The sequence below is a fragment of the Sinohyriopsis cumingii genome, chromosome 7 (assembly GCF_028554795.1).
Source record: "Sinohyriopsis cumingii isolate HCF-2022 chromosome 7, ASM2855479v2, whole genome shotgun sequence".
In the NCBI taxonomy this organism is placed as follows: domain Eukaryota; kingdom Metazoa; phylum Mollusca; class Bivalvia; order Unionida; family Unionidae; genus Sinohyriopsis; species Sinohyriopsis cumingii.
In genome coordinates, this window is record NC_142967.1 from 53683442 (window position 1) to 53798377 (window position 114936).

Here is a 114936-nt window from a genome sequence, read left to right on the forward strand (position 1 = left end):
ATGGGCCGAAAATGACTCTAACAGTACATATGCCCTTTCATAAAACATCACAAAAAATCACTATTTTACTGTCTTTATGTTTTGAATTTCTAGACGAGTAAGAGTTATGATTCTTTGTGTGTATCTGAATAATACTTCTTCATCTTTTCTTCTTTATTGTTACACTGTGAAGACCAATGTATTTATCCTGACATTGTGAACACGAATCTTTAGTTTTGCCTCCTTTTTCTCCTTTCTTTTATATTTCGTTTTGTCGACGACGTGATAAGTTTAGAATCCAGTATCCATTCTTTGAAATGTATGCGACACATCATGAATTTCATTTAGAGAGGAGTAATCCGATATCTTGTTGGAAGTATAATTTAGAATGGATCCCTGAACAGAAGGGCGACATGTTGTGAATATTCTATTTTCACAGTTTTGAAAAACTAATTAGTGTATTTCCTTAGGTCTTGAGGTACTCGGTATGTAGGGAGAGAAACGTATCCAAGTGAAATGCAATTTGAATGATATATTGTCATAAGACGATCACTTGTTTCCAAGGAGAAATCAGAACACAATAGACTATGATGTTCTGTCATGCAACACAATCGAAGAAGTGTTGGCAGAAGTTGACGCAAACGATGTTTGACGACGACATGACGGACAATTATCCAGCATTATCAACATTTATTAGAAGGTCAAGAGAGTCAAGATCAGCCAAGAAAGAAAGTCATTCAGTGGCCCTCGCATGCCAGCCTCACATAAATTGACTTAAAGAAAATTTAGAATGGCAGCCAACACTTACACAGCTAAATTTAAATAGTTTAAGTCCCTCTCTTTGTCATGTCTTTGCATGGATGGCTAAAAAAATTGACAAATTTGACAAAAACATGTTGACAAATGAAAGCACTGATAAGACACGCCGTGCAAAATGCAGAGGAATCATCTCGTCTCATTGAATCAATTCTTTTAGAAGTGGTTGGTAATACACTAAGTATTAGGAACTAAAAATAATCTTCTTCAACTGAAGTTGGTGACGGTCAATGTCGGACCATTTGAACATTTTTTGGAAAGGAGATATTCAGATATTGATTGATAGAGGTCTATGATGTGTCGGATGGAAAGTTCTCAAAGTGGAATACACCAATTTTGGCGCCAATGCTAGAGTAGCTCCCGTCAGCAGTTTTATGCGTTCTTAGTTCAGCGTAGTGGATTTAATCTTGAATAACAAACTTGTCAGCTGCAGTATCGACACTTACCCGTATCGAGCATACATGGGAAGCTTTTGATATTTTACGTGACAGGGAATCTTGACACGTTGTGCAAGTTCAACGAATAGAGTTGACAGAAGATGACGGTCCACACAATGTATAATTTTCCAACCACCAAAAGAAACTTAAACAATAGCGTAGTTTAGAAATGAGGGAGAGTTTGCATTTGGACAAGTGGTTACATGGCAAGTTAGGTATACAGAGTGGATGTAGGCCTGAAACTAATTCGAACTTTCACCCTACTTCTTGACTCCGATCTAAGGTCGAAGATCATATTTTACAAGGACAGTTATCCAAAAGTTCGATCACTAATATCGTCAGCAGTAAGGCCCTCAAAGGAGCCATCAAAATACTTTCGAGTTGCTACACTTCGGCGTGTTGAAGATAAAAGTTACGTACCAGACATGTTGAAACTTTGCCCCGAAAAATTAATTGAGATATATTTACTTGACACTGTTTGAAGTCCAAGGACACTTAGGTAACAACAGTAGCCACGGTATTGCGTATTATTATATTAAGGGATAATATGCTTTGTAAAGATTTAATCCAAATTTAGACAGAAGCAGCGACGAAGGACATTCCAGCCAATAGAATCTGTCAACATTTTGTGGAACTTCAGTTTGCAAAGCTCTGGCGAATACTGCTGAACATTATGCTGTATGCGGAATTAAACAATTCCCAGGAAATCAACAGTGTGAGTGAAGTGATCCTATGCTTAGTAAGATAGTATCTGGAATAGGCATGGACGTACATCGCAGAAGAAAACATATTTAGTTGAAGGTTTAAAATCTTGCGTGAGCATTCCTTCTCCAGTGACGTCATTTAAGACCATACTCACTGAAGCACTCATGCAAAAGAGTACAAAGACTACCCTTGGTTCATCGAATTACTTGACAGAACATTTCAAGGAAAGAGTCAGGTGTGAAATGATAGTATCTTATATCCTAGGAAGTCAAGTCTGGCTCCACAACGTTATCAACCTGGTAAATGAGTTCATGTTTAAAATTGTGTCCGTTTGTATACCTGTTTGCACTTAGAGAAGCATCTCCTTATCATTAAACTGTTGATTTTGAAAACAAATATTGTTGCTTTTTATTTGTAGAAAACAATATATATATATATATATATATATATATATATATATATATATATATATATATATATATATATATGCTCTTGCACCTTCACCTTTATTATATCGATCTTTGTAATGGAATCTTTCAATTCACCGTGCAGAAACGGAGGAATGTTTTTCTTCAGGTGTGTGATTTCCCCAAATAAAGCGGTGCGTTCACCAGTGTTGCCACCCACCGTTGACTCGACAACCAAACAACATGTGTTCTAACATTTCACAAGGACAGCCATGGTGTACATTTGTCAGATCAGGCAGCACCTGATCCAGACGAGTACGAATATGAAGAAAACAATCTTCTTCAAAATTGTGCAGAACCTGGAAATAAATATCCAGTGCAAAGATATAAGCAGGGAATAAGAACGACTGGGAGGAGAGTCAGAAAAAGTAGAGGCAAGATCGGCTGTAGCAACATATTGAATGAGGCGTCGCTATGCTGTTGTGAGGTCACTTTTCCGCTAATCGTTACCATCGAAAACCACTCACCAACTTACTGGCAATTCTTTAATGTTTTTTGTTTTTTGTGTGTGTGCATGTTATGTCTTCGTCCCTCACAACCCTCGCACTAGATTTGCTGTGGTTTACTGGTTAATGGGCTGGACTGTCCTAGCAAGGTGCGAGTTTGCATCCTTCCTAAACCAGGCCTAGTTGGCCACCATGTTGCCTCTATGGAAATGTCACGTTATTCTGAACACCCAAGTACGGCATGTACTATAGCAGTTACGCAAAAGACATCCAACCAAAGAAATCCTAAAGAAGGCAGAACCCCATTGGTGTAGTAAAGATGCTTGACATTTAGAGCTGGAGAATACTGCCCTATCTCAAACTATGGATAACTGGATTGATTCAAAACTAAAAACATACACTGTTAGATAGTGTTTATGCTGATGGCAATGACAAAATATAAACTACTGAAAACAGAATCAGATGCTGCAGCATCAATACATCATTAAAAAGCATAGTGGCTATATATATATATATATATATATATATATATATATATATATATATATATATATATATATATATATATATATATATATATATATATCAAACAATTCAAAACAAATCATACACTGCCATTACCTCAGTTCCAGACTATAACCAGTTGTAAGCTCTGGAGTCCTTGTCTTTTATAGCTGGTACAGACTTGAATTGTTTACATTTTGACCAGTCTGGTTAAGATGCACGATTAGCAGCAAACAACCAAAAAAAAGCAACCTATCTGCTTTGCAGCAAACAACCAAAAAAGCAACCTATCTGCTTTATTCATTTTTTACGGTTCGCATAGGTTTATATATAATCATAATTGCGCATTTTTTCAGTATCAAAATAAAGGACGCAAGGTTATAATTTTGGAAGAGGAGGTACAGAATGCAAATCAACAGGTTTTTATTTTCGTTCGTAGGGCCACAAAAATGCGTTCACTACTTCAATAGTTTATTTGGACATATACTTTCCTTTCATTTTATTAATGCTGTCTTTGTTGTCCTTCTATTCATTATCATTTTCCTGTTTGACTACTTTTTTGACTATATCTTTTCTACCTAGGGGTATGTTTAAAGCTAATTTCACCTCCGGATACATATTTTCTAATGTTATCCTGACACATCAAAACATCTAAAACGGTCGCGTTGCAAACATAATTGTGCATTGAGCCGCAATAGTATAAGAATAAATCTCGCAATTTTAAATGCAGTTTAAAATTTGACGGTCGATCGGCTTATTATTAAGTTAGTTTGCGAAAAGAATCCTTCAGAAATGAACCTTCAGGTAATCTGAACTTTTGCTATCAAAATATTTTCTATTTAATCGCTGTAAAATTTAACACCTTATTGACTATTCCTCCATTTCTTCTTTTCTTCAATAATATTCATTTCATATTTAGTTTGTAATTATTTTCAAAATTCTGTTACTTGATTTTCTTCTGGTTTAAGCTGTATAAACATGATATCTCAATAGCGACGACAGCACTTCTATCGCCACAATAGCGATATATATTTTGGAACATCTTTTTATTTTGCTAAATATATCATTATATTCCTTACACACATGTTACTCAGACACGCATTTCCAAATTAAGGTCTAATTTTTCTTCTTGTTTTCACTATCTCTCTCACTCTCACCACCCTTTCTCTCCCTCTCCTCATCAGAGTAGATAAGTCTTAAAATGTCTCCAAACCGATGTCCCTCAGATATACATTTATATAATCAATAAAATGTTATGTCAAGAATGCATACAAATGAACAGCAAACAACAAAAAGCAGGTTTGAAGCATAAAGCTTTTATAATAAGTTCTTCGCATGAATCATGAAAATTGCCAGTGACTGAACTTATATGATTTGTTTCTATTGCTAGATATTACACATGCACTATAGTACGCTCAATGTACACATTTTTATGAACAATTCTTGATAAAGGTATTGTAATAAAATTATTTAAATTGCGGTTTGAACTGATTGATTAGTTTTTATTTCAACTGAAATTAAATAACTGTTGGAATTAGACTACAGCATAATTAACCTAAATAGATTGTGATGTTCTCAATAAAATGCAATTCACTTCTGGTTACAGAAGAAACAAAAACAGAAGCGTAAATCCTTTCAAATAAATTCAGAATCATTTAAAAATTTGTTTAATGATGCTACGCATTTAAGTCTGTTAAACCGTTTCTTGTGGATGCTGTAGTATCCTAGCCTAACTTCCGCAATGCTCGCAAATATGGACTAGACATATGTTAAGACCAATCAAAATATCTTAATTTTAGTATGAAAATTTTATTCATATTACAAAATATGCAACTTAAAGAATTATACATCAAATCTAATTTTGTAAAAACTCGCTCTCCTAAAATTAGTTTCTTTTATCGATGTTGTAATGCAGTCGTTAATCCCATTGACACATAACGGACAAACGAATCAATGCACATAGAATATTTCGGCCTGAAAAATAGATAATGAAAGGATATATATATATATATATATATATATATATATATATATATATATATATATATATGTGTGTGTGTGTGTGTGTGTGTGTGTATATGTGTGGATATGTGTGGTGTGTGTATGTGTTTGTAAGATTGTGCGCATTAGCTTTACATATAACTTCATTAATGAGCAAATTATTTCTTCTTTATTTGCCAGCAAAGTTCTGCTGAAGTTGCTGTCGTTTTGATGTGCAATGGTGACTACAAATAGTTAAGCTTTTGAGCCATAGGTTGATAGGCACCACTGAAGTCTGTCACAGGCATGATAGTGCGATAATTTTCTTTACCAAAAGTAACAAAATATCAGTTAAATATTTCAAAACATACCCGTTTAGATTATTAGACTCATGTAATGCATCAATGTGGATAGGATGATTCTACCCTCGGGTCAAAATATTGCATCAGGCAGAAGGATATACCGGATGTCAGTAACAATAGGTTCCGAAGGTAGAATTTCTTATCTTACACTGAAGTATTCTTTTTCGCACATTTATGAAAAACAAAAATAGGGTCGAAGTGAAAAAGGGTTTATTGTAAACGTTGATCCAACTTTCAAGCAGCAAACCCACTGAATTTCTTTGCCTTGAGACAGAGTTTATGACGTTGGATTTACAATGAAAACTTCAGTGTAACCTTGACGGTTAAACACCTTTTAGCTTTCAAGGAACTGTGTTTGAAAATCCTAATGTAATATCATTACTTAGTATCCAAAATGTGTTTTACAGATATCTTGTGTAATTCGCAAATGTAAACAGGTAAACAAACATAGTCAAATCTCATTCATAAGATTAACAGAGACAAACAAACCCAATAAAATGGTCCTAGATACAGTTTTGATATAGAATCAAGTTAGTCTTCATTAATATTATCAGAACATGAATTGTAAAATAATATCAGTTACAAAAACGGTTTTGGACTAAAGATGCCGTAGCTCCGGGTATTTACAGGACACTGAACTTCAACCACTCCTTGTTTAAGAATGAAACTAAGTTGCAATTAATTTCTGTCTTCATGATCAAAAATCGGAATTTTGTAGCTACCTTTGCTGTTATTGTTGTTGTTGTAGGGTTTAACGCCATTTTTCAGCACACGATAGGCTATGCATGGCGGCCAGTATTAATGGTGGAGGAAGAACCAGGGAAAACCCCGGGAAGAACCACCGACCCACGAGAAGCTACTGGCAAACTTTCTCAAATACCCACATTGGCCGAATCCTAGACTCGAACCCACGCAGACAGAGGTGAGATGGCAGTGATCGGTAACGGAGAGCGCTTTAGATCACTCGGCCACTAGGGGCCCCAGATACCTTTGTAGCGAACGCTTAAAGAAAAGGGTCCATATAGTCGGTGAGTCCCGGATAAAGGTCAAGTGTGAGATCAGATAGAGCTATTCTGCAACAGGTGTTCTGAACTGGAGAGCATGATCAAATGCCGCCACAGTCTTTTGACGTATCGCATCAGCGGGTTTTAACCGAATCATACTTGTTTCATTATTCAAAACTGCTATGACGGACCTAAACCGTGACACCCACTTACAAGATAATGATGCGACAAATGATGGTATTTTGTTGGTCCTTTTACCTGCTGCCAAATACGTCGTGTATTTGTATATGTGTCAGCGTACCAGATCATGCAGGAGAAACAAGGCGTAAATGTGGTGGTTTTGGTTGGGGATCCTCACATTAAACCATCTAAGGAAAATTTTGTTTTACTCAGGTAGGTCAATCTGCCACAGTGCTTGTTGATTCAGCCACACTCTGGTTACGCCGCGGATAACATTCATCGCGTTCGCTATCTATCAGAATGCGTATTTGTTCTTTCAATAACCGTAGGGATTGTAGTATATGTTGGCCAGTTTCTTATCCATTCTTATTATATCAATGTTTTTTTACCTCCAAAGATTTACCAATTTAATGATTGCAAATCTGGCCATGGGATGAGTGGAATTCAAATGAAGTTCACACCATTTATATTACCCATCGATTGAGTTAAAACAACATTAACTTTTCAAACAAAAAATAAAGATCCAGACTGTTATTCATCAAGGACGTACTCGTCCGCGTAACAGATCTCTGACGAAAGCGAGAAGAATCTTTTCTGGCACAAAGTATATGCATAATTAGTATGGTTTTATATAAACGCGGTGCCAGACCCCAAAGAACGCACAATCACCGGAGACTTATAATTTCCTTAGGTAGGTATTTTATATAATTGTTTTGCAGTTGAACCAATAAAATTGGCTAATTGGTTAGAAGTACGTGAACGTTGTGCACTCGAACAGGGTCAGAATGTCGACCATTCGCACTTGACAATGACAGTATTAATAGAACTGTGACGGGCCACCAATAATACCGACCTGAGAAAACAATTGAAGGAAATCAAAAGCTGCGAGATAAAATTGAAACGAAATTGTAACGAAAACTGTTTTACTCCCGAAATGCAAACGCGTTTATGTTCCTAGAAACTATTTTCGGAATCACCGCTGAGACTACCGTTGACATTGGTTTTGATGGAATTGTGACTACAGTAACCACCAACAGTAACCAGTTGGATTTGCTGTCGGAGCTATATCGGTAGTAATCATTATCATGGGTGGCATTGGCAAAATAATATCCCTAGGCCTGCACTGATAAGCACGCGTATATTAAAAAATTCTCAAGGCCGATCAAAGATGTCTCAGAAAAATTACAAAGATGTAGCCATATAAGATAAAACACTTAGAATTAACGAGATCGATAAGATTTTGATTGATATGGGAAACCGCCGACGACTGTGCACTGAAATGAAACCAAGAAACCAGTGACACAAAACAAGTACTTGAATTTCAGGCAGCAAAAGCCGAGTAAATAGTTACATGTGCATATTGATCTGCATGCGAGATCACAGCACTGCAGCTCCCTACCTATAACGTGTCTCCACTGAGGGTTTTGGCACAAGCGTGCATCTGTGATTCTAGCCCACAATAACCAACGTGAATACTACCATTGGTTACGCTTCTAACCGCGTTAAGAAAGTCGAGCGATCTAGTGTTTGTTTGCGCGGGTCATTTCTCGTACGCTCATGGCATGTGCAGCGAGGTCGAAGTCATTTGTGATAGAAATAATCGATCATAGTCGTGGACTGTGGTATCAAACTACAATTCTTATACTATTGAACGAACTTATGGTAAATCAATCGAAGGCACGGGAAAATATATTCGATTATACCGCACAACCTGAGCTGATTTCAATCCATATTTCTGAATTAAACATGCCAACAAGAACATATGTTTTCATCAATGTACACTCGATGCACAAAATAGAACATATATAAATCCCAATGTGCTGTAAAATTCATCAAAGCAGTATAAATACTTGGAAAATGTGAAAGTTTGGAAATGTAATAAATACAAAAACATATTTGTATTGTGTTTTGTAACGGTGAAAGGAATTTCAGTTCGACAGCTCCAACATATCTCTTTGCCGGATCAAACTCGCCTTTCATTCGACTCGGAACATTACAATAATATCGTTAGATATGTGTACAGAAGCCTACATGTCCGAAAATATATGCTATTTATCTTTTCAGACATAAAAGGAAAACATAATTTATAACTTTACTAAGCCCGATTTCTGAATAAAATATCCAACAGTTTGAAAGGTTTTGATTTAAGAGATGCAACGTTGTTAATTCACATGACTGCCAAATCTCGTAGTCTACGTATTCGAGTTTCCAAGCTGGTAATTTAGGTTGCACTGTGGACTTACTAAAGAGGCGATATGTTTTAATTGTTAATACGGGAAAGCTAAATTATATATTAATAGATTTCAAACAGGTATGTTTCGTCACAAAGTTACTTATGTATGTTAGCTTCTGTGTAAATAAACTAGCATATATATTTGGCGCGTGGTATCGGCTCATTATATGATTTCAATAGGCTGCTATCTTATCTCCCCATTCCAAATTAACTCTCGACATGTCTCACACGGGACAGGAAAGGTCAGAGGAAACTTGGGCTATTATAACGGAATACAAATATTAAACAAAATGCTGCAAAGAAGACAAGAAACACCATTTTGTTCAATATATCACTAATATTGAAATAGCCTGTCATATATATTATGTCGGAAACAAAATCATGCACATCAAAATAATACAAACATCATAAGAGTGTTTGAATCATAAAATGGTTTCATGAGATTCAAATAACTCTTTATTTCTTTTGTGTGATTCTGTTCATTTGGAATTGGTTCGTACAAAAATGAAATGGGATGCGATGTTATTGACTCAGGAATTTTGTATAAAATATGATCTCAAGTTTCACTAGTTTAAATAAAATATTGTCACGTAGTGACTACTACGTTTGCATGACGGGGGTACACCATTTTGTATTTAATCCTTTCAGAAATAGGCATAATATACGACTTTAATGTTCTTGAATAATTAAACGCAAAATGTATTAAAGATATTTAAAACAACGGTAAAGTTTCAGCCAATAAACTTAAGATATCTGTACAGTGTCACTGAATTGGAAGTTTGTTTATTTCAACATCTTGTTTGTGTACATATAGTTGCTGAATAAGTAATGTTTCCTACAATATTTCCAAGTATCAATGCCGGAAGCTAGTTGGGACAAAACGTTTGCCTAGATTAACATTAATTTTAAGATTCATATTGTTGACGTCAGCATGAATTATTGTGGTGTACTGTGTTTCTTGTTGTCATGGCAAGGGACTGAACACTTATTACTGGCAATGCAGTTTCCTCCTTCTCTTTTGATTTATAATAGATGTATCCCATTTTCCTTCTAAAAGGCATCTTTAATTGAACAATTAACCATAGTAGTGAATAGGGGCACCCTAGCGTCAATGGGACTTACCATTAAAAACAGGGTCCCGGCACTCTGGCGTTTATGTAAATTTAACATGGGGGAAAACTGTCCCGGCACTCTGGCGTCAAGGGGAATTTAACATGGGAATAGATTGTGGGCCTGGCTAGCGTCAAGGGGAAATGAACATGGGAATAGATTGTGGGCCTGTCTAGCGTCAAGGGGAACTGAACATGGGAATATATTGTGGGCCTGTCTAGCGTCAAGGGAAATTGAACATGGTGGGCCTGTTTAGCGTCAAGGGGAAATGGAAGAGGGTCGGGACCCTATTTTAATACGGTCCCGACCTTATGGGTCTATGGAAATTGAACATGGGAAATTTAAACAGGGAGGGGTCTCTATTTAAAAAAGGTAGGCACGAAAGGTAATGTCTTTTCGAGACCTATGAGGGGCCCTGAAAAGGGCCTTTGGTTTCATCATCATCTTCTTTTATTTCCTCCACTTCTTCCACCAAGTTCTCACTTTTTCCATCATTCATTTCTTCTTCTTCTCCTTCTCTGGCATCCAGTCTGGATGACCTATCGCTCTGAATTTCTCTTATATTATGATCCAATTGTTGTTGAGCTTTTCAAAGGCCTCTTTTTCCATTAAGTTTTCCTTATCGTTTCGTTCTTTATTCCACTTGTCTTTGATCTTCATGACTTCTTCCTCCATCACTTTTCTCATAAGTTCTTCCGATTTCTTAAGCTGGTCCAGGCCTTTTTTGACAAAGGATCACTCTGTCCATTCCATTACGTCTTCCAAAAAGCACCTTACTTCTATCACATTATCCATGGCTTCTTTCAAGTGACCAATCTTTACATACTCTGGATCTATAAAGCCTCTTAGTCTTTTTACTTCTTCTTCTATCATCTCTTTCACCAGATCCATAGCTAATTTCAGGTTTGTCACTTGCCTTCTGACAAAATCCCTGGTAACTTCATGCTTCCATTCACGTTCAATCCTTTCCACTACATAGGCTCCATCCACTATCCAATACCAAATATCCTTCAACTGGTTAAACAAGGCTGTTACTGCTGTCATCTTCTTCCTGGCTTATTCCGTAGAATGGAGCGAACTACCAACGTTATGGGCTTTATATGAAAAGCACGGATGTGAAGGAAAACATCCCCAAGACAAAACTTATATTACCTAGATCATCACTTAAAAAGCGCGGACGTGAATGAAAACATTCCCTACGTTTCTCATCTCATATTATCTACTATCCACATACGCGAAGCAGCAATAAACAAACCCAAAATCTACTATCCACACACGCAAAGCATTAAAATCAAACCCAATAATCTATTATCCACACAAACGTACGTTAGTGCTTACAATACCCAAACTATACTATCCACACACGCTAAGCAGCAAAATTAAACCCAAAATCTACCATCCACACACGCAAAGCATTAAAATCAAACCAAAATCTACTATCCACACAAACGTACGTGAGTGATTAAAAAACCCAATAATCTACCATCCACACAAACCTACGTGAGCTTTTACAAACACAAACACATACACTCACACTAGGGAAAAAGAGTCAGTGTTTATATTCACACTACTGTACATACACACATTGGCAAATCGATTACTATTTCTTTTCTAGAGTATGGGGTAGCCCTGAAAAGGGCTGTTTTTTTTTACAACTCCACAGACACCTGTTAGTAGTTGCACCTCCCCGGTCTGGCACCGCAAACGCATCTTCTACTCCAGTCTCCTTTCACTCTTTTCGCTGTGAGTGCAGAGGCGGGATGAGTGGCTTCAGAATCCCAATCTTCTGTCTCTGGGATTCTGAAATTTCCTTGTTGTGGCTGTGGTACAACCATTCCTCTCTCCTTTTCATCCTCTTCTTTTTTTCTTCTCTCCTCCTCTTTCATCCTTCCTTCTTCCACTATAGCCTCTGCAGCCAGCTCATTCAGTATGAGCCTGGCATCTTTCAGGTGAACATGAAGTTCAAGAAGTTTCGTTAGCCTTCTGCTCATTTTGTAGTGTTGATCAATCAACAAGGGTAGCTAGACTGCCTAGCGGTTTTCAATTTATAGGAAAAGCGCGGACGTGAAGGAAAACATCCCCTAAGACTCAAATCTTATATTACCTAGATCATCACTTAAAACGCGCGGACGTGAAGGAAAACATCCCCCTAGACCCAAAATTTATATTACCTAGATCATGGCCAAACAACGCGCTGACCTAAAAGAAACACTCACTCATTTTTTATACTACCCATCACTATTCTAAAAAATGTTGACAAGCCACTTAAATAAGATACTTATACACACACTTTCTAAGCAAGATAAACAATTCATGTGCTTATACACGCACTTTTATTTTTTGAACTTATTATAGGCAATCGATTGTTATCTCTTTTCTAGAGGTTTGGGTAGCCCTGAAAAGGGCTGTTTTTTTTGTGTGTGAACTTGAAGCTATGGCCATCTTTTAGGTTCTAAGATTGCGGCCTCATCTGACAATAGGCTTTCTCCCAGAATAAGGTCTGCTTCTTTGGAAAGAGAAGAAGAACTCTTTGGTATCGATACGACAGTCGACAAAGCCTCTGTCAGGTTCAGGTTGCTGCTGCTGCTTTTGTTGCTGTTGCTGCTCTCTCTGCTGTTTCCGAACTCTGTACTTCTCTGTCCATTCTTCTTTCTCCCTGTTAATTTATCTCTGAAGAGCTCTTCTATCATGTCTTCAGTGACTTTTAACATTCTCACGTTCTCTATCTCTTCAGGCTTCGGTATCAGACTGTGTCTGACCCTATGCAAATTCACGTAGCTTCGTTTAGCTTAGCTAGTCTGGAGCACATCTTCGTAGGAGGATGAGTCGACAATGGATGGTTAGACTGGAGACTACCCCCGGTTTTATGGTCAAAGCACGGACGTGAAGGAAAACATCCCTACACGGTTTTCGAGTCGGAACGTTCAATGAGTGTTATGGGAGGGATAGAGAGAAGTCAAACAGCATGAATCAGGATACCTATAGCAAAACAAATGACAAAGACATTTGTTTTTCAAACACAACATTTTTTATTCAAAATCACTTAACACTAACAAACAACTGTAACATTTTTAACATTAACCATTCAATGTAACATCAAACATTTTTTTTTAAAATCACAAACATTATTTCAATTAACACTATTTTGGACAGGGTTACAACGTTGTGAATGAAATTTTGATTTCCACTGTTGGAAGTCATTAGGCCATTGATGGACACTACGTTTCCTAGCTTGAGACGAAAGATAAGTATAATGGTCACAAAACCATCGATCTACTTTCACATCGTTTCTAGAAGAAGAACGAGGATCAAAATGAGTCACTAAATGTTCTAAGGAATATCCCCGGCTGCGATGATGCAGAGAATACACACAATATTTTCCACACACCAAGGAATCTATGCCTTGTAATTTCACATTATTGAATCGTGTGGTCTGAGCATTTCTTCTCATAAAGTCAATGATATCGTCTTCCAAAGGAGGCAATCCATACGAATCAAAATATTCCACACATCCTTCTTGAGGAAAGTAGACGGCTACCCAGTGGGTTCCTGGGAGATGACTGTCGTCCGTGTTGATCACATAAGCTTGATGGTCTTGAGGTTTGCGATGAGGGAGTTCATCTTTAGCATATACGACAGGATTCCAAGAAGCAGTATACGAACTGTGTTTCAAAACGTAATAAAGTTCCCAGGTATCCATTTATTTGTATGGTTTTTTTCTTCTTCACAGGTAATGATAAGTGATCAATTTTATCCTGACTTTTTGCTTGAAAATGTCTGACAAGTAAAAGGCGTTTAGCTCCGACTTCTTACTCTGGTCAAAGAGAGATTCGATGCGACGGCACTCCAGAGACGTTAATGGAGGAGAAGAATGTTTATCCAAGCCTTTATACCACTCATTCAACACGAATTCTATCTCGATGAGACCCCAAGCTTTGTCCAGATATTCGTCCAACTTTTCTTCTTGACTCAACATCAGACATTTGTCGTGTTGAATTTGACTGGGATGATCGTTGTGACATCCATAGCACTCTTCCTTGATCAATTCTTTCATTTTATCTGCCAGGACTGTAGCAAAACAGGAGACTAAATGGGCTTCTTGTTCTGGCCATCTTGACTTCATCATGGTAACTTCTTTGTCATTGTCTTGGGATTCTTCTTCTTCCACAGTCTCCTCACATTCCATCTCCAAAGTTTCTCCACTTTGTAAAGAGGGATAACAGTCTTCCATGGCTTCTAATAATCTAGAATGACTTCTCTTAAACTGTTGATTTCTCTTGTATTATCGAATTCGGCATACAGGATGACGTTCACCGTGCTATTTACGGGCAAAGGTTCTGCAAACTGAAGTTAGATAAGGAATCTGGCCGGATTTTATAGGGTGAAAATGTCCCTTGTCGCTGCCTTGGTCAGGAGTGAAATCAAAAACCCACAAAGCATAGCCTCCTGCATATTCCTCGTACGAAATACCGTGACTGGTGTTGGTCCCTAACTGTCCGGTAGCTTCGTACAGGGACAAGTACGACCTCAAGCAATTCCTGTCACCAAACTTAGGTTCGAAAGGCCTGGTACACAAGGCCTTGCCATCGCGACTGACTTCAATCTTGGACACATTGTAATGTTGAAACTGGAAAGGATTTTCAGTGTAGGTTCCGTTGAAGGCTGAATTCTTGACGATACCAATAATCAAACGTTTGGGTAGCTGTCCTTGGAACAGATGATCTTCGATCATGGATCGCTGTCCAGCGGGAATGGTGAACGTTTTCACTTCCACACGACGTATCGGATACTTGGCGGTCGGCCTGCTCAACGTGTGACTGATGTCGTTTCCTACTTTAGGCAACACTTCCACACGTCGCACGTAGAGTCTGGCTTCTTCGATTTTGGTTTTGTAAGTGGCATCAGCAGCAGCCATCAAATGGAAAGCGGCACTGCTACGATTCAGTCTCAGACGGATATCCACACCGTTGAGCAAATACTTCTCTTGTAACCACATGTCTAGATGCAAGCGATCCATCAGTTCTAAAGTGCGACTTAGTGCAATTTTCGTTCGTCGTTCTACAAATCCCGTTGAATCTGTAGCATCCCCAATAACTGTAATGCTGTCGAACTTAGTTGCTTTGTCAGGTTTCCATACCACGCAAGCATCCAGATGAGTGTTCTTGGCTTCTTTTCCGTACGTCAAGAGATTTTCCAGGTACGCTCGGTAAGGGTAGGTATCCATGCTGCTGCTGACTAGTTTATTATTCAAGTACAAGTCCACTTCGCTGAACAAGGAATGCATGAAATTATTGACGGGAGCTACTATATCATCGTTGTCTAGGGCAGTGTTGGGTGGTTCGATCACTTTCACTTTCAAGTACAGGTAACTGCTATTCAGATCGATGTAATCTTCGGGCTGACCTTTGATTTCAAACTCGATGGGAGCTGAATCCGTCAAAGAGGAGACGGGGTGAAATTCCACCCATTGGGATTCTTGCATCGTCATCATGGTGGGTGACATGGCAAACAGATCCAGTTCCGACTTGGAACAGGCGCAAGACTCTCGGTGCATCATTTTTTTCTGTTTCTCAATACTTTAATAATCGAAAACGTCTAAGTCTCGGACGGTTCTTCTTTTCTTTGCCTTTCTAGCTTTAGAAGTGTGAAGTCTGGTGAAAGGGTGTTTTCTTCGTCGTCTCTTTCTACCGTGTCCTTGCCGTGGCTTCAAAGCGGGAATGCCTGACTCGGTAGCGTTCAGGGCATTTATAGGTGTTTCTCGTTGGCCCAAAAGGTCTTTACCCGTTTGCAGCAAGACATTTTTGCCTGCCCTCATGAAGGCTTCTTTTGGATTTTGTTTGTCGATGATGACATTTCGGAGAAATTCTTTGCCTTGCGTCAGTGCGGCATCTTTCAAAGCTTGCAATCCGCGTGTCACCATCAGTTTCAAAATCGGAGCCACCGAATGAAAGGCCGATTTTAACATATCTCCGAAACCGTGTCCTCGCTGTCGAGCAACCCCTCGGTACACTGGATACATGACTTACAACTCGTGAGAGAACCGTTTTCGAAAATGGAGTTTCACCGTGACTTTTCCTTTGGTGAATGGAATATTTTGTCCCAGATCTCCTTTTATAGCAATGTTGACCTTGTCCAAATACGACTTACTGACAGGCAAATAATGAGGATGTACAAATTCGCGTTGTACGTGATAAGTGTTTCCACCTTCCTCGTCAGCGGCCGTGGCAGAATTCACTTTGAAAGGAATGACACGCAGTAACGGTACGGAGGTGTGTCCCACCACGTTGTACTCCACCACATCGGAGTACACAAAGATCAAATTCAGTCCTTGGTTCAGTTCTACCGGGGTACGAAAAAACTTGGCAAAAGAATCGTTGTCGAAATGACTGGTAATTCGTCTTTTCCTTGTTCTACTTTCTTCCTTGTCTCCATGTCCCCGCCCAACATGGCAAACAATTCAGGACAAAATAAAATGGACATGATTTTACCCCCATCGGGAAATTTCATTAGGAAGCGACGAGCTACTTTGTGGTATTCCAGGGTGACACTTTTTTTTGACACTCTCCAAAGCTTTAAGAAACACGACATTAAACCTGGAAGCTATGGTGCTCACTAAATGTTGACCACTAAAATAATAGCCTGGAGGAATGAACAAGTGATAGGTGGTCCACTTTTGACTTTTGTGCCAGGGGTTTTCTTATCATATTTGCCATAGGTATCCAAGTACTGTTGCATTTGCTCGTCATGAACTTCCACCTCAAATTTGTTTTGATTGGGAAGGACATTGAGGACTTGGGTCGGGTGAATGATTTCCACTAAAGCCACTTCCCAATGGGCTTCTTGATCTAATTGGATGGCCTGAGGTAATTTGGCCGTGTAACAGCACAACGTGTTGTTGGGAAACACCTCCATGGAACTGTCACTGGGTAAGGTTAAGTAAAATTGGTTAGGGTGACTCATAATTCCAGAGTTCTGTTGCTGTCTGAGGGGTTACTGGAAGTCAGAGGAGTGTCTCCACCCAAAATGGGGTTGTTATTGTTGTTGGAGTGGTGACTGGCAATGGCACTGGACACAAGGTTCCCGTTGTTTGCGTTCGAGGTGAACTTTAGGGAGGGATTGGGAAGCAGGTAACCGATGCAACTGCTCAATAAAATGGTCCACAATTGTTTGTCTCCTTGTTCAAACTCAAATTGGCAATGGCTGCCCCGATGATACAATAAACCACGAAGATTTGGCAGAAAAAGACGATTTGCGTTTTACGCACACGTTCTCCACATCACACCCACAAGGGTTGTTTTTGTAAATCTTGCAGAGAAGAACTGGTTGAATGAGTGGTCGCCGTAGCTGTGTCTGTGTGAAAGGGCATGATGGTCACTTCTTTTTATAGTCGATGACTTGTGAAGCGTCGATCCAAGAATCAAAACTGGGTGGATATCCTTTCTAACGTACTTTGACTTCTTTGACACGTCGTTTGCCTACTTTACGGGTTCTGCGTTCGAGAATGCTTTCGATGTCGTACACGTCGTCTTCTTTTTTGGTGACACGTTGTAACTCGGGTAAATAAAACGTTACTTTGAGCACTTCTCCGTTCATGTCTTCCAATTTATAGACGGCAGGATGACGGCCATGCACTCGTCCAGTGACACGAAACAATTCGTTGGTCCAGTTAGGTAAGTAACCTTTGTCGAAAGTGCGTTTGGTTTTGCCAATGCGTACCCAATCTCCTATGACCAACACTCCACTTTTCTTGGGGACAGCTCTTGTCGGGGTTGTAGCAAACAGGCGATCAGACACCAGCACTTCGTTCTCGGGAGTCACCTTTTGCGCGGCACGTCCAATGCTTCGATGGTAAGATTGGTTGTACGCTTGCACCAGGTATGGTAAGATGTCGATGTACTTCAGAGTGTGGTGATGCGTAAAATATTTCCACATGCGTTCTTTCAAAATGCGTTGAAAACGTTCCACGATGCTGGCTTTGGTTACTTGGTTAAAAAATGAATGTCACGTTTCTTTAATTCTTTTTGGAAAGCTTGATTCAGAAATTCGGTGCCTTTGTCCGTTTGCCATCGAAGAGGGTGACGACCGCTTTGTTTCAAAACCCGTTGCAGGGCTCGCACTAACTCGTGGCTCGATTTGGAAGTCAAGGGCACAACCCAGGCAAATTTGGAAAAGACGTCAATGACACAAAACAAATATTTGTAGCCACGATTGTAGCTGGCCAAATGAGAGACATCGGCTAAATCAGCTTGCCATTGATGATGGATGCCTTCCACTCGGGTGCGACTTCTGGCAAACTTGCGTCAAATGGGTTTGTGTAAAGTGTAGGTAGCTTGTTCTTGTAACCATCGTTGCACTTGAGGTAAACGGAGACTTTTCAGTCGAATTTTGGCAGCACGATACAATTTTTGAACTCCTCCGTAACCTGCAGGATGGGATGGATCGTAGTAAATGCTGGCTAACAATTTTTCCATTTTTTTTGTTAATAAGGCACCCACTCTTGGAGGATGCTACTCGTTTTCTCGTGGGGTATTTTCTTAGATTGTAATGCTTTACGTGTGCGACCAGCGATAGGTGTCGAAGAGGAGGATGTCTGAGCGGGGGATATCGGTTCTTGTTTCACTTCTGTCTTCACCTTCTTTTTCTCTTCTGATGAAGAAGGGGTAGTCATCATCTTTTTAATCCATCCAATTCTGGAGGTAGGAGGTGTTGTTAACTTGCGCACTTTTTCTGGTAGAGTTTGAAACCCTTCTTGTTCTTCTTCTCCTTTTTCTGTCTTGGTCACTGGTAGTGGTGGTAGTGGTGATGGTGCTGGACTTTTCATCAAGGTCTTAAAATCTTTCAGAGTGGGAAAGAGCTGTTTCGTCTAAAGCTTTCTGCTGAAAGAGTTGCAGTCGTTGCAAGAGTTGACCGTACTTTTGCGATTTTTCTGCTTCATACAAATCTTGGCGATCCATCGAGGACTGCAATTCGTGTTGTAAATGGGACATCTCGCTCAAATTGGGATTGGGAGGTAAATGCGGGGTGCGTTGGTCTTGCCAACGATGGTATTCCATCCATCGTTTGTAAGGCACTAAAGCTAGTTTTCGTCCTTCCGTGGGATATCAGGGGTCAATTCTGAGATCTTGGGACTCCAGAGGGCTTTTTTATCTTGCCCCCACCAGTCCTCCCATCATGGTTCCCAAGACTCCTTTCAGCAATGGGACTAACAAGAGGGGTAAAATTCCTCCACGTTGGACCAACATCTTCTCCTTTTGTCCGATGGGAATTTTCTTTTGAACCATTTGGCGAAGAACGTGACGATGTTTGCCTAAGCATTATTTTTGGTGTTTGGGCAAAGGGATCGTACCTTTCAAGACATTCAAACAACATTCGCACACGGTATCGATGACCTCTTTGGAGGCTGATTGAATGGGTTTTTTCGTAGAGGTGGAGAAGCTTTGGACAGGACAGATAACATGTCCCCATGGTTGACTAAACGAAGAGGCAGTCCTTTCCTTTTCTTTCCTTAGGGTTGTTTAGAAGAGAGATGTTTTCTGGAAGGTGACATCTTTGAGTCTTCAGAAGCACCAAAACCACTGATACCCCTACTTGGTCACAGACCTATTTTATACTGGAACGCGTCGCCACTGATTGTCTTTACGTCGTATCAACTTGAGGACAGGCATGACACGTCGTGCAGGGGTACGTAACGGACTAAATCGAGCCAGTTCTTGCTTGGACAAATACAGTAAACTTTGTAACATGCCCGATCTTTCTTGAACTTTGATTTTGGGAGCGGGTACTTTGTGAGCAGCGGCCACTGCCGCTAAATTGGAGGGTCCTGCCACTGGGGAAGTTCTTGGGGTCATCAACGGAGAAGTTCTTGGTGTGATCAACGTCTCCAAGTACTTTTCAGTTCTTGGTGTCATCAACGGAGAAGTGAATGAACCTGAGGCTACCGGAGACACGGTCACCGCCGTTGCAGGTCGTGGTTTGTGAGTGTAAGGTTGCGTCCTGGCCGAAGTGCCTCTCTTGCGACTTGTTTTCTGTGGGGCTTTCTTTTTCTGGGGACTTTTTCCCTGTTTCTTTGTCTGGGGGCTTTTCTTTTTCCGAGGTGGTGACTGGTAAGAGGAGGGTCCCGCCACTGGAGAAGTTCTTGGAGACACGGGTCTCCTTGGGTCCTGGTCTTGACACCGTGGCTCTTTTTCTTCTTCTTGGAGCTTCGTTTGACTTTTTTCTTGGGGAGAAGTTTGGGAGCATTAGGATCCCATCTTAAGAGAGAGCGAATGATGACCCCTCCTAGAGTACCGCTCCCTCCAGGTTTCAAAATGATTTGTTTTTTGGTTTGAGTGTCGATGCGGGGATCGGCCATTTGTGTCAAAGCGACTTTGTTTCGATCAAAAAAGCGTTTGGTTTGATGAGGAATCTGAATGATCCCTTGCAGTAATTGACGTGCTGTCACTATGAACCATCGTAAGACTTCTTTGAGACTAGCTTCTAAGACACGAGCCCGTATTTGTGGATTTTTGTCTCGACTGATGCCATACAAGGAACGAATCAATTTGACGGGAAGATGCTACTGACGAAAAGTGTCTGACGTTTTTATAGAATTTTTTTGTAGGGGTTAAGTCGAGGACGGAGACGTATACAGGACAGACCCTCCGTCTTGACACCAGTGGTGAAACAATTGGGTACGAAATCGCAAATCATCGGGGGTAGTAGGTTTCAAATCGACGAGTAAATAAGCGTGTGGAGTTTGAGTGGCATCGTCGTACGCCTGAGTCAGCCAAGGCGTACCTAACTGTTTGGCTAAGACTTGCACTTGCGATTTATCTCGAGGGCTTTTAAACAAGACCACGTAATGTGCATTGAGACTGATGGTGCGATGGGCTTTACTTTGTTGAAACAAATTTTGAGTGATGTAAACGACACTGGCATTACGATGATGCCTTTTGCGCGTAAACCACGGTTTAATTTCTTCTTTGTCTTCTCCTAACATGTCGTCGAAAATGACCAAATGGGTTTGACGGGAGTCAGAGACGATTCCGTCGTCTTCTTTGGGAATGCCTTCCACAAACACGATGGAATCGCCTTGACTTTCTCGCAAGAGGCTGTACGCCGATTGCCACTCTTTGTAACACAACACGATGCGTTGAGGTGGCCGATCGATCAAATGATGTTTATGTTCCATCAAACGTTTGACAAATTCTGTTTGGTCCAGCAATGAGCATGTTAAAGGGATGGCGAAGATACAAAGCCTCCCAACTGGCACGATCTAAGTGTTCGTCGATGACTTTGACAGTGGAGGAAGAGGGAGCAGAGACACCAGAGGTAGCCATAGTGTTAGGAATGTCACTTGTGACACGAAAACAGACAAGACAAGAGTTTTTATACTTTTTTCAGGACACGTTTATTGAATGATTTAAACATGAACACGAAAGACAAAAATACATAAAAGCCAATGGCTTAAGTACAACGATAAAAGGCACATGAAAACCATCAACGTGGAATAAAAACAAGTTTCTGTACAACATGTTTTGGGTAATGTTCTCACCAGTTCTATAGGGGGTAAGGTCACACAAGTGTCCTCCCGAAAGGGTCATTCAGGCATGTTCACGATAGTCCTATCCTGAGTGACGAGGTCTTTTGGTACTGTCACTAACACAGGTTGAAAAGTTATTTTTTTGCTTGAACAACTCTCGTGCATACTGGGCCACTTCTTGGGTCCAAGCCTCAAAACCCCTTTTTTTCCAGGCACGTACATCTGTCCAATGGGGGTGTAAGTCACAAGCTACACACACATCGTCATACACGTCTTCGGTAGGTAAAAGTTGACGAATCTTTTTTTCCTGTAGAGGTCGAGAAGTATCCAGATGAAAACGCAAGGCTTTGAGCAAAAGGAGTTTTTCGTGACCATTTAAGGCCATTGGGGTGGTAAGTACTGTTCGTAAAGAGTCCACAAGGAATCGGCTGGTAAACGAAATCCCAGAAAACAAGTCACTAAGACACACACCACTTGTCGACCCAAATTGAACGGAAACAGTTCTTGTAATAAGTGATGGCAATGATCCACGGTTTGAATATGGTCATTGAGTTCCTTCCACGGAATCTGTTCAATCACATGTGATACAAGTCTTGGCATGGCAACCTGTTTTTATACCCTCTTTGTTTCGGAAGCAATACACGTACTTTCTACCCAGAGGTCTTCGTTCTCCAGTTGGAAATTTAAATGCTCCAAACTGTAACCTAAACTTCAGAGTTCGATTAGAACTTTCCTCTTCCTCTAAGTAGATTCCACGTAAAATATGTTGGTAATCCTTTAACTTGTCTTCCTCAATGTGTTGCTCTAGGTGAATCTCGAAGCAACCAAAATCACAAACATGTCGATCATTGGCGACCTGGAAGTGTTGAACAAGGTCTGACCACTGCAACAATTTCTGACGAATCAGTTCTCTTATACCATTCACGTACCAGTAGTTAAACATCTGGTGACGTAACGGATGCAATTGTTCTTTACGTTTCACTTGTATTTTGACCAGTTCTCGGTAAATCCTTTCTCTCAACTCCACAGGCAAACCTCGAATGTTCTCTTGTAAAGTATCCATGAATAGGTCAGTCAGTACAATTCACAATCTTCTCCTAGAGCAAAAGTAATCCACATAGTAAGTAATTTCTGACCACTGCCATTCAGGGTAACGTCCAAGAATCTCATTGAAATCTTTTGATGTAAACGGTCTAGAGTGATATAATAGGATTAATGCACACTTGACCCAGAGAAATCTAACACATTGGTTGACTTTTTTCACTTTCCTCTTGTGAATTTCTCGACACAAAAGTTCTACAGTTACCCATTGAGATTTCACTCTGGCAAGCCCCTGCCAAACTTCCCTGTAAATCTTCTCTTGCAGTTCTTTAGGTAATGATTCAATATCGTTTTTGAAATGAAGTTTAAATACTGGTCTCGGTGATGTCCAACATTTGACTCCTAGCCAATCTGGTTTCTTCTTCTTCAACGACATGGCAAGTTACTTCAATGTCTCGGTCCCACTAAGGGTAAGTAATGACAATTCGGTGACCATCGAGCATGTTCTAGGTAGGCCGAATCTTGTGGTTCCCAGTGGTGAAGTGACACACCGCAACTGAGGCACTTGACTTTATCCGCTTCGCCCAAGTAGAAAAATCCGGCTCTGGCTAATTCTTCGGTGGTCGGTCCTCCCAGATACTTAGGCCATTTTCCTTTGAACGATTGAAGACGACTTTCAAAGTCGCAGTATTCCGACAAACGCACAGGGAACGAATATTCGTCTTTCACAGGTTCGTTTCGATGAGGGAAGGGTAACATGGACAGGAGTTTGCTCAGGGTTGATGACATCCGTAGGGTGGTAGACGTGAAGGTTGACATCCACATTGACCATGAAACCAAATAAAGTGTCCACGATGACCAGGGATATCGATTTTGCATGCCTCAGGTTTGACACGCACAGCATCACTTTCCATGATAGGGGTAGTGAGAACAAAGTTCCCATGATGCTTTACGGCATCGCTAAGGTCACAACGTACAGCATCGCTCCCATCGCAAGGCTCACAATCGCACTCGTCTGCAAACTCCGTTACGCAATTACAATGGTAACCGCATGGACACTTGCAGTTTCCTTCCGGACATTTTCCGTCGCAATGCATGGGTCTTATCCATCCAATATTAGTCACACTAGGGGAAGGTAAAACTTTTTACAATCCCCAAACTGGAACGATGTCTCTTTCAAAAGATTCATCTTGTTCGTTTGGTCTTGGTAGTCACAATGAACTATCGATCTTGCCTCGGGTTCCTTTTTATACTAGTCGCAATGAAGTCTCAAGCTTGTACATCGTTCCTTTTTTATGTCTTGTTTTGGAAGGTACCGTCTCTAAGGTGCCGTCATAATTGTACCGTAGTGTAATGGGTGGAAAGGCCATAGAAAGGTAATGGCAGTGCGGCGACCATCGAGTATGTTCCAGAATAGCTGAATCTTTATAGATACATAGATCCATTCGTAACTTCAGGCCGCAACTGAAACACTGTACTTTGTATCCCAATCCAGTCTCAGGTCCCAAGTAGACAAATCCTGTTCTAGCTAAAACATTCGAAGTAGGGAATCCTTCCCTATCCGTAGGCCATTTTTTAAACGTGTCCAATCGACGGGCACAATCACAATAGTCAGGCAAGAAGACCGGAAAATGGTGGGGTTTGAACCTGGAGTTCTCATCGGGTTTCTCACTCGATTCTTGCTGTGGCGAAGTCATCGTTCTGGTGGGTGGCTATCCTCTTACAACCAATGTTTTATACCGACATGTCCATACGGCAAAGTAAAGTGGTTGGGAAGCCGCACTCGCTTCTGGTACACGATTTGATAGACTTTTTTCAAGGGTTGGCTGACTATGTGGTGAGTGGGTAAACGTACAATCTTGTTGGCTGATAGGTGGTCACTTTAAAGTGGTCATCTTTTCCAGAGTGTAAGGCTTCTTTCAATACCCCAAAGTTCACCACTCGACTGGTACGATAATTCAGAGTCAATCCTTTCACTTTACACTTCGTGTGCACTTCTCCTTGTTTGTCCCGGTATTCGTAGCCGTAATTTTTAGGACCGCCACTGGCGAAACTTAGAATCTTGTCGTCGGGGTGCTCGTCTGTCCAGGCTCCTAAATGATCTCCTTCGATGTCAGGGTGCTGTTGACTCGGGTGATCGATGTAAATGCAACTGTCCGTGTCAAAGTACAGGACACGTTCCCCTAACAGTTCTAAAGCTTCGTACAATTTTAAGCGAGCATGAGCTGTCACGTAAGCCGCAATGATGACATTTCCAAAGGGGTCGGCTTCTACAAAGTCCAGATCTTCTTCGTAATTGACTAAGATCAAATCCTCGCGAACGACGTCCACGTGTTTCATGTATTTGGTTTTGTCGTGAATCATCTGGAAGTAGCGGGAAGGTTCTGTCAAATATTCCGTCTTGGGTAAACACGGTCGTTGTGCCATTTTACCCCACAAGCAATTTAACATCACTTTGGCAAACGATCGCCTGCCTTCGTTTTTCTCGATGTGGTCTAAAGTAATGCCTTCTTGTGCCCAGTATTTCTCTTCGAATGTCTTTTGGTCTTTGGGAGTGTGACACCAGGAAGGACAGCCACTGGCTTCTTGCTTCAGTTTCAAAAAGGCATCCACGTAGTCAGCGAAAACGCCTTTTCTGGCTGGGGTCACCCTTTTGGTATTGTTGTGTTTTGGGAAAGTGACAATTTTCTTACACTTCTAACAGTTGGTATCCCATATCCAGAGCTTTGAACAATTCTACGCTGACCCACGTCCCCGTCAAGGCACGTTCTTCCTGGGTGTGCTGACAAGGCTGGTCTTGGTTGCACGTTTCGGCACAAGTACGGCACAAAGGAAACATCCGTTTGTCTTGACAATGGTGACGTTGCACGGGATGGTACAAGTCGGTGGGTGGCAAAACTTTACATTTGATCAAGCCTTCGTATTGTCGAATGTTTTTCAGGTCGATGTGTTCCGTTAACAATTGTGGGTGCCCTGCAGGAAAGCGACAATATTTGCACACGTAGGGATACAGCGAACACACGTCCAAGTATTTGATTTCTTCTCCTTTCTCTTCGTCGACTTGGTACAGTAAACAGGTGGCATTAGTCCTTCCTCCGTACAAACTATCCCTCGGATTCAGGGGGTCCATGAATTGATAACCTTCCATGGTGCATTTAAACTCGGGATCGGTTTTCAAACGGTGATCGTATTCGTGTTCGCACATTTCCACCACTTGGTATCCTTCCTGTTCTAACTTTAGGCGTCGCTGACAAGTGGCCTGGTACAAGTCTTCCATGGTTCGATGTAAAAACTGATTTTTAGTGTTACGATCAGGGTAACAGACGGGACATCCGTGAAATAAGCAACCGTTAAACTCGTACACGATCTTGGGGTTTTCTAAGTCCCAACCATCGACCGAATGCGTTCCGATGGTCTTTTCGGCCCCTCCGTTGCGGACATGCTGAATCCATTTGTCTTCTTTGTCGCACAAGTAATGTAACCAACGCAGGGCTTTGACCGAGTATTGACGTTTGACAAAGTTGGTCGATTGAGGACTGATGACAGCCACGGTGTTTTCAGGCATGAATCGTTGCCGGTACACTAAGGAACACGCTTTGGCAATGGTGCAAGCTTCTTTCAAAGGATCGACCCCTCCGTGTTCCATGAACAGTTCTCGAAATTTTCCACAGCATCGACGTAAAATGTCAAAAATGAAAGTCAAAAGGGTCTGAGGCGTGAGCCTGGTACCAAGCGTAGAAAGCTTCTCGTTGTTCGGAACGCATGTTGTCGGGGTCGTAATAGTGAGCCTCAGGCAAATGGGGTAGAACGGCATGTTGATTGGCTTCGGTATTGAAAAAGTGTGGAAAATACCCTTTAGCCATTTCTGTCATTCCAAACGTTTTAGGCATTCGACTCAAAGGCATGGCCAAGTAACTCATCGAATCTTTAAACTGCACTTGTCCCACTTGCATGAAAATGATTTTGGCTCCGTTCAAAGTGACGTTAGGACGCTCGGTACCATGTTGCGTATAGTATCTCAAAAGAAACTGTCCATCGTAATCGGAGAAATTGTGAGTCATCACTGTGGCATGACGATGACAATCTCCGTTACGTTTGATGTCCTCTTGGCTCCACTTCTTGTCAGTGGGGTCTAAGACCCATTTGGCAAAATCGTCTAGCGTCTTGGGTCCCCGAAAGATTTTTTCACGTCCTCCAGGAATCTTACTGCAATGAGGGCAATGACTCACGATAGGTTCTTGAATGCACTTTTCGCACGCTCGATGAGCCACGGAGAAATGAGGAATGTGAATGCCGGTCTCTTGCATGCATTCGAAATCGAAAAAGATGAAATTGCCTTTCTTCTTGTGACCATCCTCTTTTTCTTGTTGGGGTTGGTATTTTTGCATGTAGCATTGGTGTTCCAAGTCCACGATGTGGTGACAAATGTGACATTTTTTCTTTCCTCGACATACGTGTGCCTTGGCAGTATTGGTACATATGCCTTGTCCAGACGTAGGGCACAATCTCAGCAGTTGACAAGCACATTTCTTCTGTGAACCTTGCGTCTTCAAATGTTGTTGGTAACAGGTAGGACTGACAAACGTGCGCAGACAAGCAGTTCAATACATTTGTTCTTGTCCTTCGCCCAGACAGGGTTGAGAAGCCAAACATCCTGAGCATTTCGATCCGCAATGTTTGTGTTGCTCTCGATTGTTATAGCCATAGTCACATTTCTCACAGTAATAACCGTATCCCAGGAATACGGTGATACTGGTAATGGTATCGAAATGTTCATCGTGATGATAGACATGAATGTATTTTCGATCCTTAAAGTCTTTCTCTCGAAACAACAGAGGCCAGCGCACTTCTTGAGGGTACACTTTCAAGGTGTAGCGTGGAGCTAGGACATCTTGCAATTTTTGCATTTCAGGAATACCACAGGGTGTGTCTTTGGACAGGCCGGCTTGTTGTAACAGGAGTTCTGCTTCATTTCGATGTTTGGCTCGGTCCAATTGTTGAATAGTTTTCCAGGCTCTTTTCCATTCTACCGTGTCGTTCTTGTTCGCATAGATTCGTCCCACCACGATGGCACGGGCTAAACACATCTGGTCTTGAGGGTTGTTAATTCGGACGAGGCTTGTTTTGGTGTTGCGAAGGCCGCTCACCAATAAGACCTTTTTCGCGGCCAGTCCCTTGAGGAGGAGAGACGTGGGTCATGTCCAGTGTGGCTTTTCCATCGGTGATGTCAAACTGGTCATTGGATTGTTGTACGTGTTGAATCTTGTCCATGACTTTGGAAGCGGTCAATTCTGCAGGGCTGCTAAACTCGATCCAAACAGAGGATTTCAAGTCGTCGTGTTGTATGGAAAGTCTCAAGCGATCGTCTTCTTTGGGTTGACATTGTCGCTTGAGTGTGGTAAGCAAAGAATCCCACATCTCGGTGATGAACCCTTTTGCTTTCTCCAAGGGTACTTCGGACTTGAAATCTTTAAACTTCACCGTGTATTTGTAAGCCGTGGTTCTAAATTTTCTAGAGGGTCGCTTTTCCGTCTCTTGAATGGAATAGTACTTTTCAGGGCTGACTAAGGGTGGTAAACTTTGTTTAGAGGAAAACTCTCTGGGTTTGGATTCTGGTTCATTCATGTCCTCTTCAAAATCACTGGCATGAATTTGTGCCAAGACTTCAGCCCTGGTACGAGGCGATAGATCACGTTTCTGCCTCTTAATTCCTTCTTCTTCTTCTTTCTTCTCGAATGAATTGGATCGTTTCATCTTGACTGAAAAAAATCAAATGACTAAACTTTAAACCCATGGGTTATTTTATAGTCATGACAGACCAGCGTATATAAAGGGTGTGTGTCTTGTCCTTCCACTATTCATTTCACTCTCAAACCGAGCACAACGATGAACGAGACTACACAGATCGAACTTTTCATCAGACCTTTGCGAGGGGTCATCCGAAAATTTTCTTCAGACCAGCCGAGGGACTACTCACCCTCCTATAGAGATAAAAGTCAAGATACTTGCTATATCTGTCAGAAAAAAGGGCATTGGTCTTCAGAGTGTCCAGACCGTCAAAAAAGCAAAACAGGGGCTAAAAGAGACAAAAGTCAAGATACGTGTTATCATTGTCAAGAAAATGGACATTGGTCTCCAGATTGCCCTAAGAAACAAGAGGAGCAAGAAGAAGAGAGGGATTATGGAGAGGAAGAAGAAGAGGAAGAAAACAGAGAGGTGAAGAAAAAGAAACAGGAGAAGAAAAGAAGAAGGGAAGAAAGTGAGGTTGAAGAGGAGGAAAAGACTGTGACTGTGAAGAAATTAAAAAAACTGAGAGAGTGAACAAAGAGACAGAGGAAGTCTATGAACCTTTTAAAGTGTTATGTTGTGAATTGTGATTTTTATTGTAAATATTTATAAAAGAATAAATTAGGTATAAAAGGTAAGTGTCTTTTGGTTTTGATTTTAAAATAAGAACCTACACTCACGCACTCATACACAAGCACGTACTATAGGGGTAAAATGGTTTTGTTTTTTTTTTTTTTGTTTTTTTTTTTGAGTTTGAATGGATGTTGCCAATTGAAAGACTATCTCTTTTCGAGAGACATGGATGGCCCTGAAAAGCGCCTTTTTGGTGTATGGGTGAGTTTAAACAATCAACTTTAACTGCCTTAAGCCTTTGCCACGGCCAAGGCCTACTTCTGGACTGCATACTGTTGATGATGATGATGATTTGGTTGAAATCACTAAGGGTGGTACGGTAGGCTTAGTCACAGAGTTGGAGTGTTTAGCTCGGGAAGGTCGTATTCTCTTCGGTCGTAATAAAGAAGTCTGATATATTTGTTTCAGACTTCTTAACTCTGCTAAAATGTCTAACAGTACCGTGACCGTTTGACTTTCACACCCTTGTTTCTTTGCTGCTGCTTCTTCTTGTTGCTGTTTTTTTTCTTACCTCTTCTTCTTGCTGCTGTTGCTATGGGAGAAAAGCTTGTTCTGCTTCCTTTTGCTTTTGTATAAATTTTTCCAATTCTTCTTTCTGTCTCTGTCTAAAATTCTCCACGTGCGGTAATGAAGGAGAAGGTGACGAAGGTTCCGAAACAAATTCTTGCGAGGTAAGAAAATCCACAAAATCCCAATTCACCTCTTCTGAAAGTAAGTCCGGGTTCCCTTCGGTAGTCTCCACGGCTTGTACACCCCAATTTATCGTTTTCTGAGTTTCCGTCAGGTTGAAAAACTGTCGCATGGATTGACTGCGCACAGGCGCTTGCGAATCTATATAGGACATGTGACGTCACAGACTGCTCTCTTCGGATTGGACGTGGGCTGACTGAATTTTGTAACGCGTGTTTGGATTGGTCAATGAACTCAATCCGTTTCAATCCTTCCTCTCCCTATAAATAAGCGCAGTTCACTGCATTCCTTCACCTGTTCTCGGCACCCCAACATGTGGATCGACGTGCAATCATCAACTATTGTCTCTTCCATGATGTTCCTGACGGACATACCGATGTATGTCCGATCCAAGTGGACTATTGTTAGGATGACAGAAACAAGAATGTGGATGAGAAGGATTTACGTGGAAAGGCAAGGATGCCTAAAGAGGGTTCTCATTTACGGTCCTGAAATCAGACGTAGTTTGAGGACAAGAAGAAGACCAATGCGGTGCCCTCTGTGTTAACAATAGGGTATGTTAACATAAACCCAAAGGCCCTTTTCAGGGCCACTCATAGGTCTCGAAAAGACATTACCTTTCAAGCCTAGCCCGTGTTTAAAAAAAATGTCTGTTGTCTATTGTGTGTGTGTGTGTGTGTGTGTGTGTGTGTTATATCCCTCTCCCCTGTTCCATTTCCCCTTGACGCTAAACAGGCCCACCATGTTCAATTTCCCTTGACGCTAGACAGGCCCACCATGTTCAATTTCCCTTGACGCTAGACAGGCCCACAATCTATTCCCATGTTCAATTCCCCTTGACGCTAGACAGGCCCACAGTCTATTCCCATGTTAAATTCCCCTTGACGCTAGACAGGCCCACAATCTATTCCCATGTTAAATTCCCCTTGACGCCAGAGTGCCGGGACAGTTTTCCCCATGTTAAATTTACATAGACGCCAGAGTGCCGGGACCCTGTTTTTAATGGTAAGTCCCATTGACGCTAGGGTGCCCCTATTCACTACTAACCATTTAGTCTAGGACTGGTGCTTATCTTGTTCGACATATTTGTGCTTTTCTGTCAGTAAGCAAACAGTATTAGCTAAAGTCAATGCGTACGCCTTGAACCGGTTTTGTCAATGAGATTAAAAATGGGAAGTTTACTACAAAACTGTTGTTTGATTGCACTTTTGTATTATTTAGAGTCTCGCACTAATACATGATTTAGAGAAGAAATATTAGAAGAAAAGAAACATAATAATATTTTGATTTTTGTTTCCTTTTATAGACTTTGTCGATATACATCATGCTGGTTATGACCAGGATGCTGGTTGTTACTTTACTAATATATTTGGTATTCTCCCAACCACTTGTAGAAACGGACACGAATTTAAGGACAGCTGGTGAGTTATTACTCATTTGGGATAGCCACATCTAATTTATTAATTTCTCTGTCTATCTATCACTCCATCTATTCCTTAATGTACGTACATATGCATGTATTTATTTATGTCAGCTGATTGTTACTAAATTCTTTGTCTGATTGCTCCATATACTTGTCTTATTGCACCAAGAGTACAAATGTGACATGTTTGGTACCTATCATGTTACCGCTCCGGTGTCCAGGTGGTTAGAGCGTCCGCCTCAAATACGGGAGGTAGAGGGTTCAAACCACTGCCGAGTCATACCAAAGACTTATAAAAGATGATACTAACAGCTGCCTCCCTAGGCACACAGCATTAAGTGCCAAAGTGATAGACATCGCTATAAATTGCTTCACTTTAGACATCGTAGCTATATGACTGAAAAAGTGTTAAAGCTACATTAAAATCCAAAATCACACACACACACACACACACACACACACACACACACACCTATCATGTTGACGAATGTAAAATATCAGCCCAGAGGATAATTTACCATAGCTTATTGGAGATTCTGATATCAAGTAAATTTAGAATCTAAGAAGAAAACAAAATAAAGTTTCGTCTTAGTATCACGCTTCTATAATAAATAGGTAAAGTTCCGACTATATTTTGTCCATTCCCCTTTCAGTCTCAGCCCATTTAATCTTTTCTCTGTACTGGTGAAAATAGATTGCATCGCAATTATCACCACTAAAACATCGTCATCATCACTGCCACTGCATCATTTTCATGATATGGTTGTTGTGGTGATGACAATGACAATAGTGCTGATGATTATTGTCATTATTTTTAATACAATAGTAACAATAAGAGAGGTGTCAGTCGAGGAGCTAGGACACAGGTCGATCAGAAGCACTGGGATGCCAGCGAAAAAACGGTTTATATTTAGACTAAACGGAGAAGAGGTTGAACTTGACTTGGAGCTGAACAACCTTATTAGGGATGATGTGAGCGTATATGTGACTGAGAACGGTGTCACACAGCTGATGGAAATATCTAAAGATGATAAAGAGGTGAGTTCATGTCAGAGAAAATAAAACGAAGGGGGACGGAAGGAAACTGAAAACATATTAAATGTAATTCAACCAGCTACTCTTTTGCAAGAGTTATAAAAGCATAATAACTGTATGATTTCTCGTAACCACGTAAATATCTTATAATGATGATTGTGAGATTTCACGAGCCAAGTCATTAGCATGCATGTTTTATCAAAAGAGAAACTTCTTTGCATTATGTGTAATTCTTACTTTATAACCATTTACCGTCCGATTAATTCAAATGGCACGAAGTTAGCTATTAGGCACGCGAACACGACTGGAACATTAAGTATTATACTAACTAAAATTACTGTAGTACTGTAACTTTACAACCGGAACTCATATATCAACAACAATATAAAATCTACTGCCTGGTACCAAAACACTTTCATACAAGTGAAATATGCCATATTATTGAAGCATTAATAATAAATATATACGTCATAAATTGCATAACTGTAGTGTTACTAAATCACCAGTTCGATAGGGTTGGTAGAAATACTTGAGACATACATTTGTATTGTCAAACCTGCAATACTACAAAAACACGCCTTTGTTCTCTCCGGATGAATCTATTTTATATATGAGCAGTCATTAGTGATTGTTCATTTACAAAACAGCTTTATTTGGGGTGATCAAGTGCGCAATTTTGCCTCCTTGCACGGTGGAAAAAGTACAATTTTTTGTGTATATGTTGGGACAATAACATATAGATATTTCCATTAGCATGTTAAAACACAAATACGCACAATGAGAACATGGTAATCAAGTGAACATTCCAAATGGGACAGAAGGTATGGTAGCCAAAGCACGAGCTGTTGCCAACCAAATTGAACAAATTTGTGAGCCGTGTACTGAAAGCAAACGTGTCCTTATACTTTCGGTTCAAGGTCTGCCGCAATGCGGCAAGGTCATTGCTTATGATCTAGTTGATGTAACTTATAGTCAATGGGCAAGTTACCGTGATACTGTCAAAGCACTAAAACATTACTCCTGAGGTAAATGGTATAATACTTGTACTGCAAAAAGCAAAGTGTATTTTTCGAAAATAATCATTTTCCAACTGTACAAGATAAAATGGTGATTGTATATTATATTACAGATCTAGTATTTTCTATTTTTCTATCAAAATTTGTCATGTTATGACTCACAAGAAGTAAAATTAATGAACGGCAAATATTAAGTCTCTGATTGGGACAATAATATTATAGACTTTAAATTTCAAGAGTGTGTCATAAAGCTGGTATTTTTTCTGCATAATTCATCCTTTTGTATTACCAATAAATCCGCATTGATTTAATGACGGTTTGAAATGAAAAATGGTACAGAAGTAGATCGATGAATGACACCTATAGAAATTTGTGCTGATTAATTTTTGTTACGCTCTGCATGCAGCAATTAACGACACCCGGAAGCTCAAATTGTTTCCAATACCTTGAGGTTTTATTGAATCACTCACAAGGGAGGCTATTTTAGAGATGTCGCTTCTGATTGACTGATAGTTACATAGCTCAATCGGAAACTCAGTCTCAGAATTTTACGATATTTATGCCAGATAGTTTTATTTAGTAATTTAGCGGTTCATATTCGGTTTAGGTTTGAAGAAGATGCGGTAAAACAAACGGATACAAATATTTATCTTACAGATGTGTGGTTACTACCAGGATATGAAGACAAAAGCTGCTGTAATGGTGAAATGTGACAAACTGGGATCGACATGTCAACCGGTAAATTTTATCTTAGAATGGAAAACAAGACTACAAAACATGATACAACTGTTGTGGTTTATAAGAATGGACTATAATAACTTCTGATTGAAAGTCCAAGAAACGTTATACGGCTTTAGGGTTTTAAGCTATACCTTAATGACAGGGGTGATTTGCAAGCCCTTTTGTGGAAGAGAAGAATTATTTATCAATCGATCGAGACGGCGAGCGCATAAAATTGAATCTTTTGTCATTCAAGACGTGAGCGCTTCCTTTCATGATTGCTTAACATTATAGGAGTGCTTTGCATAGAGACTGTCATTAGATGCCATATGACAACAGGGTACATTGTATACATTATTGTTACTCTTAATGTGAGATCATTTATTTGTTTTAGATTGGCACGTTTATGTTAAACGGCAAAAGGTATCAACTGGAGACAACTGGCGATCTTTTAGGCGCAACACACTTTGTGACTGAAATATGTCTAGATAATGGAGACACCGACACGTACGGAGATTCACAACAAATACCTGGTACTGTGATCATAATTATGTCTCCTTAATTAGAATTTGCATGTATTGTGTTCTCTACCTGTGAACACCGCGACATATGGTTTGAAAACATTCATTTAAATATTACACTTATACTATTTTCGTCTTTTTCCTTTTCTTTTTTTGGGTTAAAATTAACCTCTATTATAAAATTGTCATACAAACGCGTTTAGTTAAGAGGTATCTGCCCATTTTCTGCCACGTGTGGACTTTGTATGTAGACATACAGTTTTGTATATTTTAAATTTGTATATATGTTTTTTGCATCTAGCCCTAAATGACAAAGTACGATAAGGGCCGATTTTGGTCCCCAAATTAGCGATAATTTTGTTTGCATGAGTATTTGTTATGATTATTCCATATTAACCATAGATTAGCTGCAACATATGTACAAGTAATATTATTAAACAACGTGAAATTAATAATTAATTTTGCTCCTACGGAGACCCGTGTTCAATCTAAAACTAAAATTTTGTCAGATTTTCGCCTCTTTGATTCTTCTAAAAACAAACAGCGCATTTGTAAAGATGTTTTTTTTTTGGTAAGAAGATATTTGTTGTAACCGTCTAACATACATGCACATTTCCTACAAGTTCTCTTTGGATCTCATCACTAATGAGAAGAAAAATTGAAATCAAAATGCGTAATTGAGACCAGTTGCTATTTTCCTCGCCATACAATTTAGGGTGTCACTTCACAATAACAACACAAGCCATTTTATATTTCTTTGTAATAAACTGACGTTCAAACATATTACTTTTGATTGAACTTGTATTTTTGTTTGAATTTTGATGATTTCTTTTGAGAAAATAATAATCAAAATATTTGGACGAGAAACAGCTAAATAAAGAGGCGCGATGAGAAATGATGTCCATAGCAATAAAAAAAGAAGCAGCCGGATATACTATTTTTGGCTAATATGGCGTATAAAAAAGAAATAATGGACATAAATAAAATATCCGTGTAGTGTTTCATTACCAGATCGTATTAAGGTGCTATATTCTAATCTTCTATGACTTTAAATATATTGGCATTCAGGCAAACATGATCATATGAATAATAACACGAAGCGTACCCATATATTAAAGGTATGAAAACAGCACTGAATCCAGTAAACAAAATGCAATATTCATTAGTATCATTGCTTTTTTGTTGCAATCTTATGAATTAGTTTAGTACATAGCTTTGAATTATCCTTCGTAGACTGGATAAAAAATAAACATGCTTAGTAGGTTACCAATAAATTATAACACAAACTATTGATTGCAGGAGTTTTCAGATAAATATGTATTGAAGAAAAGGATTGTAAATGTGTGTTTTTGTAGTGCAACGATATGTATAAAGTCTGTTTTATTCATAAAAAGAAAACAAAACTCTGTTAATCGAAACTTTGGTTGTATCTATTGCCCTACGGAACGTCACCAGGCCACCTCATACACATATTAAAGAAAAGGTCGCGAGTTTGAAACCCGCGGTGGCATCCCAGTTATTTTATACTTTTGAGTATTTTTTTATGTTCAAGCTCTTTTGTAAACTTGCTCATCCCACTTTTTTAAACTTCGATTTTGCTGTCTATTGATTATATATACATATATATATATATATATATATATATATATATATATATATATATATATATATATATATATATATATATATATATATGGGGAATGATGGTTTAAAAGTAGAACGATTCGATTTTTTTGTATTAATGCATCGTACATTAGGCTTCTGTTTTATTTGTTGGTTTTTCCTTTTCCTTTTCTTTTAAATATTTATTTTTGCCTTCTGTAATTCATGCGTATTCTGTCACATAGTTTCTTTATTTCTGTTTGATTTTCCGTTTCTTACATATTTCTGATGAATAACTCAAACTATTATCTATTTAAAGGTGTGAATAAGGAGTTTAAAAACAACTCTCGAAGTATTTCGTTTTTTTACAATACTGCAATGTCTACCGGTGATTTTAAAAGTTATTGTTGCCAACAATTCCTGGTGGATGTGATGAGGTGGATGGGATTTTAAAAGCAGCTGATAGATATAGATGTCTATTTCATGGATGTGAGAGATAAGTACCTTTCCTAATAACAAACTGTTACAGACAGCCTTGGGAAGGTATCGCACCCGTGACGCTAAAATTACGAATCGAACGTTCTACCAACTCAGCAACCGTGTCCAATAAAGAAACAAAATGACGGTGTTGATCCATAATCGATAAGGGGTGACACGTGTCTGATGTAAATTGAATTTAAAAATATGAATTTCGGCATTCTTCATAAGGTTTCCTCTTATATTTCGCTAAGTTTATCTGTGACGAGAGAGAGAGAGAGAGAGAGAGAGAGAGAGAAGTTATGTAAATGACTCTAACTAGAGGAGACGGTCCGTTTGGGGCATATTTTAGTACTTTGTCTGTGTTCAGCTGCTGCAGTTCGAATGTCTTGTACATATTCTTAACATTTTTGTAGCATGATTTATTTATATGTGTAGACGCACACAAAAAATTGCTGCATTACTTCTGATTAAACGATAAATTAATAAACTGAGTGCCAGTATAAATCCGGGCTATAAATTGCATTTATCCTCGAGTTTGCAGCTCCAATAAAGAAAATATAAGATGCTCAACATCTCAATGTCATGCCATCCATGCGTGATTGAGTATTTATAAATTCATCTGAATGGATTCCAAAACTAACACAATTTACATAATAGGTTCTTCTTTACATCAAAGCAAGAATATATTTTTCCAAGTAGTTAAGACTCATTTTTTGGATGACTTCTAATTGATTAAGTTACAATAATGACATGGACGAAGTAATGGTGGGAGGAGGGCTGGGTGGTGTACGCACTGGAACAAATCCATTGCAATAATCTGTCTCCTGTTTAATTTTATTTTGCTTTCCACAATTCTGGAGGCTCATAGCAGAAAAAAGAAGCACTGTCTGTCCACTCATCGTCTTTACAATGAATATTTAAAAATTGGTACCCTTGATCTGTAACAAAAACCGCATTACGCAGAAAGAAAAGGTGCGCCGCGCGCTTTATTCCTTCCAGTTTAGATAATCTGTCTCTCCATTGGCGCCCGCACATAAGAGCAAATGGGGCTAGGGTACCATCAGGATAGCCATAACTCGTATAAACCAAGAGAAGCCAAACTACCCCATATTAAAATTATCTAGATTACTTTAATCTGAAATGTATTTGAACCATTTAATTTCAAGGTATATACAAGATGTACATATTTATCTTCTTATACTTGAAGTAGATTTATCCGATATTTGCTATGATCAGAACTAATCAATATCAAATTCTTATAGCATCACCGCAAACAGTCAGACCGTTTTCTTTAGTTTCTATTCTTTACAGTTATATGGTTATCATTATCCAATAGAAACGCCTAAAATGTTGTGGGGCTTTACCAAGTTTTCCACCGCACATACGTCTCGCTTGTTTATGCATGCCGTCACTCCCATTGCACTTTTTTCCACCACCACTACCGCAGAACGATATTGCTGGATCCACTCCTGTTCAGCCTGATTTTTTCCCACGAAGAATATATCTATAAGCATTGCTGAGTAACAATATTAAAATGTTTCAAGCGAGAGTTAGCAGATCAGTACATTCATTTTATTATATTTAAAGGTTTACTGCGCAATCAAGCTTTATTGAAATAAGTTATATTTTTTCTCTTACAACATAATCAGAGCAAAGAAATACAGTAAAGTTGATTTTCTTTCTATGAAATTGCGTAATCAAACATATTGTTACGCCTCTTTGGTCTTAAACAAAGTAACATAAAAGAGCTAGAACTAACAAGTTTCGTAAAATTCAGCAAATACTTTATATCTTTAGAAGACTAAGTGAGATAATTAAAAGAACTCACTGTATTGTGAATTAAATTCCAAATAGTCCTAAAAGTTCTATCGCAAGTCCTAAAGTATTGAGCTCCTAATGAATTCCAGTGGTGTTCGAAATAAATCCTAATATTGAATGTGCTGATGTACTGTAGTGTAGCAGCAGAGGAGGGGAACAGACCACTTAAGGGAAGGGTCAGCCTTGTTACACAAAAAAAATAGTGACCCTTCATAGAGGTCAAATACCATGTCTACAATTGTTTGTCCCCAACATAATTGTAGACGAGCCTCCTCTGCTGCTATGTTATTCTGAATAATCCTGGGAATCTTCGGAATCCTGGGAATCTTCGGAATCCTGGGAATTTGTTTTATGTTTCAAGTAATATTCAAGTTCTGATGGTGGTTTTTCTATTTTTGGATTTATGTTTTTTCTTTTTCTGTAATATATCATCAAACTTCTGTATCGATCTCCACCGCAATTTTTGCAAATCTGATATAATCCTCTAACGCCGTTGTTACATCCAACACATCTTCGTGGACCAGCATGAGGGTTTTTCTTTAAAAGATAATTATGTTTTTTGCAATATTCTCCACGACATTTTTTATCACATTTGTTAGTGGTTCCTTGACGCAGCCACGCACAATTGTTCATTATATTAATGATATCAGTTTAATTTTATCATCACCCCTTCTGCTGTTATAATAATTAAATCATTATGTTATAATAAAATGGTACATCCGGAATCTCATACTGCAAGGATAGCTCGAGAACGATTAGAAGCAATTAAAAAATTTCTTCCTGTTAGAGATTCATTTAGAAAAAATCTACAAGCGCAGCAAGAAGCACAAGTTGAGTACGAAGAAGAAACTAAAAAACTGTTTAAGCCCGTCACTGCAGCTACTGAACAAGTTGCAACAGTCATCAAAGAAGATCTTCTTCCGGTATCAGAAAAAATAGCAAGAAGAACTAAAAAAATAGCAAGAAGAACTAAACAGGCAAAGAAGATTTTACAAGACCTTCCACCTGGCATAGCCAGGGAAATAGCTGCAGCTCAACCTCCATATGTCGGTGAAGAAATACTTGAAGGTATTGGAAAACTTCGTACTGAAGTCGCCGACGTGCAAAAAGAACATGCATCTGAATCCAAACCAGTAGGAGAAAACTTAGAATTGATTGCAAAATTTAAGGAAGGGTTTGCCGAAGATATTAGAAACACTGAAAGAGAAAAATTACCTGAAAAAATATTATTTGGTATATTTAATAAATCTGGTATTTTAAAACCTAGTCATGAAAAAGTAAGTGACGATAATCTTATTAAATGGATATATCGCATATATGCAGACGAAAGACGGGTTAAAAAGAATGATTTGAGATACAAAGCTCTTCATAAAGAAGTAAAAATACTTTATGAAAAGAGACTGGAGCAACTAGAACAAGAACAACCCTTCCACTGGAAGCCTCCTCCACCTCTGCAACGAGCAGAACAAAAACAATCTTTTTCACCGCTGTCCAAATTTAAGGAGATGTTTAGAATAACATCACCTGAGAAATCAGAAGAAGAAGGAGCTACTGGCAGTGGTCTGGGAGATGATTTTGTTTGTCCTAATAATATCCTCAATGACGTGTCACGGTTAGAAGTTCTCATAGGGGGAAAACGTGCAGGAAATAACTCAACAGAAATAACCAATGAAATATCTGATATTTGTCGAAGATTATTTCAAGGTGGTATTATGGATCGCAGCATTTATCGTTCACTTATTGATGAAATTGCTGATGATTATCACAGTGACTAAACAATTAATCAATCAGTATATAAAAATGATTATACATACTGCTCAACGTGGACCGATCATGGTCAGGGTAGTAAACTCACGACTGCCAAATTACAAAGTAATTTACGGAGATGGACTTGGTGATGTTATTCAGGGTTTATTTAGAAGGATGGCTCCAAAAGCAATACCGATTGTAAAACAATTAGGTATGAAGGCTATTGAGGCTATTCGTGAAAAAGCTCCTGGTGCAATTGTTAATGTTGCTGGTAAGGCGTTCTCGGCGATCAAAGATAGACTAGCACGATTAATAAGACGAAAACAACCACCAGTGAAACTGGCAAGTACTGAGGTTATGCCAGCAAATGTCAGTAAAATAATAAATCAGGCTGCAAATCAAAAACTAGCGGAATTATCTGAGGAAGCAGAAAAAAATATAACAGCGAATTTAATAGCGGGAGGCGGTCTTCGTCGACGATGATTATCATTTGGAAAAATGGTAATTACAATAAAATGTTTAAACGCATGTCCGACCCAGCATTTGACATGGATGCACCGGTCCTCAAAGATGAATCAGTGCGTGATTATCAATTTTATTCCTATGACGCAAGACAACCAAATCAGTGGGGGAGAATCGAATTACAGGTTCATGATACAAGTAGATATTTCTTGCCCGCTGAGGCGTTTATTGAAATAGAGGGTAGAATTGTAACAAATGTTGTGGCTAATACGCCATATGCTGCTAATTTGCGTGTTGGTTTTGTCAACAACGGGATTATGGCACTGTTTGATAGCGCCACATACATGATTGATGGAAAAAATATTGAATCAATTCAGAAGGATGTCGATGTTGCTACAACAATAATTGGTCTAGCCAGATATTCTGATGATTACACAAGATCAGCCGGTCCAACAATGATGTTTGCTAAGGATATCACTGACAGCGCTGATCATGTTCAATATACCAAAATACGGACACCTCGAGATACTGCATCTGATCCACAACCGGTTGACTTTGAGCACGAAGATAGACCAGGTGCTGCTTTTGATGTTATAAAACGTGTTAATGCGACTTACAACCTGGGATTTGCAACACGCCGAGCAGCGTTGTCAGGAAATGATAGAAATTTTTCATGTGCAATTCCATTATCTCTGGATTTTGCAGAAATGTTAGAAAGGTCATCTTTGGAGCTAAACACACAATTGTGCTCGTAAGAAAAAATAATGATAATGATGCAGTCTGGCGAGGTGATGGTGTCGCTGATGGTAAAGTAAATATATCAAAGCTTTCATTGTGGATGCCAGTAATGATTCCATCTATTATTGAAGAACAAAAATTACTATCTTTTATGGATCAAGGCGGTAAATCATTGATATCATGGTTAACAGCAACCACAGATGCTATTCAAAGTTCTGTTAATGGTTTATTTACATGGAATATAGCATCACAACAGGGTGTTTCTGCACCGAGACATATTTTTATTGCGCTGCAAGATAATGCTCGGACGAGTAATCAAGAACGTTCACATATGATATTTGACAACCTTGGAGTTAATGAAGTTTCCTTGCGGATAAATGGACATCAAGAACCGGCTGAGGATATATTGTTAAATTTTGATCAAAATCACGTAGCGCGTGCATATCATCATTTGATGTCATTCATGGCACGTGATCAAAACGTAGATACTGGGCTGCAAATATCACAGTTAGATTTTACAAAACTATATCAGATTTATTACTTTTCGTTGGAACATCTTGATTTATCCAAACAATCTGTCGTTGATATACACTTTCGAGCTCGTGTTACTAACCCTTCTCCTGATATAGCTGGTCCACCACTTGTTCGCGGCGCCTACAAAGCAATCGCGGTTATACTTAGCGATAAAGCCATGTTACTTGAAGGTGGTAGTGGTCGAATGAGAGTCGTTGATGCACCAGTGGAAAATCTTTAATCGTGTTATTTAAAAACACGAGTATTATCATAAAATGCCATATCAACACGTTAGTGTCAGTCTGACTCACGGTCAGATTAAAAACCTTCAATCAAATTCAGCAAAAAACTGCGGAATGAAAATATCACTAAAGCGAGATCAGATCACGGGTGGTCAAAATAAGCTATCATTATCAGAACGCCAGCTTAAACATTTCAACGACGCTAAACAATCAAAAACAGGCGTCAAACTCAATCTCTCTGCGGGTGCGGTTAAAGACTCAATTAAAACAGGCGGTATATTTCCACTTCTTGCGGCTATTCCAGCGTTAATAGCTGCAGCTGCTCCAGCCGTAGCAAAAGCAGCCGCGTTAGGTGATGTTGGAACAGCTGCTGGAATGGCTCTAAAGAAAGCAACAGGGCAAGGATACAAAAAAAGGGACGCGGCTTAAGATTGCCAGGATCTCGTTGGGGAAGAGGTCTAAGGCTTCCACGTTAGACGTTCCAGCATCAAATTTTGATTTACTTGATGCCGCTAAGCGATTAAAAATATCTGCCTTTAGAGGTGTTTTCATGCGAGATCAATTACCAAAACAACCAAACAAACTCGAAACAGGTATTATTAATCTCGACGAACGTTCCGGACCTGGTACTCATTGGGTATCATACGCGGTTGATCCACGTGGAATCGTTTATTTTGATTCATACGGGTTAGCTCCGCCTGTTGAATTTATCAAGTATGTTGCACCACTTCACGCAACAACCAAAGTTTGGTATTCAACGCTACCCACACAAACAATGACAGATCCGCCAATATGCGGCCGTGAAGTAATTAATGTACTTGATGCTATATCAAAATCATCCAGGCCACCACATAAGGTCGTGCATGATTATACAAGCAACCGATTCGTTTTAAACAACAGGTCTTATTATAATGGTTGATATTTACGGAAGATCTTCCTCACGTGTTAAGAAAAAGCCCGGTGACGTTGATCTATCGAAGTACGCGACTAAAGATGAACTCGCTGATATTATGAACCTGGCTGGAGTTGACCCAGATGAGGTTGTTATTTTTCAGGATCGACATGGTAAACTAAAAAGCAGCAATATCAAATGGAATGATATAGTTCGACGAGTATTTGGTGCAGTTGCGGATAATATACCCGTGTTTACCGACAGCGGCAAAATCAGGGATTCAAGTATTTCGTTTACAACCATTAGAGATGAAATTGGAAGAAGCATTGATAATCGCGTGAAAAACACCGGTGACACAATGACGGGTGAACTTAGCATGAACGGAAACAAAATAGTAGTTTTAAGAGATCCAACATCCGACGAAGATGCTGCAACAAAAAGGTATGTTGACACCGTAGATGGTAAATTATCCACTCTGAGAGCCGAGTATGATGTTCACGTAGGCGCTTTTGGAAGATTTCGCAGAAACCATCAAAAAACCACAGAAGAATTCTTCGGAACTCCGCTTATTGTCAACATAAAACTCGTTGATATCAAAACCAACATTGACACGATCAAACAAACACAGCAGGATATCAAGACCAACATCGACACGATCAAACAAACACAGCAAGACATCGTAGCGGGAATTCCTGAAATCGTTAATAAAACAAGTCTGATTAAAATCCCAGCCGGAATAACTTCCGGGCATATTACCAACATCGTATGCACGGTATCATCGGGATTTGCAACATGGTCGCAGCAAAATAATACTATCAAATATACCGCAACAGTCACTGGCGTGTACAGGCTGTCTGTGTTTAGTGCTGCAAAATTTGAAATATTTACAACGTTTCCATGGCGTCATTCCACCGACAGGTTTTCCGGGGTTGTATCTGTTATATTGAATAGCGGAACCGAAGAAATATTTATTCTGGAAGCAGCTGATAAGAAATTAACCGCAACATCCTTCTGGTGGTGTTTGGAATTTGTAGCTGGAACACCTCAATTGGTTACGGCATAAAATATAATGAGTGCTATCGACGTTCAAGGATTTAGGTACAATCAAGCGCGTGAATGGCAGGCAGCGTTGAAAGATCGAGTCGAACAATATACAGTAAAAATAAAAAAGTATCTACGACGATTAGTTATCATCGACGTTGTTGTTTATTCGGTATCCGCTGTTGTTGCCGGAAGTGGAATAATATTATCCGCGGTAACAATGATGGCACCAGTAGCTGTGACTATTTGTGTTTGTGCAACTACGACAATTGCAGGTGTGCTTAATATCGTTGCAAAAAAAATATGTACTTGCACGAACGAAAAATTATCCGATTACAAGATAAAATTACACATAGCAACTGTCGCATACACGAGGTTATCCTCGTTGTTATCAGCGAGTCTCAATGATGGAATTATATCCGATTTTGAGTTTTCAATGATGATCAGCGTATACAATTGCGCTGGTATTAAAGGTACGAGTATCAATAATGACGGAATTACTGCAGCAGATCGTGACAAACACAACCCCGCACAAAACCACGATGATCTCGCTAAGTTCGATTAATCCTGAATTTAACATCAATTTTCCAACAGCAATTCGCGCGAATGAAATTGCACTAGCACAATTACGAGTATATTACAGCTGGCCAAACATCAGATCAAAATCATTTAATGGTACACCAGCAAATAATTCGCTCGTATTTGCTGATAAAAACAAACCCGATGGAACACCTGACTGGGTTGTTGTTGGAATACCAACTGGTAGTTATGAGGTCGAACAAATCAATGATGAATTTGCTCGTAGAATAAAATCAATAACAGGAAAAGAATCAAAAATATCAATTAATGTTCATGAGCCGACCCTGTCCTCGACGATTGAAATAAACTCGCCTGATTACGTCGTTGATATTTATCAGTCCACGATAAGATCCGTGCTAGGCTGGCCTGATATCGTGTCAGTGCATGAAGGACCACCAGAACCAAAATTAATTGATTTTATCGCTGGCAGTGCCGGGTTTATAACAACTCCAGAATACCGAAATTTGTATCCATGGACTGGTAGGGATTTTCGTATTATTAATGATGGAAAATATTATCTTATGACACCGTTTTCTATCATTGATTTTGATGCAAAAACATCAACTAATATCGTTTATGAAAGAGAATTCAGATCAAGGGCTAGCGAAATTAGAACTGAATACACAACTACATTAACGACACTAGCACAGTTGTTTAAAAACTATATCCTGGAATATCCTAATGACGATCTAAGACATCAGATCATTGCAACGATGCAACATTTAAATCAAATTGTATTAGATCTTAAATATTTTAATCAGACCATTATTGAGGTAATAAATGCTAATAATTATATAGATTCAGGAAGAAAAAGTATCAAACAAACATACATTGATCATTATAAAATAACTGAATCAGATTTATTAAATTTTACACTACCAGGATTTGAAACTGGCGAATTGATAAGATCACTCAATGATCTTGTCGCGAAAAACTTTTCTGAAATACTAGCTATGTGGACAAAAATAACACCACCAGCAACTGTTCTTAGATATGATAATGATCCACTCGGAGGCGGTAGGCACATATCTCCGGGAATCGTTAATATAACATCGACGATCGCGGTTAACCTAGTTTGTGACGTAATTGATGGCAGTTATCAAATAGATCTCGGAAGATCAAATCAGGCTCAACAAGGTTACATCCTATACACGTTCACACCACAAGTTCCCCCTGGCGATTTGATCGTGCAAGTACCAACCAATCCTGTCTATCTACGCACACATAATCAGTATTTGTCACGAATAAATTTCAAACTCACAGACCACCTTAATCGCTTAATTGACCTACATGGAGAAGAGCTTGTAATAAATCTGTATGTAAAGTCGTAGAAAGATCCAACGTGAGGGTTTTTATACACCTGAAAACGCGCGTTTTCACAAAACATAGAACAATTTAGCCACGGAAACGAGGATTTCTTATTAACACAATGAACTCCGGCGCACTCCTGCATCAAAGTCGAATAAATATATCTGATGAGGTAATTCATCTTTTTTAAAATGTTTTATTTTTTTCCGAAAATTTGATCATTTCACATAAATAAGAATCTTTGATTCTAAGTACCAACTCACCCATCAGAGTTATAAATAAATAAATCTGAGTACCAACTCACCCATCAGAGTTATAAATAAATAATAATTCAGAAATAAAATAATAATTCAGAAATAAATAATTTGCAAAATTAAGAAATTTGCACAATTTTATGTTTTTGATGGGGTAAATGGTAGTCAAAATTAAGAAATTTGTACAATTTTATGTTTCTGATGGGGTAAATGGTAGTCAAAATTAAGAAATTTGTACAATTTTGTTAAATTTCAGTAAAAAAAACAAATTAATTCAGTAAATAAATAAATAATAATTCAGAAATAAAATAATAATTCAGAAATAAATAATTTGTAAAATTAAGAAATTTGTACAATTTTATGTTTTTGATGGGGTAAATGGTAGTCAAAATTAAGAAATTTGTACAATTTTGTAAATTTGATGGGGTAAATGGTAGTCAAAATTAAGAAATTTGTACAATTTTATGTTTTTGATGGGGTAAATGGTAGTCAAAATTAAGAAATTTTGTTAAATTTCAGTAAAAAAACAACAAATTAATTCAGAATAAATAAAATAATAATTCAGAAATAAAATAACAAATAAGAATCTTCGATTCTAAGTACCAACTAACCCATCAAAGATCTCAGTCATCTTCAAAATTACTACTTTGGACGGGGTTACTCGCTAACATAATTTTTCTTAATAGTCTTATGCGAGTACTAATTGTTTTCTTTTCCTCATACTCGTGGCATAATAACGATTTAATTCTTTCTACGGCGGCAGAGAGAGGAACGAACTCCTTCACATGATCATCTTCTACGGTAGCTAGCGACTGAAACATTGCCGCCTGAATCCGTTTCATGAGACTGTATTCAGATGATAGTGTGTGTGTCCCCTGGGTTTTACGTTCTTGTAAAATCTCAAAGTCAGAAACTATTTTTTCAGGATTTAGTTCATCAGATATATTAATTCCATCTTTTTTCAATTTTTTAATAACAACAATTACATCATTGATATTTTCATGGTTCATTATATAATATATAAATCTTTAAAATAAAAAAAAATATCCCTAGAACACCTATCGAGTGTTTAGCGAGTTCGTCGGGATGTTTCAGGGACAGCACAACATATACAATGAATGAAGAGCTCCTATCGAGTGTATTAGCGAGCTCAGATTATGAATGAAGAGCCCCTATCGAGTGTATTAGCGAGCTCAGATTATACATTGGACGGCACAAACATATAACTAACTAAGGAAATGGATATATACAATGAAATGGATATATACAATGAAATGGTTATATACAATGAAATGGTTATATACAATGAAATGGATATATACAATGAAATGGTTATATACAATGAAATGGATATATACAATGAATGAAGAGCCCCTATCGAGTCTTTAGCGAGCTCAGATTATGCATTGGACGGCACAAACATATATTATGAAATGGAACCTCTATTCGAGTCTTTTAGCAGGTTTAAGTATGTAATGAATGAAATATATATAATGAATGAATGAAATATATATAATGAGATGTAATGAATGAATGGCCATTTTTCTCCGCTCAACAGAACCACCTACCCCAATAATCAACCCGTGGGTGGTACAAAACATGTATCAACCACCGGTGATACGTGGTTTGGATGGTTTTGAGAGCGGAGAGAGGCTGGCGGTGCCCCAATTAATTATAAAAATCGCTAATATGCGTAACCACCGACCAATTGTCAGTCATGGGATTCGATCCTGGACCGCGAGCGTCACAGTCCAATTCGATACGGATTGAGCTATCAAATCTTATTACAAACATATGTTTCGGAAGTTAATATATAGCTACAGCAATTCTGAATTAAAACAGCGGAATAGTTTCTACATTTAAATAACTGTTTCTACATTAAAATGACGGTTTCTGAATATAACAGTGTTTTTCGTAACAGACTGCAAATATAAACCTGCGTGCAGTGATCGATTTGTGCATAACAACGGTTTGTAAATGCAGCATATACAGCTACTTGCGGATCAATAACAACGGTCAAGTTACCTCAGTTTCTCGCTATGTTGTATGATGGGAAATTTCTATTTTGTAAGTTAGAAACCATAAATATACTTCTACGAGTAATTAATTACGACGTAAATGGTTAATCTGACCATAAAAATCGGAAATTTACGAAGAAAACTGTATATTACAAAGTAATCTCCCTTTTACATCATTAAAAATTCAGTAGTATAAGGGGGACATACAAATTCAATGTGGTTAAATATAATTCGAGGTGGTAATGATAATTATTGATATCGGAAGATGATTTTCTGCTTATATTTTTTCGATAAAGCTGTTTTATATATATTTTCTGCTACTTTTTGTACTGATTGCGAGTGAATATCAAAATATTTTGCAGCTGAATGCATTGAACGAAATATTATTTCTTCACCAGTTTCTATGTTTGTGGAAATTACCGCCCTCTTTCCGATTGTCTTACATCTTCCTGTATTACCGCGCGTATTATTCTCGCTGTATGTGACAACACGAAGGTTGGATAAGGAGTTGTTCTGAGGATCCCCGTCAAGATGATCAATAACAAGACCGTCATTGATCAATCCGTTATGACACTCATAGGTAAATCTATGACACAGATAATGTTTCTTTCCTCCCTTGTACGTGAACGCTAGATAACCAGAATTAATGACATGACCAACTGGTTTTTTTAACCTGCAGTGTCTGATGATACCATTAATATTTGATTCGTAGTTTGTCACGACAGGATGTGGGATAAATATATTTTGCTCCATATATGATAATATTATTTGTTTAAATTATTGTTTGTCTGAAAACTTAGTTAGATAATCCTCCACGGATTTTATAGCATTTTCACTATTATTATTTTTTTTGTCATAATATCTTTTAAGTTCTCTGAACCGTTTTCCCCCGCACTTTCCACATAATTTTGTTTTTCCTCGCACTCCAGTACCACATCGCAGACATGGTATTGGTCCTAAGCTTCCACGGTTAACGCACTGCATGTGTTGTCCGCAGAACTCCCTTTTACAGGATTTATTACAACGAGTCAATGAACCCACCATGAGCCATCTGCATTGAGACATTGTATACATAATATTTTAATTTAAATACTTGTCTGAAATATAGTATGAACGAATTCGATAGATTATCCCGAATAAAGCCCTGGAGCGTGGATAAATTCAACCTCGACAGAATATCTCCAGACTTGCCAGTACGAGATCTGGTTGATCCGAAAAATAAAAGTCTGATCTCGAAAATTCACGACGCCAAGAAAGAATTTCACACAGATGGTGCATCTCATGTCTGGTCAACGTTCAAGATTGTACGCAACGGCGCCATTAACGCTATGATGAACGACAAACGAGCAGCAATTATCATTAACTACCTCTTTGATATTCATCAAGGTAATCGCAAGTATCTTTTCAAAATAAAATTTGTCGTGTTGACATAAACAAATGATTGGATTATCCGTGACAAATATGATCCTGTCCATGGTAATAAAAAAACTGTCGTACTAAGTAAAGATTCCAAACCAGGTCTATTGACAGGTATTGACAAACCGTATTATGAACGAGCATATCCTGTGACCGCGGTTATTTATGGAATCTATGTGATAAATGAAAAACCTAGCGTTGATAAACTAACGCCGATGAAATTTTCAAAAATAAATTGTGTAGCTGAACGAGTAACAGAACATTTTACCGTTTTGACTCGTGGAAACGGCCTAACGGATAAGAGACGTAAAATAATAAACACGTGGGGAGAAATGGTTAAAGATACTGGTGCGTCTATGAAAGATGTCGCTGAGTTAGGAAAAAGATTAAAATTTCCAATAACCGTAGCGACGATAACTGGAGAAATTTTGTATGAATCAAAATATAAATCAAAAGGAGCTTCGATCGAAATTATTGATCATAACTCACACGCGTGGACTAACGCAGTAACAATATTTCCACGAGATCGAACTGTTAAATGTTATCCTACAGATAATTCTGATGGAGACATGTTTGATTTTATTAACGAAATAAGTAAAAACGATCCTGTGTCAGTATGGTTATTTCATTCTTGCGTGGAAGAAAATAATCAATTTGATCAGTTTGTACGACCTAATGGTGTTATTTATCGAACAAATCATCTTCACGAGAAAATGAAAAATCTTGCACTGCAATACACTGATGACACTGACGAATTATTGACCAACTGCTTTACTGTTCCGTCCGTTGCGGCCCATTTTGCTAGAAAGAAAAATTCGTGGAAACCAACTCGGTTTGATTTTCTCAATGACATAGTATCCAGTTGTGTCGAATATGGACACGGCGGACTATGGAATACTAAATACGATCATAGAGATGTTATTTCAGTTGATATGGTTGCGTGTTATCCGGGAAGTTTTCTTGGATACGGAGATTGTTCTGTGTATTTTGAGCGATTCGGTCATCCCACGCACGAAATGACGCGAGTATCGATAAATGGACCATTACCGGATTTTGATCTGACTGGATTTGTTCGTATCGAGTCATTCGAAATGTCTAAAGGACTCCATGCAATTTGTTATGTTTGGTTTGGAAAACATTTTTCGGAAAAAATGTGGACACCAATAGTACTATTACGGTATATGCTTGATTGCACGATGTTAATATCGCTGACGATCAGCGAAGCAATTATATCATATCGAAAACAAACCGAAGTTTGGTTACCACATTCGGATGAAACCGATTCGAAGGATCTTGGTAGAAAAATAATTGGCAAATTTACCCAAGGAGCAGCGTATGATCACAGACAACATTGTACAAGATTGATCATGGACGACGCTGAGTTAGATTTTATAATTGCTGATACAACGAACAAGAACACGTTTGTAAGTCGAGAAACAGCTTTCTTGTCGAATGGAAATAAACTAGGTACCATCGTGAACTACATGGACGGTGAGTCACCTCAGTATACTCATTTAAGATTATCGATGCTCGCGTATGTTTCAATAAATCTATTATCGATGACAAATAAGGTTTCTACGCATGCCGTCAGAGTTGCTACCGATTCGTTTTATATAAGCAAAAAACATTCAATGCTGTTAGAAGGATTAAACATAGGCACTTATGCATCGTGGGGTTCGTGGAGAATAAAAAATGAATATATGCTCGATTATTCCGAATCCGCTGATGTTGCGGTTAAAGATATTTACTGTAAAAAATATCAAACGTTGACAACTTCGTTGTTACCATCGATATACGATCCAATAACTAGACACAAAACGGTTTATCTAAACAGACCTGGCGGCAGTGGTAAAACCACTCGAGCTATCGAAGTATTTCAGAACTCGGATATGATCGTGCTAACACCCACACATAGACTCGCGCGAGAGATGAAACAACGCGGTGTTAATTCCTGTACTTATCACAGCTTTTTTCGATGGAAGGGTGATACATGGACATCTTCAAGGATGGGCGAGAAATACATTCCAAGGATTATAATATGGGATGAAATATGCACTGTACCGCAAGAAACATTAAAAACATTTCTTGATTGGTTGTTAACAAGAAATACTGCTGTGATAATGTGCGGCGATCACGGTCAACCACCACCTGTAGCTGGACCATCTCCACATGATTGGCTAAAGAACTTTGTCGACCACTACGAAGAAATAACTGATGATCATAGAGCACTTGATGCAGCATTGAAGGAATTAAAAAAATTAATCAGACTGCAACCGAATAAAATACAGTGTGAAATAATGCGCGAGATAATTTCAGAAACACCCATGAAAGACTTTATGCAAACGTGGCGACCAAACGATTTGATAGTTGCAAGTAGAAAGATAGTTCGTGATACACTTCAGCGGGAGTTGTTTCAGTTACAACGAGAAAAGTTTCCAACGTTGTCAGTTCCACTATGTTATCGACCAGCAGATACGCGACGGCAAAATATCGACGTTGATATACCAGGAGAGTCAAAGAGGAAACAGAATCTTGTATTGAATGATATTGTTGCCGTCGACGTTGATGTTGTTGAAGATGCTCTACGTGCTGATAAATCCCCGTGGACGCTCGGATACGCGATGACAATTCATTCATCTCAGGGATTAACTATTACTGATACAGTTGTTTGGATCGTTGATGATCACATCGAATGGTCGAACTTGGTTTATCTCGCAGTGTCTCGAGTTAGAAAAATATCTCAATTGAGACGAATCGTCATGGACTCGTCAGTGATTAGTGATGATGTTGACGGTGATATAATAAGAAAAAAATTATCTGGTTATAAACAGTGTGATAAAAAAAATAAACGCAATTTTGATCTTGATGTTGATTTTATTAATGCGCTGAAACAACAACAGAATAATCATTGTGCAAGTTGTAATTGTATAATGTTATGGCGGTATCTGAAAAATGATCCAAGACAATTTACCATAGATAGAAAAAATAACAATCTTGGTCATACACGAGAAAATATCATGTTGACCTGTCTTGAATGTAATCGACGCAGAGGCGCCAGCGCTAGTTAAGTGATTTTGGTGGTAATTGTGTATCCGTAGGGATCACTTGTAATTGTTCACGCACAAATCCGCGTTGAGGAGCAGCCGAATCTAGTCTGTAGATTGCGGGTCTACCTGGCGATCTTGTCACGGTGGATATCTTATGCGTGGTAACACTCCAAATAGGATCAGTCGCTCTCGCTTTACCGCCTTCAAGTTCGCCGGGCTCATATAAATATCTAACCGTAACATCACCCAATATTTTTTGTTTTTCAATATCTTTTCGTTGTGTTGGTATATTTGTTTTGGTAATTGCATTAATTGGTTTCATGTTGGTTGTTCGTGTAATCTCATTATTTAATGCAGCTATCACGCTCGGTAATCTTGCCACCCATTCACGAGATCTTTAATCCTGAATCAATTCCTTCGCGTATTGATATCCAAATAACCGCTCAGCGAGTGTTCGATTAAATCGCTCAACAATCGCCTGATCACGATGAATTGCAGTATGCCCTCGTCGTATTTTGGTATTATGTTGTTTCATCAACGATGATACTGGACCAAGAAATTCCTTGCCAGGATCAACCTGTAGCAGCTGTGGTCATCGCAGACCACCTCGTTGATAAATTCGTTTAAATGCGTCGGCTACTTCAGCGGATGTTTGAGTCGTCAACGGTTCTGCTTCTTTATATCTACTTGCAACGTCAATGACAGTTAGCGCGTATTTGTACGTTTTTCTACGTACAGTATCATATGGTAAAAATAAAATATCAGCTTGATGAACTTCATTAGGAACACTGACACTGAAATACGCGTACTGAATTTGTTTAGGACGTGGTAGATAAATTTGCCATATTGCCTGCCTGGACAACCAAGCGCTAGCGGCAGAATGTTTAACCGCTGCTGCATCAGCGAGTTTACTAATTGCTGATTTACCCTTCCAGTATCCAATTGGTGAATAATAAATCGATTCCATTATATATTACCAGCCCCTAGCGCTAATTTACTTTTCATCGCGGATCTTACTAACCAATTAGCTAATGATTCTCTGATATTTTTATTTTTTATGGAATTTAATGAATGAATTAATTTCACATCTGCAATATGCCTATCTTGTAGATTTTTACTCTTATAAGCTACATCATGAACATGACAAGCTCGATCAATGGCGTTTACTGGTTCCTCGCCTGGTTTTGGTTGATCCTGATTATCAAGCCTGATATCGAGTCGAGTACCAGGACCGCAATAATTATATCCTGGTAGATGTTTTTCTCCGCTGTATTTAGCCCATGGAGCACCTGGAAACTTTGACATCAAATTAGCAATATCACCACCGCGCCTATTAGGTAAAAACGAAAATTTCTTTCTACCGCATACAGAACATTTTCCACCGTACGCTATTTTTTTGTTTTTTGTTATAACCGTAGCTAAATCAGTGGTTGGAGTTTTAACTTTACAGCGTAAACAATATAAATTCATGTTATAATATATATGGATATAATTGATTTCTCAGCAACTCGGCAGCGAGAGCCAGTTAAGCACCATCCTGCACTACCGAATTCCATCAGAATGATTATCATGGGACCATCTGGATCGGGTAAGACGCAATTATTACTTAATCTGATAATGAGATGGTTGAAGTGGGATAAATTATATTTGGTAGCACCATCCGCTGATGATCAACGATGTTATGAAGTACTTAAAGATTTTAACGAAAACGCGCAATTACTGGACGAAAATAATGATGTTATAGAGTTTATAACAGATATTGATGAAGCACCGTCCGTTGATGTTTTAAACGGATTTATTAATAATTTAGTTGTGTATGATGATGTGATGCTAGATAAACAGTCAAATCCAGCTAGGATTTTTTCCCGTGGTAGACATAAAAATACCGATGTTATTTATGTTACTCAACGATACACACAAATACCAAAAGTGATCAGAGATAACTGTAACATTTTAGTTGTGTTTAATGGCGTAGACACACACACGTTGCGAAATATTCATCAAACCTGGTGCAGCGGTGACATGGATATAATTAAATTCAGAAACTTCTTTTCACGAGCGCAAACTACTCCGCACGGGTTTATAACAATAAATTTGCACGATCCTAGAACAAGATATCGTATTGGACTTGATAAAATATTTGGATAACAAGGTGATGATAAAATTAAACTGATATCATTAATATAATGAACAATTGGCTGCGTCAAGGAACCACTAACAAATGTGATAAAAAATGTCGTGGAGAATATTGCAAAAAACATAATTATCTTATAAAGAAAAACCTTCATGCCGGTCCACGAAGATGTGTTGGATGTAACAACGGCGTTAGAGGATTATATCAGATTTGCAAAAATTGCGGTGGAGATCGATACAGAAGTTTGATGATATATTACAGAAAAAGAAAAAACATAAATCCAAAAATAGAAAAACCACCATCAGAACTTGAATATTACTTGAAACATAAAACAAATTCCCAGGATTCCGAAGATTCCCAGGATTCCGAAGATTCCCAGGATTATTCAGAATAACATAGCAGCAGAGGAGGCTCGTCTACAATTATGTTGGGGACAAACAATTGTAGACATGGTATTTGACCTCTATGAAGGGTCACTATTTTTTTTGTGTAACAAGGCTGACCCTTCCCTTAAGTGGTCTGTTCCCCTCCTCTGCTGCTAGTGTCGAATGTGTTAATGTACCATTGGCTTGGAATGTGACGATTTATTAACAGTCTTGATGTAAAACAATAATAGAATCCAAAATGTCCTTTAATGATTTCAAATAATACTAAAATAATGATATATTACGAAAACATTATTGAGCACAGTGTAGGTCCAGTGAATCATAATTTGAATAAATAAATCCACACAAATTAAAAACGGAACCGAACAATAAGAATGATTTCATTTCGGACACTTTATGATAAAAGTGAAAAATTAGGAAGTAAACGAAATTAATATAATAAGCTAATGGAGCCAGGCTGTAGGTCAGTTTCTAAAATATGTTTGGGGCATGATGCCCCAGTGCTAGACATCACTATAAACTGACACTATGCAGACATATTAGCTCTATGACTGAAAATATGTTAAAGTTACATTAAAACTAAAGGGTACACACACTCACACACGCACGTACACACATCTTTTCTAAAACATTCTAGGTTGTGAACAAGATTAGGAATTTCCAGGTGAATTTCCTTGACTCATATTTAATTAAACATAATTTCCTCCATTAATAATGATCAGAATAGTTCATCTATAATAATAAAGAAATATTAGCAATACATTGTGTTATTACAAGATAAATGTTAGGTAGACAGTTAACTTGAGTTTGGATAAAATCCAGTAACAAAATTCAGATATACATACTATTTAATAACGGAGAAAAGTCAACAAACAATACAATTTACATATGCATAACATAAATAAATCCTATCAATCACTATTTAAAACTAGAGTAAAGGTTCTTTTCAGAACAACCCAATAATGCAGAACCCTATAATTATCAACCGATTTAATAAAACCTTTCTTATGTAGTGTAGCAACATCTACACATGTCTTGAGCTTATCGTGCCACTGGATCCAGATGGTCTTGGAGTGAGGTCGATGATTACATTAATTTAAGATGTCTCTTTCTGTGAAACGATCGTTTGAATGAAAGGCTAAATATCATCGCGACTTTAAACTCCTGCTCAAATGATAAATATTTGCGCGTACTAGGTTTTATACCAAATTCCGCGATTTATCAATTTCCAGCACAATTTAGCATTTTTAAACTCATAATCAAATATGACTGCTAATGTCATGATTTGTCTAACATCTCAGTAGAGTTCATTTATAGTTTCACCAAGCTATTACCTAGTCCAACTTTCCCTGCATACATTGTTGTTATTGATTCAGCATATTGATACAATATTGATTACTGTATTAACAGACTCCGGGGCCCCGAGTGGCCGAGTGGTCTAAAGCGCTCTTCGTTACGGATCACTGCCATCTCACCTCTGTCTGCGGCGGTTCGAGTCAAAGATTCAGCCAATGTGGGCATGTGAGAAAGCTTGCCAGTAGCTTCTCGTGGGTCGGTGGTTCTTTCCGGGGTTTTCCGGGTTCTTCCTCCACCATTAATACTGGCCGCCATGTATAGCCTATCGTGCTGAAAAATGGCGTTAAACCCCACAACAACAACAACAACAATTAACAGTCTCCATTAAACCATAATTTATTATATTAAACAACGGCGGAACTAAAAGCAATAAATTTGTTAAAACTATTAGGCAACTATTAATATCATTGCCTGTAGTAAAGTTTTGTACATTTTAGTAGACAGCCAATATCACAAGAAAACTGTCCGATTTTGATAGATTCAAGATAAGTTACTGGACATCCCTTTTTCTGTATCATAGTCTTGCATATCACAATCATTACCATCAACACTACGATTTCCGTTCTCTGAGTAACTAAATTCAGAAGAAATATAAATTTGGCATTGAGCAAGCAAATTATTTGTCTCATCTACAGTAAAATCTTTTGCAAATAATTGTGAGACGCTAAAAACTGTCAAACTAATACTCTAAGACCTACAAATGTACACCCAAATTACGCCTTTATCAAACTCAATATGAAGATTTATTATTCAAACACCTATACATTTACTTGACTATAACACTCTGGTACTGTTATCATTCATGTAACCAAGATCTTCCTAATATCTGCCCAGTTATGTAGCAGGTGCATAACCATGATAATCATGTAACAATGGCATATAGATTGTGCTATTATCTAGGACAAAATTGGCATCAGTATATGTGATGGTGTTATAATAGCTATGCAGTAGATAATACAATTCATACAATATATATGATTGGAATTCTTCTTCTTCTTCTTCTTATTATTATTATTTAGAGCTTCAAAGTTCAAGATCTGAAAACCAGAATAAAATCTCCGGTACTGATGACAAACCTGGTAGAATGAAACGAGCGATAACAGCAGGTGTGGACGTAATTGAACTCTACATTTACACGGATGAATCAATCTACCAAAGGTATTAGTCTGCACAATGTCAGCTATACAAGTACATTATATAACTATGATGGCTAAATATGCCATTTTTATTACCACTACAACAAATAATAATAATAATAATAATAATAATAAAAATAATAATATTTTATTATTATTTGAAAAAATAGGGAGACAGTTGTAAATCATAACTCCAATATAAGTAAATCTGTATGGAAACACTCAAAATTGCACTTGAAATACAGCAGCGTTTCAACGATTGATATATTAAAATCATAGTTTTTAATATATGCTGCCTGTAACTATGTTGTGGAATCTTTAATATACGTATATTTGCTCTCTTAATAATTTCTAGGTTTTTGGGTTTGTATGGGGACAATAACACAACCATGGCGATGATCCAACAGTACTACGCATTAATCGGCAATGAGGTAAGGGATGCCAGTAACTGAGGAAATGAGGCTACAAATAATCGTGTATGTCCGCATATTTTTTCACCAAAATTTCAAAATGTATACAATTGTTACCTGGCTAGCGACATAATGTTACAAACATTTATATTAATATGGACTTTCCGAGAGGCTAGTTATTGTCATCGTGAAGAAAATATTGTCACTCGTACTTTCTATCCAATTACAACATAAGTTCTCACCGTGAGCGCCAATTAGACTGGTTGTTCAAAACTATGGTGGATGCACGTGACATAACTGATCAAACAACTCCGTCGTAGAATAAAAAAAATTACACGGGACACATGACGGAAATGATGTTTTGCCTATCTAAAACTTGATATCGCTCACGTTGACAACCCGTTTCTAGTAGCCAAAGTCATGGTTTCTTCGATTTGATTTGCCTTTTACTGAGTGAAGTTATATCAAACAAAATCTTTGCTGATTTATTTGAAATCTGATTGATGTGCCCAATCAATCTGATAAGAAAACTAACCAGCCAGTTGTTGCTCTGTGGTTGCCGCTTTTAGTTAGATTTTACATCGCTCACTCGTTCGTATTTTATGTTGTTTTGATTAAAAGAAAACTAATAATACATTAAAGATTCAACATTTACAATGTTGGAGTCCGTCTGATCCACAGAGCACGAGATTGAAGTTGGAGTTATTTCCCTTTCATTAAAAAAGTCAAAATGTCTTGCTCCTCGAAAACCAGTTGGACTATAATGTTGTCACAAGAACTCTTTTCCAAGACTTCATCGCAAAACATGTGCTAAGGAGCGGCCAAAAATGGCTTCAAAATTTGCAACGTTGGGAATGAGGCACAGTTGTGAACAGTTGCTGCTGTCTAGAAACAGATTATACATACTAAATATTCTCTTTCCTGCTCTCTTCCTGGCTGCTTTTGTATCATGATTTATTGTCACGTATTTCGACTTATTACGTGTAGCTTTTGGTACGGAATGAAAAACAAATTGAGCAAGTGTTAATTTAGCAGCTTTAGATTTTATTATTATACTTTTTCGGATATACGATTTATATTGTTTTCATGGTTTCTCTTTTTTCATGTGATGTCATCACAAGATGGATCTCGAATTTCAACAAGTGAAATATGCTAACAACTTGGGAATCGACATTCGAATATACCTAAAAGGAGTTCACGTCGCCATGGTAATCTTTGTTTGTCACTCTCTGTGTATTTATATGTATGCCTCTTTGTGATTTGTTCACCGCTCTCTCGTCTACTAAAAGTTGTCAATATTGCTCCAATTAATTTGTTTATACGCTATTTTCTCATAAATATAGCTATTTATATCTAATGAGGTTTCACGTATATACAGTTCTATACTAAAAATTAAGAACTCTACTAGGAGGAGTTCTGCTAGTAGATATCATCTACGAAATTAAATCAATAACACAATTAGTACTGGTGAATTCTAGTGCCAATAATATAACCAGCGAAATGTTATCCCCAACAAATCGTTTATTTATTCGGAACAAAGAACTTTTGTTCTCACGAACATGTATGCCTATCTTTAGAACCATATATGTCTATCCATTAAGAAAAACTTGCAACGATATGTAAACATGTTAACATCTTGTACATTACGAGCAAGACAGATGAATGTGGAAAAATATATATATTTAGATGGGTAATATTGATTAATTTAATAATTTATGATAAATGTTTTTCGGTGTCATGTATTGTAATGTACATGATTATTGTCATTTACTAACTGTCAGTTCAAATATTTACATTACAAATTGTAGAATTACAGCAATTCTGTGCCCGGAATAGGATGACGTAAATATTTGTTTCTATTTGTCAGGTTGCCTCTGATGCTCCATGGTCATATCAAGCCGGAGATTCAAACGGAAGCCTCAATTCATCTACAGCTTTAAACTTGTTCTCAGCTTGGCAAAAAAGCTATAGGACTGCTAACAACCTCCAGTATGACCATGCTATGGCAATGACAAAGTAAGCATATAAACTGATATCTGATGCAGTTCATGAATTTTCGTAACCTTTTTTGTTGCTGTATATACACGTTCTTAATGACGAGCTTATATTAACCAGATATGAGGGTGTTTGTGGTTAGCTCTATAAAATTATTTTTGCATCTGTATGCTAAAGATGTTTTCATTATTACGAAAACTTAAAAGATGCGGACTATGAATTGCACATTTGGTTTGAATATTGTATAATGGCGGGTATTAATAAAAACAAAACAAGAACAATTACAATTTAGAACAGGAGAAATTGTAGGTAAAGTGTTTTTGTCTAAAAATATAGATTGTCATTTACAAAGGTTATCATTGTGTTTACAATGCGTGGATATAAAGCGTGCCTTAACTATGATAACGTAACATTTCGTATGAATATAAACCTACAAATATGTGCAAATATTCATGTAGGCCAGATGCACAAAGTATCTAATTAATTATGCTGACTGTATATTATTTTACTGGGATATATAGGTTTAATGATATATACATAGCCGATCAAAAATGTTTTACAAATCTGTTAGGTAAACTATAATTAAATGGTGTTGTTCAGGGGGTAACTTGGCAGTTATTTGTTAATATCTGTCTGGCATTTTACAACGGTTTAATATTGGCTGATAATTTGTAATTGCGATGTTAAAGGCCTATCAAGATTGGTCATACTATGTTATGCAAGGATATGATGATCGATCCCAAGAACTTGGATAATGTATGTAACGACCTATTTGCAGAGATAAATGTAAGGGATTTGTCTTGACGTTTTGCATGATAATGTTAATACTGGCCTCCTCCCATGTTTTTATATGAATCTGTTGGAATTGCAATAAAGAGACTAATGTAGACAAACAGACTGATTTGATGATTTTATTATTATTATGACAATTTACATGTTTAGATCTAGAAGAGTACATACCATAATCATATCCATATAATATGCTTTATCAGAATGAACTTAATATGTCACACGTTAATTAGGTCACATTTTAATTATCATATTCCTTGTAAATATTCCGTGTTTCTTATGATTTACATTTTGACCTATTGAAAATTATACACACACACACACACACATACACACACACACATATACATATATATATATATACATTGTGTGTGTGTGTGTGTGTGTGTGTGTGAGAGAGAGAGAGAGAGAGAGAGAGAGAGAGAGCACAGGATGTTCAGTCTAGTAAGGGAAAGGATATTCAGCTCATGAAAAACGTAAAATACAAGCAAATTATTCCTTCAAACACATTCAGATTAAAAAAGAACGGGAACAATCACGTGTAAGACAAAATAGAAAATACCTATGTAATGTACCCGTTTCTCATCTTTTTCTTTGCAGGAAGAAGTTTCAGGGAACTTCAGGGGGTTGGTATCAAAATTCCCATATATATGTATACGACATTTTTCAACAGGACGAATAATGCACAGGAAATATAGTTTTGGTGTCGGCAATATTTTATTGTTTTAGTAAACTCCACGGACATAGAAAACTTTAGAATGACCATTGTTTGTTTTACATACTTACCTTCAGCTAGGTATATACCAATTATATTTCATCCCTGCTAACAATTGAAATCATACGTATCTAATTATACAGAGCCTCGGAGCACCATGAATAGCGTACCTTATTATTGGTGCAGGTTCAATTCTTCACTAAACCAGGACTGGACTTCTGCCGTAGTGTGCGCCGGACAAGACCCAAAATGTAATGACCGCCAGTCATATCCATCTTTACCTATAAGAGCCGATGCCTTAGCACAATGAAACCTGTCATATACATTGGCAGGCCGTAAAACACCAATTATTGAATCAAAACTGTGCATTCAATTAGTTATGACCTTTAACATGACCTCAGCATCTCCGAAGCTAAATAAATTTATCTCGATGCATAACACAGGTACCTTTAGCTTGTGGCACCAAAGTTGTACATGTATTATAAAGGCAAAACAAAGTGATAAAATAATACTATCTCTTTAAAAAGGAATTCAGATATTATCGCTTTGATTTGATAACAAAGGTTCATCTTTACCTACATTATTGAGAAAAATAAAGAATGACGCATCCAATATTTTATTTCAGTGGAAATGATTGCTATATAGAAATTAGTGTGGGTGACATCGGATCAATGCAATAGAATTGTCAATAGTAAAGACAACTCTTCATTTGCCTCTTTGTAGGTGAATGAAGACGACAAAGCCATGAGTAATGTAATAATACTGCATCTTGGAATATGTTGCCTTTATCTTCTGTCTTAGTCTGATACCACTTTGGATTAAGATCATGAGGGCACATATTAAATAACAATTTTAGAAAAATTTGATAACCACATATTGTAAGTTGACGCTTTTCATTGCAGGGACAACTTGGTTTTCGGCTGTGTGCTTCACGGATTCCTATTATCATGCTTCCATTATCGAAGATAGAGGTTGCCGTTTCGTACTGACTAGCGTTCACAGCATGGGTCATTTGTAAGCATTATTTTGTAATGGCTTGTAATGGATCATTTGTAAGCATTTTGTAATGGCTTGTAATGTGTCATTTGTAAACATTTTGTAATGGCTTGAAATGAGACATTTCTAAACATTTTGTAATGGCTTGTATTGGGTCATTTGCAAGCATTCTGTAATGGCTTGTAATGGGTCATTTGTAAGCGTTTTGTAATGGCTTTTAATGGGTCATTCGTAAACATTTTGTAATGGATTATATTGGGAAATTTGTAAACATTTTGTAATGGCTAGTATTGGGTCATTTGTAAGCATTTTGTAATGGCTTGTAATGGGTCATTTGTAAGCATTTTGCAATAGCTTGTAATGGGTAATTTGTGAGTTTTTGTAATGGCTTGTAATGGGTCATTTGTAAGCATTATTTGATGGCTTGAAAATGGATTTTTTAAGCTTTTTGTAATGTCTTGTAATGGGTCATTTGTAAGCATTTTCTAATGGCTTGTAATGGGTAATTTGTAAGAAATTTGTAATAGCTTGTAATGGGTCATTTTTAAGCTTTTTGTAATGTCTTGTAATGGGTCATATGTAAGCATTATGTAATGGCTTGTAATGGGTCATTTGTAAACATTTTGTGGTGGCTTGTAAAGCTTCACAAATAAATGCGTCGTTTGAATATAATTGGTGTTTTGTAGCTGTTTTTTTATAGAGATATACAAGTACTTATATGTTGCTGCATTTGTACGGGAACTATGAACGAGTAATACTGCAAGACCTTGGGAATAACGTACTTTTACGTAAAAACGAGTTCATGTTTTCACATACAAATACAAAAACCATTTTATTATATACTTTATTTTGTTTTTCTATCAGGATTAATAATAAAAACACTACAAGAAATAAAGTTATTGAATTATACTGTATTTCAGAAAAAAAATACACATCAATACATTCATCAATACACAGTAACAATATTAATGCACACATAGCACAGCTCAGAGACCTTTAAACTTGATAGCATGCTCAGTAGTTCCAAAAATAATTCTCGTTTTGGTCTACTTAAAATTAAAATTTAGAGTAATGCTGGGAATAAAAGTGCGTTGAAACAACTTTTCTTGATCTCAAAAGCATGGAGTTTGTTTTTATGTTGATTCTACTAAATTTAGGGGGTTTTGTTTGCCTCGGAGGGACTGGGTTTATTAGCTTTCCATACGATGTACATGTGATTGAATAGTGGAACCACCTTGAATCAGTGTTTTTCTCTTATGTCATTGTTTGCAATCATAATAATTGTTGTTGACATCCGTTAGTCTCGAGAGACGATGGAATTGCATCCATGAGAGATGTCCCGGTTGGTGGTTGTGCAGCGTCTGCTGTGGCTAAGTAGTCCAATGCGGGAGTGGTAGTCCCTGCTGCACTTGCTGCACTTGAAGGTTGTGTCAGGTGTTGGCTGGACCTGCTTCTTCTTCCTCTGCGATCGTCTTTCATCAGCTAGCAAGAGTTGCTTGTCTCCGGCTGTCAGACCAGTGATCAGAGCATGTCGCCAGCTTAATCTGTCTAAAGCGAGCTCTTCCCAGGTGTTGACATCGATATCAAGGGCTTTCATGTCATGCTTACAGACATCCTTGAAGCGGAGAGGTGGCCGTCCGATCGACCTTTTGCCAGAGGCGAGTTCCGAATAAAGAATGTCTTTGGGCACCGTCCGTCAACTATCCGACGTACGTGGCCCAGCCATCTGATGCGGCGTTGGCGGAGGAGTGTTATCATGCTGGGAATCTTGGTACGCTCGAGCACCTCGTTGTTTGTTACTCGATCGCTCCAGGTGATCCCGAGTATGCGTCGGAGGCATCGCATGTGAAAGGCGGTCAGTCTTTTCTCTTGTGAGGCGTACAGAGTCCAGGTTTCACTGGCGTACATGAGAGTACTTAGCACGCATGCACGGTACACGGTGATCTTAGTGTTCATGGTCAGCATGCTGTTGTTCCACACTCTCTGTGACAACCTGGAGAGAGTTGTTGATGCCTTTCCAATCCGCTTGTTGAGCTCAGCATCGAGCGAGAGGTTGTTGGTGATGGTAGAGCCGAGGTACATGAACTGACTCACCACCTCAAGTTCGTAGTTGTTGATGATGATGGTTGGGGGGGTCCGCGTCCTGAACCATCACTTTTGTTTTCTTTAGGCTTATGGTTAACCCAAACTCATCGCATGCTTTAGCAAAGCGGGCCATCAGGCGCTGCAGGTCAGCTTCTGTGTGGGTGGCTAGAGCAGCATCGTCTGCGAAGAGCATGTCCCTGATGGTTACTTCACTCACTTTGCTCTTTGCCTTCAGTCTTGCCAGGTTGAACAGTCTGCCGTCTGATCGTGTGTGCAGGTAAATCCCTTCTGTGTACGTCCCAAAGGCGTGCTTTAGCAGGACTGCGAAGAAGATGCCGAAGAGCGTGGGGGCAAGGACACAGCCCTGTTTAACTCCACTGCGGATGTCAAAGGGGTCAAATGTTGAGCCATCGTACTGCACTGTGCCTTTCATGTCATCGTGGAAGGACTGGATCATGCTTAGCAGCTTTGGAGGGAAACCAATTTTCGCCAGGATTGTGAAGAGTCCGTCTCTGCTGACCAGATCGAATGCCTTGGTGAAGTCTATAAAGGCCAGAAAGAGGGGCCTGTGTTGTTCTCTGCATTTTGTCCTGCAGTTGCCTGACAGAGAAGATCATGTCGATTGTGGACCTCTCTGCACGGAACCCGCACTGCGACTCTGGGTAAACTCTGTCAGCAAGTGTCTGCAGTCTGTTCAGGATGACGCGTGCGAACACTTTACCCACAATGCTGAGAAGTGATATGCCCCTGTAGTTGTTGCAGTCGCTTCTGTCGCCTTTGTTCTTGTACAGGGTTATGATGTTAGCATCTCTCATGTCTTGAGGCACTGCACTCTCGTCCCAGCACTGGCAGAGGAGGTTGTGCAGGTGTGTGAGCAGCACGCTACATCCACACTTGATGAGTTCTGCTATGATGCCATCCTTCCCTGGGGCTTTACCTAGGGACAGTTTCTCTAAGGCATTCTTTAGTTCATCTACAGTAGGTTTCTCATCCAGTTCGGCCATGAGAGGGAGGTTTTCAATGGCGTTGAGCGCATCATTGGTCACGTGGTTCTCTTTGGAGTACAGTTCGGAGTAGTATTCCACCCAACGCTCCATCTGCTCGCCCTTGTTGTGGATGGTATCGCCTGTGGCAGACTTCAATGGTGCTGTCAGTTTCTTCGTGGGACCCATTGCTTTCTTTATGCCATCGTACATGCCTCTGATGTTTCCAATATCTGCTGCTGACTGGATACTCTGACAGAGCTGAAGCCAGTATTCATTGGCACACTGCCGTGCTAATCTCTGCACTTTGCTTCTGGTTGACCTGTATGCCTGTAGTGTCTTCTGACAGGGGGATCGCTTGTATTGCAGGTGAGCACTGCGACGCTCTTCTATGGCTGGCATGAGTGTGGCAGAGTTAGCCTCAAACCAGTCATTGTTCTTTGATTGCTTCTTACCAAAGATCCGTGTGGCTGTGCTGTATACAATCTCTCTGATGTGATCCCATCTTTCTTTGGGACAGCCGGTGGGGGGCTCTGAGTCAAACGTCTTGGAAAGAGCATAGGTGAATTCCTCAGCCTTGTCTGGATATGATGTCTTGCTCACATCAATGCGTGGTTGACCCTCTTATCTAGAGAGGTGGATCTTCTTTGGCTGAAGCTTCATTTTACAGCACACTAGCGAGTGGTCGGTATCGCAGTCAGCACTGTGGAAGGTACTGGAAAGAAGCACACCCTGCATGGCTGACCGTCTTGTAATGATCAAGTCCAGCTGGTGCCAGTGTTTAGACCGAGGATGCATCCAAGATACTTTGTGCTGTGGCTTTGTCTGAAAGAATGAATTGGTGATGCTGAGTTCGTGGTACGAGCACATCTCTAAATGGCGCTGCCCATTAACATTCATCTTCCCAACGCCAAACTTGCCAAGACAGGAGGGCCAAGAGTCATGATCGGCACCCACCCTAGCATTGAAGTCGCCCATTAAAATCAAGTTCTCTTCCTTGGGAACTTTGTCGATGAGCGAGTTTAACTCATCATAAAACTCATCCTTGGTATCTGTGGAGGATCTTAGTGTGGGAGCGTAAACGCTGATCAGGTTGACAGGCCCGTTTGAGGTGTGGAGGCGGGGGATAGCAGTCTTCCATTTCCTTGTTGGCAGGGTCCTATCATCCCCAGCAGAGTGTTCCTGACAGCGAATCCAACACCAAACTCTCTGGCTTCATCTGCACTCTTTCCGTGCCAGAAGAATGTGTAGTTCTTTTCTCTGAGGGACCCATAATCTGGTAGTCGTGTCTCCTGTAGTGAGGCGATGTCGACCTGGAGCCTTGCAAGTTCGTCGTTGATGACTGAATTCTTACGAACATCACTGATTGTCTGGAGATCATCTGAAAGCCCAGTCAGCATGGCCCGGACATTCCAAGTACCTAGCTTGAGGATTGAAGTCTTCTTTTTATTTTTTATTTTGTTATTTCTTGGTGCAGTAGTTGCAGTCCGCTTCTCACGTACTCGTATACCCTAAGCCTTACGCACCCAGCAAGGCAGGCGAACTGTGGCGGGACGGCACCTTATTGGCTGGGGGCTGCCTAGTTTGAGGCGGGCGGTAGCTGTCCAGTGAAACATGTTGGCCTCTCCCACCGTCAGAAGCAACCCCTGGCGTCTGGCTCTACGCCAATCGAGCGGTGACTTATAACCGGTAAACTGCTGCTTCCCGTGTTGTGTCGACGCGATGGAGCGAAGCTGGAGTGTCCTCTCCAGGGCGCAAGCCTGGGCAGGGTGATTTGGAGAATAAAATGTTGCCCATGCAGATGATCCCCCCTCTCCACGCAGCTGATGGATCCAAGGGAAAGGACAAGCCGATACGTCATGGCACCAGCTGCGTCGTAGGAGTTGCCGAGATGACACTGAAATCAATGCCAAGTCGCCTTTGGGACTCCGTCTCCGGAGTTTCTGTTGGGGTTTACTCCCTTAGCCTTTCCCACGAGAGGGTATAGTCGCAAGGCAGCGAAGGTTTGAAATCGGAGTTTACCTTCTCCTGGATGGGCGACCACCCAAGGTTAACGAGCCCCATCTGCCCGAAGCATCTGGTTTTGAGGTGCCAGAAGCTCGCCTGTCATCCCTTCTCCAATCAGTTTAAACAGGTTCCGCCACTCGTGAAGGCCTGGAGCTGGATTTGGTTGTCAGAGGCTCTATCAGACGCAAGCCATTGGGAGATTTCCAAGGGAAGTGGGTGCTTATCTCCCACACCCGCCCCCGGCGATGACAACCCTTGAAACTCAATCATAATAATGCGAGAATATGAATTATGAATTCGTTCAACTGCAACTGTTGACCAGACGCAATGGAATAGCACATTCAGTTCATTTGAAGTGGATTAACAAGAAAGTATAGCAGTTGGAAATGTAGTCCAAATTACAATATAATTTAGAATTGTACATCAAGTTTTGGAACCTTTAACATAGGTCTTGTAATTCGGATTTGCAGAACTAAGAAAGTACATTTTGAGGAAATTAAAAGATGCAAACATGTAAGCATATCTTTTGCCATTCTTATAGCCAGCTAAAGAAGACATTTTTATGCCTTGTCACTAGCAAGCTCTTTTTTGTAATCCCAGCTATGTTCATGACATGAATGACTTCTATCTCTTACCTAAATCTAACACAATGTGTCGAAAAGTTAACTTGGTGAATTTTAATGCAGTTGCTATGTGACAGTTCAGTCCATTTAGCCAGCGGCAATATTACTTGTCGTTGACTTGGCCTATTGATTTTGAGGCTTTTGCTTTTTTTCTCCAAAATCATCAATTGCATTTAGTCTCAAATTTAGTACGTTGACTTAAAAAATGGTACGTCTCACTTTGATATGCGATAGCTCTTGGCCTCAATACGATTTCTATGTTACTTTTATAGACCCCAGAGAGCCTCACTGGTCATGGCTGTTTGTGAGAAGTTAAGAACTTTCCTCGTAAATAACTGTTTAAATGATCAGGATAGTGTTTTCATTAATGCGCATCTAACGTTTGTTGTGGACACTGCAAATATCAAGTATAAGACTTTGAGAACATCTAGGCAATTAAAGTCACCATGGAACTATAGGGATTGTGTTCTGATATTGATCACAGGTGAAATGTTGGAGTATGTTATTATTTCTTTTGAGGAAGTGGATAATTCTTTTTCTATGGAAAAAGAAATGTATGAGTTTTTTGTGTGCAACTCCAGTCAAAGTATATATTCATATGTAACGGCATAGAGAAGACAATATTAGCTGAGTAAGAATTTCAGAATTGTGAAATTTGCACAAATTGAGCATTATAAATGGAAGTTATCAAATACTTTGAGCAAGATACTGATTTATGAATCTGTAAATTTAGACAAAATTATTTAGAAATGTCTAAATCCCTTAAATTCATAATGATATTTTGAGATTTCATATACATTTCACTTTTTGTTTTTATTATTTTAGCTGGTTGACATCACTGTATTTGCGGTCACTATTTACTAGGTCAAAAGTGACGTCATATTATTAACATATAAAGGTAACATACTCGTCTATAAGAGCCGCGCAGTCAGCTGATAAAGATTAAATCCTTAATGGTTCACGAAAGTCATCTGGTTCTGAAGATATGAATAATACACAGTTCGCTGTGTGCACACATTAGTCAAGGTGTGAGCGAAGACTTTAAAAGAGTTTGCACTCCTTTTCTTGCTCTAGGATAAACATTTTCACTAAAAGGTGTATAATCGTTATTATTGCATGGTCACTGAATAAGAACATTCATTATTTATCAAAAAGGTGCAACAAATGATGTTTCTTTTTATGCATTAACTGACTACCATTCAAGGAGCTCGTGCAATTCCAGTGTTAAATACGGCTCAACCTCTTAGTAGAATGATCAAAAGAAATGGAAGATATCTGACGGAGCAAGGTCCCTACCCCCACACATAAACACAAACACGCCTATGAAGAAAATGTCTGGTCGAGCAGTACTATATCTGTCCATCTCTCTCTACATACATACATACATACATACATACATACATACATACATACATACATACATCCATCCATCCATCCATCCATGCATGCATGCATGTATACATACATACATACATACATACATGCATACATACATACATACATTGTAATATAGCAGATAGGCCATGCAATAGTAAATGTTGGACCTGGAAGGAGAATTCAGATCCAGATAGTTTATATGTAGAAAATACGCACCACTAACGTTTAGAGAATGAAACACAATTAAAATACTTCATAGAAGTTCGATGTTTATTCTTCAAACATTTTGATGAGAAACAAAACTTGCAAGGAATACTTTAAAACTAGTTTTTTATTTTAACAGACTTTCGATGTAACTAGAGGTGAGAAATTGTTGGGCTGTTTAGTGTCCACAAATAACGTATTGTCCCATGATTATCAATTAATTTAAACAGGAAAATGTTTCTATAATTGACATTTGATTGAGAGATTGTCGTTGAATGTTCTCTTAGTTGTCAAAAGAATGCGTTAAAATTGCGATATGTTGTTTTGACTGTATGTTTGTCTGATCTGAAACGAATCAACTTAACTGATTTGAAGCAGAATTTCCACAATTTGAAATGCTGTGACCGCAAATTCTTATTATTGCCTGTTGCAACTTTCAGTTTGTAGAACATTTGATGTCAGAGGGAAACATTTATTTATATATAATTTATTTATTTATGTATTTCAGCCTTGCAGCTGGTCATGATCCTACAACTGGTTCTTGTTCACATGGGTACATTATGATTCCATCCTTTTACACAGCGAACGACACAACAGCAAGAATACAACACACATTTTCTTCTTGCAGCATACATTCCATGACAAACTTCCTGCATAAGCTTAGGTAAGGTATCATTTTTAAGTAAAGCGTGTTGCTCATTTTTGTTAATAAAGTTTCGATAAATATTTTATTATCACTGAAAAAACAAAGTGATAAAAATGATTAGATGCATTATTGACCATGGACAGTTTATCGTTGTCCAATTCTCTTTTCTAAAGCTTCTGATGGCATAGAACCGATGATATGTCAAGAATCCACATTCACTGATAAAACCTACATTCACTTTCAAATCAATGGTTAAATTCAGTGAAACTAAGGTATTCGTACCACCACCACATGTTTAGTGAGACTTTATCTGATATAGGTATTGCATGCGGCATAAAATTCAAAACTTTTGATTTATCTGCTAAACAATCTTCATCTGAAATTAAAACAGAATATAGTATTTATCCGCACATAATATACTAATATACACCTTACTGTGAGCATCGTTTACTAACATCTACTGTCACATGATTTGCCTCCACTTCATACAATTGAAGTTATAAGTACATGAGAAAATATAAAACTTTATATTATAATAATGATAGTACTTATTCATACATTATGTGGTACAACAAATGTATAGTACATTACAAAAGAACATCGTATCTATTGGAAGTACTATACATTAAAGTAATCAAGTTTGCATTTTTCGAATTGGGTGAGATGCAAGTATATACTACACAGTAACCACACAAATGAATTTAAGGGTAACCCTAAAATTGGGATGGAACTAGTTTTGTGATATTGATCTAAAGTTGTATGTAGCAGGTGTCTTTGATAAAACGATTTCTCTAATCTTTAAAGGTTTCATAGCACACATTGATAAATGAGTCATCAGAATATTAATAGTATCATTTTGTTTAAAAGACCTAAATATTTCTATAGTTGGATGATTATGTATAAATGTGGGTAAATATTTTCTTTGTATTTCTCCATAAAGCGGACAAGCAGTAATACAATGGAATTCATTTTCGATGTTAACGTTACAAATTTGACACAGTCATTTCTTATATTAAATACTTTTATATCTCCCCGTATTGCCTCTGATTGGCAGGTTCTCCACTCTAAGGATAGTAATTAAATAGCAAAGAGCGCTATCTGCCAACAATTCTAGATATCTTCGCCAACTAAATGCTACTTCTACCTATAGAAACACAAGTCTTTCCATCGACTTAATATCATCCTGCAACCTTTCTGGTTGAATAATCTGTGAAATGTATTTTCACCTTTACGCCCTGAGTACATCAAACATTGCCAAATCGAAGTGTAAATAGAAGCTTTTTTAACATTGTTACCCCAACAATCAAAATTGCCGAATCTTAAATGCAAATCGTAGCATCGTTTAGGACATCTGTATTCCGGCATTTTTAGAAATTAGCGAACATTTCAAAATACATTTATATCTTAAACACTGCATTCTAATTCTTCCTAATTCGTTATATATGAATGCAGTTGGAGAAGATATATTAACAAAAATGACAAATGAGCTTTTGTAATATCATTGTCATCGTAAACCCCCAAACCTCAGCCCAATAATTAAGGACGAGAACTATCGTCGCGTCAAACAGAAGACGATATCCAGTTACCAGTAATCTGCCAAATTTTTCAAGAGTTTTTTGAAGACAATATACATGCTAGATACTTATAATATAATTTAATCTTTACTTTTGTATGGCCATATTACCACCTTTCGTAATTTCTGTGATAGCGACCTCTGCGAAATTCATCTCCTGCTTTTTTCATAGCCAATTTTAATTTCCACTTAAGGCAATATGCATGCATCCTATTGAGCAAATCTTGTAGCTGGTGAGCAGTGTCAGCAAAGACAATGAACTCGTTCGCATGCTACATTACAAATAGTTTTTTACAGACACTCCCTTGTTTCCATCAGCTTAAAAGGGGTTCGAATCATTCAAAAATAAAGAAAAGAGTAAAGGTGATGAAACACAAGGACAGTTAAATACATTAGTAATAAGACTGCTGGACTTAACACATGTTGTTACATCATTATAAATTGTCTTCGTAATTATTAACATTTTTTAGTTAATATTTTCACTAAGTAACTTTTGGGACAGTGAACAACTCTCTATCCTATCAAAGAAGTTTCACGGTCAACGTATACTGCACAGAATCTACCCCTACGTTTTCATTAATATTTACAAATTAATGTATATAATATAAATATATCATCTGCTGTAGAATATCCTGCTCTAAATCATACTTGCTCTTTGACCAGTAATTCGTTTTTTCTCCACCCATTTATATATTTTGTTATTTAAAATCGATGTAAACGCTTTGCTCAATACAAGTAATGGACTAATACCTCATTAATTGGAGGGTTCATTTTGCACAGCTTTCTTCAAAGTTGGTATAATGATAGCCGTTGACCAATATTTTGGATAATATCCAACATCGAATAGTTTATTAAATAATGTTATTAATATTGGTTCTGTTATGTTGCTCGTACATACAAGGAAGTCGCTGGATAAAACATATATTCCCCCTGTTTTGTCATGTTTCAGTTTACTCAATGTTAGAGGTAACTCCTCCGCAGTGATTGTTCTATCTAAAGTCACGTGAATTAGTTGAATGTTTTCAATTCCCTGTAAAAGGTCAATATAACTGAAACATTAAAACAATTTTGAAAAGTATTCACACCAAGTTCTTTACAAGGCACCAGAAATGTTGTGTATTTTTAAAGTAAAAAGCAGATAAAAGACCATTTTTTTTGGTTTTAATTCATCTTGCTTTTGCCAGCTTCTTGTAAGCGATTTATACATATTTCTATAACATTTATAATTTTTAAGCAATTCTCGTGTGCTTATTAATAAGAACAGTCTTTAATAATTTTAGGTTTTTCTTTTGGTGGTTGTACAATCTGTGTCAAACCAAAGTTGACATTTAAAAATTCTTCTTGGTGATGTCACAGCCCGGATTTGCTTTTAATTAAATACTTTGCCAATAGTGTGTGCAGTTTAATATTTTTGATATTATAACTTTATGTAATTCTGATTGGTCTAAATAAGCCATGAAAGTATTGTGCAGTAATCTCTTTACTGACTGTTTGTGATTGTGGGTAAACGTTTTCAACCCCGCCTTCTGGAATGTTTTGTTTTCGTTTTGAATATTTTTGGCCGCCATTTTTCGATTCGACTCCAGAAAGGGAATTGGGGAAAAATGGTTTCGTCTGTTTCAGTATTGCCAGTTTACCCCCACAGGGGTTTGTTATATTATTATAACATTTCATAATATGAAAAATGATGAACACCCGAAGACAATAACAATAACTACAAGTAAAACTACGGGAATTGCTCAGATGACAGCGACTGTGGAGTGGCGGTATATCTCTACCATGGAATCCACCCTATATACAAGTTTGGTTTAAATGTGAACTTACAGAAATAAAAAATCTCACATTTGTTCACAGAATAATGTAGACATAAAACGGTCTCTTCAAATGAGAGAACTTTATCCAACCACATCATATTTACGAGGTAAATATGTGATGCAAGTCCGACCAAAAAAGAAATTTGTTTGCGTCCTCTGTACAATCCAATGTTCCAAATCAAATACTGCAAACATCCAGTCACAAATACATTATAGTAAATATCTGTATTTCTGCATACAGTAGTCTTCTTTTCACAAAAATATCGCAACAATGTAATGTTTAGTTGTGATCTACAATTTCAGCGTAAACACTGGCACTGTGTTGTGTAGGCTAACTCAAACCGATACTGTGCACTGTATGAAAGAATGTGACATCACACGCATTTGACATTTTGTGTTGACAAATGTTTTGTCTTTTGTAAAATGTTCTGTATATTTGGATGGACGCTTATAGTTTGATTTATAGTTAGCAAAAATGTAAAATATACTTTTTTATTTCTATTTTGTTTGGAACTATTTTCTATGCACAACAAATGAAAGGCATAACGTCTGTCAGAATGAACGAAATAATGCATTCTTCTTTCTATCTAAATAAATTTCTACTGAATAAAGCTATGTAATATAAAGAATCTCAAATGGGTAATGATGTAATATTAAATTTATGAAACTTTTTAAATAATGTCCAGCTTTTGCCAGTCAAGGCTCTTAAAAGCTAGACATTATTCAACTCATTAAATAAATTCAATATTAAATCGTTACCCATTTGAATCCTCCATTTATTGCATTCATTGTGCTCGCTGCATCATGGTAAATATCAGTTATTGTTTTGAGACATTCATTAAGTTTGTTATTGTTTATATCATTTACAATCGTAACCGAACTTTGATATATCTTTGCAATTTTGGATAAAAGATAGACATTTTTCTTTTTTTCCGTATGTATTTATTTATTTCGTTTCCCACAGAGACACTTAATGCCTTTTGCTCTAGTTTGCCCAAGGATAAAAATGAAAATACAGTAGACATGTGCATTGATTCCAATCTATGATCTTTGTCCAAGGATGATATCTTTTTAAAGATACATACTGCGACTAAGATATAATTTATTTATGAGGCCGAGTTCCCATATATAATTGCAGATTTCTCTATCCCTTTATTTGATACACATCTACCATTGGCGAATCTCAATCCAGTAATTTGTCATAGTTGTAGAAGTTTCTCTTCATATTAATTTATCTCCCTTACGTCTAGATTAACCCGATCATACATTACTTCGTCTTCTGAATAATTAAAATCGTGACGTAGGTCAACAATACTATAATGTCTGATAAAATCTGGTTCCGTTCCAGTATAGGCGATAAAATCACCGGATTATTATTTTATAGTTAGTATATTTCATTTTTGGGTATGCTATTTCATTTTCTTACACTGCATTTGCATTTTCTTCTGAATGAATAGACAAAACCAACATTAAGTTCCACTTTAGTACGCTAGCCTTAGATGAAATAACTAATCAAATTATATTTTTTGAGGGACTTTTTTTCTTAATATATTAACGTCCTTGAAGAATGGTTCACTAACAAAAGCCGAGATTCGGCCAGAGTCCTATCTTTTGTCTACAAGAACTGTATCGTTTCTAACCTCATCAAATATATACGTGTAACTGACTATTATTAGCTTGTCATATTTGAAGAAATAATAATAATGATAATAATAATAATAATAATAACAATAATAATGTGTATTATATCAAAGGCCACCGCCCCAAGTTACATGCATGTAATTAAAAATATGGTACAACCATAAAATATAACTTCTCGAAGATTAACAGACTGATTCTCTCATTTTTAAATATTTTCCCCGATACATATCGTAATTATGTAGGATAATAATTTTACTATTGATTCTCAAGATAAAGTTATAACACTTGATATTGTTTGTATTACAATTTACTCATGAAGGTACCCAGACCTTCCTCAAATTACCATACATGGGGCATTTGGCAGCAAAGTGAAACTCTTCTGTGTCTGCACAAAAGGAGCACAATTTCTCATCATAGGGAATATTTTAATACCAACCTATATTTGTTACTTCCCCACATATATAGCAGACTAACACTGTACCAGGACTTCAAATAATCTATATATTATTGAAAACGCATATTGTTTCTATGATAACCAGTGTCTTTTTATATCCTGTGGAACTGTATATGGATGTGTGCATTATTGTATATATATATATATATATATATATATATATATATATATATATATATATATATATATATATATATATGTATATATATATATATATATATATATATATATATATATATATATATATATATATATATATATATATATATATATTAAAAAAGCAAAGGAAGAAAATGTTCATAACTTTGAGTACTTATCCAGCCCAAAGAGGTGCACACGTCATCATTCTTTCACCGATGCGGAGTACACAGCTTACATATCACAGCCTATTGGTGGGGAAGTACTTAGTTTGAATCAGCAATGTCAAGTGTATTTTGGAACTACATCCTTTGCATGTGACAAGGTATGTCAATTTCATTTTAATAAATTTCTTCTACTGCTTCGTATTGTTCAGTGCTTTGTGCTTATCTTGTGATACTAGCAATCTAATTTACGATTTGGCCTCCTTCTTTTTCTCTATAACTCTTCGATATGTCAGCTCCTTTGGATTAATTTCTTTTATGTCTTTCTCCGTCTTGAATGCCTACTGCACTTTTCTTTTATTCTTATTTCCTTTGGTCTTATTCTATGCCATAATGGTAACGAAATGACGATAACGATAAGGGTGAATTTGTCGAATACGACGATGATGATAACATTTTCTCGCCGACCAAGCAAGGTAGGCTCTAAGATCTCTACCAAAATGGTTATAAATGTTAAGAAATATAGTATTCTTGATTGTTTAGTAAGTTCTGGAGCTACATTTTGAAACACACCATACCCCTTGTCCTCAAATGCAAAGCTAATTAGTGTTAAACTGATATAATTACACATTTAGCATATACATCAAACTTGAAAATATATATCTTATTTTCTAAATATGCGAATTTAGAAAACATTAAAATACGTGACTCATGTTGGAATATAAACAACATCGATTATTAGTAATAAAGGGTCTGCATATTGAACATTTTCATTTGAAGAATGTATAATGTTGGATTAATATGGCTGGAGATAACATATATATTAATGTGTAATAAATACCTCGCAATATATCTAGTCTTAGGTCAGAAGAACTTTTCAGTCTCTATCTGGTTTGAAATCCATTTTATATTTAGAATATTATGATACTTTTGTTCTAGCTTCTTTCTCTGGTGGCAGGGTTGTCGAAATAATGAAAATAAATGATTTGCGGAGACAACATATCTGTTTACAGGGTGAATATATGATTTCATGTCTCCAATGGGATGAGTTGGTCGTACATTTTTGGTTGCACATTTGCGACAAAAAATACTGACCAGATCGCGATAAAGCTTCGTTTATAACAGCATTGTCTAAACAGACTTCTTTCAGAGCTGTTCCCTTTCTGATTAAATTGTGCTTTTTAAGCGTTTTCCAAAGTATATAAATATATCAAAAATTTGCCTACTGATTCAGCATCTATAAAATCAGGTAGTTCCTTACATATGCATATCTTTTGAGGAAGTAACTAAAAGTGACCATAGCGATTAAATCAAGCCATTCTGCTCAGAATCAAACAGCTTTTTCACAGGCAAATTTAACAAAATGAGAAAGATGAGAAGGCAAAAAGTCAATTTTTATTATTACAAGAATATGTCAGATATGGCTTTATTTAAATGGATAGATTATATGTTTTCCTATATTATTTGAGGGTAGTGCATTGTACAATGCCTCCTCCATATTCTGCTCTGGCTGTAATTATTCACATGGCGTTACACACCAAATCTATTATTGGTAAAGAAACCCAAAGCACACGTGCACTTATGTACTTGACGTAATTTATTTGCTGTAATTTTAAATGAACGACAAAAAAAAAATTAGCTTTCAAAGTGATTTTATGTTTTCACCAAAGCATACAAATTCTATTACGACATGATATTTACTGAAACGTTGCTTATAAAATAATATTTAATGACTAGTGAGTCTGCAACACTTTGCTGTTTTTGAAAGTATTGAATTATTGTGAATTCTTTGGTAAGAACCAGATAAATTACAATACTCTTGCATGAGAAGAAAATGTTGCGATGCTACATTACAAACGATATTACAGCTACAGTAATGGAATAAATGAAACAATTTTATTTTTGCTTCCAATAAATTGGCAATATTTTAATCTGCAGGGAGCTGATATATGTTACAGGGGAATTATATGCCAGACGTCAACGGGTTGCAATGGGACACTTTGCCATGTTCTGGATCATTCTCCATGTCCTGGTACGGCGTACGGGGTACGTTTCAACATGTTATGCTTTTATTCTTAGGTATTAAACTCTGTTTCCAATAACAAATTGGGCTTAACAAGTCTTTTAAAAAATATCGATATTACTGGAAAATTTATATAACATTTAACAAGAGGCTTAGGTAATGATATAAGTTAATTGTTTTGTCAATAACGGGACATGGGGTTTACATGAAATGTCTTTATAAGATAGAGATTGTGCAGGAATATAATATTTTAATCAAACCAACAAAGCTGGAATGCAAAACGGACTTTACTAAGAGAAATCAACTGTGAAACAGTCGTTTATTTGAATTCAGCAGATCCATAACTTTCTTGCTATATCGCGTTTGTAATCTCCATCAGAATCTTATTTATATCATTCGTATTTCTTTTACACATAGGAAACATCAATTGATTCGTTTATTTCATTGCAGTATGTAATATTTATCTGTCGGCGAATCGCCTGTATAGATGCATGCATTAGAACAGTCAAATTTTAGTCGTCAAATGAAAATTATATTAGTAGAGTGGCTTATCTCTTTCCTTGGTTGATTGAAAATGAAGTATCTCATTCTTAATAAAATAAGAGTGCCACGTTACCTCCGTAGCAACCCAAAAAAACATAAATAAATAAAAATAAAAAAATAAAAAAAAATAAAAGAAAGAACAAAAATAAGAAAAAAAAAGAGAAAATATAAAGAACTCCCCGCATAGAATTAGTTACACTCTAGTTCATATGTGGCAATCGCAAAGCCCCTTCTTTGCAGTATGCATCTTTTGCTACCAAATATAGAGCCATTGTTTATTTCCTAACTTTATCACTTGTTGCACGTAAAATTAACCATTGATTTTGCAATAATCGATTCCCTCCAGCACAATTCACTGTATGAGAGGTATATCGTGACAAGAGTTCCTTTAGTTTGGGACTCAATACATGGGGATCCATATAATTTCATCGTAGAATGAGACTGAAGGTCACAGTGAACTTATGACAGATTTGTTGTTGGGCATCATTTCATGTTCACAGATTGACATAAAATGTCACTGTTAATGAATTCGGTTCCACATTATTGTATCAAAGATATAAAACGAAAGTCATTACACACTTCGTTAGAACTGTAACCTGTAGGTGTATTGAAATGCACAGAATCGTAGGATTGCCTGCTATAGAACATTTTGCAAATTAGAATTGATGAAATTATATTCATTATTTATTGCTATTTTCATATGACATCCATTCATTAAATATGGTAATACAGTATTAATACCTAATATTTGTATGTTTCTATTTTCTCATACGTAGAACTTAAGTACCTAGGGTCAAAATAGAAGCACATCGATCGAGACGCTCATTGAGCAATACTTGCAACACGTAAATTGTTCTTGATTTCTTTTTGTTTCTTTTTAAGAGCGGCCTATTTAGTTAGATTCAACTTAGATAATTATTACCATTTTCATAAAAGAGCGCTAAACCTGATGACTTCGATAGAGAGTGAGAGGCCATAATAATATCTGATGAATACTGTTTTGAATCTGCTAATTATATTGCAAAATTGCAGGCTGTTTAAAATTTAATTGGAAAAAAGTGAATGAGAAAAATCATCTTTGAAGACAAAGAAATCCCAGTCGCGGGAAGACAAATAATGTAATTTCCTTGTCTTGGTGCAAACCCCAAAGTAGATTTTTTATTATTCTTCAAAATTATAAGAGATGTACAAAGAAAATGATACTTTGCTTTTACGAAGACTAAAGATGCGTATAAGCTGGTAAACGCAATCGTTAAAATCAGTGATGTATTATCAAAGAGGAGATATGCAGGAACGTCAACTTTCCATAGTTTGAGTTGTCGATAAGTTACGTTTTTCTGTTGTTTTATATTTTGTTTCTTTTTCAAAAGAAATTTCTTCAAAAAGAAATATCCATGGCCTCATTACGTCTTTGTACAATAAGCCGCTACTGTTGAGCAGGTTAATCTCCGTTCTGACATATTCGAATATTTTCCCTTTCTGTAAAAAAGAAAACAATATGCTATCCAGTATCCATGTACGTCTTGAATTTATATAATTCCATAAGAAAACACCTTGGTAAATGAACATTTAAGCATCATGACGGTTAAACCATTCCTGTACATTATTTTCTTCAAATGTTACACGATGCTATTTTTATTAGCTAGAAGATCTTGCACCACTTGCCTTTTCTGCATTACTTTCTCTTTCGCATGCCTTTTATTTCTTCATGTTGTTTTACAAGTTCCAGCAGATATGTTCAGTCGTCTGTTTTATATAATCTGCTATATTAATGGTTAAAAAGTTAAGTTTAGCATAATTACTTTAGGCATATCTAATAAAACTCTCTTTGCAGGGCGGGACAAATAGCATGCATCCATACCTTTTAAAATGATCGCTCATGAAATTGTTGGAGTATTTTACTTTAATAAAAATTTATATTTTCACAAACCATATGGTACTAACAATACAAGATGACGAAGAGAATGTATGGGTTCGCTCGCTATGTCTCAGATGAATATCTATTACCAAGCAAGGGTCATGAGATAAAAATGTATTAGAAAAAAAATTGTCCTGTATACCAGTTGTTAAATGTGTAGCCAAAATATCATTCATAAAATTTACACAGGTTGAAGATCATAGACACCTCTTATTAAATGCACAAGGACAATTTTACATTGGTGTGTGAATTTGTAATCAATAAGTTATTGAGATCAACTTGGTTGTTCGCAGAAAATAGCATGGGTCATGAATTTTCGGTTGATTATAAATAGATAATGATTTCCGAGGGTTTCATTAACTTCAGTTAATACTCACATTTTGTTTTTAATAGACCTTTACAGCGATCAATGCGACTGCATAATAATTGTTTCTCTTAAGTTATGTAATAAGACACAAAAGGCAAAGTAACGTCCGGAGGCCTTTAAATATATAGATAAAGAGATATATATCTCCTAGTGTTTAAAAGGCTGCAAATCGCACAGGTAAAATAAACTTCAAAAATAAACCAAATGCCACAATGGATTTATTTTACATAAAGATTTCTTAAAGTGTCACCAGGATATTCCTTCTAAGTAGATTTTTCAATAAATGGGAAAAGAACTGAGCAGCACAGCTGCGATAGATGAATCGATGAGATTCGGTGGCTTTGAAAAAAAAAACTGTACTTGGCAAGTTCTATTGATCGCATACACGTTCATAATACAGCCATGAAATTGTATAGGTGTGATCGCATTAGACATCCAAGGCAATCAAAGGGTATGTGCAGTTAAATGTAACATACATGTTTTTTATTCTTAGGTAAATATTTTCATGACTTTCATTTACATATAGCTCAATTTCATGGACGTTGTATTATGTGTTGTCATGCAACATTATGCGAGCATTCAACTTTATCACATGTGATAGCCCAATGAGAAGTACCAAATGGTTGCAGTGACTTCTTTTTCTTGCTAATAATAATATAAGTAATCCAGAATCCTATCCAAATGTTCGTCATGGATAGTATTTCGAAACCATTGGTATTAGTAAGGTTTCGGAATACGTGCAGGGGAGATATAACATAATCATAATTTTCTGTTGATTTATTCTTCGCCCAAAAAAAATATTCAAATTTGTAAATTATGAGCGTGGATAATTTCATCAAGGGCGGTGGGGGCACAGTAACAAACCTGCTTCACACAGTCTAATGCGTGTCCTTTTATGGTAATTTTATAAAGTACCATTGCTATTATTGTACGTGGCTTAGAGCAGAAAAGGTTGAAAATAATATACAAGCTAATGATTTTGCACGGTACGTGCTTCCTGCCATGTTGAGTAGGGTGTAACGAGAACGTTTCACGCTTTGTTTTCCCGAAGCTGACACCACTTCGCTGACAATGACTTCGATCATCACTCATTCACACGTAGTGTGGAATTGCTAGCTAGCAAGTTTTGGAAATCAAGTCACAGATCGAAATGCACCATACGCTCAAACAAATAAAAGGGAATTGGCTTTATCAACTGGCAGATAGAAATCACTTTGAGATTGGTCTATTTAAAACAGAAGTCCTCACCCAAAATATTTACACATATGGACTTGATTCAAAAATAAAATTACGACATTCATAAACACGAGATTGAAAAAGACAGGTAGATTATTTTATTTGATTTGTTCATACTTTGACAGTGGTGTTTCCGAGGTTTATGTGTACCAGGACCGAAACCACCACCAACTACACTGGAGCCGCCAACAACAACAATGGCTACTACAACAACCACATCTGCTCCAACAACAACTACTGCAGCTCCCACAACTACATCTGCATCCACAACAACTTCTGCTGTTGCTACAACGACCACAGTGAATCCAACAACAACCACGGCAACTTCCACAACTACAGCTGCACCCACAGCAACTACAGCTGCTCCGACAACAACTACAGCGACTCCAACAACAACTACGCAGCTTCCCACAACTACAGCCGCACCAACAACAACTACAGCTGCACCTACAACAACCACAGTGGCTCCAACAACAACCACGTCAGATTCCACAACAACACCTGCACCAACAACAACTACAGCGGCTCCAATAACAACTACTGCAGTTCCGACAACTACAGCTGCACCGACATCAACCACTGTGGCTCCCACAACAACCACAGATGCCCCTACAACAACTACAGCGACTCCAACAACAACTACGCAACCTCCCACAACTACAGCCGCACCCTCAACAACTACAGTTGCTCCTACAACAACCACAGTGGCTCCAACAACAACTAATGCAGTTCCCACAACAACATCGGCACCCACAACTACTACAGTTGCTCATACAACAACCACAGCGACTCCAACAACAACCACGTCAGATTCCACAACAACACCTGCACCAACAACAACTACAGCGGCTCCAATAACAACTACTGCAGTTCCGACAACTACAGCTGCACCGACATCAACCACTGTGGCTCCCACAACAACCACAGATGCCCCTACAACAACTACAGCGACTCCAACAACAACTACGCAACCTCCCACAACTACAGCCGCACCCACAACAACTACAGTTGCTCCTACAACAACCACAGTGGCTCCAACAACAACTAATGCAATTCCCACAACAACATCGGCACCCACAACTACTACAGTTGCTCATACAACAACCACAGCGACTCCAACAACAACCACGTCAGGTTCCACAACAACACCTGCACCAACAACAACTACAGCGGCTCCAATAACAACTACTGCAGTTCCGACAACTACAGCTGCACCGACATCAACCACTGTGGCTCCCACAACAACCACAGATGCCCCTACAACAACTACAGCGACTCCAACAACAACTACGCAACCTCCCACAACTACAGCCGCACCCACAACAACTACAGTTGCTCCTACAACAACCACAGTGGCTCCAACAACAACTAATGCAGTTCCCACAACAACATCGGCACCCACAACTACTACAGTTGCTCATACAACAACCACAGCGACTCCAACAACAACCACGTCAGGTTCCACAACAACACCTGCACCAACAACAACTACAGCGGCTCCAATAACAACTACTGCAGTTCCGACAACTACAGCTGCACCGACATCAACCACTGTGGCTCCCACAACAACCACAGATGCCCCTACAACAACTACAGCGACTCCAACAACAACTACGCAACCTCCCACAACTACAGCCGCACCCACAACAACTACAGTTGCTCCTACAACAACCACAGTGGCTCCAACAACAACTAATGCAGTTCCCACAACAACATCTGCACCCACAACTACTACAGTTGCTCCTACAACAACCACAGCGCCTTAAACAACATCTCCAGTTTCTTAAATTACATCTGTACCTAAAACAACTACGGTGGCTCCTATAACAACATCATCTTAAACAACAACGATTGCGACTCGTACAACCTTAGTGGTTCTGTCGACAACTACAACTGCTCCTTTAACAACATCATAACTAACAACAACTACAGCTACGATGCACAACCACGGCGGATCCTACAACAACTACAGCTGCCCCTAAAACAAAAACAGTTACCGATACAAAAACCAAAGCAACTCCTATAACAACCAACACACCAGCTCCTACAATAACAGCAGCGACTCCAACAATAACTACGGCAGCTTAAGGATATATAAGGCAGTATATTTCTAATGCTATCATGTCTACCAGATTTTTGTATATTCCATATTCGTATATATTCCATTGGAAAGGACGTAACATGAATCCTTGTTGTTTAATATATATATATATATATATATATATATATATATATATATATATATATATATATATATATATATATATATATATATATATATATATATAATGTAATAATATTTGAGTCCTTGAATACCGTGGTCATTTTTTTAACGTTATGCTTTCTTTGCATTGGATATATCCCAGTATAAATAATGTATTTCCAATGTCGTTTCATCATGTAATAACTGAATAATTGCTATTTTTCTCTTATGTGAGATAATACAATGCATTATAGACGGGGTATAAATTATACATTTAAATATTAAAATAAATTCTGCTGCATGACATATTTGTCGAATAAGTCAATGGGTTCGTAACACATGTGAATAAAACATTTCCCTTGGATATACAAAGTCTTTTTGTACAACTTCAGCTATATAAACTCCCAGGTATGTACCCCAATCACTTGTCTAACGATATATAATAATCGAGTGTAATACGCTATATTGGTTAGAACTAGAACTTATAACGAGAGGGCAATTGTGTCGCTTTCCTAACTGCACTAGTTCCAAAATATATGCTCTCATATCCTAGTGTCAGGATAATGTAACCGGGTGGGACATGATGCAACGTACCTGCGGCATGATACCCCATGCTAGACATCACCATAAATTGACATATTGTAGATATCATAGCGATATACCTGAACATATTTTAAAGCTACGTTAGATGGCACTTAGTTTGCCGAATCCAAGTTGAAAGTCCAGTAGTATAGGTAAGAAGCTATAAAAAAGCTCGTTCGGATTGCATCATTGGTATCCTTCTTATTCACCTGCTAGATAAGTATATTTCTCACTAAAAGACGACAGTTCTAAACAACTTCAACCTATATGATATCTGTATAATTTTAAAACAGAGTCCAGGATTTAGTTAATTTCGGTACCGCCCAGTATCTCTTGGATACAAAAACTGACAAACTATAATACCCATGCAAATCATCACGTTCTTGTGTGACTCCTTGTATGAAAACTATCATATAGAAGGGTATTTAATTCATTTTGTTATTAAAATGGACTAATACGCGTTGTGATTAACAGCATTGTCCCATTAAAAGATATCATGTAAGTTGTAAAATATGTTATGTGTAATTTTTAAAAACAATAGCTATCGTCTTTAATTAGTCGTAATTATTCTTAAAGTCATATAGTGTGAATAAATAGCATCTTATGTTCTCAACATGAAAATATGCAACATGAAGAAAAACTAGCCGATGATAAACATTTAATCGAGTAATTTTATTATAATAAAATCTTGCATTTTTTATGCGTGTTAATATTTAGAAAACTAAAATAATCGGCTTTTAAAGGCTTTGACAAAATCACAATAAACATTGGCATAAACTTGCAGAATTTATAGCTAAGTGTGAAGAGGCTTCAGTTAAAGAGAAAAATTGTCAAAATAGTTTAGGTCTGTAATATTTGGTATGGTCATGTGTCAAGCAAAGATTTAAATTACTGATCTTGCGAAACAAATTCGAGTGAGTCAAAAACTACTCAGAGGAAATTTAGACCACGTGACAGAAAATTTTAAACAGACCAGATAACATTCAAAACACATTGTTTCAGATTAACGTTATCGAACGTTTAATTTAATATAAAAATCTTTAAATCAATAAAACCATTTCGACAGACTTACATAAAGATCATTTCTGTGACGAACAACACTTTGAAAGTATAGATGTTATACAACTAGTATTACCCAAGAGGTACATCGTAGCCATCTCGGATAAGGCGTGCGGATTTCATACAAGGCGTGCAGTCCACTGGTGGTCAGCTCTCACAGCCCACTAAAGTCATTTTGTCAATATAAGTGGTGCTCAGCTATCGACTAGTGCCTATTCTCGGTGGAGAATGAACGCATAATCGAGATGCTTAGTCGTGAGTTGATGGAAAAGTCAGTTCTTAATAGACTGATCACTTTATTTAAAATAATTTATCTCCCGAGTTCCCAGTCTTTAATTTCGCCTCGATACTAAAGAGAGGGGTTGATTGCAACCATACATAACCACTGGCGATACACTTTAGCTAATTCAGGTTAGATCCCTAGACTGGTACATGGGCATTTGTAAAATTTTACAGGAGATATATTAAAGCGGAAAGAATAACATAATGTGTGAAGTTTAACTATTTTTTCAAGCATGGAACACTTGATAATGCGCAAATAATTGGAATATATCTTGTTAATTTTGAAATGACTGTGATTTCTGGATATTCAGATTAAATATAACAGTTGAGAATTAGAAAATGCATTGTCTCGTAGTATCATAACGAACGAAGCTGATTAGTTTAATATATTTATGTCACGTATATAGTGTCCGGTGTACATTTAAGAGATTGTATTAACAGTGTATCCTTCAGCATTTCTGCCTTTGCAAAACACAAGATAACTATTCTTTAGATCCTCTAAAGACATACATATACGTTTTTCACTTCATTTTTCAAGATGGGAATCACAGAATATACATTAATACTATTCAAATAAGCAAATTAGCAAGTATCAAGAGTGTGAAATCTGTATAGGCACTTTCGGACAACATATATCAATAGCTAACAGTTTTTCTTTTTAAACCTTAGGTTTCACTACGCTTTAACTGATCTAAATATTTAACAAATTACAACGAAAGACAATGAAACTTTATTTAAGAATCTTCGATTATAAAAGCGACGTGGCCTTTATAAAAAGCAAATCAAGCAAGATCGTATGATTATGACTTAGGTGAGAGTCAAAGAAAATGGTTCATCCAAGCATTGACCGGTACATTTCACAGGTTATCTAGAATACGTAAGAAGTATTGAGGGAATATGGTCTTAAACAAAACAATAGAAAAAGAGAAACCGGCAGGTTTAGTAAAATTCAACAAATGATTTATTGTCCTAGAATGCAAAGTGAAAATTCAAACAGAACTTACGGTATTGCGAATTAAATCATAAACAATCCAGGAATTACTAACTCCAGTCCTAAATATGTTTACTTTTATTGATAGTAATCCTAATAGTCAACCCACACTCATTGAGAAAATATTCGCTATGTTATGTTCTTTACATAATTAAATAATTATGAATGATTCTGGTTAGGTAGTCATTGAGCTTGATTTTGTATAAGGTCAGCTAAAATACAAATTCATTTATGTATGTATGTATGTATGTATGTATGTATGTATGTATGTATGTATGTATGTATGTATGTATGTGTGTGTGTGTGTGTATGTGCTTGTGTGTGTGTGCGTGCGTGCGTGCGTGCTTGCGTTCGTGCATGGATGGATGGATGTATGTATGTATGTACGTACGCACGGACGCAATCACGGACACACGCACGCACGTACGTACTTACGTATGTATGTATGTATGTCTTCTAATATGCATTGGGCTGAAAATGTTATCTCTAAAATGACACGGTATATGAGGCATCCATATGTATTCTTCCGACTCAATAACCTGAAAAGATAAAATTGTATGAGGAGAAGAATAAAGAATATTTCTCTTCTTAGCTATATGTAAACATATCTGTGAGAGAGAGATTTAAGAACATATATGAAAAACTTGAGATGAACAGTTTCATTTCCATAAAAATAAGCATCATAAATTAATAAATTAAAGACAATCTAAAATTCTCTTAGATGTGGAACTTTTTAGATATGTCAGCCGGTATCAAAAAGGTAAAGGCCATTATATTGGTTTTTTATATAGAAAAATATATTCAATCTTATATTTAAATTTGAATTCTATCACTTTAAACAATTATTATAGAAAGATTTCACTGGTGGCAGAATTCCTAAAATTAAATGTAAAATAATGAAAGTATATTAATGATATTTTCTAAACATTGTTTAATAATATGAAAATCAATACTTCACAAATATCACTACAGAAAGAGATATTAATTTCTAAATTGAAATATAATTTTCTATTTATTGCACTGTCAGACAGAGGTTTACCAAAAGTATTTGTCACCCCATTCGGATCTTTCCTTCGGTATCCCCACAAATAATTTTCAAATGTAAACACAGTAAAATATATTATGTATGCAAGTGGATTTTTTTCATTTGGTTTCAAACATTTGTACTGGTATTTCAACTCTCCCGATTTATGGGTGATTGACTAATTGGATTTAAGTGGTTTCGTTCATATGTACATGTACCGCTGATTTCTGCCTGCAGTGCTGGCTATTTAATTAAACCTGGGGGAATGAATTGGTGCCACATCCCCCAGACATTTATGTGCTCACATAACACTATTTAATTTAGCCATCAGGTCGTGGGACTTAATGATCTGAATGAAGGGTTTTCTTGAGTGGGAATGGACCCAACACGCACTCATGTTAAAATGTGTTATTTCAGTCTGTTATCAACTGAGCCAGTTGTTTCCCAAAGCAGTATGTGACGTCCGCCGTAGCGATTGGTCGCCGCTATGACATCACATCGGGACACCTGGGTTTAGACGGGTGGAAATGGTTCCACATCTCATTCACGGTACAGGAGGTCCGGGAGAGGCAAGGGTGGAGAGGTACCTGGCAGCAGGCGCAAACGCACAAAGCCCTGAAACGCCAGCCCGTACTTAACCACATTTAATCCAGTTGTTTAACTGGACAATAAAAATACCAATAATGTGTGAGCCACCTGTGTTCAAATCACACAAATCTTAAACTTTTCCCACGTCGTAACTAACATAATTCTAGTACATAGTTTACATCATAAGTACTAGGCGACATAAAAGGTTAGGTCTTTATTACGTTAAAAAAGGTTTTATTTTTGAGGCGGTGGATAGAAGGTTCAAATCAGTGTGATGGTTTTATCAAATTGGGATACCAAGCCAAATGGTTCCCTTAAAAGGAGGCAATTTTGGAGCCCGAAGAAGGGCTTTTTGGTCGGCAGCCTGAAGGTATTCCGGCGGTTTTCCTTGTCCCATATCTCTACCGCCGTGTGTGTTTCCTGGTATGCTTCCATGGGTAGTGCCTTGGACCTGAACTTTTCAGATACCTCACTGGCATACTAAATGAGGGTGGTGAGAGGATGTTCTTGATAGACTGTACTATAATTCCGAGATAGGATATTTTGTGCGAAAAGCCGTTATTGCAAGCTAGGTTCCGTTTTTGTCCTTTATGTCCACCAGGCTTTATATTGCACTGAGTTGATAAAACGTTTGGCTTTTATGGGTGGTTAAGGTTCCCGTCAATCCTAGTGATTCAAAGCGTTCCTGTATTTTCTGATTTTCATCATCTACCTCCTCTCCTTCCACGTCTTCCGCCTCTATTTCTGATGTTTGCTTTACTTCCGAGTCCAGCTGTATATGCGTCTCAGTTTATGTAGAAGCTTCCGAAGTGGTATTGTATGTCTGCGTTTCTGAGTCCTTCTGTGTGTTCTGCAGAGTGATTGTCTGGGTAGATGTTGTTGTACTAAGCATTTGGTGTAGGTATCCAGGTATAATGCGCAAACCTCTAGCCGGTGTATAGGAGTGGATGGCCGCATTGTCTTTTTGAATGTTTCCTTCTCCTGATACGATATCTTTTGCTATTCCTTTTGGCAATACCGTAGTCTCCTAATTCCTCGAAGTTTAGTCCTCACCCTCGGTGTCAGTGTCCTAGGTTCATAGAAGCTTTGTTCTCTTAACTCATCTCGTAGACTCCAGTTAGTAGCCTGTTTCTTTCCATGTGCCTTAGTAGCTTTTAGGGCTGGTGCCGGTATGACTGCAATGGCTGGCAGCCATCATGGTGCCTCGCCTCATGATGCATAACTGTTGTGCTGTTCTGGCTGGTTTCAATTCCCCTTCTGCCTGTCACCAAGGACTGAACGCCCTCTCGCATCCCCCTTACTATGCCATTGCTGTCAGTTTTATGCAGATGCTAATAAAATTACGAAGACGCAATAAAGAAAAATTTCATTTATTTGACGTAATTGGTCATATTTTAAAAATAATTATAGAAATTTAATAGAACCCTACGTGCACAGAGAATGATACTAGAAAGTGGGTAGACATATTGCCGTTTTTATTTGGAAAATATTATAACACTTATCACATTTCAATAGATGGAAATCAAATACGGCAACATAAGAGCTGAACTTTTAGGACATCTAAACTGAAGTGAGGCTAAAGTGCTAGATGTTCAAAATATAATTATATCTTTGGGAAAGGTTATGTGCATAATTTGACAGAAGAAAGTTTCGACTTATATCAACTCATTAGCTGTCCACGTTGTATTGAACTTAAAAGATCTAACAGACGAAAACAATTGGGATATTTGTTTTACGAAGAGGAAGAATCCATAGAAAATAGGATGAATTTGATAAGATAGAAACGAATTTAAAAACCAATCGAATGAATGCAAGAAGTATGTACTAGTTGGTTTTCAATAGTTAGAAACCATATTAAAATGCAGTATCTATGTAAACATCGACCAAAAACCAACAATGCGTCCTCTGATCATAAATGAAATGAGAAGATTTTATAAACGAGCTCCTAATGAGAAAATCATTTCATGGCCGAAATGAACAAGCTTTATTGAAATTCATTGACAACTTGATTGGCATTTATGATTATTACAACAATGATAAAATAGGGAATATTACATCGTATCATAGAATTAAGCTTGAAAAGATCATTTACAGGAGATAAATATATTCATCTGCAAAAAGAATGTTTGAAATGTTAAATACTAACTGCGGACAGGAATTACTTGGTGATACAAGCAGTTCTTTATTGCAATATACTGTACACATTGATAAATAAAAGCCACCTCATCTAGATGCGTTGATTTATATGTTATGCGGACGATGACTGACATATGTTATAAGATAATAGAGCAAGGATAATACAAGAAAAATGCATTCAAATTAAAAATTACTACATAGAATTCACATAAAGGTCAAGAACGAAGAAACATAAAAAAGAAAACACGAATTGCAATAAAAGGTAGGCTGGCTACTTAACTACGGCAAATGTAAATGGCATATACAACTGTGTAACGTTTCCCTCTTAGTTAGATGGGTGGTTAATTGGATTTGGCTGGCGTTATCTAGAGGATGACCTCCCTCGTTATTATAGCCCGGCGGGAGTGAATGAAGAATGGAATTTCAATAGAGAACTAAGCGAGAATACTGGGAAGAAATAATGAAATACGAGCCCCCTTTGACAAGAAAATAGCAAATTTAATTAGAACAAATTAATAACGGCAATTCAAATTCAGGTTAGATTATGTCAATAGAATTTAACAGGTGTGTCTAATTTGGATTTATTTCATCATCATAGCGAGAGGTGAAAAGAGCGCAATGTCCACGACCGGTTAACATCACCTTCCTGTCTGGACCGTATATCAACGTCTCCTAGTTCGTCCTTCCTAAGCTCTATGCTTTTTGCCTCTTCATGGATTTCCTGGTCCTATTATCCTGACCTCGACCTTCTTTCCCTCGGACGTCTGTCTTCAGACTGTCCCGTCTTTCTCTCTCTCAGAAAGCTGTTCCTTAAAGGACAAAATTGCCCCATAATTCTGTATACCACACTCTCTAAAGGTACATACAATTCACTTACGTTACTCACTTCATGTTGGCTCCACACACTGCGTAAATCCTGACTTATTACGTAGGACATTGACCTCGCTTGCAGCGGCAGGTCTTAAGTTACCACGTGAACGTCTATTGAATATTACTTTATTTTATATATGCTACTACATATTACATTACTAATGCATGAAATTTAAAAATTGTAACTCACAGCAATCCTAAACCTACAATAGTATTCAAGCGTTACAAAATCAGATATAATTAGGTAATCATCGTTAACTCACGATAAACTGTGTCGTCCTAACACACAAAAGAAGTTTTTTTTTCATATAACCCTATGAAATCCTACACATATGTACATTTGGATAGCATGCAATCAATTCTACCAATGAACTAATAACTGTATAATTGAAAAGGTAAATTACATAACAATTCTAGCATCAGCACTTTGAAATTGAATAAAATAAATTGCATAATAACTCAAGCATCAACACTTTCCATGAAATTGAATAAAATAAATTGCACAACAACTCTAGCATCATGACATTCCCATGAAATTGAATAAACAATACATACTATGGAAATCTAGTCATATCAAACACATTTGCATAAAACAAACAATCAGCTAATAGAATATTCTGTGAAACTAAAATTGCTGTTCTATTTCAGACCTTGTGCGTCCTAGCATGTCTTTCTTTTACAAGACGCCACCTGATCCCTTTGATGGTTAACGAGGAAAGCACTATTCTCTTTAAGCTTTCCACGGAGTCGAGACTCTTTCTTTTTTCAGAATAATTACGCTCTGCTGGCCACAACTTCCTGTTACTCTAAGCAACCGGAAATAAGTTCCCATCATGTTTCTGCAGTAAAACTGTACCAAGACCCCTGTCCGAAGAGTCGGTACGTAAGATAAAGTCCTTTGTCCCTTCCGGTAGTCTCATTACGGCGTCTGACGTCAACCTATAATCAACGCCTGAAATACTGTCTCACAAGGGCCTGTCCAAATCATCTTCGTCGGAGCCTTCTTCGTTGTCAAGTAAGTCAACGGACTAGCCATTGCGCTGAAGTTTGTAACATACTTTCGATAATAACCTGCAAGTCCTAAAAAAGATCGCACTTCTGTCTTCGTGGTCGGACGTGCGGCGTTCCGAAGTTGGTCGACTTTAGTACTGTCTGGTGTTAATGTATCTCCACTGAGTGCGTGTCCTAGATATCTCAGCGTCCGAAATCCTATGTGACATTTAGACGGCTGGGCAGTGAGCCTGTCTGTCTAAGTCGTTAAAGAACCGTTCTCAGTAAGACCACGTGTTCTTCCCAAGTAGGTGTCGCCAATAACAAATCTTCCATGAAATTTAAAACTCCGGTCTCTCTGTAAGGTTCTAGAAGTTTACTCATCATTCGGGTGAAAATGCTGGCTGCATTCTGGACACCTAACGGCATAACTACCCATTGGTACGTCCAATATGGTGTTACAAAGGCAAGTTTTGGACGGTCTTCCCTACGAACTGGAATTTGTCAATATCCCTTGGACAAGTCTATTTTAGAGAAATATTTGGCGTTGGTTACCCCGGCAAATATGGACGCAGGATCCCGTAACATTTCGACCTGAATTATGTGATCCTGTTTAATTTCCGATAGTCGACACAAAATCGGTTATCACCATCCCTCTTCTGGACCAAAACAACCTGTGAACTATATGCAGGTGCTGGTGGTTCAATGACCCCTAAGTCAATCATAGTTATAATTTCGTCCCGTACAGTTTCTAACTTCGCATGAGGTAGTGGACAGGGTTTCAGTTTCACATGCACATGTGTGTTATCCAGCAGCTTCAAACTGAACTCTTCCTAATCCGTCATGCCTGGTCTTTCTATCAAGGCACATGTGTAGACTTGGAGTATCTCCTCCACCTCCTCCTGTTGTTCTGACGTTAACATTACGTCAAGGACAACGTCGACGTTGTCATATATGGGACGTGATCAAAATATATTCACAGGGTTACAGATATTTCAGTTGGATTTTACAACACTGTATCCGATCTATTATTTTTCATTGGAACATTTAGATTTCTTTAGGCAATCTGTCGTTGATATACACTTCAGAGCTAACGTGAATTCAGGTAGTGTTAACTACAGAGCAATTGCAGTTATACTCAGCGACAAAGCAATGTTGCTTGAAGGTGTTGGTGGCCAAATGAGAGTTATCGATCCATCAGTAGAAAATATGTAATCGCGCGGTGATTTAAAAATAAGAGTATAATCATAAATGTCATCATGTTATCGTTAGTCTGACTCCTGGTCAGATTAAAAAACTACATTCAGCATCAGTAAAAGAATCCGGAACCACAATAACGCTTAAAAAAACCTGTCGGATTACAGGTGGTCAAAATAAATTGTCGTTGACGGAACATGAGCTTAAACATTTTAATAAAGCCAAACAATCCAAAACTGGTATACGACTGGAACGACTGGACAAAGATACTTCTAAGACTGGCGGTATATTTCCACTTCTCGTGGAGACACCAGCGTTGATAGCTGTTGAAGCTTCAGCCGTCGCAAAAGCGGCCGCGTTAGATGCTGTTGGAACCGCTGCTGGAATGGCATTATAGAAAGCAACAAGACAAGGATATAAAAAAGGGAAAAGGTCTAAGACTTCCAGGAACTCCCTATCGATACGGAAATGGTCTGAGGCTTCCAGGAACACTTCGTTAACACCTATGTCAAGTTTTGATTTTCTTAATGCTGCTAAAAATTAAATATAAAAAATGTCAGAGGTGATTTTATGAGCGATCACTTACCAAAAGAACCAAACAATTTTGAAACAGGTATTATTAATCTTGATAACAGTTCTGGTCCAGGAACTCACTGGGTTGCATACGCGATTGATCCACGTGGAATTGTTTATTTTGATTTGTTTGGGTTAGCGCCACCAATTGAATTTCTAAAGTATATAAACAGAGCGAAAAATATTCCAATCTGGTATTCAACATTACCAACAAAAACAATGATAGATCCAGCGATATGTGGTCGTGAAGTAATTGTTGTACTTAATAATATTTTAAAATCTTCTGACAATACTCATAAAGTTGTTCATGTGTTTACAAGTAAACGGTTCGTCGTTTTAAACAGATCTTAAAGTATAATGATAAATATTTACTGAAGATCTTCCTCGCAAAATTAAAAAAAAAACAACGAATCAATAAACCCTGAAAATATACGTAAACCGATCAATGATGAAATATCTGAATTATTAAATCTTGCAAATGTGGATCCAAACGAAGTTGTTGTATTTCAGGATAGACAAGGCAAATAAAAAACAAGTACTCTTTCATTGCAAGATATTATTGTCAGAATTAACGGAGTGACTGAAAATAGCGTAGCTGTGTTTGATAGTAATGGAAAAATTGAACCCGATGTTACTATGTTAACGATATCAGATAATGATCGTGGTCGAGTACTTAAAATCGGCGGTACAATAACTGGTCCTCTCAGCATGTCTAATAATAAAATTACTAATCTTGGGGAACCAGAATATGATAATAACGCTGTAACAAACAAATACGTGGATGATAAAATCCTTCCAATTATGAACTCGCTAGTTTCAGTTAATAATGAAATGACCTAATTTAGAACCGATTATTCTAAACATGAACAAACATTTTTAAGCGAGTAAATAGCGCTGCTGATGAATGTTTTGGAAAACCAATATTTGTTGATATTAAACTCGCTAACATAAAATAAATTACCGACAGTGTAGTGTATACAGTAGCGTCTGGACAAGCTTTATGGTGAAAACAATAAATCTATCAAACATTTAACATTACAGATATAATCAAGTATGTGAGTGGCTAACCAAACATAAAAATATCGTTGACGAGTATAAAGTAAAAGTAAAAAAATATCGCAGACGTGTAGTTGTTATTGACACAATTGCGTATTCGGCGTTCGGTGTATTCCTATCAACAAAACCAATGTCATCATTAGCAGTTATATCAATATGTGTTTCAGATGTAATAATAATTGCTGGTGATGTTAATATCATCGAAAACAAAATATCTAAATATACAAATGCGCAAATTGTATGAGTATATAATAATGTTGCAAACAGAGACGCTAGCATACTCCAAATTATCTTTGTTGACATCATTAGGTCTTAGCGATGAAATAATATCAGATTCTGAGTTTACAGAAATTATTAGGATTTACTACGAGGCAAGAAATTTATCAGAATCTACGTACAATTCAGAAAATCTGGATTAAGAATCAGCATTTAACGAATAATAATAATGTCAACGTCGAACGAATTACTACAACATATCGTCGCTAATACAACTCCGTCCTAAACCACGACGATATCAGCAAGCTCAACCAATCTTCAATGTAGCGTTTATTTTCCAACTGCATTTCCATCGAAAGAAATAGCACTAGCACTATTACTAGTATATCATAGTTGGCCAACTATTAGATCAAATTCATTCGATGGATTGTATGCAAATAATTCACCGGTATTTGCAGATACAAAATAAACCAGATGGAACCCCCGGTTGGCAAGTTGTTGTTATTCCCACAGTTATTTATCAAATCGAACAAATCAACGATGAATTTCAGCGCAGAATTAAATCTAGTATGCAAAATAATCTAAAATTTATATTACTGTTCACGAAACAACATTTTCAGCCGCGACAAAAATAAATTCTCTAGATTATGATGTAGATATATATCAATTATCGACTAGATCCGTATTTCGATGGCCTGATATTCCATCCCCAGAACCTACAGCAATACCTTAACCGAAACGATCTGATTATATTTCAGATAAATGATCATATTGGGAAAATAGTACAAATTATATGAATAAGATTTCTTCGCTAGCTTTTTCTAGCCAGCTTCTTTGCTTCTTCTTTTTGTCTTCTTCCTTGCTTCACATTAGCTATATACTCATATACTTTCTGGTTAGAGAGGATAAAATTATAAGAACAAGGAAAAAAGCAGCAACTTGATAAAGCATGAGCAGAAAGGAAAGCTTCAAAACAGGAAAGAAACAAGCAGTGGAAATAACACGTGAGGGAGAAGAATTATAAGCACTGGAACATACGATGAGGGTTATGTGTGAAAGAAGACGATAACTATTGTCTAGCCCCAGTGCCACTGGAAGTAGTCTTGTTACTCGAGGAAGTGGGTTTATTTCTCCATGTCTCAATAACGTCCTTGCCGACGTTGAACGACTAAAAATTCTGATTAATCATTAATGAAGCAGCTGATATTTGTCAACGATTATTTACAGTCAGTATATATACATATATATATATATATATATATATATATATATATATATATATATATATATATATATATATATATATCTATCTATATATATATCTATCTATATATATATCTATGTATATATCTATATCTATATATATATCTATATATATATATATATATATATATATATATATATATATATATATATATATATATATATATATATATATATATATATATATATATATATATATATATATATACATATATATATATATATATACATATATATATATATATATATATATATATATATATATATATATATATATATATATATATATATATATATATATATATATATATATATATATTCATGTTATCAGAAGACAAAGTAAGAAAAACATTACACAACATTTAGTCGCTTCTTAGGGTTATGATTGAATGCTTTATTTTGCAGAAAAGAGCCAGTGAATTGCCAGTAAATGGTTGAAAATTAAAGTTGAGATTTGAAGAATTTGCATACTGATGCTGTTAGATTTAATAGAGCAAATCATTACGAAAACTTTGTAAAGGACGTACATTCGACAAATTGAACATATATAATTAAAAAACCTTATTGGAAACTTAGGTTGTCACATTCTGAGGTGTTAAAGAACATTATAATTTCCCATGTCTTGTTACATATTTTTGATATAATTTATATTTGATTTAATTTGTATTTGGTTTGATTTGATTGTTTGTGGGTGTTGGAGACTTTGTATTTTCTTTACATGTTAATATGATGTAATTTTGTTTACAAGGAGTTTGATATTTTCCAGAAAATTCTGTTTGAGTGTTTCCTTAGAAACCTAATAATAGGAACACTTGTTTTTAAATTTGACTTTGTTCCTGGCATTGATTGAGGGTCAAATAAATATTTTTTTCTTGGAGTAAAATGATTGGTTCTTATCAAGGACATACAGGGGCTACGTGATTTTATTTTATATATAAACATGAGCTCGTGATCCTCTATTTTGCAATTAGGTATTTCCAAAATTGCAAAATACTTAGTATTAATAGTGATGTTTAGAGGGAGAGATCTCAGAAAGTTCGAGCTGTTAAACACCTGGTGTGAAGTATGATTTCTTCTGTTGTGGCCAGTATTTAATTATTGAGTTTTTGAGTTATTTGTTAATTTTTGTTCAGATTATTAAGGCTCGATAAGATTAAATCGTTTCTCTGGAAATATTATTGTATTCATACAGAATCCTTAAACAAGGACATTTCTTGAAAATTTTATTTGGATTTCCAAGACTGGAGAATTAATTATTGTACAAATTACAGCATAATTCGTCGCCTTCCATCTTGAATATTTCGTCAGGACTTGATCTTGGAATCATTAGAACATTTCACTATTAGGACTTCGAAAATATTATTCGTGGAATATTCTTGGATTATTTTTGGATTTGATTCTGGAAACCCTAAGTTCATATATTTTCATTTTTACAGAAATTTTCCAGAGAAAAAAATAAGAAAATTATTATTTTTTTTCAAAGCTTGTTGTTTACATTCTTTCTTGTGTTACTGTTTATTCGAGCTTAAAGACGTAACATAAGAGTAGTTCTTTGCCAAGAACAGAGGGCGAAATAGACTATAGACGATTCTAATCATGTTGAGCATGCGATTTTTATGTAAGACAATTCGAAAACAGAAACAAAGCAATTCATTATCCTAAATTGTCAGGTTATTCATCAAATAAATTATTTAAAAATATGATTAGAATATAATTAATTTTGCTATCAACGAATGTATTGGATCGTCACCATTTCTTCCGTTTCGTTTTATGATTAAGATCAGAGACTGATAAAAGAAATTTACTTAGTACCTATTTTCTTTGATCACCTCTATTGATGATCTCGAGACTTGATTTTCGTGGAGGATAGTATAGATATTAATCTTACTTACCAAAATTTTAAACTTCAAATCAACATTATCATATTTGATTAAGTCATTAAAGTTACGAACATGTTTATATCAGAAGAAAATGTGGTGGCAAGGTCACAAATGTACTCCGCCAGATATATATATATATATATATATATATATATATATATATATATATATATATATATATATATATATATATATATATATATATATATCTTTTATTTACAAATTTACAAATATCAATATTGTTTTCAAACTGGTCCTTTAACCAGATAAGAGCTCTTGTATATCTTTTTTTATATCTGCAGTGGAAATGACATGAAATTTCGACCGACATCTTCTATATTCATTTAGCGTCTTTCTCTAAATTCTGGAATATGAATATGAAATATGGTGTAACAGTCAGTAGGTACGTGCATATATAATTGGAAACTGTCAGCTTGAAATATTCAGAATAGATCATTGTCTACCATTATACTCTTGCAGAATAACACTTTATTTAGAACATGAATTTCCCAGTCACGCAGAAAGATAAATCATAACAAATCACTGCAAAATATATAAAATTATCAAGAAACAATTTCCTTTTTATATAATAGATTTACTCTTATCTTGTTCGCGAAATAAGTTGGCTTAAAGTCTGAGAAACTTGATGAACATCTTCACATTTAAACTTCCAACCTCTTTTTGATACAAATATAGCATATTCTAAAACTCAGTGCCTCATGATACTATATGCTACAATCCAAATTTAATTATTTTTCTATATAAAATTTCAAGAAGCATTGCGAATACCGATTAATTATTTATTTAGGATTTGTTGTATGAATTCTCCAGTGCCATTAAGTTGGTTAAGTAAAAAATGATGTCCGCTGAATTATGACTCATTTGAATGTACATTAATAGTGTTTGCAAATATGAGTTATGGGATATATACTCTGTTGGGATGAATCTAATTAAACGTTTACACATCTTAGCAATACCAATGCGTGCGTGATAAAACATTTAATATGGAAAACATTTTACGTTTTAAATGATATTTCATATAAGACCAGTATGATTTAATTTTATAGTAATTACAGTAGTAGTATTTAGTGTAATAGAATTCAAGAATTTATAATTGCATAGGATACCTTGTTATTAGAAAATGATTGTTTATTAAAGGTTTCGTAAAACGAGTTTGTATAACACTAAAACGCATATATGACAACAGTACAAACACAAATAACATAATAGGCATAAAAGGACAAACGCAAAGGAGACAACATAGGTAACATAGGACCAAATATGGATTATACAAAATAAAAATATAAGGAACATCAAACGTTAAAATGATTCATATTTAAAACATATTCATAACCTTGAACAAGTTAATAAAAAAGACACGAAATATAATAAATTTCCAAATATGAAGTGGAATGAAAGAAGAAACGTATTTTCAGAATCCAAAAATCTAGTTTGTAATTACTTCTTGTAATTACTGTTTCAAAGTTAAGCTCATACCTAAAATAATGCAAATGTAATCTTGTCTCTTGAAATTGGACAGTGTCTCGATATTTGTTCTAAAACATAGGACGCTGTCGAAACGTTAGGTTTCTTTTTCCCCGACCACAGCTGCGTTAAGATGGTCTTCTGATGCAGAGGATGCATTTATTAGTTTTCAGACACATATTCGTATATAGTTGTTGTTGTTGTAGTTCTAGAAGTATCACTACTGCAGTAATATTATTAGTATCGCTACTGTTGTTACTACCGTTTCTTGTTTTGGGATTAATAATTGTGAAAATATTCAAATTGTCATCTGATTAACAACTTCAGTGTTGTGCATTTGTTGAACTTTCTCAGTTGAAAGCAATCGTCATGAACAAAATAAATTCTTTAGAAAAGACATACTATGGGCAAGGTTGTACAGTGTAGTAAGTTGCAAAGTCATGGAGTATGTTAGAAACCAGGAAACACAAAAACGCAGATTAATATGTCATTTGGACTGTTACACGAAATTCACATTTAGCACAATTTCCCTGGGATCCATTGCTAGGATACGAATAATGTGGTTAGAGATTTAAACTCAGGCAGAGAAGATGAAAATATTCCAGTCTATTTGTTTTGGGGATCATCATTATGTTTAGGACTAAATATTGTGTCTTTAGTATAATTACATAATGTAAACGGAGATCTTGGATTATTGTCAAATATAGGCCTTCCTAGTTCATTTTAAGAACTGTTTGTGTAAGTTGTTCAAGACGGACTAGAATCCATTTTATTTACACACGGTATGTGCAGAAACACAGCTCATACTCAAAGTCTCCTATTATTTTTGAAAGAGAAAAAAATCCACTTTTCATTGACATTAAATGGATTATTTCTACTTGCCACTGGCATTTCATTTTGTTCGGTACATGCATACTCCGTACATTGCAACAAAGTTTGCGGACAAAAGGTATCGAATTCATTAAATTTATTCAATACTATTTCACATCCTTTCTACTAAATGTTGCAGGATACTCAACGGAGAGAAATTGATCATCACTATTAGCATAATTTTAACCATTTCCTGACAATCAGGGTACCATCCCCTACCCTCATACTTAATTATGTATTGTTAATAACCCTTAAAGAACAGATGAAATGTGGAACACTTGTTAAAGTAAAACAATTGAAATAAACTACGATACTATTGTTATGAAGCAAAGGATTGTAATTGTGCAGAGTACTTCCTCTTGTAGAAAATCAGTTTGAACAGATAACAAATTCCTTTTCACATATACGATCAATAGAACAAATTGATAAAATAGAAAATTTATGCATGTTAGGTGAATACTGAATGAATGACATACTTTAAAGTGGAAATGCAATAATATTCCAAGTACCTCTGAAAGTTTAATAATTTGAGAAACCTAGGATATTTGTATTACGTCTGCTTTTCTTAAATTATAGTAATTAATCGTTGATTATGTGGAGCTGGTGTTCGCAACATATTTCACAGTTCAGCCTGGATTAATTTCCTAAATTGGACCCTACCAAACTTCCTATACCATGCTAGCATATTTTGATATTGTTCCTTCATCTGTCATCAGTATAACAGTGCTGATGTCGTCTTTTCACTTGCATTAATTTCTTCTGAACAATTAAAGTATCAGATACTTTTACATTTAACACAACTTATTCTACCAAGAAATCGTCAAATTATGACAATATTTATCTATATTTAAATCAATTACAAACGATTGAGAATAATTTAGGTCAATGAACTAAATCTGTAATCTAATTATCAACTTGTTTAAATTCAATCGTTGTTTCTGTTCATAAGATAAATATTCCAGTTATCTCAAGATAGACTGTGTAGACAAACAGACAACAGCATGTTCCTCGTTTGTCAGAGCTATAATTTACTGCTTCTTTAATTGAACATGTCAGTTTATCGTGAAAATGGAGTTTTTAACTATTCCCATGTGGAACAATGGCGGCAAAACAATTCATAGACGGTTCTAATCATTTAGAGTAGGGTATATGAGATTTTAATGTTTCGAAAATCGACAATGGAAACAAGAAAAACCACTTTAGAAACCGTGGACGGTAGTCTGCCGTAAAATGATTATAATGCATCAAAAATATTATTAGAATATGATTAAGTTTATTGCGAACGCTCGTATTTTCAACCTAGTTATCTAACCACATATTTGCTCAAGAATATATATCAAAAGGTGAGCAGTGGAATATAGTGTGACATTTTCAAAGACTGATATGGTGTGACAAAGAGGTTTATTACATACATTAGAAAGATTTGGAACATTTTGGAAATATATTTGAATAGATAGATCGTTACTTTTCTAACAGCACTGAAAAGGTCACAGTTGCAAATGAATTGTCAATTCTTAAATGACTCTACAGGATTAACTCGGGGATCAGCATTAGGATATTCTTTTTCTTGTATGTAGTAATGATGCAGCAGAAAAATTACAAGCATTGATTGATTATTTGCAAAAGATTACTCTCCACGACGCATATCGCCCAATCAACTGTTTATTCAATAGCTTATAAAACATTACTCTTCAAATGTTTGCTGATTGGATAGATCTTTGACTTGTTAATTTTAATTCGTCTAAAACAGAATGCGTTCCTTTCATCAACATCGTTCCTTTCATCAACATGTATCTGGTATACACAACAGAAATTAAATATCTGAGTGAAAACGTTGGCCTTTTTACAGTATATGGATTCATTGGAATAATTTTATCATCCAACGGATTTTGGATCAAACCTATTGTATCAATGATTCGTTCTGCATCTATGCGAACTGGACGAATGAGAAAGTTTAAATGGCTGTTATTGGAACATAACCTGAATAAGGGTTATTTAACTTAATTTCTCCCAATTCTGGAATATTTATTTGAGAAACGGTCTTCTTATACTTACATACATTTAGAAATACTTGAAAATTTTAAGCTTGAAGCAGCCAAAAGAGTTTCTGGATTAGCAATAGCTTCTGCCTAGGAAGAACTTTAATTTGAAGTGGATTGCAAATCTCGGAGAAAGCCGAAACAGACAAAATCTTTGCAATTTATATAAAATGATCAAGAAGCAGTTTCACGATTATACAACTGATTTATCCCCCCCCCCCAGCTTATTCGCTAGATAAAATACTTTAGAAATTTAGGAACTCTAGCAAAATCTTAAATATAAATCATCAGCACACTCCACCAGAATTGTGTTTTAGTTAACCAAATTTAAAAAATGTTTCTGGGCATTTTGCAATAGGCTAGCATCCACAAAACCGTTTAAGGCACACATGTTGTTTACTATCTTATAACTCATTTAGATCAAGATATCACTAACCCTTCCTGATCATTTTCCATTTGAATGCATACTATTTAGTTAGGCAACAAATGATCTTTCTCGCAGATTATCTGTAAAGAATATCACAATTATAGCCATATTAGCCTTTATTTCATTAAATTTCAAAAACTGGAGGAGTCCTTAAGTGATATTTGCAAAATGTGTAATCTAATTATTAACTTGTCGCAAAAAGATATTGTTTCTTTATACAAGATATACACTCGATTTGTCCTCAAGACAGACTAGGTAGAAAGATCAAGAAGCAACACGTACACCACTTTGCAGGTCTTGAATTTACTAACAAGGTGACAGTTAATTGTGGTAATTGAACGCGAGATTTCCAGCTCATGCAACTCCTTGCGTATGCTGAAGTTTAAAATGATAATACAGAAGGAGTATTACTGAAAGTCATTTGCGAACGCACAAATAATACACAAGCTTCATTTCGAAATGGTATAAGAATCTTGTTTTGCTAAATATTGAGGTGTGAGACAATGCTGCTATTTCTCGTTTCTTTTTATGCCAAAAGTACACAAGCCAAAACTTTCAAAGACGATTATTATCATGTAAATCAGTATAGGTGAGATTTATATGGTTATGAATTGAAAAAGAATAAACAAGAAAATTCATTTTCGAAACAAAGGTCATTCCTTGGTACAAAACCAATAAAGCTAATAACAAATATTATTTTAATATAATTAAAAAGGTAGGTACTGTAATGGTCATTAAGGCCCATACTCACATCCAATGTAAGATAACACACGACAGATATGAAACATTTTAACTCAACATAAAGGCTCCGTCCACTGAAATTTATTTTATGGATCGATATGTCCATTGTTATTCTCTCTTTGTCTTTGTCTCTCTGTCTAAGTTCTCTTTGTCTCTGTCTCCGGCTCTGTCTCTCTCTCATTTTCACACATACACACAAACACAAAACTCAAATATGGTAATGCGTTAAAGATTTGTACTGATCAATTTCAGGAATCAGTGGAATGATGAAGAATACTGGACTTGATAGTATAAATCTAAGCTACTAGTCGAAATAGCAGTCTTTAAAAACAAATTGCAATCAGTGTTTGATTTAAGCTAATTACAATTTTTGGATACATGACACGATAAAGACAGAAACTAAATAATGCAAGAGGAAGAAACTTCTTTCAATGAAGTAATAAAAGAAAACTTAAACCTATATAAATATTAAACAATTATGTAGGTTCGAACTACTGATGTTAGGTTTAATATGTCGCACACCACTTCGAATATCACAATCAAATTATTACATATAGGTGTAGCTTTCTGCAGTTTGAGGTTCGTTTGGATAAGATCAAAATTTGTAAACATCATGTTGCCCCTTTTAAAGAAATATTTTATAAATGTATTTGCATTACAAGTACAATAAAAATTATAATACTACAATATGTCCCTTTCTTCAAAATAGACTTCCACAATAAGTACAGCAATCAATTGTATTTTGTTTTCCATTTTATTGTCCAATGGAGTCCAAAATATAATCGGTAGCAGAGGATAATGTGTAGTTGTGTACTAAACAGTAATACACCAAATGGGAAATACACACTGCATTATTATGTGAAACAAAATTCCTTAATTCTGGAAATGAACTCTTAAATCTTTAAATGTTACTGCAGGAGTACCCAGGGATCAGTGTTGGGTTTATTTCTTTTTATTGTACACATTAATGGTCTTGCCAAAGGTTTCAAATCACTGATTAGATTATTTGCAGAAATATGCTCCTTGCCATTCATATCGCCTTATCCAAGTTTTGTTCAAAGGATACTAAATGATACTCTTAAAAGAATTATCTTGTTCGGCATATCTCTGGCTTGTAAATTTTTATTTATTTAAAACAAAATGCGTCTGGAAAACTATCAGACCTTCAATATTTAGGTCAAATTATTCCTTTCATTATATCATATCGAGATCTTGGACTTATTTCATCGTTCAATAGCTTTTGGAATAACCATATAGTGTTGATAATTCATTTTACACCACGGATTGAAGGACTGATGAAGTTTAAGTATGCACAATGAAAACATTACTAAAATAAAATTTAGTTAACCTGCATTTGTTCAGGTCTTGAATATGTATCTGGAATAATGTCTTCTTGTAGTTTTGACTTCTGATCTACTTGCAAAGTTACAGCTTCAAGCAAGAATGCTTTCAGGATTACATAACGTTATTAACATAGAACATGTTTGATTGGAAACTTTTGACCTACTCTCGCAGAAAGTTGAAACATAAGAAATCTCTGCAGTTTATATCTGCAGTTTGTAACGACTCAATGGTCTTAAACTAAGTAACGAAAAAGGACGAAAAACAAATATTCAGAAAACGTTCAGATTTTTTTAAATACTTTCTTAGAATACAAAGTAAAAATTTATAAAGAACCTAGAGTACTGTGAATTAAATCCCATATATTCCAAAACTTTTTATGACAAGTGGCAATGTATAAATTCCAGTTGTATTCAAACTAAATTCCAATATGTTTGTGATAACAGTCTTCTACTGTATCACAGTAATATAATCCTAAATATGTTCTGTTCTTAATTCATTATAATTCCAAATTAACGTTCTAGTCGAAAATTATATTATTGATGTACACTTTGTATTTCTTGTGAATAATATGTTGGATACAAACCTCCATCGAAATGAAACGCTGATAAAAACAATAAGGCTCGGTCTGCTTCAAGACGGTTCAAAGCAAAATGCATAATTTCTGAATTAAACATTATTGCAATAAAGCTATGCCACCAAACACAGAACCAAGATAAGAGTCAACGATTATGCACTTTACTCTAGTCGATTCTCACAAAGAATTATTAGCTATTGTTATGCATATTTAACTTGCATTGCTTTTTTGTTAGTTTCTTTTAGTGTTTATATTTCATGACATACTGTTGGTTATTTAAAATTGTATTTTTTAGAATACCTTGTCCAAAGCCAAGTTCGTTGTGTACCTGACCGAAATCATTAATTATTTTATTCTATAAGCAACAAATCCATTTGTAATATTTTCTACATGAATATTTTTTTAATATTAAGATAATTTTCTATAGATTCAGTACTATGCTTGACTATCCCGGAGTTTGTCCCAAAGTAGAAATATTAGATATTACTGATGCAAATGGATGGGGAATACGACTTACATGTAATGTCTTTCTCCTAACATATTTCTATGAAATCTAGTGTGTGTAAGTTTCTGACCTATTATTTTTGCACATTCTCGCATTTTTTTAATCACCTGTGCTACTTTCTCATTTTTTGCTTCTTCTTCTTCTTCTTTTTGATAATACTACTGCTGCTGCTACCATTACTACTACTACATCTTCTCTTTCTTTCCATTGTAAAATTCATACCACGAAATGTTTTGATAATCGAATTGTGTCCAATTTAAAAACTTGAAACTAAAGTATTGCATCGATGAACAAGACTGTTATGGTGACCACTGGTTAGATCAACCAAAGCCTCGGGTGACGCTAGTAGTGAAGTGGTATATTTTACGGACAATGGGAAAAGGCATTATGGACCCCCCTGCGAACGTTTACGGATTTTAACATGGGAAATTGACCAAAGGAATATATAGGGGCAATGGATTGGGACTGTCTACGGTCAAGGGGAATTTAACATGGGGAAATTGAACATAGAAATACAGAGGGACAACGGATTTTGACTGTCTACGGACAAGGGGAATTTAACATAGGGAATTCTGGGACTGTTGACGGACGCGGGAAAGTGGGGTGTGTATAGCTTCTGACGTCACGGTAGGTGAGATTGGTAACAATGTAGCAACCAAGGCAGGTGACGTCAACGTACTGAGCAAAGAGTAGGTGTACAGATATATCACATACAATAGACAACAGACAAACACTTATACAACATACTAAAAAATTTTGAGGCAAGAAAGCAATTCTTTTCGAAGCATATGAATGATCTTTGCATTCACTTCACATATTACACACGAGAAGAAGCTAAATCTAACCACAAATATACTATCCACAAACGCAAAGAAGCCAAAAACAAACACAAATATACTATCTGCACACGGGAAGGAGAAAACTAACCACATTATATACTATCCACACACGGGAAGAAGCAAAAACAAACACAAATATACTATCCACACACGGAAAGGTGCCATAACTAACCACATTATATACTATCCACACACGCGAAGAAGCAACACTAACCACAAATATACTATCCACATAGGCGAAGAAGCCAAAAACATTACTCACAAATCTACTAACCACACACGGGAAGGAGAAAAAACTAACCACAAAAATATACTATGACAAACGAGAAGAAGCAAAAAATAAACCCTTACTATACTATCCACAAAAATAAAATCTACTATCCACACAGGCGAAGAAGCCAAAAGCAAACACAAATATACTATCCACACACGGAAGGGTGGAATAACTAACCACATTATCTACTATCCACACACGCGAAGAAGCAAAAACTAATCACAAATCTACTATCCGCACACGCAATGAAGCAAAAAACAAACCCTTACTAGACTATCCGCAAAACACAAAATCTGTTATCCATACACGCGAAGGAGCAAAGACATAACTAATATATACTATCCACACACGCGAAGAAGCCAAAACAAACCCAAAATATACTGTCCACACAAGCAAAGGAGCAAAAACATAGTCATTATATATTATCCACACGCAAAAACAAACACAAATAGACTATCCACATACGCGAAGAAGCCAAAACATTACTCACTAATCTACTATCCACACACGCGATGAAGCAAAACTAAACACAAATTATAATATCCACACACGCGAAGAAGCAAAAGGCAAAATTAACCAGAAATATAATATCCACATACGCGAAGAAGCTAAAACATTACCAGCAAATCCACTATCCACACACGGGAAGAAGCAAACACTAATCACAAATATACTATCCACACACGCGCAGCCATAAACAAACACAACTATACTATCCACACACGGAAAGGTGACATAACAAACCACATTATCTGCTATCCACACACGCGAAGAAGCAAAATCTAATCACAAATCTACTATCGACACACGCTAGAAAGTAAAATATAAACCCTTTCTATACTATCCACAAAACACAAAATCTACTATCCATACATGCGAACAAGCACAAAAAACCAATTTATACTATTCACACATGAAGAAGCCAAAACAAACCCAAAATATACTATCCACACACGCGAAGGAGCAAGAAACATAACCATTATATGCTATCCACACACGCGAAGAAGCCAAAAACAAACATAAATATACTATCCACACACGGAAAGGTGCCATAACTAACCACATTATATACTATCCACACACGGGAAGAAGCAAAAAGAAACCACTAATCTACTTTCCACACACGGGAAGAAGCAAAAAATTAACCACACATGTACTATCCACACACGCGAAGAAACAAAAACTAACCATACATATATTATCCACACACGCAAAGAATCAAAACGAAGCCCAAATCTACTATCCACACAAACGTACGCGAACGCTTACAAACTGCAGGCCTCGGTACCAGGCTCTGCCTGACACTGTAAATTCACGTAATTTTCGTTCAACTTGGCTAGTCTTGAGCACATCTTCGTAGGAGGATGAGTCAAAAATGGATGGTAAGACCGGAGACTTCCCCACTTTATATGGTTCAAGCACGGATGCGATAGAAAACAGTTATACACGGTGTAGAGTCGAAACGATAAATTAGTTTGATTTGAGGGAGAGAAAAGTCAAAGAGCATGGTTCATGATACCAATGGCAAAACAAACGACAGTCTTTTTTTCAAAACACAACATTTTTATTTAAATAATTCACAACCAACAAAATTTTTTTTAAAAATTAACAATTCAATTCAACAATAAACATTTTTTTCACTTAACCATCTATTTTTGACAAGGTTGACAACGTTGTGACCTGACGTTAGACTTCCACTGTTGGAAGGCTTTGGGCCAATGATGTACGTTTCCTAACTAAATACAAAAGATAGCAATAATTTTCACAAAAGCATCGATCTACTTTCTCAACGTTTTTAGAAGAATGACGATCAAAATAAGTCACTAAATTTTCTAAAGAATATCCCAGACTGCGTTGATGCAGACAATACACACACTATTGTCCACACACCAATGAATCTGTGCCTTGTAATTTTACATTATTGAATCGTGTCGTCTGGGCATTTCTTCTCATAAAGTCAATGGTATCGTCTTCCAAAAGGGGGCAATCCATACGAATCAAAATACTCCACACATCCTTCTTGAGGAAAGTAGATGGCTACCCAGTGGGTTCCTGGGAGATGACTGTCGTCGTTGTTGATGACATAAGCTTGATGGTCTTGAGGTTTGCGTTCAGGTAGTTCATCTTTAGCACACACCACATGATTCCAATAAGCAGTGTACGAACTGTGGTTCAAAGGTAATAAAGTTCCCAGATATCCATTTATTGTGTTTTTCTTGTTTTTTCTTCACAGGTAATGATAAATAATCAATTCAATTCTGACTTTCCCTTTAAATTTGTCTGAAAAGTAACCATTTCTTCGTTTTGTCTTTTCGCTCTGAGCCAAGAGAGCTTCGATGCAATAGATCACTATAGTCGTTAATGGAGGACAAAAATGTTCACGCAAGACTTTATACCACTGATGCAACACGAATTTTTCCGAGATGAGACTCCAAGCTTCTTCCAGATACTCGTCCAATTTTTCTTATTGACTCAGCATCAGACATTTATTGTGCTGAATTTGACTGGGATGATCGTTTTGGTCCCTAACTGTCCCGACACAAGGTCTTGCCATCTCGACTGACTTCGATCTTGGACACGTCAAGTGCTTAACTGGAAAGGATTTTAATTGTGGACTCCGTTGAAGGCTGCAGTGATCGCGATGCGAATGATTAATCGGTTGGGTAACTGTCCTTGGAACAGTTGAACCTTGATCTTGATCGGAGTCCAGTAGCAATGGTGAAGGTTTTGACTTCCACGCGTCGTATCAGATACTTAGCGGTCGTTCGGCTCAAAGTGTGACTGATGTCGTTTCCCACTTTAGGTACCACTTCCACACGTCGCACGTAGAGTCTGGCTTCCTCGATGTAGGTTTTGTAATCGTCTGCACCAGCCATCAAATGGAAAGTGGTACTGTTGAGATTCAGTCTCAGGCGAATATCTACGCCTTTTCAGCAAATACTTCTCTTGTAACCACATGTCCAAATGCGAGCGATCCTTCAGTGCTACACTTCGGCTTCCAGCAATTTTCTTTTGACGTGCGTCAAAACCCTAATTAGTGCAATCTTTATCTGCCACCTCATCGAACTTGCCCGCTGTGTCAGTTTCCATACCACGCAAGCATCCAGATGAGTGGATGATTGTTTTTTGGCTTCTTTGCCGTACGTGAAGAGATTTTCCAGGTACGTTCGATAAGGGTAAGTATCCATGCTGCTGCTAACCAGTTTGTTATTCAAGTAAAAGACCACTTCGCCTCACAAGGAATGCCTGAAATTGTTGACAGGAGCTACTGCCTCATCGGCATCTCGATCGCTACCATCCGAATCGTTCACTTTGACTTTCAAATACAAGTAACTACTCTTCACATCGATGTAATCTTCGGGCTGTCCTTTGATTTCAAACTCGATGAGAGCTGAGGCTGTCAAAGAGGAGATGGGATGAAATTCGACCCATTGGGATTCTTGCATCGTCATCATGGTAGGCGGCATGGCAATCAGATCCCGTTCCGACTTGGAACGGGCGCAAGACTCTCGGTGCATCAGTTTTTGTCTCTACATTTGTTTAATAATCAAAAACATCTAAGTCTCGAGCTGTTCTTCTTTTCTTAGTCTTTCTAGCTTTTTGAGTGTGAAGCCTTGTGAAAGGGTGTTTTCTTCGTCGTCTCTTTCTGGCTTGTCCTTGCTGTTTCGTCAGGGAAGCGGGAATGCCAGACTCGGTATCGTTCAGGGCATTTATAGGAGTTTCTCGTCGGCCCAAAATGTCTTTCCCTGTTTGCAGCAAGACATTTTTGCCGGCTTTCAAGAATGCTTCTTTTGGGTTCTGTTTGTCGATGATGACATTTTGGAGAAATTCTTTGCCTTGCGTCAATGCAGCATTTTTCAAAGCATGCAATCCTCGTGTCACCATCGGTTTCAATACTGGAGCCACCGAACGAAAGGCTGACTTCAACTTATCTCCTAAACCGTGTCCTCGCTGTCGAGCGACGCCTCGGTACACTGGATACATGACTTACAATTTGTTAGAGAATCGTTTTCGAAAATGGAGTTTCACCGTCACTTTTTCTTAGGAGAATGGAATATTTTGTCCCAGATCTCCTTTTATAGTAATATTGTCAAAATGTGACTTACTGACGGTCAAATAGTGAGGATGTACAAATTCACGGTGTACGTTATAGGTGTTTGCACCTTCCTGGTCATTGGCCGTACTACTATCCACTTTGAAAGAAATGACACGCAGTAACGGTACAGAGGTGTGTCCCACCACATTATACTCCACCTTATCGGAGTACACAAAGATCAAATTGAGTCCTTCTTTCAGTTCTACCGGGTTTCCAAAAGCCCTGTAAACTCCATATTACTGTTGATCTTGTCTCAAATTGTTTGCTACATTTGTGGATGTCCACCCAAAATTTCAAGCAAACTACCATTAAACCTGAGGGACAATGTGTCGGTATCCTGAAATGTGATCAGGATGCGACGAGCCACTTTATGATACTGAATCTTAACACTTCTTTTGGCTCTGTTCAGGGCTTTGCCAAAGGGTAAGTCGAACCTGTCCGCAAGTGTGTCCACCAAATATTCAGCACTAAAATAATAACCTGAAGGAATTTTCAACGTGTAGATGGTGAAGGATGGATTGCTTGCTGACTTGATATCCCCTGAACACCCGATTTTATTTATTTCTTCTTGCAATTGGGCATTCAGGATTTCAACCGAGTGTTTTGCTTTTCATTGATGTGTTTGATTTGTGTAGGGTAACTGATTTCCACCAAAGCCACTTCCCAATGGGCTTCGTGATCTAATTGAATAGCTTGAGGTTATTTGGCCGTGTAACAACATAAAGTATTGTTGGGAAACACCTCCATGGAACTGTCACTGGGTATGGTTAAGTACAATTTTGTTATTGTTGTTCTGTGGAGGTCCGAGGTGTCATTGGAAGGTAGAGGACTGTCTCCGCCCAAAATCGGGTTGTTGTTGTTGGAGTGATTTATTCAGCGTCGATCCATGAATCAAAACTGGTATGATATCCTTTCCAACGCAGCCTGACTTCTTTGAAACGTCTTTTCCCCACTTTACGGGTTCTACGTTCGATAACGCTTTCGATGTCGTACACGCGTCTTCTTTTTTGGTGACACGTTGTAACTCGGATAAGTATAACTTTCCTTTTAACACTTCCCCATTCATGTCTTCCAATTTATAGACGGCAGGATGACGGCCATGCACTCGTCCAGTGACATGAAACAATTCGGTGGTCCAATTAGGTAAGTAGCCTTTGTCGAAAGTGCGTTTGGTTTTGCCAATGCGTACCCAATCACCTACGGTACACATTTCACCTTTCTTGGGGACAGCCACCGTCGGAGACGTACCAAACAAGCGAACAGAAAGGAGCACTGCGTTGTCGGGAGTCACTTCTTGGGGGAACTTCCAATGCTTCGATGGTAAGACTGGTTGTACGCTTGAAGCAGGTGTGGCAAGATGTCGCTGTACTTGAGAGTGCCGTGTTGTGCAAAATATTTCCACATGCGTTCTTTCAAAGTGCGTTGAAAACGTTCCACGATGCTGGCTTTTGTTTCGGGATTATCGGCGGTGAAGAAATGAATGTCACGTTTCTTTATTTCTTTTTGGAAAGCTTGGTTCAGAAATTTGGTGCCTTTGTCCGTTTTCCATCGAAGATGGTGACGACCGCTTTGTATCAACACCCATTGTAGGGCTCGCACTAACTCACTGCTCGATTTGGAAGTCAATGGCACGACCCAAGCAAATTTGGAAACGACGTCGATGACACAAAACAAATATTATTGTTGCGATTGTAGGTGGCCAAATGAGAGACATCGGCTAAATCAGCTTGCCATTGACGCTCGATGCCTTCCACTTGTATGCGACTTCTGGAAAACTTTCGTCGAATGGGTTTGTGTAAAGTGTAGGTAGCTTGTTCTTGTAACCATCGTTGTACTTGAGGGAAACGGAGACTTTTCAGTCCGGTTTTGGCAGCACGATACAATTGTTGAACTCCTCCGTAACCTGCGGGATGGGACGGATCGTAGTAAAACTTAGCTAACATCCTTCTCCATTTTTGTTAATAAGTCACCCTATCTTCACTGATGCTACATTGGACGGGGCGAAAGTGTGGTTTGGAAACGGATTTACGTGCCCGAATGACCACGGGAGTCGAAGTCGAAGGTAGTGAAATGGCTTTGGTCTTCTTTTCTTCACTTCTGGTTTCCCTACTTTCTTTTTCACTTCTGTCGAAGGAGGAATGAACATCACCTTTTTAACCCAAGATTTGTGGTGGAAGGGGTCAACAAGGACGCTGCAATTTTAATAGGAATGGGAGCTGCTGACGGTGTTTGAAAGACTTCTAGACTTCTAAAACCTCTTCTTCCTCAGGCTTTCGTGGTGTTGCGTCTCTCATGACCACGGGGTGGTCGTGGTGCTGTTGGGGCTGTGGGTGATGGACTGTTCATCAAG

The 114936-nt window shown here is 37.2% G+C and overlaps 1 protein-coding gene across 1 annotated transcript; it reads left to right on the top strand.

Annotated features, from left to right (window-relative positions):
• The first annotated feature begins 4071 nt into the window (after positions 1-4071).
• Positions 4072-85031, top strand: LOC149795267 (uncharacterized). Its single transcript, XM_089964069.1, has 15 exons — positions 4072-4158; positions 31202-31316; positions 32145-32356; positions 34027-34107; positions 34484-34622; positions 57665-57803; positions 58137-58212; positions 59313-59399; positions 60059-60207; positions 61576-61601; positions 62593-62704; positions 70474-70629; positions 76415-76556; positions 78334-78441; positions 82608-85031. The coding sequence occupies exons 1-15, from the start codon at positions 4147-4149 to the stop codon at positions 84246-84248; spliced, it is 3195 nt and encodes a 1064-aa protein (XP_089820195.1). The 5' UTR covers positions 4072-4146; the 3' UTR covers positions 84249-85031.
• Positions 85032-114936: the final 29905 nt, after the last annotated feature.

Bases quoted from the DNA above. Each gene is read 5' to 3' on its own strand.
- LOC149795267 (XM_089964069.1), top strand. The intron at 34,108-34,483 runs GTAAATTTTATC...TATTTGTTTTAG, and splicing joins TGGGATCGACATGTCAACCG to ATTGGCACGTTTATGTTAAA. The intron at 60,208-61,575 runs GTAAGCATATAA...TTTTCTTTGCAG, and splicing joins CATGCTATGGCAATGACAAA to GAAGAAGTTTCAGGGAACTT.